This window comes from Cnephaeus nilssonii, assembly GCF_951640355.1.
Source record: "Cnephaeus nilssonii genome assembly, chromosome: 17".
Taxonomy (NCBI): domain Eukaryota; kingdom Metazoa; phylum Chordata; class Mammalia; order Chiroptera; family Vespertilionidae; genus Cnephaeus; species Cnephaeus nilssonii.
Window position 1 is genome coordinate 5,233,839 of NC_137088.1, and position 143,177 is coordinate 5,377,015.

At 52.3% G+C, this 143,177-nt stretch overlaps 1 protein-coding gene across 1 annotated transcript; it reads left to right on the forward strand.

Moving 5' to 3' along the window:
* Window positions 1–16,118: 16,118 nt before the first annotated feature.
* Window positions 16,119–103,858, forward strand: CNTN3 (contactin 3; the record flags this gene model as incomplete). Its single annotated transcript, XM_079794624.1, has 22 exons — window positions 16,119–16,173; window positions 18,596–18,722; window positions 32,873–33,048; window positions 51,834–51,929; window positions 69,980–70,183; window positions 71,743–71,845; window positions 72,307–72,491; window positions 74,822–74,958; window positions 76,125–76,254; window positions 76,702–76,852; window positions 84,183–84,310; window positions 85,263–85,438; window positions 87,163–87,280; window positions 88,171–88,329; window positions 88,426–88,575; window positions 90,208–90,278; window positions 91,476–91,710; window positions 94,225–94,340; window positions 95,576–95,759; window positions 101,511–101,623; window positions 102,646–102,814; window positions 103,761–103,858. 22 exons carry the CDS (start codon window positions 16,119–16,121, stop codon window positions 103,856–103,858), a joined length of 3,081 nt encoding a protein of 1,026 aa, XP_079650750.1.
* Window positions 103,859–143,177: the final 39,319 nt, after the last annotated feature.

Genomic DNA, 143,177 nt, shown 5'->3' on the forward strand with positions numbered 1-143,177 from the left:
GGCTCGGAGGTTGGCCCGAGGACTGAGGTCCTTGGGTTCGATTCCGATCAAGGGCACGGACCTCGGTTGCAGGCTCAATCCCAGGCCCTGGTCGCGATGCATGCGGGAGGCAACCAGTCCACGTGTCTCTCTCACATCGATGTTTCTCTCTGTCCCTCCACCTCCCTTCCACTCTCTCGAAAAATCAATGGGAAAAAAATATCCTCAGGTGAGGATTAACAGAAAACAAAAACAAAAGCAAAAAACAACCCCAAAACCACAAGCACAATGAGAGATCACCTCACACTTACCAGAATGGCCATCACCAATAAATCAACGAACAGCAAGTGTTGGTGAGGATGTGACAAGAGGGGGACCCTCATGTGATGCTGGTGGAATGCACATTGGTGCAGCCACTGTGGAAAACAGTATGGAATTCCCTCCAAAAATTAAAAAGGAAGCTGCCTTTTTAAAAACTTATCTGTATTGAAAGTATTACAGATGTCCCCTTTGTGTGTTTTCCCCCATCGACCGCCCCCCACCTCCACCCAGCACCCAGCCCTCCCAGGTCTTCACCACCCTATTGAACGGCCTTTTGAGCCAGCAATGCCCCTTCTGGGAATAGATCCTAAGAATCCCCAAACACTAATTCCAAAGCATGTATGCACCCCTGGGTCCATTGCAGTGTTATTCACAATAGCTAAGATCTGGAAGCAGCCCAAGTGCCCGTCAGCAGATGAGTGGAGAAAACAGCCGGGGGACATTTGCACTATGGAATACCATGCAGCTGTAAAAAAGAGGGATCTCTTACCCTTTGAGACATCATGGAGGGACCTGGAGAGCATTGGGCTAAGTGAAATAAGCCAGTCCGAGAAAGACAAGTACCTTAGAATTTCACTCATGTGTGAAACCTAATGAACAAAATAAACAACAATAAAAAGAAACAGACTCATAGATACAGAGAACAGACTGACAGCTGTCAGAGGGGAGGGAGTTGGGGGACTGAGTGAAAAGGGTGAAGAGATTATAAAAAACAAACAAAAACACACCAAAACTCATAGACACAGACAGCAGCATGGTGATGACCAGAAGGAAAGGGTGCTGAGAGGAGGTGTGGGAGGGTAAAGGGGGGATAAATAGTGATGGGCGGAGACGTGACTTGGGGTGGTGAACACATCATACAATATACAGATGATGTAGGATTGTGCCCCTGAAACCTATATAATTTTATTAACCAATGTCACCCCAATAAATTCAATAAAAAGGAAAATTTTAATTATAATGTGAGAAACAGGAGTTTTTCTAAAGAATAGATACAATTTAAGGGCATTTTTAATAGACTGATGTACGGTGACTGATTTTTATCTTCGCCATAAAAAGAACTGTTATTCTGGTTTACATATAAATGATTAATGTAATTTCAATTTTTATCGATTTATGAAATTGTTTCCTCCTTGCTTGTGGCTAGGTGAAGAATTATTTTTTTTCCCCACACTCGGAAAAGGGTGTGTAGTCTGGTCTGGCTTTGGGAATGAATTTCTCTGGGTCCATTTTAAGTCCACATTATGTGTACTATTGATTTTTTAAAATTTTTTAAATGGCAAGGAAGACGCTATGCAGATTAGCTGTCGGACTTGTGTTGTTTTATTGATGAGAACACGGGGAGTTTATTTGAAAAGCTCAGATGGGAGAACGGAGTGTGTGCGCACACGTATGTACAGCTGGAGCATTTCTGAAGATACAGGTCTGTGTGGTTTTTCACTGGATTCCTGGGCTGTGTCTCCCAGGAGAAAACTGGGACAGTGGGCTGGAGGGAGGTGAGCCGGAGCGGGTGTGGGCCTGAGAGGACGGAGAAGGAATAGCCCTGGGTGGAGGCAGAGGGGTGTGGTGTTGGGGGAGCGATGCTTGCAGCCAAATGGCCAGGTGGTGACATCCCCCAGGGGGTGTGGGTGGGCGGCAGTAGGTGCTCTGGGCTCGGGAAGTCACCATAATGTTCCAACCGAAGAGAAGGCCACCCAGTCGGACTCGGCTCCGAGAGTCCAGGCACTGGAATCCCAGGAGCCCACGGGAAGGAACCGGTCAAGGGTATGATTCCAAGTCTAGGGCACATACCTGGGTTGCAGGTTTGATCCCCAGCCCAGGTCAGGGCACGTGCAGGAGGCAACCAATCAATGTGTCTCTCTCACATCTTGGTTTCTCTCCCTCCCTCCCTTTCACTCTCTCTCAAAATCAATGAAAAGCCCAGCCGGTGTGGCTCAGTGGTTGACCTATGAACTAGGAGGTCACAGTTCCATTCCGTGTCAGGGCACATGCCTGGATTGTGGGCTCAATCCCCAGTAGGGGGTGTGCAAGAGGCAGCCGATCCATGATTCTCTCTCATCATTGATATTTTTTTCTCCTCTGTCTCTCTCCCTCTCTCATATACAAACAACTATTAAAAAAAAAATAAAGGTAGCATTTCTAGGGGTTCTGGCGGGGGTTTGGGGGGGAAGGAAGGAAGGAAGGAACGGGGTTGCTAGGGCAGAGAAAGTGTTCTGTGTGAGACTGTAATGATGGATGCCTGTCATTATACGTTGGCCAACAACTGAATCCTGGACCTTTTGTCGTGTTGCACATGGTGGTTCCGAATGATGTGAGGATTTTAGGACCCCTGTTATTCACCCCAAAATTGTTTTTAAAGCTTTTCCCATTACTTCTCAACCTCATGGTACCCGAGAACCACCTACACATAGGCCTAAAGTGCAGGCTCCTTGATCTCACTCTGATGTTCTCATTTAGTTAATTGGCGGCGGGGGGGGGGGGGGGTGGGGAGAAGTAGACTATAATTGGCTTGTTAAATACACACCCCAAGGGGCTGGCTGAAGCCATGTCTTTCCAGGAGACTCAGGCAGGCTCAGTTTTAGAGTAGAAGGTGGCCTGTGCGGGGTACTCTATGCTTTAGGAAGTTTGTGTCCTCGTCAATAGCAGTTCCTGGATAAAATGTAGTAATCAAACATCATTACATAACGTTTAATGCTTGTAAATACCATATTGTAAATACTATGTGAAAAGCAAAGCATTCTGACGTTTGTTCATTGAAGAGTTTGACTATATGATCTGAGAATGGATAGAAAGCCCTCTTTTTTTAAAAAAAATGTGTTTATTAATTTTAGAGAGGGGAAGGGAGGGAGAGAGAGAGATAGAAACATCAATGGTGAGAGAGAAGCATTGATTGGCTGCCTCCTGCACGTCCCCTTCTGGGTGGGGATGGAGCCTGAAACCCGGGCATGTGCCCTGACCAGGAATGGAACCATGACCTCCTGGTTCATAGGTCGACGCTCAACCACTGGGCCACACTGGCTGGGCTAGAAAGTCCTTTAAATCTCAAAGTTTTTCAAAGTCAGGCGTGTTCTATTCTGAGCCGAGCTGTTCAGCGCATATCATCCTAGCACCGTGGTCGGCAAACTGCGGCTCGCGAGCCACAGGCGGCTCTTTGGCCCCTTGAGTGTGGCTCTTCCACAAAATACCACGGCCTGGGCGAGTCTATTTTGAAGAAGTGGCATTAGAAGAAGTTTAAGTTTAAAAAATTTGGCTCTCAAAAGAAATTTCAATTGTCCTGTTGATATTTGGCTCTGTTGACTAATGAGTTTGCCGACCACTGTCCTAGCATAAGGCCGTGAGCTCATGTCGTAATTTACCGAGAAGGAACCCTAAATCTCTGCCATGGCAAAGTGAACGTTTAACCTGAACTTGTCGGTCAAATATGATTCAGAACCATTTGCGAGGAAATAGTAATGTTTTTCTCCGTGCGTCCCGCCGTCTCTGCGCGTGGCCTTCTCTCCCACTGCCCGCCCCCCCCCCCCCCATGGCTGCTCCGCCCAGTCTCCTGTGACCTTCTGATTCCGAAGTTGCGCCTCGAGGTCCGAGTCCAGTGACCCAGGTCTCCTAACAGGCGGGCTCATGCCTGTGCTGTGGGGGGAGGGAGATATTAACGAATATTTGTACGTAAAATAGGAATATTAAGAACTCCTTCCGGGTAAAATTAGAAAACAGTATCGAAGGTATAACATGGGGTTCGTCTTAGAGCTGATTTTTCGGTTGTGATCGAAGGCTAGGTATACCCGGGGCATGTTTTAGCTTCTTCATAGGGGCTCCTATTTCCCGTGAATGCCTGTGTTTCCCCTGATCCCCGTCACATCGGGCCTCACCCATGTTCACTCTAAAGGCCTTTTTGTAGAAAGCAAGGGCCAGTGTACGAGCCGGCCCGTGGCCTGCAGCGGGAAGCCCTAAGGCCTCCATGGGGCTCCTCCGCCTCCCCGTTCTCACGGGACCTGGTGCGGCTGGAGGTCATCCTCCGTGTGGTTCACGCGGTGCTCGTTCTAACCTGATTTTCCTGGCCATGTCGCCGTCTTCAATGCCCCGGCTCTCTTTCACCTGCGTTTCCTGCCTTCGGAGAATTCTGGAAGGAAACAGGCTGTTTAACACGAGGTCACGTGGGCTGGCAGGTGTGGTTTTCTTTAAAGAAGAGAAACGGAAACGTTACTCTTTTCATCGGCACTTGTGATGTCATAAACCAAAGATAAGCTCACACCCTTGTCAGCTGTAAACATGGGAGGACACCGCCCCGGCCGGCGTTTCTCAGTGGGTTGTGCGCCGTCCCTTGCCGATGGGTAGTTTAAAGGGACGTTTCTCGGCACCGCCCGGTACTCTGTAGTGGTGACACACCGAGTCCTGAGACGTCCACGTGACACTCTGCCCAGAGGGCACATTCAGTAGTTGCATGTGGTTGTCACCGTTGTCCTGTGCTAGACATGGACCCACTGTGCCAGACCTGTGTCCATGGGGGCCACATGCTGAGAGGAGCTAGCTTAGCTCACGGTGACATTAACGAGGGGCTTCCTTTTTACTGGAAGACCATGTACATGCTCCTCCACGCGGTAAAAATCCACTGAAATATTTTAAGGCACCAAGAGCAACATTGAACACCTGAGTGGAGGTGTTTGGACCTGCTGAGTGAGAGCAAGGATAGCCATGTGCCTGCACCTGTCCTGTACCTGTACCTGCTCCTGCCCTGTGCCTGCCCCAGTCCTGCACCTGCACCTGTACCTGCCCTGTGCCTGCCCTTGCCCTGCCCTGCATCTGCACCTGCCCTTGCCCTGCCCCTGCCCTGCATCTGCACCTGTACCTGCCCTGCACCTGCCCTTGCCCTGCCCCTGCCCTGCACCTGCCCTGTACCTGCCCTGCACCTGTACCTGCACCTGCGCCTGCTCCTGACCTGCCCCTGCCCTGCATCTGCACCTGTACCTGCCCTGCACCTGTACCTGCCCTGCACCTGCCCTGCATGCAGCCAGTTGGGCAGAATTAGGCTGGGTGGGGTGGCAGAACCAGCATTTCTTGACTTTGAGATACTTTTTGAGTCAGCAGCTTCTTTGTTTACTTATTTCTCTCGTCCCTGCCTCAGAAAAGCTCATTTCACAGAAAACACACCACCTGCCAAGGACGCCAATGTCCACACCTGCTTTAAAGGCTTTGTCATGAAATGTGTAAGTTTTCAAAATGCCCATGTGATCATCAGCATCATCTACTCACACACAGACTCCAGCAATCCGGAGCGTATCCACATCGAGCAGGAAGATTTTAATCAGAATAAATGAGAACCCAGCTCCTTGTCGTTCCTTGAAAACACGCCTTAAAGCACTGGTGCCGCTAAAGGAAACAATAGTCGTCTGACCCTGCGAGCAGCCGGGCTCGGAGGAGCAGCTGCAGGAGATGTGAACCGAAGCCGGCGTCCTCGGTTTCCTTCGTGTGCTGAGCCTCCGTCACTTGCATTCATGCTGGGAAGTCAGCGTTCTGTAGCCAAAGCAACGAGCTGGGTTTTCTGCACCCACCACAGTGTTCCACAGAAAGTGGCTAGTTAATCAGCACAAACTTTCAAGTAAGAGCTGCCCCTGCGTTTACATCAAAAGCCTTACAGTGGCCCCGCCGGCGTGGCTCAGTGGTTGAGCGTTGACCTATGAACCAGGAGGTCATGGTTTGATTCCCAGTCAGGGCACATGCCCACATTGCGGGCTGGATCCCCAGTGTGAGGCGTGCAGGAGGCAGCCGATTCACGATTCTCTCTCATGATTAAAGTTTCTCTCTCTCTCTCTCTCTCTCTCTCTCTCTCTCTCTCTCTCTCTCTCTCTCCCCCCACCTTCCTCTCTGAAATCAATAATTTTTTTTTTTTTAAAAGCCTTCCTGTGGATGGGTGTTAGGGCTGGAAGCTCACCCCTAAGCTCACCTGGCGCTGGAAACCCACTTCCTGCATTTCTATGACTCCGTTTGGGTCTTTTAATCGCAGACCCTTGCTGCCTCCCCAGCCTTCCTGCTGTGGCTCCCAAGTCCCTGTGGAGCCGGAACTGAGAGATGGCAGCATGAGCAGCGGTCAGGGGAGGGGACTCGGTCAGGGGACGGGTCTTGGTCAGAGGCTGGGTCTCAGTCATTGCCTTCACAGGCGTGTCTGTCCACGGGTCGCTCCCTGCCGGCGCCGTCCCAGCTGCTGTGTCCTGGGGTCTCCCTGGAAACCCTAGGTGACGGGCTCCTCCGTCCGCCCGTGGCTCCCAGCGCCCAGGCCCAGGGCCGGAACCCTCCTCAGTGCCCAGCGAGCTCTCCTCCCTGTGAAAGTGTGTCCAGCCGAGACCTTTGCGGAGTCTTGTCAGTGGGGTTCGGAAGCACCTCCTGCTTTTGGCAGCGACTCCTTCGGCGACAGGCAACTTGAACTCCATCCGCCTCCACCTCCTGGCCAGGAGGAACCTCAGAGCTCGCCAGTGCACCCCACGGAGAAGCGGACACAGCCCCACAGCTGGAGAGGAGGACACGGCCCCACAGCTGGAGAGGAGGACACGGCCCCACAGCTGGGGAGGAGGGCACGGCCCCACAGCTGGAGAGGAGGACACGGCCCTACAGCTGAACAGGAGGACACGGCCCCACAGCTGGGGAGGTGGACACAGCCCCACAGCTGGAGAGGAGGACACGGCCCCACAGCTGGGGAGGTGGGCACAGCCCCACAGCTGGACAGGAGGACACAGCCCCACAGCTGGGGAGGAGGACACGGCCCCACAGCCGGGGAGGAGGACAAAGCCCCACAGCTGGAGAGGGGGACACGGCCCCACAGCTGGAGAGGAGGACACGGCCCCACAGCTGGGGAGGAGGACACGGCCCCACAGCCGGGGAGGAGGACAAAGCCCCACAGCTGGAGAGGGGGACACGGCCCCACAGCTGGGGAGGGGGACACGGCCCCACAGCTGGAGAGGGGGACACGGCCCCACAGCTGGGGAGGAGGGCACGGCCCCACAGCTGGAGAGGAGGACACGGCCCCACAGCTGGGGAGGTGGACACAGCCCCACAGCTGGAGAGGAGGACACGGCCCCACAGCTGGACAGGAGGACACAGCCCCACAGCTGGGGAGGAGGGCACGGCCCCACAGCTGGACAGGAGGACACAGCCCCACAGCTGGGGAGGAGGGCACGGCCCCACAGCTGGGGAGGAGGGCACGGCCCCACAGCCGGGGAGGAGGACACAGCCCCACAGCCGGAGAGGAGGGCACGGCCCCACAGCTGGAGAGGAGGACACGGCCCCACAGCTGGGGAGGAGGGCACGGCCCCACAGCTGAACAGGAGGACACAGCCCCACAGCTGGGGAGGAGGGCACGGCCCCACAGCTGGGGAGGAGGGCACGGCCCCACAGCTGGACAGGAGGACACAGCCCCACAGCTGGGGAGGAGGGCACGGCCCCACAGCTGGAGAGGAGGACACGGCCCCACAGCTGAACAGGAGGACACGGCCCCACAGCTGGAGAGGAGGGCACAGCCCCACAGCTGAACAGGAGGGCACGGCCCCACAGCTGGAGAGGAGGACACGGCCCCACAGCTGAACAGGAGGACACGGCCCCACAGCTGGAGAGGAGGGCACGGCCCCACAGCTGGAGAGGAGGACACGGCCCCACAGCTGGGGAGGAGGACACGGCCCCACAGCTGAACAGGAGGACACAGCCCCACAGCTGAACAGGAGGACACAGCCCCACAGCTGGGGAGGAGGGCACGGCCCCACAGCCGAGGAGGAGTGGCCTGCAGGCGCTCGCTGGCACCGGGGTGATATTTGGTTCCTGAGAGCGCCAGGCCCGCAGCAGAGATCCTTCGGGAAGTTTTAAACTGACGGCAGTTTCTGGGCCTGATGCCCGGAAATGGCGAGGCAGCGAGACCAGGGGATCGGCGTTTTTGTTCAGCTCCCCAGATGGTCTGATGCGGGGCCAACGGCGGCAGCTCCAGCCCTAAATCAGATGTTCATGAATTCAACACATATTGTGTGGCGCATCCGCGTGGGCCCCGCTCGGGGACGGGCTGTGGGCGGCCGGCGGGGGGGGGGGGGAGGGGGGGGGGGCCTGCCAAAATGGCCGGGCGGGAGGTGAGCACAGCAGGCGCCGCCGTATTTGAACAACACGCCAAAGAGGGCCTTGGCTCCTGTGGCTGCTTTTTTGTTCCTCTCCTATCCCTGTCGGTTTAGAGACTGCAAAGTCCCGCCTGCAGGCCACGTCTGGTCTAGTTTTGTTAGCCCAGCCCTGTGTTATTTCAAAACAACAACATTGGCGGCCCTAGCCAGTGTGACTCAGTGGTTAGAGCACCGGCCTGCGCACCGACCAGTCTGGCTTTGATTCCCAGTCAAGGGCACGGACCTGGGTTACAGGCTCAATCCCTGGCCCTGGTTGGGGCATCTGAGGGAGGCAGCCAGTCGATGTGTCTCTCTCACATCGGTGTTTCTCTCTGCCTCCCCCTCCCTTCCACGCTCTCTACAAATCAATGGGAAAAAATACCCCAGGGTGAGGATTAAAAAGATGAGTTGCCAACAGGAACAACAAAAAGACACGTGAGCAACGCTCTCTGCACCCCAGAGGCTGTTTCCCTTCGCTCTGGGTGGCCCGGGACCCTCCCGGCTGCCCCACCTCACGCTTCTCACAAACGCATCCTGTCTGCCGGTTCTTGAATGTCCTCCTATTCCGAGTGCATTTGGAGAACTGGAAGTGTGTTTGTGGAGACTATTCCTTGTCTTTGTGTTTCTTTTCTTTTAAAAAATATATTTATATTGATGTCAGGAAGGGAGAGGGAGAGAGAGAGAAACCTCAGTGATGAGAGAGAATCACTGATCAGCTGCCTCCCGCACGCCCCCCACTGGGGATCGGACCCACAACCCGGGCATGTGCCTTGACCAGGAATTGAACCGTGACCTCCTGGTTCATGGGTCGATGCTCAACCACGGAGCCACGCCGGCCGGGCGGTCTTTGTTTTCTGAAATGCAGAGGCTGGTGGCCAGATTGTGTTTTGGTTCTACCCAAGGAAACTGTGTGTGTGTGTGTGTGTGTGTGTGTGTGTGTGTGTCGGGGGGGGGGCGGGGTTAGAATTGCATGTAGCGGTACTTTATCCGGAGCTACTGGCTGGGCGGAGTCCGGGGCCTGAGAAGCCGCGCTGCTGTTCAGAGCTGGGCCTGCCCCCCCCCCCACGCCCCGCCCGATCGGACCTGCAGGTGGCTCTTGGGTAAACGCCCTCTGTCTCCTGAGTCCGCCCGGCTGTGGGGAGAGCAGGCAGTCCTGACACGTGTGTGAACTGAGATGTGAGGACTCTTCCTTGCCCCTCACAGTCTACCTTGAAGTCTAAACTTTTCCTGCTGGCACTTGCAAAGGCTCTCCTCGCCTTTCCTGTGGGCAGGCTTAGAAAACGTTACCCTATGGCCCTCAGGGCGGCCGGTGGGCTCCTGTGACCCGAGGCAGCCTGTGCACAGCGCCCAGCGAATCCCCATCTGGGCAGAGTCTCTGGGACCCGTTGAACTTGGGCTGCAAAGTGTGGCTCTCAGGTGTGAGCTCCCAGAGGATGGACGAGAATCATCCCGTGGAGTAGAATGCAGTACTTTCTACATCACAGGTTTCCTCCTGTCCCCGTCACACTTCCCGCCAGGAGGGGGTTTACATTGTATCCCTGATGAGACACAGTGTTGCAGTGTTGCTGATACACTCTGTTGCCGGTTCATCCAGGGCAAGGGGCGGGGGAGGGGTCAGGTACACCGTTCAGGCTTCTTTAAGCAGGAAAATGCATTTGGTCAGACGCTTCCGGGCCGATGGCGTCCAGATTGCAGGCATGTTTGGTTAGGTCCGCACACGTGTTCTGAAGTTGTGGTTTAAACGGGTTGCTTGCTAACGCTGGGAAACCGGGACATCTCCTGTAAAACTGCGTGTCCGGGGTCTTCTGAAAACTCGGAGCGCCTGGAGGCCCCAGGTTCACAGTGCTCCAAGGGGTCCGCCCTCCTCCCCTCCCTGTGGGATTGCATCTGTGCCCGGTTCCCCACGATTCCTTGCAGGCTGGCAGCGTGAGCCCCCATCCCTGTGCGCCAGGGGTTTCTTCTGAAGCATTGCTTGTTTGCAGGAAAACAGCCAGAGCTGTGCCCCTGTGTGTGTGTGTGTGGGGGGGGGGAGGGGTGCAGGGGGGAGGGGAGAGAGGGTCTGTCTCCTCCGCTGAAATCCATACGGTGGGGATAAATTCACAGTTTGCCTCCATTTAGATTCACGCCTCTGTGTTGATCGAGGGGATGTGTTATACCCCTAGAAGCAGCCCTAATAGGTGTGAGTTCCAAGCTTATAACTGCTCGTCGCCGTGATTAGCATTACCAGAGGTGTCAGAATCACTCCATTCACTGTGATAAAACGCAACTTCAGAAAACACACAGTTAAGCAGAACAATGGCGCCGCTGATGTCTCTTTAAAATGAACTGGAGACCCACCTTTAAGTGCCTCCTCCGTTGAAGTCTTATTTACCAGCAGTCGGGTGCCCATCGTATTTAATTTCTGCATAACAGTCGCGGGAACTGTCCCGTCTCGTACCAGGGCGCCGGCTCAGCAGACAATCCCAGTCCTTCCCCTCACATTAGAGCACTTATTATTCTCACACTCACCGCCCCACTGGACAGATGCGGGGCTGAGGGCGGAGGGCAGAGGAGGTTTAAGGAACAAGTAACTTGCCCAAGGTTATACAACGCTGTGTGCACATATGTATCTATGCCACATATGTGTACACACATATACACAGACAACATGTTTAACCACAATTTATTCCGCCTCCCGTGGTTTCTGTACTATTTTTTTTTTTTTTTAGTACAAGTTACTTTTTGTTTTAATCCTCACCCGGGATATGCTTTTTATTGATTTTTAGTGAGGGGGAGAGAGAGAGAAAGACATGGATCTGAGAGCGAGCCCCGGGGGTGTGGGCGTGGGAGCAGCGTCAGCTCCAGAACGGCATTTGTTTCTCCCGTGTGGAAGGTGGAGGTGACTTTCTGTGGCTCTGAGACGTGTGTGCAGCCACCCTTCCGAGCACATCTCTGTCCCGTTTGCCTCGGAAAAGGGGAATCGCGCCGGGTGCCTATTGGTCTGGGAGAAACGAGGCCGCACTCAACAGAACGGCTGAACGGAAGTTCCCAGGAAAGGAAGCGGCCCGGGCGTCGGCCAGGGCCGCATTCAGCGCTGCCCGCAGACGTTTACTATTACAGATGCGTATCAATATTTCATGACCTATCATCTTCGCGGCATCTCATAATGCATGTGACAAAAGCCGCAGATGGTCTCTTAGAGCGAAACGCAGGAACTGTTCTCGAGCCCTTTTTGGGCTTTGGGTCCGAGGCCTGGCATTTGTTGGCCCTCAGCTGACGCACATGGAGAACAGATAGGGCGATGGTCGATGCGTACCAACGTGGGGAGCTATTTCAAGCCCGCCGCCAGGCACGTGCTGTGAATATCGGAAGCCTCTGCCCCCAGATGCAGCCGTCTATGAGCAGAGAAAATCCTAAAGGCTATCAGCTGTGTTCCCTTTGATTGGAGGCGAGCCCGTGAACCCTGGAAGCGCAGATGGCATTTGATTTGTGTGTGTCCTGCCCTTGTGGCTTCCTTTGTCATTACTTTGGCTCGGTGGCTTCAGGAGGGGGGTGGCGTGCCCCCTCTCTCTACGACACTACTTCTTGGCAACGCGGAGACACCCCGGGCCCTGATTGCATTCGTTGCCTTCATTGTTTATCTCATCAGCGCCCTGCTTGGTGTTGATGAAAGGAGCAACATACTTTTTAAATATAATGTTCCTGAACGAGTTATTTTTTTTATCTTCAAACTTTATACAGTGTATGCCTGTGTGCGTGCCTGTATGGGAATATTAGGATGTCCCTATTTCCTCTCTGACATCAGACCGTTTGCCTAATGTTTCCTAGCCTGTGCGTCTGTGAATCCGAAGGGAAAGATGAAGTGGGCGTGTTTGGAAAGTGTGTTTTCTTTCTATCCTCTCACGCCTGGTACAGATTATAGCGCGTCTGATGTGAATGCCCGCCCTCGCAAATCTGATCATGTCAACTCCTGGTTCCAAACAGCAATGACTTTTCCTGGCTTTGCCCTGAGACCAGCATCCTTAGCCCGGCATCTGAGCCCCCCCGCCCCCCCCCCCCCATTGTACCCCTGCAGCCTCATTTCCTACACACGCACCTTCGCCGTCGGCAGACTCCCTGTGGCCTTCCTTCTGCTCCTGCCCCAAGCCGTCAGCACCTAACTCACAGGGTCTTCGCTGAACTATGACCTACTAGAGGCCCGCTGCACGATATTCGTGCAAGAACAGGCCTTCCTTCCTTCCCCTGGCTACCCTCCCAGCCACCTGGGAGCCGGCAAGTCCTCGCTTCTGTCCAGAGCACCGCTCCTGTAGCTCCCTCCACCGCCCTCCCTCCCCCTCATAAAAGGCGTCCCGCCCCTCCCGGCCACTCCGCACCTGCATATGCAAATTAACCCTCCATCTTTGTTGGGTTAATTTGCATACTCTGATTGGCTGTGGGTGTAGTGGAGGTACGGTCAATTTACATGTTTGTCTATTATTAGGTAAGATACCTAGGTCATGGGCATGGACCAATCAGAGAGCAGGATTCTGGAACTCCTGCTAGCCAGGCATCCGCCCTGAGGTGGTGGGTCAAGGGGCAGGGGTGGGGTCTGAGCAGCCCAGGAGGGCGGGGCGGGTGGGTGGCCAGCCTGAGTGCAGTTCAGGCCGACACCTGGTCCGTGTCCCCACCCGAAAGGGCGCGCCTCCCTCTCCCCTCAGCACACACAGCACACGTCCGTTATGCATCTCCCCCTTCCCACCATCTACTTACCCCCTCGGAGGAGCCCCTGACCTTCCCGGGGAGGCCGGCCCCTGCCCCCGAGGCTCTGTGGAAACCTGTTCCTGTCACTGCACCTCCCACTGGCCAGTTCACAGCAACTTGGCTCTGACTGGATCTCGAGCCCCTCCCACTCGTTCACAGACTCCACTCGGGCGGGGCTGGTCCGTGACCTGACACCCCCTCCCCCTCCGCCTCCAGGATTACAATCTGACACCTCATAGCTGCTCAATACGTATGTATTGATCACATGAATTTTCAAAAAGACTTGAGAACGTCTTCGAATACATTCACACGTTTAAAATGCAACTGACACGTGGAACCTTGGGTGCATTGTTGGGGAGATCACACAGTGTTAAGTTACCATCCTTTTAATAACGTCTTACATTTTTTTCAGAAATAATTTCAAGTTCGTGGCTAAATAAATATTGCTTTTCTATTGTGTGGGTGTGCATGCATGTGTGTAGGTGCCCACACATGCATGTGTGTGTGCGTGTCTGCACATGTGCACATGCATGCCTGTGCACCTGTGTCCGTTGTGCATGTGTGTGTGTGTGAGCTCATGATTTCCGGACCCCAGTTTCCTCACAGACATGATCAGAAGGAGGGTGTGGTGGCGATGAGTTGTCAGTTACCAGCTGAATCCAGAATGATTTGGGGCAGCATTCGGGTTTGTAATTGGAAATCATTGTGGACGTGGACGGTGTCGCTGAGTGAGCAGAACTAGAGGAAGGCGGGCGGGGCTGAAAGCTTCCGGGCCACGGAGGAGGCGCCAGCCAGGGCGGAGGCCTGAGAACCCAGGGGTGAGTGAGCAGGGGAGTGGGCGCCCCCCACCCCACCCTCAGGCACTGAGAGCACTCGGTCATCTCGGCGTCGGCCTCGGAGACAGACGCCACTGCACGTGGCTGCCAAAGCTGTTTCCGGTGCGTCGCTTGGCAGATGCGGCCGTGCCCGCTCGCTCCCTGCCCCTTCCTCACCGGAGGCCACTGCTGGGCTGTGGAGCCACGTCGCTGCCCAGTGAGCGGCCGGACGTGCTGGGCAGTGACGCCTGGGAACGGCCTCCGCACGGTGACTAGTGGGAGGTGGTGTGTGAGGCCCCGGCCCTGGTCCCGGGACGAGGATTATGCCGGCGGCTCCGGGACAGCCTGGGCTGACTCCGGGTTAAGCTGCAGTCACACCCAGTTGGGTGGCTTGTCTCACCCATATCGGCTGCTCCCTCCCCCTCTCACTCCCGACTGTTTCTGTCCTTCGCCTGCCAGGGACATGGCCTGCACGTGAATTCATTTCACAGCTTTTGCAGTTGTGTGCATGCCTGTGTGCGTGTGTATGTGTGTGTGCATGTGCCCAGTAGTGGATGGCGAGTGTGCCCTGTGCAGTGGTGGATGGGGAGTGTGGAGTGTGCCCTTTGCAGTGGTGGATGGGGAGTGTGCCCTTTGCAGTGGTGGATGGGGAGTGTGCCCTTTGCAGTGGTGGATGGGGAGTGTGGAGTGTGCCCTGTGCAGTGGTGGATGGGGAGTGTGCCCTGTGCAGTGGTGGATGGGGAGTGTGCCCTGTGCAGTGGTGGATGGGGAGTGTGCCCTGTGCAGTGGTGGATGGGGAGTGTGCCCTGTGCAGTGCTGGATGGGGAGTGTGCCCTGTGCAGTGGTGGATGGGGAGTGTGCACTCTGCAGTGCTGGATGGGGAGTGTGCCCTGTGCAGTGCTGGATGGGGAGTGTGCCCTGTGCAGTGCTGGATGGGGAGTGTTCCCTCTGCAGTGGTGGATGGGGAGGAATGGCCACAGATCCAGTTCCTGGGACAGTGGTTGTCAACTGTATATTGGTGGTTCCAGGTTCCCAGGGGCGGAGTCAGTGCTGCCAAATCTGGCTTCCACTCCACCCTCCAGCCCCAGCGCCGCTTCCCACATACCTTAGGGAGCAGCATCGCCATGAGCACGGCGGGCTGTCTGTCAGTGTAAGAACATGACTGGGGCGTTGTGATATTTTCACGTTTTTAATGGTTGAGACACGGTTCAGGTCGACGACATGGCTCACTTGTCAGATCCCACATTTAAGCTGGGGTTCCTCTCCCTGGCTCAGCGACAGCGAATTCGGCCCAGGCCCCGCTGCTGCCCAGGTCCAGGGTGCATCCTCCGGCCAGCATGGGCTGCTGTCAACAGTCGGAACAGATCCCCGGGTCTTAGGTGTGCGGCCATCCGGCTTGGCCTCTCACTGCGCAGGTGAACAAGTGCTTGCTGGCCGCTGAACATGACGCAGGATGTGCATATAGTTATTTCCTGTCTACCAGCCATTCCAGTTGTTGACGACAATTAAAGAGGATAAACAAGAAACTCGCTTCCTGGCAAGACCCCCAGGCTCGGTAGTTTCCGCCACGAGCATTCCGGGTCTGAGCTCGGCAGCACGCTCCCTGCGCGTGTCTCTGAGAGCGCTGCCCTGGAGGTGAGCCCGGTCCTGCCATTTATACTGGACACGCCTCGTCATGGACCCGGGACCAAGATACCCGGTGCTTTGAGGTGTCTGCACACGTGACCCTCGTCATCTTCCCAGCTTGTCATCCTCGGACAAAATGAGGAAAGTTGGAATGCCGGGGTTATAATTGCTGTAATTATTATCTCGCCAATGTTTTAATATTTAACATATTAATATTTAATATTTCGGGGTTGAACACTTCGGATTTTATGAAGCCATTTCCATCTGCCTCTCAGTTACAGAGAGTGGGTTTTTTTTAAATGTCTCTACATTTCATACATCTTCTCTTTGGCATCCAAAAAGATGCATTTCCTTTGAGGATTTTGAGTGGCAGAGAGTTTTAGGAGAAGAAGACAATGTATTTTTTAAGGCAACTCGTTTCTTTTCAAGCCTAACTTCTTCGTACATATATTTTACAGATTAAGGGTTTACCTGAAGATAAAGCACCCTGTTCATCAGAGACTGGACCAGAGTTCCTGCCTGTGGGCAATTAAAGATGCTGTTGTCCTGGAAACAAATGGTCCTGCTGTCATTCATTGGCTGCCTAGGAGGTAAAACTAAGCTGTCTTTTCCAAGTTGAGGTTAGAAATATACTTGAGTAATATATTCAATAATTTTTAAACTGTGGAGTAATACTCCTCCAGTAGCATGGAAGAACAGTTTTGTGTTTTTTTTTTTTTTTTTTTCAGAAGGAAAATTCAAATACTCCCTTCTGACTGTTAGATTCTCATTTCAGCCCCTAATTTTGGCCCAGTGTTTTATGCCTTCTTATGTCAGGAGTCTCCTGTAGCAGACGAATACAACCGATAATCAGAATTTGCGGATGTTAGTTCATGAATATTTTTTTTCCAAAAGGGAGCTAAAAGTTATAATCTCCAGTGTGATGGGTGAATATAAATTTTAAAGAAAGCCGGTATTTTTATATCTCGTCTTGAAAACAACAGTTTTCCTTTTAGCAGATAAATTATTTCAGGGAGCAAAAATAAACATAGGCTTTTTATTTGTTAACTTGGAAAATTTGAAGTTCAGAACAAAACAGAAAGAAAAAATGAATAATTTTCCAGACATCTACCATACAAAAGCAGCTCTTGTAGATCATTTGATGTATTTCTTTTGTTCGTTTTGTTTTGTTTTCTGAAGGAATGGATAAATAAGAGAAGATTTAAAAAATTAATATATGTATAACACATAGGTTTTTCAAAATTTTTATTCTTCTTCTTATTGTGAAAATTCTCCAGCACCTATAAAGTTGAAAGAATAGTATAATGGACACCCACACATGCATCATTTAGATTGAACTGCTGGGCCGTTTCACTGTGTTCTATTTGTGAACATAAGTGGATGTATTTTTTTCTGTTGATTGACTCATTGATCAGCTAAACCAGTGGTCGGCAAACTCATCAGTCAACAGAGCCAAATATCAACAGTACAACGATTGAAATTTCTTTTGAGAGCCAAATTTTTTAAACTTAAACTTCTTCTAATGCCACTTCTTCAAAATAGACTCGCCCAGGCCGTGGTATTTTGTGGAAGAGCCACACTCAAGGGGCCAAAGAGCCGCATGTGGCTTGCGAGCCGCAGTTTGCCGACCACTGAGCTAAACCCTTTGAAAGTAAGTTACGGAAGTCATCGCCTCTCTCCCCTTAAAACCTCAGCTCCCATCTCCTGAGAAGACCAGTTTTCTCCATAAACAAGATTTCCAGGTGTGCAGGGAGCTGACCCAACATTGCCTGGTTTCCTGCCTAGACGAGGGCATCGCTGTATAATGAGGCCAAACGTGTCAACCGGTAAAACACACGTTACCGGAAGTAGACTTTTGAGCCCTTATATCAAACTTTAAACATCCTTCAAATATTTAAATGAAACCAAAACCTCCAACTTTTAAGTTAAAGAGGTTTTTTTAAATAGGTTTTTCCCCGTGACATCTGTGTTTTCCGATGGTCTTAGGCGACCCTGCTAGTGGTCGAGATGACCCACAGGTTGAGAACCGCTGCTGTAGAGCCTAAGACCATCGGAAAACACAGATATTTACATTATGATTCATTAACAGTAGCAAAATTACAGTTATGAAGTAGCAACGAAAATAATTTTATGGTTGGGGGTTACCACAACATGAGGAACTGTATTAAAGGGTCGAGGCATTAGAAAGGTTGAGAACCACTGATCTAGCTCATAGGGAAATAGAAGTAATTATTTCCAGACTTCTGCCTATTTAAGTGATCTTTGGAGGAAATGCAATGTAGATATCAAAATAGTGTTCTTCTTGGATGACATTCTTCATTTACAAAGTCTCCCATTTGAGTTCTGTTGGAGGAGGAGGAAGATGAAAGTGAAGGAACCACGGTGCTGATAGTATTCACGGCTCAGTTTTTAGAGAACAACCTTGAAACTCCCCAGTTAATGGGAAATAGGAGGATATACTCAGGAAGGGGAGGGGGTCACTGAAGAGAAAGGTCAGTCCCTCAGAGCTTTAAGAGGTTGAGTTGTAATTTTATAAAACGTGCAAATTGAATTAATTGCTCTCAGCATTTTTTGAGAAATCTTGTATAGGTTTATGAATGAATGCATGAAAACACAGTATCCATTTTACTAAAATATTAAGAATTTATTAGAAAATTGAAAGGCCAACTTGATTCTCGGGGTATGTTGCTAAAAAAGCTGCAAGGGTTGGTGAGGGCGACTTGGAGTAATATGATACATTATGTATAGGGTATCCATGTGTTTTTTTCCCCATTTTAAAAAAGATCTTGGTAAAAGTCTTTATAGAGCAACCTCCAGACCCCAGACCCCACTGCCAGGGAGCCCGTGTTGTGGGTTCGGCTCTGAGACCAGGTGGTGGGCAGTAGCTTGTCCACCACGCCCTGGCGCCTATGTAGTCAGCCTGGGGCTGTGCGGGGCAGAGGAGAGTGGCTGGAACGCAGCGTTCACCGCCCCCCACTCACCCTGGCTGCCCTCGCTGTCTCCCGCCCACAGGGGAGCTGCTCTTACACGGCCCCGTGTTCGTCAGCGAGCCCCGCGACAGCATGGCCCCCGTCGGGGCTGCGGACCAGAGAGTCACGTTCAACTGCGAAGCGAGAGGCAACCCTTCCCCTCGTTACAGGTAGGGCGCGAAGTCGGAAACGTACGTGAAGGAGGATGTGGCCCTGGCCGATGTGGCCCTGGCCGGTGTGGCTCAGTGCCTAGAGCATTGGCCTGCGGACCCAAGGGTCTCGGGTGTGATTCCCAGTCAAGGACACGGACCATGGTTGCAGGCTCCATCCCTGGCCTCAGTCCCTCAGTCGGAGTCCGTGCAAGAGGCAATCAATTGATGTGTCTCTGTCACATCAGTGTTTCTCTCTCTCTCTCTCTCTCTCTCTCTCTCTCTCTCTCTCTTCCTCTCTCTCTCTCTCTTCCTCTCTCTCTCTCTCTCTCTCTCTTTCTCTCTCTTCCTCTCTCTCTCTCTCTCTTCTCTTCCTCTCTCTCTCTCTCTCTCTCTTCTCTTCCTCTCTCTCTCTCTCTCTCTCTCTCTCTCTCTCTCTCTCTCTCTCTCTCTCTCCCCACCCCTCTCTCCTGCACTCCTCCCTTCCCTCCATTCTCTCTAAAAAAATCCATGGGAAAATATCCTTGTGTGAGGATAAACAAACAAAAATTGATGTGGGGACTGAATTTTTGGAGGCCGCATGTTAAAGGCGGGAAGAAATGCACGCAGCTGGGGTTGCACCTGGGGTTCAGCAGACCTGAGGTATGAACGCTGGGCCCAGCACACAGAGCCTCATTCCCATCTGGGGCGGGGCGGGTGGGGGGTTGTTTTTGGCGTGAAGAGAAACGCTGCAGAATCCCCCACATGCCCAGTGGCTTCCTCCTGACCCATCGTGCCATTTAAAGTGCCTGCTGGGACTGAGGCATCCAACAGCATCCTGGGATAGTATTCCGTGTCTAAGGATGTGGTCCGTGTACACACCGGGATACTACTCAGCCACAAGAAAGGGGGAAATACGACCATTTGCAACACCATGGACAGACCTTGAGAACATCATGCTAAGTGAAATAAGTCGTCAGAAAAGCTAAGAACCATATGACTTCACTCACGTGGGCTCAAAGGCTGAAACTTGTGGACACAAACAGCAGAGTGGTGGTTGCCAGAGGGAAGGGGGTGGGGGGAGAAGGGGGTCCTAATATGAGGTGACAGGAGACGATTGACTCTGGGTGGTGGGCACACGGTGCAAAATACAGATCTTGTAACATAGAAACCCACACCTGAATCCTGTGTGTTCATGTTGACCAGTGTCACCCAAATACATTCAATTTTTAAAAAATAAGAAAAGGTGTTGGAAATCCTCATTTTAGAAAAAGAACCTTCAGTGTCTAACCTTCTTCCTTTACCATTTTCCTGGGGTGTGTTTGAAGGTTCAATACATACAGAATAAAATACATTCTTACCAAGATCAGTTTGCTTATCCTTGAAGAGGAAAACACATTTAATTAATTAGATTTTTTTTCATGCAAAAGTCTATAATTTTCCGATTATAGAGATAACACCTGTTCACTGAAAGACTTCGAATACCACAGAAAGGGATACGGAGAGAAAGACTAACCCTCTCGTCTTCGGTCGCCTTAAGATAAAAATACATGCGAACATTTTGGGGCGATGGTGGATCCTGGGATGGGTTGGGTATTTACTGTATTAAACATCCCGGGATTAGCATTTTGACTCCTAGGGGTGCTGAGGGGACCCGCTTTCACGCAGAAATGAATCATGTATGAACAGAGTGTGCTGCTCCCGTGGGAGGGGCCACGGGACAGTGGCGGGCTCCGAGGGAACGTTCTCTCAGTCCTGAGAGCATTCGTCTCCAGAACCCTGTTTACAGAATTAGTTGGCTTGGCACAGCTCTCCTGAATCCCGCAGAGCGAGCCGACTGCGGCCCGTATCAATAACGGCTGACTGTGCAGGGGTCCTTAAACTTTTTAAACTGGGGGCCAGTTCACTGTCCCTCAGACCGCTGGAGGGCCGGACTATAGTTTAAAAAAAAAAACTATGATCAAATTCCTATGCACACTGCACATATCTTATGTTGAAGTAAAAAAACAAAACGGCAAAAACACCCGCATGTGGCCCGCGGGCCGTAGTTTGAGGACGCCTGGTTAGAGTATTTGTGTCCCTCCCTGAGCTTCCGCTCAGTTAAGTCATGTACATAGCTGATGCCAACAGTCAATGGCAACTGGGTCAGCATGAGGTCAGAAGGCCCACTTTTGTATTTTTTAAAATATATTTTTATTGATTTCAGAGAGGAAGGGAGAGGGAGAGAGGGATAGAAACATCAGTGATAAGAAAGAATCACTGACCGGCTGCCTCCTGCACGCCCCACACTGGGAATCGAGCCCGCAACCCATGCATGTGCCCTGACCGGGAATTGAACCTTGACCTCCTGACTTACAGGTTGATGCTCAACCACTGAGTTAAGCCGGCTGGGTGACCTTTGCAGTTTTTTGTTTGGTTTTTAATCCTCACCTGAGGATTTTTTTCCCCCATTGATTTTTTTAGAGAGAGTGGAAGAGAGAGGGAAAGACAGAGAGAAATACTGATGTGAGAGAAACACATCAGTTGGTTGGTTGCCTCCTGCATGAGCCTTGACCAGGGCCCCGGGCTGGGGAGGAGCCTGCAACCAAGGTACATGCCCTTGACCCAAACCGGGGACCCTTTGGTCCTCAGGCTGACGCTCTGTCCACTGAACCAAACCAGCTAGGGCCTTTGCATTGTTGCATCTGGAAGCTTTGCAAGGTCACTGATATCCACCAGCCCGTGTATTGAGCACCTACTGTGTGCTTTCAGCAACACAACACCAGGCTCCTGGTCAGCCTTGGCAGAGGTGGTGATGTTTTCTCTCTGCCGCTTCCTCTCCCTGTAGAAACAGGAAAGGTGTCAGGCCTGATGAAAGAGACAAGAATCTAGCATTTCACAAGCTGAATTCGGTCTTCAGACTTCCGGACTTATTTTCCTCTCTCGGGGAAATAGGAACGAATCAACTGAGCCAGACGTGATCCTGGAATAATTTTCCCAGCATTTTTCTAGGACGTTCTAACCTGTTGAAAACGCCTCCGTGTGTTTCTCCCCGAGAGGAAGAGGCCGCTAGGCATGGCCGTGAGCATAACAGAGACTCCGGGGAGCGCGGACTCGTGGGCGGGCTGTTTCCCTGTTGTCAGTCAAGTTTCATTCCCTGGCATTTGCCTTCTGAGTCATGTGACGACAAATGTGTCAACTGAAGAATTGTCAAGATACAAGATTTAGTCCTTCGGGCATTTCAAAACGGGTAGATTAATTAGGCTTGGAAACAGCAGGAAGGATTGCCTTTAGAAACCCAGACGTAGCCTGTCATTGTCCTTATTTCTTTGGACACTGGGTATTTACTGAAAAAAAAAACAGAGAGCAAGTTTCTAACCAGTTAACTGCCAGATATTTTGAATGTAATTAATGAAGGTCTGCTGCTTGCGTCTACAGACGCTTATGGCGTGCAAACGGCGCACTGTGCCCGTGGCACGTGTGCATGCCCGTGAAAAGGTTCTCCTGTTTGCAGAGTGCTTCTGATACTGTATTACGGGGCCTGGGGTGGCGTGTGTCGAAATGCAAGCACAGTCCATAGCCGAGACTGGAAGCGGTGGGACTTAGGGTGGGTTTTACGTCTTGTGGCGAAGGAATTGGACATGCAGGTGTTACGGAATGAGCAGGTATTGTTCAAACCCTTGGCTAGCCGACAGCGCCAACACTTGCATTGTAGCTGTAAGATTTTCTAACGTTAAGACTTCTAACCAGTAGATTTTCACTTAAACCCGAGGTTTATAGTCACTAGAAATGAAGACCTTAAAACAGCACAGGGAACCTCGTTTTTTTGTGAGAACATTAGGCTTTCCGGCCACAGGCGACGGCAGCCTGTTACATGTTACCTGCATAGGTTTGGCTGCCCGGAGTCATGGGTGTATAAAACCCCATGGGCTGTGATTGTAACTGGACTCTCACGGCACCTTCACTTACGGCCTGATTCTCCCCCCGGCCCCCTACCCTCCTGCCCCCAGGCTTTTGACTTTAAAGTCCACCAGGTAATGTTCTACATTATTCTTTAAATGTTCCGAAGAAAACCTGCTAGCTTGTTCTTAGGTTTTTACTATCCTTTAAAAACTACAGAGAAGTACTATAGATACGCGATAATTGAGGACACATAAAAGATATGGGGAATTTTCTCCATGAAGCAAGAGAGAATATGTTTTTATAAGGATAAATCTAAGCAGATACGTAGATAGGTAGTAGGTAGAGAGATAGATACATAGGTCATACATACACCACACGTACATATATACAAAGATAGGTAGATAGATGTATATAGATAGATACACATGTAGGTAAGTGGACACGTAGATAGATAGACACAGATTTACATAGGTAGATAGGTAGATACATAGATATATAGATACACACATGTAGGTAGGTACGTAGGTAGATAGATATACACACACGTAAGTAGGTATGCATGTATATAGGTAGGTAGGTAGATAAATAGATAGCTAGGTAAATACTTAGGTAGGTAATGTTCTCCATTAGGTAGGTAGGTAGGTAGATACAAAGCCGCCAAGAAGTAAAATTAGGGGGTTATGTGTAACCATAGTGAATGGAACCCAAACACAAGGTTCAGAACAAACTTTGTCTTACAAAGACTGCCCATTGCAAGCCCAGAGCCTGCCCTGCGGACAGAGGCAAACTTGTCTCAAGAGAGATTTCTTTGTTGTTATCCCATTGGGTAAAACAAAAAACAAACAAACAAACAAAACAACAAAAAACAGCCTCTTAATTGGCCCTACTAGAAAATCTGAAAGTTCAGAAATTCTCCAGAGAATCGCCTGTCTTGGGGTTTTATTCTTCCTTGTGCCTCTCCCCGCCGGAGCCCCGCCGCCTACGTGTGGAAGTTAATTGTGTTGGGCCTCCTCCTAACGCCAAAGCCGCGGAAGGAGGTGCCCTGAGGAGGCCTGCATAGCCCCTGTGAACAGGCCGGGGCCTCCGGCTCTCTTAGGTGACAAATGCCCTCCTGTTCGCTCACTGAAGACCCTGAGCAGGGGGGTCCCTGGGCTGGAGTGGGTAGAACGGGAAGTGCCACGTGGAGCAGGCAGGTAACAGACGCGCACGCGGCACCTTGAGCGGCGATGGGAGCCGCCCAGCGCCTGGCCACAAGCCCTCACAGGGTCCCCTCGCCTCTCAGCAGCGCAGCCAGCGGTGGCTGTCCCGGATCCGGGTCCGGTGTCACAAAGCTTTTTAGAGATGTCGTCTTTCTGGGCTCTCTCCACGTCCGATGTTGAGTCTGCTTTTCGGCCGCAGAAAACAAGTCTGAACGCTGACCGTGGCCACGTGGGCTGTTTTCAACCTTCGGTTCAGCTGGAGAGGCCGCTGTGCTGTCCAGAACGACACTGCAGCCAGATTTGGGGGGAAAGGGCAGGGAGTTAACAGGGAGAAAACAGGGAGTCTGGGGTTAGGTCAGGGGCCAGGCTCAAGGTCGGCAGCAGTCTGGATGCTCTTAAGTTTGGGGTGCTTCTTCTGTTTTGCTCACTTTAGGGCGGATTGGAATGAGGGGACAGAGGTGGCTCCCCAGAGGTGAGCAGGGGGCCGCCTGAGACTCCCGACTGGCATCGGCTAGAGAAAAGGGCATCTCCCCTGTTTGGGTCCTGAAAGGTTCCAATCATGTCAGGAAAATGTGAAATAAAAACACAGCGATGTTGCCAGCAGTCAGCCCAGGAGAAATGTACGGGTCCGGCCTCGGCCCTGGACCGGGGCAGTCAGGGAAGGCTTTCTCTTGGGGGTTCTTTACTGGAGTTTCTGAGTGGGGACGGGAGGGGTGACCTGCTGACTGACCACTGGCGTCCTCGGGCCCGAGGGGACCTTCTGAGGCCCAGGCCTGGGGCCCGGGAGGTGTGGCCTCGTAGGAGGAGAATGAGGGATCTGCTACCAGAAAAAGCTGAACCAGTCGCAGGAAACGTAGAAATAGCCAACCTCCACCCTCTACTGCCTCCTGGGATTAACTAAGACAGTCACTGACCAGTTGGAGCGGGGCCGTAACTATGGAAACCGAACTCGTGTTTTTAATCCCAGTGGAGCTGTAATCTCTCTTTATTGTTTAAAATGTACGTTTCAATTTATCAACACAGGACAGAATAGGAATCGGTGTCATAAAACATGGTCAAAAACCCAATTTTTAAAACATAGCATCACCATTACACTCATTTATATCTCCAGCAATTACTGCGGAAGCCTAACTAGTTATTTTTGGCTAAATTATGGAATATGCAAATCCAGACATTCTTGCTTTCAAAGGCTGCAATTATTCTCATCACTTCAGTAAACATATTAACAAACATTGCATTGGAACACAAACGCCTTTGCTTATTAACACGAAGCCGCATCTAAAACCACAAATTGCTTCTGTGATTAAAATCCTCATTTTCCCGTCAAGCCCCAAATAAAGTATTGCCTGTTGATTTAATAAGTGTTTAGTGTCGGCTGGTTTCCCAAACCCTACCCAGCCCCCTAAAGATTTTAGTACATTTCTTGTTCTCTTTTTTTTTTTGCTTTATTTTATGTTGAAGCCCAAGTGACATCTCTTTTTCTCTAGAATATGGCTTCATTTCCATTTTCCTGACAGATTTTGTGGGATCGTTCGGATATCCCTCGGGATGGTAACTTTATAGCGTCCGCTGCGGGTGCATGATATCCTGGGGTTATTTTCAGATGACCTGAAGGCACTCAATTTATTTTCAGGTTTGTTAGTTTCAACTTCAAAGGATGACCTTCCTGCCCTGGCCGGTGTGGCTCAGTGGATAGAGTGCTGGCCTGCAGACTAAAGGGTCCCAGCTTCAGTTCCAGTCAAGGGCACCAACCTTGGTTGCAGGCTCCTCCCCGGCCCGGGCCCTGGTGCAGGAGGCAACCAATCGATGTGTTTCTCTCACATGGATGTTTCTCTCTGTCTTTCCCTCTCTCTTCCATGCTCCCTAAAAATCAATGGAAAAATATCCTCGGGTGAGGAATAACCAAAAAAAAAAAAAAAGGGGGGGGGGCGGTGTGACCTTCCCTAACCTTGTCCTCAGGTTCTAACAGAAAATGGGATTTGGGACTTGGTGCCTCCAATTACACTGGCAACAAGATCTATCCATATTTATTGTTGTTTTGTCCCTGGGTGGTTGTGTGTAAGAGGTGCCCTGTGTGATGATAACTAGCGTGGTAAGTAAATAATGGCCAGTGAAGTAAATGAAAATGATTGTGCGTTGACGCCCCATCTCAGAGATGCGTGTCGATCAAGGGATGGCCAGCGTTAGGGATGGCTCCGTGGGGCCAGGTAGGGCCGGGTTGGAGGGTGGGATTGAGGCACTCCTCAGGATGCACCTGTGAGCTGCCACCGCCCCATGGCTCATGGCTACGGCGGGAATCGGCGGTGACTCAAGCAGCCGCCCTTCAGGGGAGCCTCTATGCTTCCCACCCTGAGAAGTCGGGCTCTCGTAAGGTTTAGCTCGTTAAGACATACATTTGTGTTTGGAAGGCAGTGGCTCACCCTCAGCCATCGATGTCCTACTTGATCTCCTGGATGCCACGCGGTATGCTTGTCATCATTTAGGAGCGATGTCTACCAGTTGAAATGTCTCCTACATAAGGCACCTTGTGCTTTTACTTACATTTATTGTTTTAATATGTTTTTATTGATTTCAGAGAGGAAGGGAGAGGGAGAGGGAGAGATAGAAACATCAATGATGAGAGAGAATCAATGATCGGCTGCCTCCTGCACGCCCCCTACTGGGGATCAAGCCCGAAACCCCGGCATGTGCCCTGATGGGGAATGGAATCTTGACCTCCTGGTTCATAGGTCAATGCTCCACCACTGAGCCACGCCAGCCGGGCAGACACCTTATGCTTTACATTCATGTTTCTAAACCTGTTGGTTCAAGGGCATGCATGATGTCTTAAGTAAACTATACCCGAGTTGTTTGGGCAAAAACTCCCGACCGACCCTGCCCTTCTCTGCGTGGGCTCCCCACTTCCTCACTCACTCCACCTGCCCAGCCCCGGGCCAGTCTGGTCGGTACTGGAGCGTCCAGTGGTGTAGACGATACAGCTGAGATTTAGAAGTGGGTCAGTCAAATCCCTGCTGCCTCACTGGGGGCAGCAGCGAAAGCAGACGTCCCCCTCCAGCACCCCTGCCTTCCTCCCCCCCCACCCCCCGGCCCAGAAACATACTCACACACACAACCTCCACTCGCTGGTTCGGGGCCCGCGAGTGCGTGGACTGAGGAGCAGCGGGTTTGCGAAGGAGAACCAGGAGCCACGTCTCCCTAGTGGGTTCCCTGACAAATTCCGGTTCGTGTAGAATGAGGGTCTGGACACGAAGGCTGGCGGCCAGGAGGAGATCACTCAGGAGGGTTCCGACGGAGGAAGATGCAGATTCGCTCCTGACCCGTGACCTTCCCACCAAGCTCCCGTCACCAGGTCCCTCTGTGTCCAGAGCAGAAGTCAGTGTCCCCCGACGGGAATGCCGGGGTGTGGCCCCCTTAGCAGCCACAGGGCAGCCTCCCTTTGCTGCATCCCTGCCTTCTGCCTTTTGGAATGGAATGTTGTATCTGTGAAGTTTTAAACAATGTCCACATCTCAGAAAGACTTCATTCAAGACTATAGAGTTCCTCGCCCTGACCGGTTTGGCTCAGTGGATAGAGCGTCGGCCTTCAGACTCAAGGGTCCCTGGTTCCATTCCGGTCAAGGGCATGTACCTTGGTTGTAGGCACATCCCCAGTAGGGGGTGTGCAGGAGGCAGCTGATCAATGTTTCTCTCTCACCGATGTTTCTAACTCTCTATCCCTCTCCCTCCCTCTCTGTAAACATCAATAAAATAAAATTAAAGATGAAAAAAAGGCTCTAGAGTTCCTTATGAACTTCAGGACGTAGACTCTGCAACTTTCACAAAGATTGTGAGCGTGCAAAACTAAAAGGCATCGTCTTTAAAAGCTTCCAGATTGATGTCCGGAACGTGCCCCTCACCTGTCACTCCTGTGCGTTTGAGTTCAGCAACTCTGAACAGGTGGATGACAATTGACTGCAAAAAATTAGTCTGATTTGCACATTTTTGGACATAGACTCTGTGAAAGACGGAGTGTGTGTGTAAGCCTTGGGTTTTTTCCCGTACAGATGAAAATAGAACCATTTACAAGATCGGGCTGAAACGAGACTGTTTTGCATTAGGGAATTAAAACTGTTTTCTCAGGCTAAATCGCAGGCCCAGCGATTTCTTCCATATTTCAGAGTTTAAGCAAAGACAGCCCTTTTGAATTCGCATACTTTCAGCAAGTGGAAAAACAATCAATATTTAATAAGATATTTTCTGTCACCTGGGGAAGGGCTCCATTAACGAGGACTCCTGTGGGAAGGTGGGAAATAATTGTGCGGCTTTGTGGAGAGAGAATGAGTGCACCCGCGCTCCGGAGGGGCTGCTGAAAGCGACGCCTCGTCCTCTGCTGTGGCGGGAGCACACTTCAAGGAGCCATTGCTGCCTTTTCCGGAGTGAAATGACATAGGGACCGTGTCCGCGGGAAGAAGACGGAGCTGAAGTAAGAAATATTTATGCAAACGGAGCAAGCTTTTCCATTTTGGTCCTTCGTCGGAACTTTGGGGTGATGGCTTTTAGATCGGAGACAATTACTGAGGTAGAGTATTCACCCCATACTCTACGACCCCTAACTCTCTCCAGCTAGTGCAGAGGAAGGAAGAACGGCTTCTCCCAATTCTTATTTATCTTACCGTTTTCCACATAGCCACTGTGTCTCTATCATTCAACTGAGAAACACAGGAACGCAGTTTTCAAATGCTGAGTCTGGCCACAAACATTCTATTTTTTTCCCCATTGATTTTTTTTTTTTTTACAGAGTGGAAAGGAGAGAGAGAGAGAAACATCAATGTGCGAGAGACACGTTGATCAGTTGCCTTCTGCATGCACCCCAACCAGGGTCAGGGATGGAACCTGCAACCCAGGTTGCATGCCCTTGACTGGGAATTGAACCTGCAACCCTCGGGTACATGCTCTGATGCTTTAGCCACATGGGCCAGAGCTGGCCACAAGCATTCTAACTCAGGAGCTAAACTCTCTTTCTTCCCCCCGATGCCAACTGAACTTTGTAGGGAACAAAAACACAAATACCCTTTGTCATGAGAAGACTCCATTCAAAACTGCATAATCAGCTACATCTCTCCTGACTTGAGCACAGAACAATTTTCCCACTGCACACCATTCACAGGTTCCGTTGCAGCCCGCCCCCTTGTGACGTCCCGGCAGATCTACTCTTTGAAGGTGAAGCCACCATGATTCTTGTTCAGTTCCGCTGGCTTCTCAGGCAGGTGCATGTCAGATAGTCCATACATGCAGACACGGTCGTCCACCTGGGAGGAGTGGCAGGAAGCCCTGAGTGAAGGAGGGAACAAATACAACCAAAAAATATTCGCGGGGGAAGAAAGAAAAATGAGGTGGAAAGATCGTTGGCCACCTGTGAGGGCGCCACCCCATTGGCCGAGTGGCTCCTTGAGCTACGAGCTTTGCATCCATTGTCTTCGTAAATGAAGTTATAGAGCAACCCTATGGAAAAGATGCCATTTTTTTCATTCCACGTGGTAAAAACTTAGGTCTAGGGAAGGTGAGTGATTTGTGCATGGTCACACAGCTGCAGGGAGCGTTTGCTTCTGGATCCCCTCTGGGTTCATTAGGCTGTGACCTGGCAGGAGTGGCCAGGGCCTGGGGCCTAACAGAGGTCAGGGAAGGAAACAGGAGAAAGTCCACCAACGTGAAACTTCATGAAGGCAGGGACTCATCTCACCACATCCTCAGAAACTAGAGAATTGCCTGACATACAGGAACTCGGTATTTTTCTCAGGAAGAGGTGGGAGGGAGTGAGGAGGGCTTTGTAATTACAGTTGTTGAACATGAACTGGGCCAAGTCAAGAGCAGGAGCTCTTACCTGCTTGTGTCTCCCAGAGTCTGCCCATGGGTGCTCCTTGGGTGTAAGGTGGGCCAGATCTTCTCCAACTTGAGTATGCTTAACAGTAAACACCTTGAATCCCTCTTAGGATGCCAACTCTGACCCAGTAGATATAAGATAGAGCCCGAGATTCTGCATGTCCAACAGGCACCCAGATGCTGGTGGTGATGGTGATGGTGATGATGGTAGCGATGGTGATGATGGTAATAATGATGATGATGGTGATGATGGTGACAGTGCTGATGATGGTGATGCTAATGGTGGTGACACTGATGCTGCTGCTGATGGTGGTGATGGTGATGAATGTAATAATGATGATGATGGTGATGGTGGTAATAGTAGTGATGATGGTAATGCTGAGGATGATGGAAGTGATGGTGGTGATGGTGGTGATGCTGATGATGCTGTTCCTCAGACCACCACTGTGTATCAAGCATACAGACTATTTGGACAGAATATAGATGGACAGTTTTCCTTTGTTTCATTTCCTTTTTTGAGTTTCTGTAGTTCTAGGATTTGGGGAGGAAGAAGATGAGAGGGTTAATACATGTTCATGGTTTGGCTTCCAAACTGTAAGGACAGAATTAAAGTTAAAATAGAAGAAAATGACCCAAAATGTTCATGCAAATATGAACTTGCCCTGGGAAGGATCATGCGAGAGTTACTGTATTGTAAACAGAGAAAAATATAGCAGATTCTTCTGCAAACGAGCTTGCAGCTCTTCCTTTTCCTTTTTTGTGATTTTGTTCTTTTTAAGTTCAAAAGAAAAGAGTTGGGGCCTGAGTTTTTTCTCTTACGCTTAATTTGGTCTCTCAGAAGAAATGTTGCTTTAGACCTAGGAGACTTGTATGTGAATAAAGAAAGACAAAGAAATTCTTGATTTTAAAAGGGAGCAAATGATACATTTTTGAGCACTAGGGACTAAACTTATGAATTTATTCACTTCCTTTAGTCTCCATCATTCAAGTTTCATTGCACACTATTTCAAATATAGAACATGATGTAGACATATAATCAAGAATAATGATGAACCTTTTTATAACCACAGCTCAGTTTAAGAAATAAAACAAAAAAATGCTAAATTTCCCAGCATTTGCCCTTAAATACATTCTACTTTCTCTCCATGAGAGCTTTAAAATACCTTAAGCTGAAGTGTATCATTTTCGTACATTAAAAATAGGTTTAGAACAGCCCTAATATGACTTGATGTGTTTTAAAACTTTATATAAACAGTATTAAACTGCATATTTTAATTTGCATTTTTATTAACCATAGCTTGTGAGACTTTTTCATGTTTATGAAATTTCTCACATTTTCGCAGTGGTATAATATTCCATTTAACTTCTGCACACCCACTTGGGATAAAGTTCGCATTTCATCTTTTTATATGTTTTTACAGTGCATAGTACGTCCAGGTTAAATATTCTAGACATTAATGAGACAAGTTTAGATGGTCCGTGACATGATTAAAGGACTCGGGCTGGAATTAAAATGGGTATCACTTCTGTTCTGGCCAATTAATACACATGGGACAGTTACCGACTCACTGAGCTGCTTTATTGAAATTCTCATCTAGGAAAAGGGCGTTATGTCGCCCATTTCCTCAAAATCCTCATAAAGAGAATATCATCATGGAAATTCTTGTTTTAATGTGCTAAAATTTATAGACTAGGTACTCATGTGGCTTTATTGCTAGAATTAAGTCTTAGGGAACATGGATGGCTCAGTTTACACAGTGGATGTGTTCTGGGCATGGTGGGACATGGGTAAGTTTTTAAAGGTGAAATATTTTTTTATCCACTCATCTACTGATGGGCAATTAGCTGCTTCCAAATCTTGGCTATTGTAAATAATGCTGCAGTAAACATAGGGCACATTTACACAATGGAGTACCACTCTGTTATAAAAAGGATAATATTTACCCTTTGCAATAGCATGGATGGACCTGGAGAACATTAGGCTAAGTGTAAAAAGCCAGTCAGAGAAGGATGAATATCATGATTTCACACATATGTGGAATCTAAGGAACAAACTGAACTACCAAGCAAAACAGAGACAGACTCATAGAGAGCAGGCTGACAGCTGTGATGGGGATGGAGGAATTGAGCAAAAAGAAAAAGAAAAGAAAAAAAAAAGAAAAGAGAATTCATGGACCTGGACAACAGTGTGGTGATTGTGGGGAAGTACTGAGTTGGATGGAGGTGGAAGAGGGCATAGTGGAGATAAATAGTGATGGAAAAATAAAATAGCCCAGCCGATGTGGCTCAGTAGTTGAGCATAGACCTATGAACCGGGAAGCTCATGGTTCCATTCCCAGTAAGGGCACATGCCCGGGTTGTGGGTTAGATCCCCAGTAGGGGGTGTGCAGGAGGCAGCTGATCACTGATTCTCTCTCATCGGTGATGTTTCTATCTCTCTCTCCCTCTCCCTTCTTCTCTGAAATCAATAAAAATACATATTTTTTTTAAAAAACTGAAGGTGACATCTGCCGCGATGTGTCAGGTGTTCTCACTGTTTAAAACTCCTGGTGTTCCTGTTGCAAACCCTTGTTTAACACCAGCTTCTTTCTCTTCCTTTCCCCCCTCTGGCTTCCTGTTGGTAAATATGGCCCTGGGGCCCGTGCCTGTTCTGGTCCGACCCCCGAGGTGACATTTAGGGATTTTTACCACCGTGTACTCTTCAGCAAATAGCACCGTGATGGCTTAGAAGAACAGTGTATGCCTTGGGGACAGGTATTTACCCAGACAGATGGAAATGGATAGCTGAGCACTTACCCAATTAGTGGATTAAATGTGCCCAGTCGGTCTGGATAAATCACAGATATGTGCCCTTCCCCGCTCCTGGCCAGCGTGAGATCGCCTGCCGCGTGCGAGGCAATTACCTCGACGTTCTACCTCTCGTGGCCGGCCCAGGCCGCGCCTGATTTCCCGGGCGAGCATGCAGCGTCGTTCTCACTTTTCAGGAAATCCCGAGGAGTCTCTCTGACTTCCAGATGCTGTGCTGCCCTGGTTTCTATATCCGTTGGCCTGTGGTTGCTGCTGAAGACCTCGGGCATGTACGAGTTGCAGTTATGAATCAGTGCAACCATATGTGCGTTACCTGTGGTTTATAGGAGAGGTGGTGTTTGAATGGACTTTATAAGGCTGATTTAATATATATATTATATATATTCAGTATCCTCTTGGGCTATATGTATATCCTAAGAGGGAAAAATCCTTGCCTTTTCTCCAGATGGCAGCTGAACGGGAGCGATATTAACCTGGGCATGGAGTCTCGTTACGAGCTGAACCGAGGAGACCTGGTGGTCATTAACCCCCACAGGGATCGGGACTCAGGGAGTTACCAGTGTTTCGCTACCAATGCGCTCGGAACCATCGTCAGCAGAGAAGCAAAGCTGCAGTTTGCCTGTAAGTGCCGGGCCACACCCCTGCAAGCCCAACAGCTAACAGCACGTAGCTGCATTGGTGCGGCCCCATGGGGTTCGGAAACAACACGTGGTTTCATGCATGTAGTAAGTAGATTGATGCGATGTAAATTCTATGATCTCTGTATAGACTGGGGACCTGAAACCCAATTGAGTTTTGTGGGTTTTTAAAAAATATACAGGGCATTTTTATTCATTTCAGAGAAGAAAGGAGAGGGAGGGAGAGAGAGAGAAGCATCAATGATGAGAGAGAACCAGCAATCGGCTGCCTCCTGCATGCCCTGCACTGGGGATCGAGCCCACAACATAGGCATGTGCCCTGACAAGGGAATCAAACTGTGACCTGTTTCATAGCTTGACACTCAACCACTGAGCCACACTGGCCGGACGACCGGATTTAGTTTTGATCTTCCCCATACAACCTGCGAACACTGTCCACATTGTGCTTCTTCTCACTGGTCTCCCTTCCTTTGCATCGGTTGTGTGTTTGTATAGGACGCCTGTCAGGGTGGAGACCTGCGTTGGGAGCAGGCCCAGGCCTGCAGGTCAGGGGTCTTTGCTGTGGGCAAAGGTCGCCGAGAAGCATCCTCGCTCGCTGCTCCCTCTGGCGGTCCCCACTCTGGGCTGTGCCACATGTGCATGCTTAGTGATGTTTCCTTATACCTGCTGGCCATGGTGATAAACCTGACATCTCCTTTATGGGAAAAGGAGTGAACACGGCTAAGTCAGCCACCGTACAGACACCTGTTTGTGTGATCTCATCGTCCCGATGTGGCCTCCAGGTGCTGTTGGTTTTCAGGTCACAGTGGCCATGCTCTGGAGCATGCCTGTTGCCTCCCCAGCCTCACTCCGGGGGACAAGCAACCATCAGGTCGGGACAGTCTCAGCAGCCTTGCCGTGTGGGCTTTCTGTTGAAAGACGCCTTGTGGCTGGTCCGAGTGCAGTGGTGTCTTACAACTAATTGATCACAGCCAGTTACAGATTTCTTTGTTCCTTCTCCACTCCCACTGCTTCACTTGACTAGCCTAAAAAAAAAAAAAAAAGAAAGACGCCTTGTGTCGCCAGCGTAGCTCCGTGGTTGAGCATCAAGCTGTGAACCAGGAGGTCATAGTTCAATTCCTGATCAAGGGCACATGCCTGGGTTGTGGGCTCGATCCCCAGTAGGGGGTATGCAGGAGGCAGCTAATCAATGATTCTCTCTCATCATTGATGTCTCCATCTCTCTCCCTCTCTGAAATCAATCCTATCTAATAAAGAGGGAATTTGCTAATTGACCCTCATGCTGTCACAAAGATGGCAGCACCTACAGCCAATAGGAGGGAATATGCTAATTGACTGTCCTGCCATCAAAGATGGCGGTGCCCACAGCCACAAGATGGTGGCACCCAGTCCCCTCAGCCCCACCTTGCACCTGCCTCCGGAGTCCCCCAATCCTCTCAGCCCCCCAGCTGCCCAGGGCCGGCCCCGGGCACAGGCAAGCCTCGGATGGCGGCTGCCCAGCCACACAGGGCCACCTGGGGCTCAGGTAACCAGGGCCGGCCGAGGCTTGCGCTGCCGGCAGTGGCAGCAGCAGAGGTGTGATGGGGCATCGCCTTCCCCTGATCGCTGGGTCGCCTCCTTCCCCTGAGCGCTCCCCAACTATGAGAGGGGGTTAGGCTGGGCTGAGGGATCCCCCTGTCCAGTGCATGAATTTTCATGCACTGGGCCTCTAGTAAAAATATAAAATAAATTAATAAATAAAAATAAAGCAATAGCCTCTGGCTTTATCAGTGCACCATTCATGCTGTATGCATTTAAAAAGCAACACATTTTGGGTCAAACACGATGCTTCCCAACCCAGTCATGCAGGAAGGTTTTGATTGTTCAAACTGGGGTTGTATGGAAGCCACCTTTTTTTTCTTTTCTAGGTCTGTGTTTTCTGCTTTTCCATGCGAGGGCGATAGCTTTGTTGCTTGCTTTTTGAATCATCAACATGGTTTATTTTGTAAGATGCCTGCAGATTTTATAAGATATTCATTACATGGCAGTATTATTTCAGGCTCTACACTTTGGGGGAAACGTTGATTGAGAAGATTCCTTTGACAGGAATCTTATTCACAGCTCTCCCAGGGTTTGCCGTGTTCGCCTCGCGATCCTCAGCTTTGGAGGGGCTCACCTGTACCTGTGAATGAGCAGGTTGGGGGACAGAGCCTGTGTCTGCATGGCCGAATTGATCGGGATTCTGCCAGGACATTCTCTCCCAGAGCACGTGGGGGTGAATTTTCATCCCAGGACCCTCTCTTGTGGTGGAAAACTGGAGACTAGAGTGTCCCCTGGGCCACTGAGGCAGGTTGGCTTGGGATCCTGGTCACCAAGACCTTCATTACAGGCTCACGAGCCCATTGGGGGGAGGGGGCACGGGTAGTGGGGAATAGAATCTCATCAAATTAACCCAAACTATGTACAAACCATGAGAGACGAAAGGGGAAGAAGAGCCTCCCCCTCCCCGTGATGGGTCTGTGCTGCGGGCAGATGGGAATGGTGTGAGGTGGGGCGGCCGAAGGACAGTCATTCGTGTTCACGGGAGCCATCCTATCCCAGGCGCCCTAGACTCCAAGAAACAGGGTGGCGTGTTTTGATGAATAACGATCACTGGCTGGTCTGTTGTTAGATCCAAGGTGATGGAGGATGCAAACCAGGGGCCACCGGGAACCCCCTGTGTTACACAGCGGGTGATGGCTGGGGGAGACGGCACTTAGAAACCTGAGATCCACCTGGTGTAACCTGGGGGCGTTTTTCATGTAGACGTGCATGGGGGTGGAGCCGGCTGCCAGGGCGGGAGGCGGGGGAGAGGACGTGACTCCTTGGGGAAGGACATGCGTGTTGAGCATGCTGACTGGATGCACCGCCCACGATCTACCTGAGAATCCCTTCTCCCCTTGGTTTGGTAGCGATAAAGTGACCGGTCAGCCAGCACTGCTGTGTGTGTGTGCACGTGTGTGTGTGTGCACATGTATGTGTGCGTGTGCGGGCCATGCCCTGCCCAGGGCACCTGGAGGAAACCCCCAAGGCTTCCTCTTGTCCATGGCAGCCTGCCTGGGTCTGGCCGTGTGCGCGTGGAGAGAGGGAAGGCAGTTTTTATAATCCTTACAGATACCTCGGGGGTGCCGACACGGCTTGCGGAGAGCAGGGGCGTGTGAGTCGGGACGGAGGACAAGTTCGCATGGCGTTCTTTAACAGCTGATGGGGATAGCTCCACCGGGGCTCCCTCTGTTCCCCGGTGGTGTCCTGGGAGTAGACGGGAGGCTTCCTGGGATAGACCCGTGGTGTTTCCTTGGAGCCCCGGAAAGTTCTTGCTTGGACATCCTCTGCCTGCTGTTCTGTGACTCCCCACCTCTGGTCCTGGGGGCCTGTTTCTTCGTCGCTGCATCCCTTCTCCCGAGGCCTGAGAGCGGTGTCTTTGCGGCAGAACCCTGCGGGTCCCCCTGAGCGAAACCTCGCCCGGGAGGTGGGCAGCTCCGGGCGGTGTTTAAAGGTAAACCAGAGGCCGGTGCATGGCGGGGCCTGCACTCAGCCCTCAGCTCAGAGGCGGCACAGTGTGTGTGTGTGTGTGTGTGTGTGTGTGTGTGTGTGTGTGTGTGATGGGGGGGGGTGGGTTCCACAGGGGACCGGGTGCCATCATTTTAAGGCCGCTGTGTTCTCCCGCTACGGGGAGCTTCCTAAAAATACCCGGCAATTTCTCCTTCCACGGGAGCACCTCTGTAATTGAGCCCTGGCTTAATGCGCATCCATTATGCCGCTAGGATTCTATTTTGCAAATGTTGGGAAATGTCTTTAAAATCATACCTGAAATCCTGTGATTTTCACAGTCATGATCTCTTTCGTGAGATTATTTCTCCCTCTCTTCGCCCTCTTCCTTATTTTTGCTCCACTTGCTGTCATGTTCTCAAACATAAAAATAGCTCTTAGAAGCCCATCACTCACTGCACGTCTTTCCCTGATTCTGCATTTGATGGAGGGGCCTCCTGTTTGTCGGTTTTAGGATGATTGGATTTGCAAGAGATGTGCTAAAGCATCCCTTGTTTTATTTTTTTTTTTCTTCTGTGAATTGCCTGCCCGAGTCCTTCGGGGATAAAGCAAAGAATATGCTACTCCAGGGCATAGTACATCTTTTTTTAAAAAAAAAACTCTGGTGTAAATTATACCTCAGGACATTAATTTCAAAATCTCAAAGGACAGTGTTTTATGAAATAGAATATATCATCACTTAAGTTATTTGATTTGTTAAAGTACCTGATGGAAATTTCCTGCGGCGAACACTAGTCCGTGTTCTTGTTCGTACCTGCAAACTGTGCCGACTGTCCCTCGCCCACTCGGCTCTTGGCTCTCTGCTCAGCAACTCTGACAGAGAACAACCGAAAGTCAACAGGCCGTTTCCTTCACACTTCTTTATTCCTAGTATCTTGAATATGAATCCTTTTAAAATATTTTTATTGATTTTTAGAGAGAGGAAGGGTGAGAGCCAGAGAAACATCGATGTGAGAGTGAAAAATATTGATTAGCTGCCTTCTGCACGTCCCCTACTGGGGATCGAACCTGCAACCCAGGCATGTGACCTGATGAGGAATGGAACTGTGACCTCCTGGTTCATAGGTTGATGCTCATCCAACTGAGCCACACCGGCCAGGGCTTAATTATGACTTCTTGATGATCAACTTCAAAAGTTTTAGAATAACTACCTTTCAGATTATTAAATTTATTTTAATTGCATCGGCTGAAAAGGTTTCCTAAAAGTCTGTCTTCAGCTCCAGGTTATCCAGTACACAACTTGTTCATGAAAAGTCCCTCTCCACCCGTGACCTTTAAATGACTTTTCCTCCACGACAGCAACAACTCAGGGGACCTCGGGCTCCCCCTGGGATAGGTGTTGATGATTGGACATGAAATTAGCATATTCTGGGTTTTCCCCTCAAAATAAGCATGTCTGTCAGGGCACCCGAGAGCTTCATCATCGTCTGTCTTTCTTGACTGTGAATGTGGTTGTTGTTAATATTGTCATCACGCTTTTCCTAACACCATGTTCTGATGGTGTCAGCAGTCAACATCCTCTTATCTGACGAGGCCCCGACGTCCTCGGCAGGAATTCCCAGTAAGACTAACAAAGTGGCTCATCTTCTCCCTCCGTCCACGATCCCGGCTGCCCTCTCCCTCTCCCTCTCCCTCTCCCTCTTCCGTCTCTCCCTTTCCCTCTCTCTCTCCCTGCTACAGGAAGGGCATTTCAGCCTTGGGAACAGCATGTGCTAAGGTGGGAAAAGCAGGAGGCACAGGACATTCAAGGCCTGAGAGAAGTTGGATGGTAGGAGCCTAGATTTGCGGAGACTCGTGGAGGGAGACACAGCTGAGAAATGACCGAGACCTCACACGCCTCACTGAGATGTGGGGCCAGTGGAAGCCGCTGGGGTGGACACACAGGGAGGGGGTGGACAGGCAGAGCGGGGGTGGGCATGCCGGGTGGGGTTGGACACGCAGGGAGGGGGTGGACACGCAGGGAGGGGGTGGGCACGCAGGGAGGGGGTGGACACGCAGGGAGGGGGTGGACAGGCAGAGCGGGGTGGGCACACAGGGCAGGGGTGGGAGATTGCACTTGGATGAGTGTCGGGCCGTTAGATGGAATGTGCTGATGAGTGGCTGGGAAATGAGGAGGGAAAGGAGGGAGGAAGTGCTCGGGGATAGACGTCCCGGACTTGGGGACAGATTGGGGGCGAGGCAGACGAAAGAGGGAGAAGGACAGTGAGGGCCCTCTGGGCCTGGGAGGGTGTGCAGGGTGGCAGGGGCTCCGTGGAGAAAAGGGAGTGAGCCCCAGGAAGGAAACTCGCTACAAGACCCGGACACAGGCCTGGTTGAGGAGGGGGTGCCCAAAGGAGTCTGGTCTGTGCGACGGGGAGGAGCAGGCACTTGGTGACCCAAGAGAGACATGGGCTGAGGCGCACACGGGGCAGATGGTGTCGGCCTTACCGGCACTCCGTCCGCTGTCGGAATGAAAGGTCCTCGGCGGAGCCCGGGCTCTGCAGCCAGAGGCGAATCGACCTGGAGAGAGAGGGAGAGCGGGTCCTGCCGGGTCCTGCCATGTCTGTACGGCTGTGGGTGAGGAACCATCCAGGCCCGTTTGCCCCTTCATACGCCCGGTTACATGCACACCAGTTGGTATACGGGTCTGTGGGGCTTCACGGCGGCAGCGAGGGCACAGATCAGAAATGTTGGCAGCTGCCCCTTTGCGGTCAAACGTCCCTGTTCCTTACCTTTGGGGACCACTGGTCTCCTCTCTGTGCCCCTGGCTGGGCCTTTCCGGAAGGTCCTGGACATGGGGTCCCGCAGCCCATCAGCTCCTGCGCCTGGCTCCTCCCCGGCCACGTGGCCTCTGCCTCCAGGACTAGGATCCCCCATGTAGCAGGCGAGCAGCCGTGGACTATGGGGAGACAAGTGGGCGTGGCCGGGCTCCAGTAAAACTGTATTTGTGGGCACTGGACATTTTGTTTCGGGTAATTTCCCCGTGACATAAAAGCAATATTCTTCTTGATTGTTTTCAGCTAAACCATTCTTAGCTCCGAGGCCGGACTAAAGCAGATGGTGGGGTGGGGCGGCCTCAGACAGACAGAGTGTGGGGCGACCTCAGACAGACAGAGTCTGCCAACTGCCTGCCCATGAGCCCCGGGCACGCAGGACGCGTGAGCTCCTGGCCTCATCGATGGCTCTGGCGTGTCGGAATTGCCACTGCTGATTAGAAATGGAGAAGGTAGAGTGGCTGAGCATCGACCTATGAACCAGGAGGTCACAGATCAATTCCCAGTCAGGGCACATGCCCAGGTCGCGGGATCGATCCCCAGTGGGGATCATGCAGGAGGCAGCCGATCAATGATTCTCTCTCATTGATGTTTCTCTCTCTCTCTCTCTCTCCCTCTCCCTTCCTCTCTGAAATTAATAAAATATATTTTTTTAAAAAGAAAAGGAGAGTGCTGTGTCCCTGGAGCTCACCAAATTAGCAGCTGCTCCCTCCCTCTCTCAGTCTCTGCAGAATGTTTTTAGATGGATTCAGCGCGGGGGACCATTCGTCCCGCTGTGCCTGGGACACGTTTGCTTACACCTGCTTTCCCTGCTAGTTGATGCCTGTTTTCGTGTTCAAATTGTCTCGATGAAGAGGCTAAGTTATATGGCCGACCCGGAGCGAGCTGGTCAGCCCGCACAGAGGAGCTGCGGGGAGCCGCCCCGGGGGGAACACCCCTCCCCGCGCCCGGCAGCGGGGGAGGCGCTGCCTGTACCCACAGAGCCTCTGTGGGAACCTGAGGGACCCCTGTTTGGATCTTGGTATCAACTATGGCTGCGTTCCACCTGCAGAATTAAAAACACACGCACTTTCTGGACACAGAGAATTATTTATCCAACCAGGTGTCTCTTTTCTTAAAAATGGTTAGAACGTCAGAATGAAGTTTATGACCTGAATACAAGTCAGTAGGACTTTCTCCCGGTGCCCGACTCTATTCTAGAGGTTTTCCCTGCTTCACCTTTGTTCATTGCTTAGCTTCTCCTCATCGGTTTGTCATGTATTCTCTATCCTTCCGGGCCAGGCAGAGTATGTTCTTAAACAGGCCACGGCACTGGAAATGGAATGAGGTTGTGTTCTCTCAGGCTTCCGTTACAAACGCTAAACGCAACGGATGTCTCTTGGTTAACAGTGAGTGTGCGTGTGGCACACTCGTAAGGAGCCAAGGTAAGCATGTCTTCTTCGGCTTCATGGTTGTAAAGGGGTAGAAGGGATGGTCTGGAGCAGCCCCGGCCCCTAGACCACAGCCATGTTGACCGCGGACGGGTGGGTTTGGTGGGGGCAGTTTCTGGGAGGGTGCGCGTGTGACCCGGTTGAGGTGAACGATATCGTCCTGTTATGCCTGTTTCACCGACGAGAACACCGAGTCTCAGAGAGCGGAGGGGACTGGCCTTCGGCGTGGAGTTGATGGTCAAGTGTGGCCGCAGACGGGGGCCAGTTATCTGCACCTCAAAGGTGTCGCCACCGGCGGGCACCTGACTCTCACATCGGTCTGAGGGGGCAGGTATTTCCCGAAAACCGTTACCCCTTTGGAGTACGTTAAGCTTTTGCAAGCAATCCAGACACTTTTTAACAGCTTTCACCCTCACACCAAATGGTGACTTCATTGTGTTTCCCCACCAAAGTCAGTTATATCGTCTTATTTATCATAGGTTTCCGTAAAACGTCAGGTCTTAATAATAAAATTATCCATCAGCTACTGCAATTTCCCTCTTACCTCAGAACTTTATTAAATATGCTATTTTAATATGAAAATGAATATTAAAATGAATATTAACATAAGCTCCACCATTCACAGAGGGTAGCCTATCTGTGGAAGAAATTTTTTAAGCTTGGTGTTTGTTGGTCTTCAGAATTATTTTCTTCGCTTTATAGATAAAGTGTGTGGAGATGGATTTCATTTTCCTCTGAGTGTGACCTCTTAGTGACTTGCTATTTCAGCATAAATGCAACATGTTAAACCCTCAGCCAGAGGAAATGAACACCACGCGTTCATCTGCTGGAAATGTTGTAGCCGAGTCACAACAAGGAGATGGAGAAAGTCTGTGTTTTTTTTCATCAAAAATGCGAATTTGCCCCAGTGAGACTTCCTGCCAGTTACTGGCTGCGAGTTGAAGAGATGCCGAACCGCCCACGGTTTCAGGCCGTTTCCTTCCCTCCGCGGGGACTGGGAGTGGCAGGTGCTCTCCCCCGCAGGGCCCCGTGGCCAGTGAGCAGCGACCCTCTCCCCCTGCCCCTCTGCCCCACGCTGACCTGACGGCCTGGTGTCAGGACAGAACTCCTCAGCTCCCAAACAGATACCCCATTCTCACATCTGTCTCCCTCGTGCAGGCCCATTGAGGCAAGAGAACCCGCCGTGCCGCCAGGACGCTGCGGGCAGAGCTCGCTTCGGTTCTGCAGGCCCCAAGTTAAGCCCCTGCAGAGCCTGTGGGTAGATGCCCCGGGCAGGGACCACCATGCGGGTTTTGTCACTCAAGTAATGAAAGTGGAATCGTCTTACCTTGCTTTCTTTTCAACAGTTAGAACTTCATTTAAAAAATGCTCTGTGGCTGGTTGGCGTGGCTCCGTGGTTGAGCATGGACCTATGAGCCAGGAGGTCACAGTTCAATTCCTGGTCAGGGCACATGCCCAGGTTGCGGGCTCCATCCCCATTGTGGGGTGTATAGGAGGCAGCCAATCAATGATTCTCTCTCATCATCGAAGTCTCTCTCTCTCTCTCTCTCTCTCTCCTTCTCCCTTCCTCTCTGAAGTCAATAAAAACGTATTTTTAAAAAGTGCTCTGTGCACAGTGAACGGTGGGCTCCTTCCCGCCACGTCCTGGGTGTCCAGGCATCCAGCCCCTTGCGCCTCCTGCGGTGTTTTAGTGCTGGCCCCGAAAAGCAGGGATGCCAGCCAGTCCAGCATCTGAGGATTCCATCCACACACTGCGGATTCTTTCCTATCAGAACCTATGGTTCTGATTTTCCCTCCCCCCGCGCCCCCCCCCCCCCCCCACACACACACACACGGCTGTGAGATAGTCTACAACACAGACCAGAGACTCAGTCTGGTTCCTATACCTGCAGCATCAGCTTCCCCTGGGAACTTCCTACAGAAGCACCTTCCGGGCCCCACCTCAGAGCTGGTGCATCAGACACACACGGTGGGCCCAGGAGCCTGCATGGTTTTTAAAAATATATATATTTTTTATTGATTTTAGAGATGAAGGGAGAGGGAGAGAGATGTAGGAAACATCGATGAAGAGAATCATTGATCAGCTGCCTCCTGCATGCCCCACAGTGGGGATCGAGCCCACAACCCAGGCATATTCCCTGACTGGGAATCGAACTGTGACCTTCTAGTTCCAAGGTCGACCCTCAGCCACATGGCTGGGCAGGAGCCCGCATTTTAATAACAGCTCAGGGGGTGCTGCCCAGGGCTCCAGATGACGCATGTCCTTCCTAATGGTTTCTATGACGACCGTTTAGGCTTTCCCCAGCCTTTGTTTTGTAAACAGTGCTTCAGAGGAGATCTGTGTTCTCAGATCTTTGGGGGAGAGTGATAGAAGTCAGCACGTTGCTCTCCAAGGTCACCCCATCCACATATCCACCGAGGGTATGGGATTTTTCTTAGCATTTCTGAGCAAGCTTGCTTCTGCTTTTTCTTCTATAGTCTGGGAACTGGAATCCTTGAAAACATTTTAAAGCTGTACAGCAGAAACGGCGTATGTATAAAATATATTTCTAATAGCTGCAAAGCAGTTGCCAAGCTTCCCTGCCGATGAATGAGCACCCGGGATGAGTTCCCGAAAGTCTCCCGCGTTTGGAAGCTGGAGCCCTTCACTCTCAGGAGGTGAAGCCACAGACACAGCAGGGTTGACCCTCTTACTACTAAATGATTACATGACGACTTATGATTATAACCCATTATTGTAAAACTGAAGGCCCGGTGCATGAAATTTGTACACGGGTAGGATCCGTAGGCCTGGCTGGTGATGAGGGCCCACTGGGGCCTTCCAGCTGCCGGCCGGGGTCTTCCTTCATTCCACACCGCCCCCTGGTGGTCAGCACACATCCCAGTGAGCGATTGAACTCCTGGTCTCCTGGTCGAACTCCCGAGGGGACACTTTGCATACTAGCCTTTTATATCTATAGATTAAGAGATGCACTTCTCTGTGCTCTTTAGAGAAACATGTCACTCCATTGCCTGGTGAGCCATCATTTTCATGCTCGTCTCTTGCTTGATGACAATGTGCCAAACCTGCTCCTTGAAGGTTATGGTCCTGGGTCAATATCTGGGGCTCCCTGAGTCAGGGACTAGTCAGCTGGGCTCCTGGATGTTTGGAGGAGGCCGACTCATGCCAAGTTTCGGTAAATGTCAGAATGGAAATAACTTCAGTTCACCCAGACTTACATTTTCATGAAGGACAAAGGATGTCGGAGTGTTTTCTGACTATCAGGTAGACCCCCTGTGTCTGAAATTTCAGTGTAGGTGGCCCTCAGCTAACCCCCCCACCACCACACCCGCCCCTCCTGCCCAATCAGAATCCTCAGGGGTGGGACCTGGGATCTTCACTGGAAACTCCGCTCCCTTGCGGATTATCATACACCAAGGTGGTTTTTATTCTTCTCTCTATTAAAAATGATGGCTGGTGTTCTTCTTAATTGAGCAAAGATGATTAAAGAGATTAGGGCTCTAGGAGAGTACATAAATAATTCAGATGTAAACTCTTCGCTGCAGTGGTGTGATTTACTTAAGACTCAGAGCCTCATCGGAACCTAATTAATTGGATGTTCCGCCCTTTCCTCTTACTCTGTCCTTCCTGTGGCGAGGTGAGTGGCAAAGGAGTGGCCCCGGGCAGGCACAGTAAGAAACCACAAAGACTCGATGATAATTTTACTACACGATTCATCGATATGTACGGTTTACACCCAATAGCTGCTGAAAAGACTTGCATTGGCTTACAGAAGGAAATTAATACAAGATAGGGCAAGCCCAGATGAAAGTATGGGAACATTTATATATACATACACACATGGTATTTCAGAGAGGAAGGGAGAGGGAGGGAGAGAGAGGAACATCAATGATGAGAGAGAATCATTGATCAGCTGCCTCCTGCACACCCCCTACTGGGGAGGGAGCCTGCAACCCAGGCATGTGCCCTGACCGGGAATGGAACTGTGACCTCCTGGGTCATAGGTTGACACTCAACCACTGAGCCACGCAAGCCAGGTAAAAATAGGAGACCATTTAAAAGGGTCAGAGGCATGTGGGGGGTGTTCATGCTAACGGCTGGGAAGAGCCCTGCTGGCTGCCACCGAGACACAGGGCCTGTAAATGCTCCGTCTTGGACATAGACGGCGTGTCCAGCTGCCAGATGAGGCTGGCTTCTCCTGCGTCCGGGCAGAGGGGTGTGCGGATGAACAGGGATGGGCATTGTTTATTTAACAGAAAACAAGGAACGCGTTGCTCAAGATGCAGGAAATGAGTTGTGAGGTGCGCTATCTGGTAGACGTGAAGGCCCTTCGTGAACAGGAGCAGCCATGGGGACACTGCGTGGTCTGGGGGCCTGTGCTCACAGCCGGTGATCAGTGTCCTTCCCACGGCTGGGAGTGACGTCCCGTTTCCTCTTCACCCCCAACGGCCCGCACGTTCTCCCGTGTCACAGCCGGGAAAGCTCAGGTGTGTGGGGGGAGGTGACGCCTTCTGAGCCGCTCAGTGTGCAGGTGGCATCCGCACGCAGAGCCTGTGAGGGACCCTACGCTCTGCAGGCTCAGCAGGTTCGCCCGCCCGGTGTGTGTCCTGGTGCCGGAGGCGAGGTAGGAAATGGCACGTGTGGGGAGCAGGACGACTGGTGTTAGTATTCACAGTGTCACCGTCTCTCCTTTCCCAGGCCCCGTCCAACGTCAGGCCCCGCTGACGGGTGCCCTGAGGCGTAGCCAGTGTCTCGTGGTTCTGGGGTTCCTCCGTGGTGTTGGTTAGAGGAAGTCTGTGTCCATCTGTCTCCCGCATGGCAGTGGTCACAGCATGAAACGGGTGTTCGCGTGAACATCAACCAGGAGGAACCAGGAGATTCGTCTTACTCTCACCGGGACAGGAATGGAGAGACCTTCCTGTTTAAAAAGTCGTTACGCCCAGCCGGTGTGGTTCCGTGGTGGAGCATTGACCTATGAACCAGGCGGTCACGGTTTGATTCTCAGTCAGGGCACATGCCCGGGTTGCGAGCTCGATCCCCAGTAGGGGGCGTGCAGGAGGCAGCCGATCCATGATTGTCTCTCATCATTGTGGTTCCTCTCTCTCTCTCCTTCCCCCTTCCTCTCTGAAATCAATAAAAACATATTCTCAAAGTCAAGTTACAGAACCCGTACTGCCGGGAGATGTGTTCTGAGAGGGCGAAGCCCAGCCCATCACGGTGGCAGGTGCCCCAAACACGGGACCGTGGGCGCCCAGCTTCACGGCTTCTGGCACTTTCCGTAAGCAGAGGTCCGAAGGGTAAGAACCCACTCGGGCAGTCACCATGTTTATTCTAACTATGATACACTTGCATGCTCCCTTCGCCCTACCCTCTGCAGCAGCACGGTGCCCTGCTCGCTCTCTAACTTGTCTGCGTTTTTGTGTCGTAGACGTTTATACTGAGGAACCTCTCTCCAGGGCTCTTGAAGGCGCGCAGGGCGGGGGTGTCCTGGGCTCCTGGGTCCACGTGGCACCTGGTGCCGTGGGTGATGCGTTTCTGTAGCTTAAATTGCACCTGTTCTTTGCCTATGGTGGCCCTTGGACGTCATTTATACGGAAAACAAGCGGCATGAATCTGCTTGTTTGCTAAGCCCCAGAAACACAGGCAAATGCATATGCAGAGGTTTACCGATAGTGAGGTTTCCAGGGCAACAGGCAGGAGATCATAATGTTTATATCCATCTATTACTCTGCTCCAGTGTATTTTAGGGTATGGTGTTAAAAGGACACAATAATATACACACACACCCCTTTTTTTTTTTTCTTAAATCACTTTATATTAGGCTGGGTTGTTGTTTTTTTCTTGGCTAAGTGTTTTTAAAGCCTTCCTGAAAATTACCAGGAAGTCATTATCAAAAACGTAACTTTTTTATTATTTTCCATTCGTTGTAAATCGCATACTTTGGTTTGTGAAAGTTTTAAAATTACTGTGCGAGACACAGTGAGGCTGACCCAGGGTTAAAGTTCGGGGGAAATGCACGCGCTTCTTTGAATCCCACACTCACGGTCAGTGGGAGGGTCTCTCTTCGCTCTCCGCTGGGTGAGCTTTAAGTCAGTCGCTGAAGACCTCCTCAGCAGAAAACGGAAGTCAGCCACGCGAGGAAGTGGCCTCCGCCGTGGCCAGCCTCCCACCGACGGGCAGGAGCATACGATTCTGTGTGGGTTCCGGTGGAGCGTCCGGCCGAGGTCTCCTATCGAAACCATGCGCTGAGTCCGTAGTCCACGTGCCCAGGATTCAGGGATGAAGCTCACTTTCTAGGCAGGATGGGGGTGGGCACTAGATAAACAACAGTGAACACACCAAGCAGCATAGTATAGAGACTCTGAAGAAACATGGCTACGTTAGATTGTAGAGACCGATGACGAAGGAGCACTTATGATGGGTGGTGTGTGTACCCTCCGAAAGCTGTGTCATTGACTACCTCCTTCGACCCCACATCATCCCCAGGGATTCCTGAGCAGGCGTTTCCTCCTGGTTGGGAAAACAGACCCGAAGCCGGACAGGTTAGGGGCGCAGATAACTTTTAGAAGTGCAAACACATCTCCTCGCTCAGCCTTGGGGGCAGTTGAAAAGATGTGTTGGACAATTGAGTGGGTGGTGGAAAGAATGATGTACGGTAAATATGACTTTCAAATCAGGCAAATAGCATCCTTTTCAGTATTTTTTCTAAGGCCAAGTTTCTGCAGACGGAAGGCAGTGAGAGGCTTACTGTCCATTTGGAGGTGATGTTCCTCTCTCCAAGTTAGGAAACAGGGGTGGGGGAGTGGGGGCCACCAGCCTGGGGCTGACTCCTCATGAGCGGCGTGGCGTTGGGCGAAGTCTCTTTGGTTTGCACGTGTGAAATTGGGAGGAAGAAGAACCCACGTGACCTGTCTCACGGGTTTCTTTTGAAAATCGGTTCAAAGCTGTGCATCGTAGCGGTTCATGCATGGGAAGTCATTTCAGTCCTTTAACAAACCTCCCTGTCACGTGAATTAGGGAAGTATTTTTTTCAACAATAAGGAATTGTTGATGTTTCTCTCTTCTGATAAACCTTTTCAGTATGAAATCTATAATAATAAAAGTGTAATATGCTAATTAGACCAGACATCCTTCCAGATGACCTTCCGGATGAAGCCGGGGCTGCGAAGGAAGCCCAGGTCCCAGGTGCCAGAGGGAAGCCGGTGCCGGCAGCCGGGGAAGGAAGGCCTATTCTTGCATGAATTTCATGCATCAGGCCTCTAGTGATCATATAATTAAAGAAAAATAAAGCCAATTAGCTTCCTTTTTGGCAACCAAGGTGCTCTTTGGATGTCAGCCCCTAAGACTCCTCCTCCCCCTGCACCCCCAGTGAGCCAGCCTGCCAGTCTGCAAAGGGGCTGTTGAGGGGACTCCGTCAATAATAAGCTATTTGTAAACAAGGGTAAAGAGTCCATATTGGATACTGTTTCCTGTAGTGTTAGGAGAGTCCTTGCTTTGCTAGTGCATTTTTACTTTTCATATTCCTGTGACAGATAAAAGCAAGGGTATAGTGCAACAACGAATATGTGTCGTTGAAATCACGTGTCTTAAAGGCAACTGTTCCATGAAATTTATAGAAGGTCCCTGTGACTGATACACTCAGCCAAACCCCAGAGTGCAAAGATCGGGAGCTTTTAAACTCATCTTGTGCGTGGAATTCAGCCAACATTACTGAGCAACTGCTCTGCTAATAGCAGGGCAAGCGCAGTAGACGTGCTGAGGTTCCCAGGGGGAGCGAGCGCCCATCAAATGCCAGAGGCTACGTTAGATAGAAGGAGCTGAAGCGTAAGGAGAAGGGACATTGCCGGAGGTGAGTGGCACAGGTGGTAGGGGAGGGCCTGCTAACCCTGCTGAGCACCGGTGTGTCCTCCCTGCCCCCTCTCCTCCCCTCCCCCTTTGCAGGCTGCTCACTCAGGTGCAGGAGAACCTGCATTTGCACAAGAGGACGCATCTCCCAGGGTCTGAGACATTTGCCCAGATTCCCACGGAGGGTTTTAGTAAGAGACACAGGGGCGGGCTGTCCGCCCCCGCTTCCTGGCTGCAACGTTTTCGCGGCTGTTAAAAGCGTTTTAAAAAGTGTCTGCGACCGTAATTAAGGTACCTGCACTGAGGTGGTGTGATCTGTTCCCAGGCTCAGAACCTTGTCATCTGAGGAGAGATCTTCAGTGCCCAGTTGGCGCATGGCTGTGTCAGAATGGAAGGCTCCGTGGTGTGTTTGGGGAAGCGATCATTAGGGCTCCCTGCCTGCACCCCCAGCTCCATGGGGAGGCTTTGAAATAGAAGGTTCTGTGGGTCTTGAAAACCCAGCTGTGTTGGTCTGGCGGGGTTTGTCTAAGAACACCGGCTTTCCCCATGGCCCTGTTAAAACCAAACTGGCTTTTAAAATACGGCTTTCATGCAGGTGCGCCGAGTTGTCCCAAACTCCTGGTGCCCCTGGAGACCTTTGTTTCAAGGAGAAGGAGCGTGGCTCAGTGGTTGAGCATCGACCTATGAACCAGGAGGTCATGGTTCAATTCCCGGTCAGGGCACATGCCTGGGTTGGGGGCTCAGTCCCCAGTGTGGGGCGTGCAGGAGGCAGCTGATCAGTGATTCTGTCATCATTGATGTTTCTATCTCTCCCTCTCCCTTCCTCTCTGAAATCAAAAAAATATATATATTTTAAAAATAATAAAAAATATTGCTGATGCAGCCTGGTGCACAGGTAGCCTACAGATATCCACATTTGCAATGAGACTCCCAGGCGGTAACGAGGCCGGGGCCCTGGACCACAGCCTGGGTGACATCAGCTAAGAATCCAGGGGATTCTGCTTTGTAGGAACAAGTCCACGGTCGTCAGTGCTGTGCTGGGAGCAGAGCCGTGGGAAGCATGTGGAAGCCGTCACTGTCCTTCTTGCTGTGTGGATGCATGTGGATGCGTGTAGATGTGTGTGGATGCGTGTGGATGCGTGTGTTCCATGAACAGGCCACGTTGGGCCCCACAGACAATGCCCTGTCCTCACAGGCTGTAGAGGCAGCACCAGCGCAGCGTCCTGAGCAGTGGTCACCCCTGTGCCCGGCAGGACTGGTGCTTCGGGGAAAGAGGTTCTTACCTTTCAGGGAGAGGAGACGTGATTGTTCGAGAACTAAATCAGCGATGACTCCCTTCAACCGTGTGAAGTTAAATAACCGCGGGAACAGGAACGGGGTAGGAGAGCCGAAGGCTGACACCCACGGGAGGTCAGAAGGGCACCATTTGGTTGTTGTCCACGTGTGGGCTCATCCTGGTGCACCGCCCCCTCTCCCCTCCCCCGCCCTGCCCCCGCTTAGCCTGGACCCATCGATGGTGCGGTTTGGCCGTGCTAACGGAGCTGCGTTTCAGGAGCCTCGCGCTGTGATAATATTGCACGTTACTCACACATTTGAGGGGACATGATGCTCGGTTATCGTATCATTTCTGTCGGGGACCTCTGGTTACAGTCAGTCCAGAACACACGCTGGCTCCTTTTATCACCGCGTGTATGTGAGCTTCGCTGATTTGCTTCGCTCCGTGCTCGTCACCAGCAATGTAATACTCGTTCGGGGCTAATGAAATGAAGCACTTCTCTCATTTCCCTCGGATGCACCGATTAATTTTTTATTAACCCTCACCTGAGGATATTTCTTTCATTGCTTTTAAGAGAGAGTGGGAAGGAGGGAAAGAGAGAGAGAAAAAACATGGAGGTGAGAGAGACACATCGACTGGTTGACCTCCCGCATGCAAACTGCAACCCAGGTACATGCCCTTGATTGGGAATCGAACCCACAACCCTTTGGTGCCCAGGCCGATGCTCTAGCCACTGGCATTCACGGGCCAGGGCTGATGCACGGATTTGAAGTGCGTAGGGCAGTCACAGGTATACAGTTTGTAGTTTCATCAGTTCAAAGATAATTCCTTTGCCTTTTACATTTTTCAAGGCAGAGTTGAGATTTCCGGAGTTTCCCCCTCCAGTACACGCACTGCCCCCTTTGCGTGGTCGCCGCGTGGGCGGTCTGCGTCCACCGTCAGGCGCCATGAAACGGGTGTCTTTTCCCACAAACCAGCAGTGCCGTCGCCTGGGTGCAGAGTGCGACCCCATCGACTGCCCGTAGAAGTCCCCTCCTTTTTAGTCAGACGTTCGAGAACGGGTAAATTATTTTCCTTCCTTTCCCCAGAGATTTTTATTTGTTCAAAATAAAACCAGTAGATTGTCCTCCGCGCAGTTTAAGCCGGAGGGTGTGAGTCGGGATTTGCTGTCCTGATTGTTCTTGGAGGAAATTCAATGTCTTAAAAATAACCTACCAAGGCGATCCAAATAGCACTTGCCTCGATGGCTTCATGACCCACCGGAAGGACATTCCTTGGACCATAATTCCTTGGACAATAATAAAGACAGCTTCTGTTTTTTCAGAGCTACCAGTCAAGGGGACGATGCGAGGTCATTGACTGCTCTCCTGCGAACTCCCCCCACTCGGTCCCTGCCCGGGAATCACCCGCACAGAATTCTCCAAGGCGTGGGACCCATAGGACTCCTATATCCCACGATGGGACTAGGAGTATTTTCAATTCTCTGTATAAACAGCACCACCGATCACAGGTGGAATAAAATGTATCTGTGCTACTGATGATAACCTGTCTCAGCGGGAAAATGTGTGAGGAGCTGGCTCTCATTGCCAGGAGAAGCTAAACGTGGTCGTGATTTGGTGAATGGCTGTGACAGGTGTGGGTACCAGGCCACGTAGATATTTGGTTGAAGGTGTTTCGTGTCCTCCTTTGGGTCCCCTTTCCCGGTTATTTAATGCTCGCGCCTGCGCTGTTTGCCCTCTGGGGCAGCCCTGCTCTGTCTGACGCTGTTCTAGAAACCCAGGATTGGCGGGGCGGCATTGGTTGTAAATGTCACCCTACGAAAGAAAGCAGCGTCACTGCGCGGACGTTTCAATTTCGTTCTTTCTGAAATGCTGTTTCGTTTTGTTTTCAAATCAGATCTCGAAAACTTTAAAACCACAATGCGGAGCGCGGTGTCGGTGCGCGAAGGCCAGGGCGTGGTCCTGCTGTGCGGCCCCCCGCCTCACTCTGGAGGTAAGACGCGCCCGCTTTTTGCTCTTTATTGGGGACCTTTCTGGGCAAGGCCCGCCGCCTGGGTGCCGTTACCGCATCGACAAATGAGCCGCCACCCGGACAGGTGCCCTGGCCGGGAACCGAACCGTGACCTCCTGGTTCCTAGGCTGACACTCAACCACGGAGCCACGCTGGCCGGGCCTTCTTTCTTTCTTTATCCACCCATCATTGTGTTCATTCATTCATTGACTCGTCCAATGCCTGTGGGTGTGTGGGAGATGCTTCATGTCTGTGTTACTAAACATGGCCCTTCACTTACCTAATCTCAGTTCTGAGTTGAGGAGACACTGAGCTTTGCTGATAAACTTGATGGAAATGTGTGTGGGTCGGTATTTGTTGACCGTGCCACCCCCCCCCCGCCCCCCGGCGCTCCCAGTGGCCTCACTGAGCTGGCGTGCAGGACATGGAGATGTAGAAGGGATTCCGTCCGCAGGGCCGAGTGTCCCCCAGGACGTGGGAAGGTGGGTTTGCTGGGACAGGTAGCCCCGTCATGACGGAGTAGGTGCTGTTGTTCAGCCAGACGCTGGGTTTTGGCTCACAGCACCCAGGACAGGATGCGGCTGGCATTCTGCGTCGGCAGGCCGAGGCTCAGAGCAGGTGAGTAACTTGTCCAAAGCCACACAGCAGTGTCTCCTCCCAGAGGGTTCCCACGCTGCTCAGGTGCCACGCAGCTGGTCATTACCATGACAAAGCAGATCTGTGGGTTTTTCAAGAAAGACTGTAGCTTGGCACATTTCCCCAGAATGATGGGACGGGAACAGTGTGGGGCAGCAGCACGGGGCTTGAGGTACCTCCGGCCCGCGGGCCACAGCTGGCGTCTCTTCTAGGACGTTCCGGTGATGCTCATTTTCTCTAAAGCCTCCTTCCCTCAACTATCTGAAGTAACACAGGCCCAGAGAGAGCGAAAGGTACGCTTACAGCCTTTAAAAATGCACTTGTGTTAGATTCCGGAGGACGTGATTCCAAACCAGACTAATTAGAGCCGCTAATTAGGGCTCCGGAGGCTGAGCGTTTGGAGGGAGCGTCTCAGTCCCTGAGGAAACAGTTTCACGTTCCGTGCTTTCCCTGAGTAACTGCGCGTCCTCCACTCGCAGCCTCCTTTGCATCTTCACCTTGTTTAACAGATTGTTATGGCCCAAAAGTCCCGATAAATCTGTCCACAACAGAAAAACGCCGCGGGGTCTAGTGTGTGAGGTTCTGTTATACGTAAGTACACACTCTGTCCTTTTTTTTAGACCGAATTCTCTCTTAGCTGGGAAGAGGTCGATCTGGGAGGGCAGGGATGATGGTCCCCACCCTCCAGTTCCCCGGCAGGAGCCCCATGTCCTCCTGGGTAAACGCAGAAACTCAGCGGAAACATGGAGCCGACCCCCCAGAGTCCACCCCTAAATCCTTTGTCCTTAATGTAAATGTTGGCGCAGATCTGGAAATTCAAGGATTTTTTTTCCTCGTTTCCTCACATTATCTCAATGCTTTCGGTGACATCTTTTATTCGGAAGCTTTGTGCACCTTGCAACCCAGTCTTGTACTTTATTTTTAATTTATCTTTTAATATTTAAAGAATTTTTAACACTTTTATTTCATGATTTTTATCATATACCCTCTTCCACCTCCGCCCACCCCCCTCCACCCCCGCAGTCACCACACCATTGTCCATGTCCATTTGAGGTGTGCACAGCCTGCCGGGACTCTGTCTGCCTGTGAGCCCCCTCCCTCCCCAGAGCGGGAGCCACCTGGCCTCCTCCTGCAGCCCCCCACCCAGGGCCCCACCCCCGCCGGCAGCACAATCAGAAGGGAAAATTCTCGGCTCCCCCGGGGGCTCCTCAGTCCGGTGGTTTTACACGTTTATCGGCCTGAGCTGTCCTCAGAGGCCCTGGTGTGCCAGGTGGCGCTCGCCACGGCGTCTTCTTGTGCAGCCAAACAGGCATCGTGCACAGTGCGAGGCGCTTAAGCAAAAGCGGGATGTACGGAGACGCCGGTCCCCACTTCCCAGAAGTCCACGTGGACGCCAGTTTGCGTTGACGCGAGGCCTAGGTCACCGGGTACCTGTTGGCACTCGTGGAAAGACATCTGAAGAGAATTTTCATTTTACCCAAAAACTGGCAAAAAGGGGAAAAATCACGGGCAGCGTTGGTTTCGTGTCTTTTCTGCCCCCCTGTGAGTGTTAGGTTAGGTCCTACGTGCTGTTTGGTGTGGGTTCCCACGTTATTTGGGGGGCGCGCCACAGCTTTTCCACGTGGATGAGGGTAGCTGTTTTCTGTGGCATTTCTGCTCCTGGAAGTTTTCATAGGAGCTTCTGTGGTGGGTAGCGGGGGCATCCTGCATATTTTTGTCAAGTTTGTCCGTTTCCAGGTCTTGCACGTGATCAGAGACAGATTTCTTGAACCAGTTTAACAGGAATGGGGACAACTAGCAACCGCGAGATTAGGACTCTGATAAGGCATCCAAAACCTGGGGCACCCTAGCACACAGAGTCCTCGAACCCTGAGTCACAGGAGCCTCTTCTAAGCCTGCGCAGTCTGTTGGCATAAGGAACCTTCGCCCACGGGAGTGAGGGGGTCGTAGAGTGGGTCATGTGTGGGCGATCGCGCTCGGTCCTGGTCCTGTTTCACTTCTCAAGCACCAGCCCAGCCAGGGCCTCCTGGGCCGTCAGGCGGCTTCGCTGGAAGACAGAGGGGAGGCGGTTCTGTGAAAAGTCCTGGAACCAGGGGTGCACGAGCCTCCGGAGCAGGGAGCTGGCCGGATCCTCCCACAGAGCTGCCCGCCGATCCCACGTGGAGATGCAGGACTTGTCAGGGCGCCACCTACGGAGGTCACCGTGCCTCTGCCCAGAGCTGGCTGTGGGGCGCATGTGTGAGGCCTTCCCCTGCATCTGCAGGTCGGAGAGGCGTCGAGAGAAGTTCCTACTGCACGCCAGCGTCCCGCCTCATCCCCGGCCCCTCCGAGGACACAGCCCTCTTCCCAGCGCACCTCCCCCTGCACGCACTGGTCCCTGCCTTCGTGTGCCTGTGATGCTTTTCAAATTCAACACTGTTACCGGAGGGGGAGATAATCCCGGGGCGAGACCTAGGCCGCGCGAGCCTTTTATGAAAGGCTGACAGCGCGTGTTCTGTGGAGTTCTGCTCTCCTGGCCTTTAAGCACTCGTTAGATCAGACTTTCAAAAGTGCGGCCGGAATATTCCGGTTAAACCCGGGGATTTATAGAACACGAGCCGAGAGGCCAGCAGGGAGCTTGTTTCCTCTGAAGAGCGCGGGCTTGCGGTTGCTGCCTCCCCGGCCCAGCAGGGTTGTTCCAGCTTGTGGGCGACCTTCGGCCTCTTCCCGGGAGGGTGAGCCGGCAGCGGGAAGCCGACGATTTTCGGGGCCATTCTGGCTCTGGTTGGACATACCCGGTCACCAGAAGGTTCACCAGAGACACGCTTGTTGCTCACAACCATCAGTCGCCGTGGGGGACCTACTGTGCGCACGTCGCCTCTGATACACTTCCCTATGCAAGCAGGAGGGGGACGTGATCCCTTTAAATGCCAACAAGGTGTTCTACCTGCATAACCTGAGAGACCTTTGAATGGATGCAAAGCTGTGTGATGTTCTGCCATAGTTATTTCCCAGGATATTCCAAACTTGCTTTTAAAGAAGGTTCTGGGGGGCGGGGGGATGCAAAACAATACATTCGTCATGTTATATGGGCACACGTGGCACCCCAAAATAATCACAATAGTAACGTCAAAGATCACCGATCACCGTAACACATGGGAGAATCATGAACGTGTTTGCAATGTTGCAAAAGTCGCCAGTGTGTGACACAGACACGCAGTGAGCACACGCTGTCAGGAAACGGGTTCTGATGGATGAGCTGACGCGGGGTCACCCCTAACCTTCCGTTGGTAAAAGACGCGGTATCTGCGAAGCCCCATGAAACTGGCTGAGCCCGTGCCCGTGTCCCCGGGTTCTTCGCTGTTCTCAAGCTCCTCTTCGCTTCCGCCTGTGCGTTACCTAGAAACAGCACACGCTCCAGCTTAAGACGGGAACTTCACGTTGAATCCACTGTCAACGGCGGTTTGACTCCGCGTGGTCCCCGGCCGGAGAGCTGCTCAGGGCAGGGCTTCCGTTCGCCGTTTGCTTCCTTCTCGACAAGACACAGCGTTGCAAACAGAGCGGAGTTGTCATTTCAGGCCCGAGAAGAATTAATAAGTACATGCTCGCCCTGAAACACTCCTCTGCATCTTCCCTTTATTGCTTTCTTCCTCTGGCAGCAGCAGAATAATTACCAGCAACGCGCAATCCTGGAGCTGTTACATTTTAGCTATTTATTCTCCTTGCCGGCGAACTTGAGTCCGCGGAGTTTCTTTTCCTTTTGGCAAAACTATCGACTTGCCAAGGGAGAAAAACAGCCTCCGTGACAGAAAAACAAAGGAAGGTGTTTGTTTCTAAAGCTCATTATCATTTGACTGCTATACCTGTCTTCATTCCATCATACTTGAATAATTTGTAGGGCAAGTTTCCCATTCATACAACTTATTTTGCCCTAAAAGAAAAAAAAATATTATCGTTCAAATACAATACTTCGTTCTTCTAAAAGCACATCAGAACCATCCCATTCAAAAAAAAAAAAAAAGTTGAAATCGAGATGGGAATTATCGAATATTTACGGATTATTTGGGGAAAATTGATAACTGTGACATTGGGACTTCACGCTTGGAAATATGACATATCTTCAGCATTCAAATCACAATATCCTGCAGCAGATTGCTCTTTGTAGCCCTGCCCATCGTGCTCAGTGGTTAGAGCGTCTGCCTGTGCACTGAAGGGTTTGGGGTTCGATTTCTGGTCAAGGGCACATACCTGGGTGGCAGATTCCATCTCTGGTCCCCTGTTGGGGCACGTACTGGAGGAAACCAGTCCATGGGTCTCTCTCACATCCATGTTTTTCTCTCCCTCCCTCCCTCTCTCCCTCTCTCTCTCCCTTCCTCTCTCCCCAATCCCCCTTCTTGCTACATAAACTGCACATACCTTTTTCTGCATAAATGGCTGCACACATCGAGCGTGAGTGTGTTCTTATTTGGAAATCTAAGGTACAGGGAATCCTTCTTTGCTCTGATCTTGTAGCTGAAATGAAACACGGATCCCCAAACGTACACGGATATGGATGCTGGGTTGCGGTTTCCCTGGGTGTGCACATCAACCCTCCGGACGCCATCTTTGTTGTTGTTATTATTGCTGGGATCTTAGGAAAGGTTCCCAGAGGCAAAGGGTCTGACCGCACACACCTGAGCGACCCTTGGTCCTCACCAGCGCTGCTTGTGATGCTGGAGACACGGAGCTGCTACTTCATCCTTCCTGAAGGTCGCCTGGGAGGGTGTGTGTGGGCATCTCCACTTTCAAGTGGTCTCTAATTCCTTAAGAGTAGACATCTGGAAGGAGCATGTGGTGTTGCCATGGCTACAGGGAACTTTTCTTTCATTGAACTGAGAGAGAGGAAGGGAGAGGGAGGAGAAAGAGAAACGTTGCGATTTGTTGCCTCCTGCACACGCCCCAACCTGGGATCTAACCTGCCGCCTGGGCATGTGTCCTGACCAGGAATTGAACCCGCCACCTTTTGGTTCCGGGGCCGATGCTTCAACCCACGGAGCCACGCCGGCCAGGGCGCAGGAATTACCTCGCACCATTACACCTTTTTGAAGCCTAAACCGGTGCAGCGATTGTCGCAACGGCCTGCGATCACAGTTTCTTATAAAACTTTCCGAAATAAGTCTCCCTCGAATAGAAGTTCCCAGCCTGGAGCTCTACAAAGAGCAGATTTTGCAGGCGAGGGAAACGTGTTAATTACGAGGCGGCGGATTCTAATTGAAAGAGCAGCAGAGACAGCCGGCTTCCGCGCGACCCCAGCGGGACGGGCCCCCGCGGCTCTCAGCGCCAGGGTCCCATCTGCTCAATGGAACACCTCCTGTTTGAAGACTAACAAGTGGGAAGTTAAAAGGAAAAGTAATGGGGTCTTTGAAGGAGGGAAGGCGAGCCCGATGTTAATTTGGAGAATCTTTCCTCGGTAGAAAATGCACTGACACCTTTTAATTAGACACACCATTCAGCAGTCTTTTAACCATTTCAGGGCCCACGTGTAAGTCTCTCAAACAGGGGAACCTTTTTGTTCCCATGATGCGGCCGGCATCATGACTTTCTGAGATCTCCCCGGTGTCTCTGGGTCATGTAACTCCCCAGGCTCCTGTTTCCTCCCCACCCTGAGCTGGGCTCCAAGGGTAGAGGAATAACGGGACACCATGTCCCTTCCAGCTGCTCAGAGTCCGGGGAGCAGGGTCCATAATAGAGACTCTTAGGAGCCGTGTCGTAAGTGGACGAGCCCCTTACTATGACTCACCTGGGTACCAGCAGCTGGTGCCGCCTCCTCCTCCCTGGGTGTCCTCCCCCCCCCCCCCAGTGACTGTTCACTTTCTGTTACTGGAGTTTTTACAGGTTGTACTTTTACGACGTTCTGACGGCTTAGTGATCACGTCTTCCTTAAGAATCTAAGTAGGAGAATGCAACATCATGTAAACTGTGATCACAGCGACGTTCACTGAGCACTTGCTCAGTGCCGCTGAGACATCCAGCTGATTCATCTTTGCGGCAGCCCCGGGAAGTCTTGTCTTCCCATTTCACAGATGGGAATGCCGAGCGCAGAGGGAGTGACTGGCTGAGGGTGGTCTCGGTCCTGATGCCTAGCGGGACTCACTGCCTCCCAGCCCTCAGCCCACAGCCGGCTTACCGCCCACAGGAGGCCCACACTCAGAGCATCCGTCCTTCTGTCCTGTCCTTCCGATGGCATGGTGCTTCCTGTCTTCTGTAACCTGAGACGGCATCAGCCCCCCCCCACCCCCCACCCCACCGCCCCAGGAAGCGCGCAGCAGACAAAGCTGGGACCCTGTGGGCAGCTGAAGTCAGCACGCATCCCAAGGGTCCTGTTTTATGGGGCTGCCAACCCATGTTATTAAAACCCCTCAGTCCTATTACAGGCCGTTCCGTGCCCGATTGCTCTGCTGAGACATGTTTCCAGTAATTCACAGCGGGACTGGGTTCTCAGTAGAACTTGACAGATGGGTGGTGGTGGAGAGACTAAGACTGGGGGCGGGGGAACACGTTCAGAGCCGCCTCGAGCCAGCCCTCTCTGGTGTCTGAGCACTGAGGTCTGACTTGGCTGTGACCTCATTGCCAGCCTCCACCTGGTGGGATTCGCAGTGTGGGTGTCTGCTCCCCGTGGGGGACGCTTGCAGAGCCCGTGGCGGGGGGGGGGCTACCCCGGGAGAGGCCTGGCTGAGGCCTGGGCTTTGCTCGCTGAAGCTTCCCAAGGGGCTGAGTCTGCTTTTCCCTGTTTCCCCAGCGCGGCTCCAAGCGCCCTGGGCCTGGGGAAGAGCATCCACATGGAGACCGGGGAGTGGGAATGGGAACCATCACTCTGGCACAAACAGCCTTTCCTCGTTTCCAACAGAGCAGACTGGGCAGAGAGATGAAGCAGGAAACGCCGGCGGGTGGGGCTGTTCAACCTTTTCCTTGTTTTAGTCAAATCCGTGAACAGAAGCTGGTGCCCGGGGCCTCGCTCCCACCCAGGTCCGGCGGCGGGTTCCGGAGCCGCTGGGAGTCGGTGCTGGGCTCACAGAGGACAGGTTTGTTCCGAACAGCTCAGTCCCTTGGAAGGTGGTGGCCTGGGACGCCCTGTGCCATTCCCACTGAGAGGCGCAGCGCTGAACAAAGGGGGTCCCCTCCCAGCTGCTGCCGGCTGCTCCCAGAACCTTCAGCACCTCTTGCAGGAGCCCCTGGCTTATGTCCGTGCAGCGTCGGGCTTCCTTCCTGGGCTGCGGATCTAGACGAGGCCTTCAGATTCTCCCTGGGACTTGGGGCAGAGCTCCGAATGAGGGGTAGGCGAGGGCGCACAGGGAGTCCGCGTGAGTGTGCGAGTGTGCGGGTGTGCAGGTGTGCAGAGGCGGCGTGCAGGTGTGCAGGTGTGCAGAGGCGGCGTGCAGGTGTGCAGGTGTGCAGAGGCGGCGTGCAGGTGTGCAGGTGTGAGCTCCCAGGCAGCCTTGCGGCCTCGGGAATCCTGCCAGTAAAACAGGGTGACTCCTAAGCTCACGATGGTGTGAGGACTGGAGGGGACATCGTGTGCAGGGTCAGGCCTGGCACAGACGGGTTCTCCTCCAGTAACAGCCGCGCCTGCCCCGTCACCCCTGAGGCGGGGGCTGTGGTCACTGTCACAAGTTGCTCTTCTCATGACTGTGCTGCTGCTCGGAGCCCAGCGAGCGCACAGGACCGCGTTCCGCCCTCCTGGGAGCGTTTCTGTGGGTCACGTTTTAGAAGATGGGTTTTCATGCAGGGGGTCCCCCCAAATGTGTACACACTTTGAGTGGTTATAAAGTCGGCGATTACTAACATGCAGTTCATGTTCAAAATGTAAAAGGATCTACGGAATCATGTTTTATGTCAACGCCTGTTTTCACACGGATGCCCGTTCTGGTCCAGGCCCAGCATCGCAAACATCAAGAATCACTTCGTGCGGTACCCGTGCGCCTTCCGTTCGTCCACGGTTGCTGGCTTTGTACCGTAAACGCTGTCTGTTCTGTATCCCCATCAGAAAGTCCCGTGGCACGTGAGGGTTAGTGTTCTTGGTTCAAAGCTTCGTCTGGCTTCACCCGTCATGTCAAATCAGTTAAACCCGAACAGGAGTGGAAAGGAAGTGCGTTGTCCGCTGTTAGAGTGTGCACACATTTTGCGGGGACACCGTATAGATTGTGTAGAAACCAGACATGTGCTTCCCCTGAAAAGGGGGGAGACCCGTTTTCTCTCTTGTGACTAGAAAACTTACTTTATTGAGCAGTGTGCTAAAATAATTCCCCTATTCATCTGACGTTTTCACCCGGTGTCAATATCAGGGCGATTTAATTTAATTTAGTCTCTCCACAAATACAAAAGCCAGTGGAGTCCCGTAAAGTGTGTCCATAAATATCTCCTCCGCTCTACACGATTGAGAGGTAAGGGTCAATAATTTTAATAATCAGAGCCCCGTGGCAAACACCTTAATTGCTGCTGTCAGTAACTTGTACGTGGAGTCGGTTGAAGCTGGGTGCTGTGCTGACATTGCGAGCCTGAACCGAAAAAGTAATCAATTGTGCGGGACAGTCGCCAAGTGTTCACCAGCTCGATTAGCTTCAATAATCAAACCAAAACTTTGGAAAAACGTAAGAGTCTAAAATGATCGTTAAATCTGAGCCCCCTGATTCCATCAGACATCCTGCCACAGGGGGACCGCGCCCCTCCCCCACCCAGGGCTTCCTTCCTGGGGAGGCTGCGAGGCCAGTCGATTTCTGTCCTGTGCACCTGTGGGCAGCTGGGGGCAGCTGGGTGAGGGGTCCTGTGAAGAAAAATGGGGAGAATCTGTTGTGTATTCAAAGCCTACTTTAGCTGCCCCTTAGAATATAACTTATCTGGACATGCTTGTTAAATATAATCATTAAGATTAGCCTTACCGCTTTTTTAAGGAAAGTTTTCCATGACATTGAATATATTCCTGGATTGTGAAAGCTGTTCTCTACGAACCTTTGTTTTAAAATAACACAGGAAACTCTCAAAGTATTCAAGTGCTGTAGTTTTTATTGCATGTTTTTTTTTTTCAATTAGGGTTGCCATTCAATATTATTGTGTGTGAGTGTCAGGTGTACCCACAGTGGCTGACAACCCCGCCCCCCGCCCCCCTCCGTGGTTACGGCAGTATGACTGGCTCTGTTCTCTGTGCCGTGCTTTACATCCCGAGGCTGTTGTGCAACTACCACTGTGCAACCAGGGAAATCCTATGGAACCGCCTCGGTTCTCACAGAAGTTGAGAGCAGAGATGTATTTACTTATTTTTTAATTCTTTATTATATTATTGAAAATATTACAGATGCCCCCCTTTTTTCCCCCCATTGACCCCTTCTAGCCCGCCCCCGCCCCAGGCCCTCACCACCCCATTGTCTGTGTCCATGGGCCATGCATCTATGCACACACGTTCTTTGGGGCCTCTTTTCCCACCCACCCACTCACCCCCACCTTCCCTCTGAGGTTCAGCAGTCTGTTTGATGCTTCTCTGTCTCTGGATCTGTTTTGTTCTTCATTTATTTTGTTCATTAGATTCCACATATGAGTGAGATCACGTGATACTTGTCTTTCTCTGACTGGCTCATTTCACTTAGCACAATGCTCCCCAGGTCCCTCCAGGCTGTTGCAAAGGGTAAGAGTTCCGTCTTTTTTGCAGCTGCGTGGTATAGTCCATGGTGTAGATGTACCACAGCTCTTGTAACCACGCCTCTGGGAGCAGAGATTTTTAAGTGGATACGGAAGGCGGGAACCTAGAATAGGCCCCAAGTCAAGTCCTCACCTGAGGTCCCGCGACTGAAACGCAGACTCCTCTTCCGTGCTGAGGGGGCCCCCAGGCTCACTCCCGCTTGCTTCCATCAGCGAGAGAGCTTGGTCCAGGCCAGGCCGTGTGTCCTTGAGTGGTGCTTGACACGCTCTGAGTTTCTGTTACTCACGATCTCTGCTGTTTCTCCGTGTGAAGAGGGAGAGAAGCTTCCCTTCATATCGTCACAGCTCAGGGCAGAACGGGATGTGGAGACAGAGCACGGTCCGCTGCAGGTCCTCACGGGAGGGGTTGCTGATCGAATCCTTACGGCTAAGACCGATCTCCTGACCTCCATTGCTTCTCACGAGGTGTTGGTGCTAAAACCAAAGCTCCGACTGGATCGTGACAGCCTTTCCCTGCGAGAGGCGACGAGATGTGTCATGTCCACCAGAGCCGGAGTGGTCAGCGCCCGAGCCGCAGGAGACGCAGCCGTGGGGTTGCCGGTGCCCACACGCGCCCGCTAACGGCTCCGATGGACACATCCCCACGGGAGGCGGGGACAGCCAGCGAAGGTCAGCTGATGGAGTTAGTCAGCGAACAGGGTGAAGGAAAGAAGCAGGCTCACGCACCCCCCAGAGGCACGTTGCTGAAATAAAATGTGGCGTAAAACAAATACGAGCGGTTTCAGTAGCTCCCAGGGCCTCTGGCAACATGGGGTCTCAGAAAGGATGAGTCCTGTTGGCACAGAGGCTGGAGGGGTGGCGGGAGGGAGGAGAGAGAGTCCCACTTCAGCTGAAACGGAGCGTCTCCACCGATGGAAGGACAGGGAAGAAGAGGTCTTCTGTCACCCCAGGAGATGTTAAGGGTCGTCCTGAGCAGAGTGGGCCATCCGGACAGCTGGTTGGATGGGAATGTATCTGGAAAACCAAAGGCACGTTGTTGGGGAGAATAAACGGAAGACGATGAAGAGGTGACGCCCCCTCCCCGCAGCTGAAGGAGGGTCGGTGACATTCACGTTGGACAGATTAGATTTTAGGAAAACGCAGCCTTGACTTCGATCGGGGCCAACCTGATGCGCCTCTAACTCCCATCACGTACCTGCTTCCTGGAAGAGGCACCGGTGCTGATGCTGTGCCACCTTGTCCGAGGGTCCTGTCTCTCCTCAGAGCTGCTCCGCGTGGAACCGTCTGAACAGGGAGCAGCTGGCCGCTGTGTGTCACTTTGTGTTGAATCAGGTAAAGACATTTGGAGCCAAAAATAAAAATAAAAGGAGCTGGTGCTCTTACAACTTTATTTTAAATATATGTTTACTGATTTCAGAGAGAGGAAGGGAGAGGGAGAGAGATAGAAACATCAATGATGATGGAGAGTTGTTGATCGGCTGCCTCCTGCACGCCCCCCACTGGGGATGGAGCCCGCAACCCGGGCCTGTGCCCTGACCGGGAATCCAACCATGACCTCCTGGTTCATAGGTCGACACTCAACCACTGAGCCACGCCGGCAGGGCTGTTTAACTGTTTTGATGAACAGTTTGATAAGCTAATGGTGACCAGGGTTACTTGTCCTGTGTGTGTGTGTGTGTGTGTGTGTGTGTGTGTGTGTGTGTGTCTGTGAGAAGGAGGGGGAAGGGAGGGAGAGAGGAACTTTAATTTCTATGGCTCTCTGAGGACTCTGTTCCCAGTAAGAACACACTTTTGATCTGTCAGGTGACTTCATCTTCTACTAAAAACCTCATTTCTATTTACCAGTGAAAATGGAGATTTTATTCTTCTTTAAAAAAAAAATCACCCACATGGCAAAAAGAGACATATCCAGCCCCCAGGATATTCCTTCAAGAACAAGGTTTAATTTTCATAAAAGAAGCGAGACCCCGTGAGGAAGGGACAGGTCAGGGTGCTGCGCTGTGGCCGCCAGCCCTTAATTATTCCAGGTGGGTCACCGCCCATGTTCCCACCTGTGAGCTATTTGTGGCCTTGGCGACCCCAGGAAGCCGGTCTATAATTCACTCTGAGTGCTGATGTGGGAATTATAACCCAAAGCAACCCCGCTGGGTCCATGAGGTGTGGGCTTCCCCTGGGAGCTGGTGCTGCAGGAAATTTCCATTTTGCAAGCAGGTAAATTCTGCATATCATTTTAATAGCAAGGCAGGTCAATCAAATGATAATTGGCTGCAATTAGCACTCCAGAGGGCTGGCAAGGTTCTTTATCTTCTCCTGGGTCGCACTTAAAAAGAAAGTGTCCTTTACTGACACCAAGGCGTGAAAGTTGCATTATTCCATCTAAGTGATGAGGAAAGTGCTCCTGGGCAGAGGGCATGGCTGGACTGCAGGTGCGCACCCACCTGTGTCTGCGGGAGGTTCCTCAAAAAGAGAAAAAAAATTATGCTCAGTGAAACAAGCCAACCCGAGGAAGACAGGTGTCACATGATCTCACTTATGGGTGGCACCGAGTGAACAAAATAAAACCCAAAGCAGGAAGGCGTGGAACAGACTGACATACCTCGATGTGGGGATGGGGGGACGAGAAGAGATAAACCAAAGAACTTATATACTTACTAGAGGCCCAGTGCACGAATTCGTGCACCCGTGGGACCCTCAGCCTGGCCTGCGGGATTGGGCCAAAACTGGCTCTCCAACATCCCCCAAGGGGTCCCGGATTGCGAGAGGGCACAGACCAGGCTGAGGGACCCCACTGGTGCACGATCGGGGCGGGACTGCAGGAGGGCTCCAGGGCCTGTCCGGCCTGTCTTGCTCAGTCCCAATCGGCTGGACCCCAGTAGCAAGCTAACCTACCATTCAGAGTGTCTGCCCCCTGGTGGTCATAGTGACTGGTCTACCGGTTGACTATCTGCCCCCTGATGGTCAGTGCACGTCATAGCGAGCGGTTGAGCAGCCTTCGCATATCATTAGCATACTAGACGCCCAGTGCACGAAAACGTGTGCACTCAGGAGGGTCCCTCAGCCTGGCCTGTGCCCTCTCGCAGACCAGCAGCCCTTGGGAGATGTCTGACTGACGGCTTAGGCCCTCTCTTCATGGGGAGCGGGCCTAAGGCACAGTCTGGCCTCCCTCTGTGGGAGGCGACCCACAGGCCGGCCCTGTCCCCCAATTGCCCCTCTGCCACTGCTGGTCACTGCTGTCCCCCGATCGCCGTCCCCTCCCTCTGCCCTCTGGCACCCGCCTTGGCTTGCCTGGCACCACCCGCTCACCCGGACCCACCACCCGCCGACCAGTTGTTCCGCCATTCGGTCGATTTGCATATTAGGCTTTTTTTATATAGGATAGACAGGGCCCATGGACATGGGCAATAGGGTGATGAAGACGTGGGGGGCTAAAGGGAGGGAAAATGGAAGATATCTGTAACACTATCAACAATAGGAAATTTAAAAAGGTTAAATTTAAAAAGAGAAAAAAGGAAAAGTTGGAAATAAAAAGTAGGAGTGTGCGGCCAAGCAGAGATGCCACAAGGAAGCCCCGGGGGTGTTGCTGGGTTCCACATGGCAGGCGTGGAAGGACGGCTGCCCTGGCACCCTGGGTGCAGCGCCTGGTGCCGGGGGCGGGGGAGGAAGGGGGGGTTGGTCGTGGGGGGGGGGAGGGCACCACTGAGGAGACGCGAAACCGAGAACAGCAGCACCTCAGGGTCCGAGTATGACGGGGACGCGGGCACCCACTGAAGAGCCTCCAGCTCCGGAAAGAAAACGGGGCACAGAGCGAGGACACTGCCTTTTCTCTCGGCCGTGGCCGTGGCCGTGGCCGTGGACATGGACATAGTTCAGAGCTGCTCCCAAAGGTGGCAGCTTCACACGGGGTGTGGAGCCGGGAGGCCAAGGGGACGCGCAGCCTGAGCCTGGGAAGCCAGGTGGGGCTGGGACAACACAGAGCCCCACACACAGGAGGGAGTGGAGGTGAGACAGGATGTCACTCCTGTGGCTGGTCTGTGGGACAGTGACCTTCACACAGGCTTTCTGACAAGGTCAGGGATGTCCTTCAGGCTTCGTGGGCCTGTAGTGAGTGTCGCCACCTCTCAGCAGCGCACCGGCCACAGGCGAGCGGGTGTGCGTTCACCATGTTCAGTTTAGGGCCCGGGCAGCGGAGTTAGAATTGGCCTCGAGTGCGAAAGGAGGGAGAAAACGTCACCTTCCTGGTTCTGCTCTTGGGACCCTCGGCGGTCGGACCCGTTAAGAGAGACTCACAGTAGGTTTCCTTGAGGCTCAACCAGGAAACCTACTGTGTGCGGAAATGTTGCCCAGATAACACCTACCACACAGCTCCTGAGAGACCACACAGGCACGCGTTAGATGTGTACACAGGTGCCTCTGCTGTGAGGTGCGGACCTCGAAGTCCTAACCATTGATCATTTACTCCTCAAACATAAATGATTTTCACCCTGGCCAGTGTGGTTCAGTGGTTAGAGCATCGGCCAAAGGGTCTCAGGTTCGATTCCCGGTCAAGGACACTCTTACGTTTTCTTTTTCCTCTTTGGGGCGCAAGTAGGAGGCAACCAATCAGTGTGTCTCTAACACATCAATGTTTCTCTCTCTCTCTTCCCCTCCCCCATCCTTTCCACTCTCTCTAAAAATCAATGGAAAAATATTCTCACTCATTGGGTGAGGATTAAAAAAATAACAACACAAAATAAAATGGTTTTCAGTTTGGGGCATTGGTGTAGGTTTTTTAATATGTCCCGTGTCCCCGACCCTCCACCCATGTGGCCGTGTCTGTGAGCATCAGAGCCAAGTGCTCTTCCCAGTCGTGTACACCAGTGACAACAGCCTGAGGGCCCCAGGGAGCCGCCACACCCTTTAAACGCACCTTATTTCAAAGTAGCGCAACTTCCCCCAATTGGCTCCACAGCCAATGCCCAAGTTGCCTTGACAGTTTTGCCCAACCGCCCTTTTCTTCCGACAGAATCTCCTCTAGAACCTGCCCATCCAAAGGGTCACATCTCCCTCGCAATGGAGTTTTATGAGGGAGGCGAGGTGCACCTGTTCAGTGTCAGCCGTATGGGAACCCATGGGTCTCCAGGTAAACGCTCCGCTGTTGTATTTCGTGTTCAGTGACCGGCCTTGTGCGTAAGTGACCCGGGGGGACTGGCCGCGGGAAGGATGGCACCCATCATGCATTGCTCTGTAGAAGCCCACGTTCAGCCATTCACTGTGTAAACGTATGGCGTGGAGGGTAAAACCCTTTGTTCTCTAATAAAAAACGTCTCCTGTCCCTCATATGCGTGTAGCGTTGTGACCAGAAGGCCCCGCGGCCAGGTGGCTTTTGCATCAAGTTTGTGATTTACGCAAGAGGTTTTGTAAAGTCTAGCGTGTCTGAGGATATAACACGATCATTTTTAGTGTAGCATTGTGTTTACCATCAGACGTGAAATTACATGGAAAAGTCTCCAAAGAAGGCTGCTGGCTTGACGCGGATTTTATTGGGTGGGATACAACTGATGTTTACCGCAATGGCAGGATTTTATTCCTCTGATGGTCTGACAGCGGGTGTGTGTTACTGTATCAGAATGCAGTAAATCACGTGGTTTTCTAATGCGTTCCATCGGGGAGATGGCCTGTGTGTATGAACGCATCCTGCGGGCCATCCCTGCACCATGGCAGGCCTCTGGGGTGTGAGTGCGTCTCCCTTTCTTTCTTGTTTCAAGGCTGAGAGTGCTGGGCGCCTGCCCCGTCACTTAGCTGCTGCCGGGGAAGGGGTTCCCTAAATGGGGCATTTTCCCTTCTCTGAGGCGGGGCTCTCAATAGGCTTGCACTGTTTGACTCCAGGATGCTCACCAGTCTGGGCGTGACCAGGGGGCAGGTACCAGGAACCTCGGACCCTGGGTGGAGGTGAGGGGATCATGGGTGGGAGTTGGCATCACAGACAGTTCTGTGAAGGGAGGTCATGGAAAAGGACGTTCCTCTAGGCCCAAGGGGAGGCGCTGTTTTAAACACAGAGCAGGGCTTTACCTGCCCTCCTGTCCTTCAACACCTGTTCCTCACCCGGAAACTGTCCCCTCTCCTGTCCCTGGAGCCGCAGCAGCTGGGGCCTGCCCGTCGGCGCAGTCCCACTGTCACTGGTAAATGTACCCGCTGGCCCCTCCACCGAATGGAAGGGGAGTCAGGCCTTCAGTACATGTTTGGACGTACTGTTCATGAAATGTATCTTGGTTACATCCATTTTTTCAGAATTATGTGGGTCTGTGGTGACCCATATATTTTCCTTTGGAAAAGCATTAGTGTAATGAACCGATGCAACGAGGTTAATACAGTCGTTAGAGAAAACAGAGCCACCGAAGAAGGGATCTGATAATCCAGGAGAAAGTCATTTCTTTGGACCCTAATGTTCAAGAAAACACTCAGATTTAACGGTAGGAGGGAGGTAGTGGCATAAATGTAGTATTCATTGGCTCCATACATGTGTATTGGAGACTGCTACATGTGTTTGGATGATTCATTGTGCTGACTGGCTGGGAGTGGGGCAGGCAGGAGAAGGACTGACATCACTTGTTACCGGGCGGGGGAGGGCACACCAGGAAATAGGCGATCCGCATGCAGAGTGACACCCGTTTTTTTAGGAGACGCAGGTGTAGAGTCACTCAGAGTAGGACCAGAGCAGGTGACTCCTCGTGCTCGAACGGAGCTTTGAAAACCCCGGGGAGTGTCCACAGCAGAACGGGGTGGGTGTTGAAAGGGAGGGAGCAGGGGGCAGACCCAGGAGAGGATGTCACCAGCTCAGGCTCCTGCAACTACTCGGGGTCTCAGACTCAAGCAATTTTGTGTCACTCCTGAGGCCACTGCAGGGGGCGGAACGTTCCAGCCAGGAAAGGCCATGATGGGCTTGGTAACAAGGAGAGAGCGTGGACACACAAAGTAAAGGGTCCAGACTAAAGCAGAGAGATTGGGGGAGGGGGGAGGGGGCGGTCTGGAAGGGCAATGGCATTGACACTGGTACCTGCTGCCACGGGAAGGCTGATCTGGCCCGGCCGTGTGGCTCAGTGGATTGAGCTTCGCCTCATGCACCTGGAGGTCATGGTCCATTCTGAGTCAGGGCACATGCCTAGGTTGTGGGCTCGATCCCCAGTAGGGGGCATGCAGGAGGCAGCCAATCCATGTTTCTCTCTCATTGATGTTTTTCTATCCTTCTCCCTTCCTCTCTCTCTCAAATCAATAAAAAAAATTCCCAAAAGAATGCTGATCAGCCCTGGCAGGTGTGAACCAGGGCTAAGAGCGTTGGTCCACACACCCAAGGCTCCCGTGTTCGACCCCCTTCAAGGTCAGGGGTGTGCAGAGGGTACGCTGAGGTGTCAGTTGTGATTCAGTCCTTGGCCCTGGGTGGGGAGTGTGCAGGGGGTAATCAATGTGTCTCTCTCACATCAACGATTCTCTCTCTCTTCTGTCTGTCCCTCCCTCACCTTCCCTCCTTCCCTTCTACTCTCTCTAAATACCAGTGGAAAAAATATCCTCAGGTGAGGATTAACGAACAAAACCAATAAGGAAAAGAATGTTAAACAGTGGGGTCCTCCCTCTCAGCCCAGAGTGGACGCCGAGGGGTCCCGGAACGGCCTCTCTTCGTGACCCACACCAGAAGCACCGGGTGGTTTGTGCATTCTTGGTGTGGAGAACTTTCCTCAATAATGGAATGCTTTTCTCCCCAAAACTTCTGTTAGAACTCTCCTATGCGTGGATCTTCAATGAATACCCATCGTTCGTTGAAGAAGATGGCCGGAGGTTTATCTCTCAGGAGACGGGCCACCTCTACGTAGCCAAGGTGGAGCCGTCCGACGTGGGGAACTACACGTGTGTGGTGACGAGCGTGGTGACCGCCGCCAGGGTGCTGGGCTCCCCGACGCCGCTGATGCTGCGTGCCGACGGTAGGGAACTCCGGGTGGGAAGGTGGTGAATCCAAGCAGACACGCACGGGGAAAGGGAAAAGTATATCTCGAAGAATCACCGTTTCATTTGTTTCGGAACAAGAAATAATTTTCGAGCGTAGGGACCACAGTGACTCCATAAACCACGGGTCCCTGCGCACAGTCCGCACGCCGGGCCAGCTTCAGAATGTGCAGAATGAAAAGAGGGGCCTGTTGTTCCAAAGTGATTAACTCTGGATGGTGACCCACCAGGCACAGGGCCCCTGAGCCTGGGACCCTGCTGCTCCCCACCAAGTCCCCTGTCCTGACCCTCGCCAGCGTAAGGCACTTTGTTACAAGCTAAACGTTCTCTATAAGAAATAAAAGAAAAAACATGCACATTAGATCCCCAAAATGTATGCATCATTCAGCTGAAAGTTTGTACCCTTTTTAAAAATGTATATTTTAATTGATTCAGAGAAGAAGAGAGAGGGAGAGAGAGAAGCATCAATGATGAGAGAGAATCACTGGTCGGCTGCCTCCTGCACGCCCCCTACTGGGGATCGAGCCCACAACCGGGCATGGGCCCTGACTGGGAATCAAACCATGACCTCCTGGTTCATAGGTCAATGCTCAACCACGGAGCCAACCTTTGATAATGTGTCATTTTATCGACCATCAGGAGCATGGTTATGATAACTCACATTACTGTATTGTAATTTGCTTAGAGAGCAGAGCTTACGTGCTCTCACCACACACACAAAATAACAATGAATTAAAAGCAGTATCCATGGGTGGGGCTCCATGTGCTACCTTGATGGAGATAATCATTTCACAAGATGCACATGTATTAAATCATCTCATTGTACACCAAAAGAAGGCTAAATATATGCAATATATTTACCGTGCAACCTAAGTAGATACGGCATTTCTTTGTCCGTCATACCTCAGTATAAAGCTCGGGGAAATACGTTTCATTATCTCCTTCATGGCTGTTTCAAGGGAGCCCCTGAGCTGCAGAGGAAGCAGACATGTAAGCCTGAGAAGCCGCCCGCTTACACAAAACCACCTCTGATGCAGCCCAGTGCCCGGACCCGTTACCTGAGCTCTCTTCCTGGTCTGTTATAATTGCCCGGGTCCTTTCCCAGTTTTTACATTACTGTTTCCTTTCGGCCGGGATCCACTTATTAACTCTGTCTGAGCTATCAGGGCGCCGTGAAGTAACGTTCCTCCCGTAAGTTTTGCTCTTCGTGGCATTTCAGGAAGTCGGAACGCATTGTGTATTTCACTTTGGCCGGGAATGTCCTAATTGGACAGACCATACCGAAGCCACCCATTGTTTACAACGGAAAACACGTGGCGGTTTTCTCAGAACTGTCCCGCACACGGTAGTCTATGGACCTTGGAACCTGAGGATGCTTATTCATGGTGCCCACGCAGCCCGAGCCAGCTCGGCACCCGAACCCGCTAACGGGTGGGAAGGGGGTCATTGGTGCAGCAAGAGAAAGCTGCCTTGAAGGGGAAGGGGCCGGTTCCCAAGGTAACGGTGAAACTGTGCAGCCTGCGTTGTGGATTTACAGGTGTGATGGGTGAATATGAACCGAAAATAGAAGTCCAGTTTCCAGAAACGCTTCCGGCCGCGAAAGGGTCCACCGTGAGGCTGGAGTGCTTCGCCCTTGGGAAGTAAGTGCCGTCGCCCTCCCTCCCACGTGCTGAGCGGCAGGCGCCGTGAGGGGTCGAGAGGGTTTTTGACAGGCTCTGCTTTGCCTCATTTTCTTTCTTCCTTTCATTTAGAAGCAAAAGAAAAACAAAGCAGAAGGGGGGTGCGCATGTATCATTTACTCTAAAGGCCTTTGCTGAACATGCCTCTGCCTAATTTTGTAAAGAATTGGTGTTAGGTTTCTTCTCCTCGTCCCCATGATCATGCAGGGAGCAGGTTAGACCTTTGACACCACATCATGCATTCACCCAGGAAAACGCAGCACCTACGTTACTGCTCGGGGAGCCTGAGGTCGGGCTTGGCCCCGGGTGTGTGTAATGGACAAGGACAGAAACCTGCTGTCTTTTTCTGGACCCAAACCAAAGCTGTACTTGTTCCGGGCTCCCGTTTACAGTAGCAACGAGCGTGCCGTGTCTCTCCGCAGCCCCGTGCCCTGGATCACCTGGAGGAGGAGTGACGGGCGGCCTTTGCCCAGTAAAGTGAACTTGCGGAAGTTCGGCGGTGTGCTCGAGATCCCCGGCTTCGAGCAGGAGGACGCGGGGTCCTACGAGTGCCTGGCTGAGAATTCCCGGGGGAGAAACGTGGCCCGGGGGCGTCTCACTTACTATGGTAGGTGTCCCCGTGGTCAGTGTCCCCGTCCCCATGGGCCAGCGGGAGTGGGAGCTTCTCTCTTACCAAACGCTGAGGTGGGCGGGGAGGGAGGTCATGGCAGAATCTGGGGCCCAACTTGGTCTCCATTTTGTGAAATCAGGATGAATATCACAAAAGGGGTTGAAAAGACATAGAAGTCTGCAGTTGAAGGCATACCATGTTCTTTCTCTGTGTTTTAAAATGATTCCTATGATCTATCTATCTATCTATCTATCTATATATAAAAGCCTATGCAACGTTTGACCGTTCAACCATTCGACCAGTAGCTATGAGGTACACTGATCACCAGGGGGCAGATGCTCAACGCACAGGCATGGAAACATGGAACAGACTGATGAATCTCAGAGGGAAGGGAGGAGGGGTGGACGAAAAAAGATTAACCAAATTCCTGCACTGGTGGGGCCCCTCGGCCTGGCCTGCGGGGATTGGGCCGAAACCATCAGTCCGACATCCCCCGATGGGTCCAGGATTGCGAGAGGGCGCAGGCCAGGCCCAGGGGCCCCACCGGTACACGAATCCGTACACTGGGCCTCTAGTAATGAAATAGCTCACTTTCTGTTCCGACAATAACCTTTTAGACATGTAACCATGTCCATGGGGGACATCATACTAGAACATGTGGTTTGATATGTTCATGATCTTTGCTCAGCAGACGGGAACTTCTGCTGGGAAGCAGGTGTTACTGCTTTAGTCCTTTTCACTCGCTTGCTTTTTTCTCGATTCCTTTATTCTACTCGGGATTTAATTTTTTAAATACCCCAGATTTTACAAAGCGCGGCAGTAGAATAAAAAACTGGAGTTTCTTTTCATACAAACTTATTTATTTGGATTTTTTTATATTTCAAATTATTGATACATTCAAAGAGTAATTTGCACTCGACATCCGAGTGCAAAAGGTTAGACGCGCTGCGGGCACCGGGTCCTGACCTCAGTGTCTGTCCCTCCGGAGACGGGACAGCCCGTGTGCTGTCTGGGATCTGTGACCACATTTATTCAATGTACCCCTCAACTCTGGAAGGGAAAGGATAATCATGTGACCTTCATTTAGAGTCTATATGTAGCAAAATTAGATCGTCTTTTATTCAAAAATTTTTTCCAAATACATTTTATTAAAAATATCCTAGGTTGTTCTTTTTTTTTTTGGTCCTGGCCAGTTTTCATTTCAATTTCTTTTTTTTTTTTTTAGACAGCAGTTTCATGAGAGAGAAATCGAGAGACAGGTCTTCCCAGGGTTGCTATTAATTAGAAATAGATAAACTGTTCCTTCGTCTGGCGAATGCAAACGTGAGCCCCCACCCACATCACACGGGACATGGAACCAGCGTGACAACCCGCCTCCCCGTTTGGGGTGCGAGGGGCAAGCTGAGACCTGGCCCTTGAGCAGGCTGTGTCCTGAGAGGCTTTCGTTGTAGGTGGTATTTTGCTTTCATCTGCAAAGAAAATGTTCCAAATAGTATCTTCTACAACGTAAGTGAAGCCCGGCTGGTGTGGCTCAGTGGTTGAGCATTGACCTATGAACCAGGAGGTCACGGTCAGGGCACATGCCCGGGTTGCAGGCTTGATCCCCAATATGGGGCATGCAGGAGGCAGCCAATCAATGATTCTCTCTCATCATTGTTGTTTCTCTCTCCCTCCCTTCCTCTCTGAAGTCAATAAAAAATAGAAAAAATATAAAACTTCAGGGAAGATGGTCAATCCACTGGATACAGTGGATCTTCATGCATCCTTTACGGGTGCCCGAGTTACTCCTTTTTCCATAAAAACGCACATGATTCCGATGGAACCCCTTTGTCCACCTTCTCTGCTTTCATTTTAATTCACACCGAGGCTCGGGAGACGCCCGTTGGGTTGCCTGTCATTGGAAGTTAGCCCTGACTTGGAGGACATAATTCTCCTGTGGATGGGAATTTTAGGGCATCCTGAAGACCGGTACCTGCTGTCCCTCACAGATTACATCAGCATCAGTTGCGACTCAAAAGAAATGAAAACCTAGTGTGTGTCCCTGCATTCCCGTAGACTCACAGACACCGGAGAGTGTCCCAGAATGCACAGAGCTCGAAAGCAGGCAACGGGGGACGAGCTCGGCTTAGCAGTGACCGTGGCCACCTCCCCCTCAATGTGGAAACGTTGATGAATCCGCGGGGTCGGGAAGGGAGGGAATGGAACAGCGTCGGGCTCAGTGCTCACGTCCGTCCATCCGTGCCCGCAGGCTTGTGCCCGTTGGCGGGTCTGTGGAGCACGTATTTATTCTTCCTCGGCCGGGGGTTGACGCCTTCCTTCCCTTGCAGCGAAGCCGCACTGGGTGCAGCTCATCCGAGACGTGGAGGCCGCGGTGGAGGAGAGCCTGCGCTGGGACTGCCGGGCCGGCGGGAAGCCCAAGCCCTCCTACCGGTGGCTGAGGAACGGGGAGGCCCTGGCGCTGGAGGTGAGGCCCGTCGCTGGGCGCCCGCCCTCTGTCCCTCTGTCCCTCTGTCCCTCTGTCCCTGTGTCCCTGTGTCCGTGTGAGAGGAGCGGTGCCGGTGGAAACCCCGTCACCGCGGGGAGAGCGTCCTGACATTGCATTTCATGGGGAAAGAGTTGTTTTTGTGAATTTAGTCTATGCGATGCTGCACCACTTTTTAAAAAATATATATTTTTATTGATTTCAGAGAGGAAGGGAGAGGGAGAGAGATAGAAACATCAATGAGAGAGAATCATTGATCGGCTGCCTCCTGCACGGCCCACACTGGGGATCAAGCCCACAACCCGGGCATGTGCCCTGACTAGGAATCAAGCCGTGACCTCCTGGTTCATAGGTTGATGCTCAACTACTGGGCCACATCAGCCAAGCCCCAGAACACTTTTTAATGCATAGAATGTATAATGTCTTTAATCGACGTGATTTTTTAAAAAATGGTGAAAACCTTTCCAGTTGAGGAGATGGAAAGCTTGGGATATTTTTAAGGGTCTGTAGTGTTAAAGATCTATCTCCTCTCCCTTTCCCTTCCTTTCTGAAATCAGTAAAAATAAATGTGCTTTAAACGCATTCTGGAAGAGTTAAGTGGTGGCAACATTTTACCTTTCCTTGTTACTGACGGATATCCTTTGGGACTGACATGCTTGCTGGTGTTTCAGTGCGTGGCTCTCACATTAACCAGTCCCACATTTTCAAATGAAGAAGAGTTTAAGTTTCAAGGCAGGCTGTCTGATAATCTGAGGAAACGAAGGAGGATCTTGTGAAGAAGATCCTGGCTGCGTTTGCTCAGTGGATGGAGCGTCGGCCTGCAGACTGAAGGGTCCCTGGTTTGAATCCGGTCAAGAGCACGTTACCTGGGCTGCAGGTTCAGTCCCAGCCCAGCCGGGGCACCTATGGGAGACAACCAATCAATGTGTCTCTCTCACAGAGATATTTCTCTCTGTGTGTCTCTCTCCCTCCCTTCCACTCTCTCTAAAAGTCAATGGGAACAATAAAAGTAAATAAATAAAAAATCAATAGGAAAAATATCCTCAGGGAGGATTAACCAAAAAAAAAAAAAAAAAGTAATTTTCAGCAGTTCGCTGCTCTACAAGAGTAGACACACTTACCTGGGGGAGGTCTTTGTCTCCGAGCAGGAGCGGATCCAGCTGGAAAATGGCGCCCTGAGCATCGTGAACCTGAGCGTGGCGGACGCGGGCATGTTCCAGTGCGTGGCGGAGAACAAGCACGGCCTGGCCTACTCCAGCGCCGAGCTCCGGGTGCTGGGTGAGACGCCCCTGCTCTTGTCTTATTTTCCCTAAACCCTCCATTTTGCCAGAAGCAGAAATACTTGCTTTTCTTTTTTTTATTTTTTAAAATTTATTTTTACTGATTCCAGAGAGGAAGGGAGAGGGAGAGATAGAAACATCAATGATGAGAGAGAATCATCCATTGGCGGCCTCCTGCATGCCCCACACTGGGGATCAAGCCGTCAACCCGGGCCTGTGCCCTGTCCGGGAATCGAACCGTGACCTTCTGGGTCATAGGTTGGCGCTCAACCACTGAGCCACGCTGGCCGGGCATAAATACTTATTTTTATATCCCCACATCTGATAACATCGACCATTTTCCCAGGGAGTGGGTCGGGGTTTCTAAGCATTGCCTACGCCCCAGTGGCTTCTGCATTTTTCATCTGAGCCCTGGTCCTCTCTCCTGTTCCTCTTTCCTCTCCAGCCTCCGCTCCGGACTTCTCCACGGCGCCCATGAAGAAGCTGGTGCGGGCGCAGGTGGGCAGCGCGGTGGGCCTGGACTGCCGGCCCCGAGCCGCCCCCCGGGCCCTGTGCTCCTGGAAGAGAGGCGAGGTGACCGTGCGGGAGGATGGAAGGTATTGGGGCCACCGAGGTGTGGCTTGGTTTCCTCCCACTTTCCACAGGGGTACCAGATCGAAGAGGCAGTTATTTTACTTGCAAGACGGGTTTGCTCCGGAATAGCAGGGGGATGCCCCGGGGACAGGGAGCTGGGATGCACCCTCCTTGGGTCAGGGAGCAACTGGGCTTGATCCTAGAGGAGGAGAGGGGGAGGGGCCTTTGGAGGAGCTGGGGTGGTAACAGCATCCCGGGGGCGGGGCTAATGTCACAGGAGCTCAGCCAGAGGTGCAGGTGAGGCCTGACAGGTGGGGTGTTCTGCTGGCCAGGAGGATCCCTTCCCTCCTCCGCTGCCCCTCCTCTTTGGGGTCCAGGTGCCAGGGCGGGACAGCGCCCCCTTCAGGCTGGCCGGCTCCATCTCCAATGAGGATTCCATCCTTTATTTTCCACCTTCTGACTAGGTTTGCAATAGGAGGTGAGACGCAGGCGCATTTCAAGGCAATGGGAGGTGTTTCAGGACCAGGATAGCCTGTTTTGTTCTGCAGTCCCCTCCTGATGACAGTAGTCGGGCCCTGGAATCTAAAATAGCGCTCTCTCCCTCTTCACCGAGAGCACTTGATCTCAGACAGGACTTGCCCTCCTGTCCCCGCGAGACTCCCGAGTGGCAGAGCCGCGTTGGAGACGTCAGCGTTGCTCTCAGGTGGAGAGAGCGTCTCAGGCTCAGGGAACAGGGGTTAGTTCCCAGAGAGGTCTTGGAAGAGCTGTTCTGAGTAGATAATAGGCTTACGATGCGGAGAGCAACTCGGGCTCTCAGCACTAAGTGCTCATTCTTCCGTTTGGAAAGATTTTGAGGACCAGCTACAGGCTGGTCACTAGGTATTTAGTCTTCATTTAAATATGTTTTTATTGATTTCAGAGAGGAAGGGAGAGGGAGAGAGATGGAAACATCAATGATGAGAGAGAAGCATTGATTGGCTGCTTCCTGCACGCCCACACTGGCGATCGAGCCCGAAACCTGGGCATATGCCCTGAGTGGGAATCGAACCGTGACCTCCTGGTTCATAGGTCGATGCTCAACCACTGAGCCACGCCGGCCTGGCTAGGTATTTATCAGACACATCACTCCCCTTGTTCTCAGCTTCTTGGAGTGTGTGAAGGTGACACAGGGGTCACAGTGTTGCTCACTTCGGGAAGAACAGGATGCTCCTTGATTCCCCGAGAAGGCCCGTCTGCATGTGAGGGGGCAAGAGCAGGTGTTCTGGGGGACCCAGGGTCTCAGTGAGACCGGAGAGGTGACGGGGGTTCTTGGAGAAGCGGGCCAAGCAAGGGGAACAGCACATGTGGGGGCACAGAGGCCTGGGCGGCCGGGACATTGCATTGCAGTGATGAAGGCTCCATGCCCCTCCAGTGGACAGCACCCCAGGAAGGGTGCAGAGGGGTGAGCAGGGGTCTTACTGGGAATGACGTGGTTGCTGAATTGCAGAGTCCAGGCTCGGTTCTGTGGGCACTGGGGGGGACGGGGGGGAAGGGCAGCAGAAGTAAAGTAGCCATGTCGGAGGTCAGATTTCTGTTTTAAAAAATCGAAGCGGTGGTCCTAGCCTGTTCTGCTCAGTGGATAGAGCATCAGCCTTTGGACTGAAGGGTCCCAGGTTCGATTCTGGTCAAGGGCACACACCTCGATTGCAGGCTGAATCCTGGCCCTGGTGGAGGCTCGTACGGGAGGCAACCAATCGATGTGGCTCTCTCACATTGATGTTTCTCTCTCTGTGTCTCTCCCTCTTCCTTCCTCTCTCTCTAAAAATCCATGGGAAAATATCCTCTGGTGAGGATTAACAACAACAACAACAGAAAATCGGCACGGTGGCCATGGGGAGCGTGGATTGGGATGGAGATGCCCAGTTAGCAGCAAACTGTAGCCTGAACTAAGGAAAGGGCGTGAGAACAGAGAGGAGATTCCGGGAGGGAGGTCGGATCAGCAGGACCTCTGAGAGGATGGGGCTCATGATTTGAAGAAACGAGAAGATAGGAAGGAGTCCAGGGTGACTCCTCAGTTTCCTGTGTGAGCACCAGGGCGGTGCATGGAAGACCTGGTCAGGGAGACGGAAGGTTCCAGAAGGAGCAGACAGGGGCAGGGCGTGCACGTTCATCTGGGGCTGGCTGAGTGTGCAATGGGTGTGGAAGAACCAGCTGGATGTGTCTGTGCGCTGGAGGTTCACTGGACAAATCGGGGCTCAGGAAAGGGCTGAGCTGCAGACGGGATGCAGGAGCCGTGAGCAGGTGGACGGCCGCGGGAACCAGGCGGTGGGCCAGGTGCTCTCGGCGGGTACCTATCACCTGTCGGCACATGGGAGGGTCTGCCTCTCACCTGGGAAGTGGGTGGAAACGTAACAATTGAGCGGAGGATGCCTGCTTTACAATCCCCTGTAAGTGGCTAACGGTTACAATGTACAAGTAATGCACGTATTAAGTCAACTCAAGTCAAAGGTCAGCGTGACTCACCTGGTGGACAGGTGCGCTAAACGTTGAAATCACCGGTGTCGACAGGGAGCGAAGTTGTTTTGTTTTGTTTGGGGATGTTCCTGCTGTTTATTTTCTCGGTGGGCTACCCCCTGTTGAGAAGAAGTGCCGCTCCCTCCCCGCAGGAAGCGCGCGCTCTGAGCCTAGCGCCGCCTGACCCACACGCCCTCCCGCCGAGCGCCCCAGGTCTCAGGACACCTCAGCATCTCCGAGCTGCGGCGTTTACCCATTTCCTCAAACCCACGCATTTCCAAGACCGGAATGGAAATGGAAGGACTTTTCTCCTTTAAGCAAAGTAAACTTGAAAAAGGCCCCGGACAATGAGAACAGGCACCGTCAGCAAGAAGAAGCCTCCCATTGGCACATTTTAAAGGATGTTGAGCTTTCCCGTATCCCTTGGTAGCGTTTAAAATGCATTAGCCAATTATAATTTTTTTTTAATGGGGCTTTCACCTGAATGCTGTTGCTTATCACGGTAGATGCTTTACTGCAACGGCCTTCATTCAGAGGCGAGTGGAAGGATGGCCCGTTATTTCTAATTAAACACATTAAAATGGTTTTATGTTCTATGCAGCATTTAATGTAGAAACTTAAATGCTTCTAAAAGGAGGCAGTGGTAAAGATTTCTCCCGAATATTAGTGACCATGATGCCGACAGTGTTTATAAAACGTATTAACCCATTTTCCGTGTATTTTTTGCATATAGGTAGCAGGTGGCTGTTAAAATGCCGTCAGCATTATGTGCTGGGGGTGCCATGTCTGTGACATTCCTGAAAAAGGCACAGCTTTGGGGACAGAGAACAGCAGTCCCTGCTTATGGAGCCAAGAGTGGGTGGAGAGGGTGACTATCGGGGTCACAGGGTGGCGGGGGGAGGGGGGGTTCTTCTAGGACTGGGTTGTGACGTGGTTACACAGGCTCATGCATTTGTTCAAGCTCAGACCTGCACACCCACGAGGCTCCCTAAGACTGCATGCAGATGCCTGAATTTCCTTAAAGCCTTACGTGCAGCTTTACATTCGTCTCATCCCGCCTTCGTGAGCAGCTTCAGGTCCCGTAAAAGCTCGAGAAATGCAGGTCTCCTTTGCTCTTGGGGACGCATTGGGGCATCCATTCGGGGACATCCCTCCGGAGCAGAATCTGAACCTCCGCCCTGACAAGCACAGGCTGCTTATGTGTCTGTGTGCGTATGCGTGTCGTTCTGGTGTAGGCCTGCGTGTGTATGCAGCGTGCTCATCACCATGCCCCTTCCTCCCTGGGCCGGGGAAAGCTAACGGCAAGTTTTATTTGCTTTTTTGATTTAACGTCAGCCCGTGGAGAGAGAGGAGCAGCCACGTGTGGGACAAGTCGCTCAGCCCTGCGTCTCGGTGTCCCCTCTGCTTGTGAAACGGGCCAGAAAGCCCTAGGTCGCCGGGTTCGTCATTCTGCTTGGTGCCCTTTGCTTGGCACCCGTTCTTAGCAAGCGGTTGGCTGAACACCTTGTCTCCCCGGACCGGCAGGGAAAGGACAGGGTTTCCTTTTGGCAAACTGCTCCCAACGCCGTCCCTGCCCCATTTCTCTCACAGCCCGGACGCCCCTTTCCTGACCTCCGGGCCCCGAGTCGCACAGGGAACACTGGAGTGGTTTATGTGAGGCACCTACTCAGGCGGCTTTCCCATGGGGTCTCCCATGCAGGCCCTGCAGCTGCTGATGTTTTTAATACTCACCTTTTCCACCGTGTCGCCCAGATACTTAAGAGTAAGAAACAGGACTGGGCTCAAAATGAAAGGGATGAGCAATGAGAAAAGACCTTTCGAAATTTTTTTTTACAACAATCAATTTTTCCTTTATGTAAACCTTAATAAATTCTACCCAAATATTATTAAAGAAATCGCTGCTTTCAAGTGGTTTCTAAAATCGCATCAGCTGCATTTTGCAGGCCGTCATGCGGTGGTTAAATCCATATTTCAAATACGACCTTTATGGATTATAAAAGTTAAGGCCGATGCTATGATTCCCGTAGGGAGAGCCGGTTAATGCGTCTACTTCACACCAGTTTCTTGTTCAAACTTGATACGTTACTCTGTATCCAGGCTCAGCATCCAAGTTTTACGAACTGGGGTGTGGAAGCCCCAAATCCCACGAGCAGCCCAACACCCCCTCCCTGAAAATGCAAAGAAAAACATGGTCATGCAGTTGTAGAAACCTGTGGCGTCACGGCATACTGCCTTTGCATTTTCGTGCGAGTATGTTTAAGGAAAAGCAGGTCCTTTCTCTGGAAGTGGGAACAGTGACTGTTGTCACTCCACCAGGATGCACTGCGGGAGGGCGGGGTGCTGCCTCTGGATTCTCGCCAGAAGGAAGGAGGGAGGAGCTGGGCGCTCACTGCGTCTGGGCTGCAGCTTCTTCTCGACCTAGGAAACCCGGCTTCTCCTCCACGCCCCGCTCCGTGTTACCTCCGGGGTCCCCTTCCCAAGCCCAAGGGCGGGGCTCACAGGTCTTCCTTCCGTGTCACTCCTGCGGTTCTCTGCCACGCGTGTCATGTGACAGCGTGTGATGAGTGTGTAGGGAAAGCCCACCTGATTCTCGGAGCAGGGCCTCGAGGGAAAGTGGGGTCTTGTCCACCCTCCCCCGGGGCGGGTCCGGCTCCCCAGTTTGGAGGAGGCGGTGTCTGCTGCCTGGACAGAATGGACAACACGTACATGCTCAGAAGACGGAGTGCAGATCTCCGCGTGGCCTCCCGCACCGTGCTGAGTACTGGCCACCTCCTGGGGCCCCCCGCTGAGGTGCGCTCCTGCGAGGCATAGGGCAGCCTGTCCGTGCCACTCGCCCCGAGTCCACTACAGCGACGCTCAGAGCCCGGCGGGGCAGCCACGGCCTCAGGATCCCTGGCTCCCTGCGGCCGGCTCCACACGTTTCCCAGCTTCAATCAGACGGTGGTGTTACCGATGCTCAGCTGTGGCCAAAGTTCGGGTCAATGTTGCCAAGACAAGGGTGTATTTTCTAAACAAACAGGGCTTCGTAAGGGTCGTAAATGCGATGCCATTGCTGAAGCGCGGCCCGGGCCCTCCAGGCAGATGAGGGCAATGACCTTTAGCATCCCACACCGTCCGCAGATGCACGAGGTTAAGTGAAATCACTCCTTTGGCGATGGAAGGGGAAGGCCAGTACAGGGGGACGCAGAGGCAGTGTGGGGAGCTGGCCGCTCCTCAGAGCCAGCTGGAGAGCCTCCTCCTGAACGCTCAGTTCATGAGTCCACGGTTAACGCCGGGGCCTCGCCCGGCGCCCCGCCTCTTGGCCCTGGCCTTTGCGGAAAGCATGTCCTGAAAGCTTAGGGCAGTGGTCGGCAAACCGCGGCCCGCGAGCCACATGCGGCTCTTTGGCCCCTTGAGTGTGGCTCTTCCACAAAATGCCACGTGCAGGCGCGCACGTACAGTGCGATTGAAACTTCGTGGCCCACGCGCAGAAGTCGGTTTTCAGCCTGGGCGAGTCTATTCTGAAGAAGTGGCGTTAGAACACTCAAGGGGCCAAAGAGCCGCATGTGGCTCACGAGCCGCGGTTTGCTGACCACTGGCTTAGGGAGCCATGTCGCCCACAGGCTCTGGGGGCCGTGCGGGTTAGGGAAGGCTGGCTGCTGAGCCGCAGTCCCTCCCTCCGTTTCCTGAAGGGCGTCTGTGTGTAGGCCGGGAAATGCCCAGCATGTCTCTTAGAACTTCCTGGAAGAACCCGTGGTTCGTGCCCAGGGGATTTCCTGTTCTCCCAACATTCCTAGTGGGTCCCTCTGTGTCCGGAAAGTTCCCGTCACCCCGTCTCCGCACGGGAAGACGGCTGTAATCGCCTGGCTGTTCTCCGGCACCAGCCCGAAGCGTCCGTGTAAACTGAACTCTCGGTCATTCCACAAGCGACATGGGTCCCGGGTCTCGGCGCTCGCCACCCTCCCAGGGTGGGGCCCAGCTTCCTGTGTAAATGTCCCCGAGGCCTCCCGACATCATCTCCCCGCTTCCTTCGCTTACTAACACCTCCAGCAAATCCCTCTTCTGTATCAGTCGTGGCAGGTCGTGTTTATGGATGGAAGCTACGGGTCAGTGCTGGTCTCTGTGGGGGTCAGGGCAGAATACTCTCACCGGTGGGATTCGCCCTCGGAGTGGGTCACGTGTTTATATTCATGCTTCCCCCTTTGAGACTTTTCTCCGCCAGTTTTCTCCTTTCTGCCTCCCCGACGAAAGGGAGGGGAGAACCCTTTGGTGGGTTCGAGTCCCGGTCAGGGCACATGCCCGGGTTGTGGGCTCGGTCCCCAGTGTGGAGCGTGCAGGAGGCAGCCGATCCATGATCCTCTCTCATCATTGATGTTTCTCTCTCTCTGCCTCTCCCTTCCTCTCTCTGAAATATATATAATATATATAATATATATAATATATAGATATATATGTATATGTATATTTTTTTAAATCTGGATTTTCCTGGCTTGAATATGCTTCTCCCAGCTTCATAATGAAAGGCCAGTGGGTTCCTTATTTCTCAGATCCCCTTCTGGATTTAAGGAAAATAGTCTCCGCCTACTTTTCATTTTCTCCAAACTGGTGAGGGTACGGCACGAGGGACCTGCCACACCTGCCTGTTTGGGAAATATCTCCCACTTATTTGATGTTGGAATCTCCCAAATTTCGGTGCCATGTCGGTAATGCAGTTCAGTCCTCTTTCCCGGGGGATGGAAACTTTACTTCCATTTACCTTTATTTCCAAGAACACCTCAGAAGTACTAGCGTAAGGCAGCACTTCTGCTAGAAAGATTGCTATTTATTTGGGGGGAAATGGGACTGCTATCCATTTATTTGTCGAATTTGTATTTCCTTTAGAATTTCTTTTCTAAAAGATGGAGGGCTCAGCATAGCCAATGTGACGAAGGCCGACGCTGGGACGTACACCTGCTTTGCAGAAAACCAGTTCGGGACGGCCAACGACTCCACGCGCCTGGTCGTCACAGGTGGGGTCCCCACGTGGGCGGGCCGCGGGTCACTGTGCTGGTGACCTGCGTTACGTCGCGCTGTTGTGCTCTGTGAGGTCTTTGGGATCCTCTCTGTCTTTTCCAATATTTGAGGGTGTCTGGAGAAGTTCAGGACCATGGGAGGGTCCTTGCTATCAGTAAAAGTCACTTAGAGTTGTGCATTTATTTTGTTCATGTATGGGGAATGTCTGGCCCAAGGGCTGACGAGGGCCTACGAAATCATTTGGTCGGGCCCTGCCAAGGCCTGAGGGGTGAGTGAATGAAATGTTTGGCCAGATTGAGCCGGCTCATTGTTAAATGGATGATTTTGTGTGGCCCAGAATGATGTTATAAGTAGCCACAGGGCCCCTGGCAGAAAAAAGGGGCCCCCCACCCCTGATTTACTCATTTAAGGACAACCTGAGCACCTACTGCGTGCCGGTCCTCAGGTCACATCATCAGCACAGATGAAGATGCTGCCCTGGGAGGCTGACCTCCTCGCTGAGGTCGGAAGAACACAAACAGTGGGGAGGGAAAGCAGGGAATTAGTGGAAGGAGAAAGCTGCAAGCCACTTGAAACTCGGCGGGCATGGGGCGGTGAGCCGGGGCAGACACGCACACTCTAGGCCAGTGATGGCGAACCTATGACACGCGTGTCAGCACTGACCCGCGTAGCCATTTTTGATGACACGCGTCCGCATGCCGAGGATGAAATATTTGCTGCTCCTGAGGATGAAACATTTGCGACTAGAGTCTTGGAGTTAGTTTTTTCCTCAAAGTGACACACTACCCGAGTTATGCTCAGTTTTTTGGCGAAGTGTGACACACCACGCTCAAAAGGTTGCCCATCACTGGTCTAGGCTAGATGCGCAGTCGGCCTAGGAATGTCGCTTTCATGGAAACAAAATGCTGGTGTTTGGCTTAAAACCTGATCCCACCCCCCGGCCCCCAGACCCCACGAGAATAACGGTGGCGCCGTCGAACATGGACGTGTCCGTGGGCGAGAGCGTGGTCCTGCCCTGCCAGGTGCGGCACGACCCCCTGCTGGACGTCGCGTTCACCTGGTACTTCAACGGGGCGCTTGCCGACTTCCAGAAGGACGGCTCTCACCTGGAGCAGGTCGGCCGGGTGAGTGGCCCCTCCTTCCTGTGCTGTGTAGACTGGAAAAGCAGCGGGAGTGTGATGCTCAGGAAATGTCTGTCAGCCCTGGCCGGTGTTGCCTAGTGGTTAGAGCATCGGCCTGGTGCGCTCAAGGGTTGCAGGTCCGATTCCCGGTCAAGGGCACATACCTGGGTTGTAGGTGGCCTTTTTTTGTTTTGTTTTGTTTTGTTCATATATTTTTATTGATTTCAGAGAGGAAGGGAGAGGGAGAGAGAGAGAGAGAGAGAAACATTAGTGATGAGAGAGAATCATGGATCGGCCGCCTTCTGCACACCCCCTACTGGGTATCGAGCCCACAACCCAGGCATGTGCCCTGACTGGGAATCGAACCGTGACCTCTGGGTCATAGGTCAACGTCCAACCGCTGAGCCACACTGGCGGGGCAGCAGGTAATCTTTGAAGAGCGAAGGAAGGGGAGATGTTTGGAACCCTAGCCTCAGTTAAGTACGATTTCACCGCCACATCCGTCTCCGACCGTCGGGCTTATCCCGTCTCGGAAGTCTGGTCTCCTCACTGATGTTTCTCACCAAGTGAGGGCTGTGAGAACTTCACCCGCTGTCACTCCGCTGCCTGCTCGGTGTAGGTTCTGCGGGAGGCATGAAGCCATCGCCCCACAAGAGACGGGGAGCGGGAACACGAGGTTTCAGGAAGGAATCCCATCGCTCGGCAGTTCAGGTCTTTGTCTAAAGGCCGGTTCGTGGCCTGTGAATGGGTCTGGACCTGTGCCTTGGTAACAATGTTCTGCACAAACCACTAAGCCCTCCATGGCGACATGACCCTTAAGCACACGCAATTCAGCAAATTGGTCTCCTGCTGCGTGAGAAGGAGTCACGTAACAGCCCTGCCCTCAGATCGTGTGCCCGCGGCAGCATGGGCGTGAATACGGGGACGGTCTGTCTGCTTGTCTTTTACCCCGAGTGTTTCCAGAGTGGTCTTTCAGGAGGGAGAGGGGCCGTTCAGAAAATGAAAACCCAGACTCACAGCTTTCAATCCGTTCGGCCCCTTGTCATGGGGACAATGCTGCATATGCAATATTCATCCGTTACAAAAAGCCGGCACACCTTTTGGGGGAAAGTGCATAAGCTCGAAAAGCTCCAGCAAGCCCGGCTGCCCAAATCTCCCCCTTCCCTCCCCCTTCCCCCCCCCCCCCCCGAGAGCCACGCATTCCCTCCTCTTCCCAGGAGATTTGCACACAGGTGGGAAGCGGAGAAAAGCATGAGCGGGTGCTGAGCTGGAGATAAAGAGAAGTGTCACCTGGTGGGAGGAAATAGACTCTGAGACCATGGTCTCTGCCCTCATTTATTTTTGAAACATAAATGCCCGGAGGAAAGCTGGTCTTCAGCCATGGAAGTCTGTCTGCAGCCCTGGTGGTGTTCCCTCTCTTTCCTGCGTGGTTTCCCCTCTATTTCCTGCGTGGCTTCCCCTCTATTTCCTGCGTGGCTTCCCCTCTATTTCCTGTGTGGTTTTCCCTCTATTTCCTGCGTGGCTTCCCCTCTATTTCCTGCGTGGTTTCCCCTCTATTTCCTGTGTGGTGTTCACCCTCTCGTTCCTATTTCCATACGTTCTGGGGTGTCGGCTTCATCTCCCCCACGTGTTCTTCTCTCTGACACAGGTCTCCTCCTGGGCCACAGCCTTCGCGAGGGTTTGGTTTGCAGAATAAAAGTATGCTCATTACGTGTTCATCCCCACAGAGCTCATCGGGCGATTTGATGATCAGGAACATCCAGCTGAAGCACGCAGGGAAGTACGTCTGTGTGGTGCAGAGTGCGGTGGACAGTGTCTCCTCGGCCGCTGACCTTGTAGTGAGAGGTAAACGCCGATGCCACCGTGTTTCTTATTGAACCTCTTCCCTGGGCCTGTCTCCCTGCAGCTAAACCAGGATGAGGGGGCAGAGGAGCGTGCGATTTTATCGTTGACTCGTTCCCTGCTCCCTGAGAATGTGACAGTAAGGATGGGTGCAAATTCAAAGACATAAAAATTTCAACTCCACCCTCTGTACAGCTTTTGCACAGCAGCTGCTCAGCTGATGTGCTGTGAGCATGTAGTGAAGTCAGTGATCAAGTTTAATATGAAAGGGAATAGTTGTGTGTGCGCGCACACACGTGTGCATCTGTACATGTGTGTACATGAGTGTGGGTTCATGTGTGGTGTGTGAAGACATGCATGTGCATTGTGTTTTGTGTGTGCATGTGTGTGCATGTGTATGGAAACTACAAAAGAATCAGTATCATCCTGAATGCCTAGACAACCTGAGCTGCTCTCCAAGGTGCTGATTTGCTGCTGGGCTGAAATGACCCTCATGTCTCCCAGAGAAAGCAGCCCACGTGACCTGCTGGGACGACTGAGATGTGCCCAGTGGTGGCAGGAGTGGGAACCCCGCCCAAAGCAAAGGACATTGAGTTTGAAAAAGTGCAGAAATCCTTCTGAACGGGAACTCAAAAGCAGGAATCATGTGCCGCTGTGAGGCATCCCGATTTTGGAATGACTGCCTTCCAGTCGGATTTAAGGCCTAACAACAGAAGGGTGGGGGTGGGGGGGCGGTTTTATTACAGGTAAATGGCTGCCTGTAATAAAGGCACTTCTGTAAGTGCCTTTGAAATCAGGATTCTGGCGGTGTTCCAGTGGTCATGTGACATGCTCTTCCCTTCGGAAAACGAGGGTGACACGTGTGGCCTAGCTACTCCTGCTTGCCTTCCCAGGTTCCCCCGGGCCACCAGCAAACGTGCAGGTGGAAGAGATCACAGACACAACAGCCCAGGTGTCCTGGACAGAAGGCACCGACAGCCACAGCCCCATCACCGCCTACTCCGTCCAGGCGAGGACGCCTTTCTCCGTGGGCTGGCAGGCCGCCAGGACAGGTGAGGGGTCCGGCCGATGCTGTGGGTACCTGTCCGTGGGTTGCCAGTCAGCACCGAACCACGCAGACTCTGACCTCTCTGACTTGCTCTTTGTAGTGCCCGAGGTCATTGATGGGAAAACACACACTGCCACTGTAGTCGAGTTAAACCCGTGGGTGGAGTACGAATTTCGGGTTGTAGCCAGCAACAAAATCGGAGGTGGAGAACCCAGTTTGCCCTCAGAAAAAGTAAGAACTGAAGAGGCAGGTTAGTGTTTTGTTTCCTGAGTAACGGGTTGGCAGGTTTCCCCGGGTGCGAGCTTGCATTTCCCTTGGCCTTGGTCTCCCGGCCAGCAGGGGACCGGCCTCCGTGACCCATGGGTGCAATGACCCCCCCGTCTTTAACGGCAGGACTGGCCGGACGGCATTTGTCAGAAAGACTCCCCTGAACGTGCCTCGGATGCATCCTGACATTTCCAGCGCCCAGTGCATTGTCGGCGTCCACTAATGCATGTTGAGTGGCTCTGGTCTTGTCACTTATGGTGATAATTACTCGCTGACATCGTCACCCTGTTAGCAGGGAAGTGCCGTTCTCATTTGTAAGGAGCCCTGAAGAACGGGGGGATGATGATGATTCGGAGTCGGCGGCCAGGAAACCGAATGAGTTCAAACAGTGCACGAGGAGGGACCTTGGGCCCCTTAGGATTCAGCCAGGAGAGAATCATTGCTAGAATGTCCCACCTCGGGGAACGGTTCGTGTGAACCATACGACTATTTGGCAATTCTGAAAGTATCCTCACGTCACAGCTAAAAATGAGAAAAGCATGCATCCTGTCCCGTGATCAAGGCATCGGAGGGGACGTAACGGCTCCCTGTCATATTCTGTAATACGAGGGCGATACTCCGCAAAACGGTGTTTTAAACACAACCCGTGTGTCCATGTCGGTTCTAAGCCAGGATCGGAGTGATGGCACCCGCTCCCATAACTTGAGTGACGCTGCCTCACACGGGGCGATGCAGATACCACTGATGCCAGACCTGCATGTTGTGGGCCACGGGGACCACGTCTGCCTGGTGCTCATTCATTTTCTCACCTGGCATGTTAAGGAGCGTCCCCTGGGGCTGAGCGCCTCCTGGTGCGGTGGGTGCTGCTGTGAACGAGACCCGCCGCGGGGACCCCGGATTCTCGCCGCGTCCTGGGGCTCTCTCAGCACAGGCTCTCAGTGGCGGCGAGAAAGCTGGTGCCCGTGTGCGGGTCAGTAGCTCATCAGGGGCCTCGAGGCTTCCGGGCAGGCATTTTTATGTGAAGCCGTCGTTCTGTCGTCCTTTTATCATTCCTGGTGAAGCACGTTCCTTGTTTGACAGACCTTCAGACGGAGTCCATTTTTTTTCTGACAGGTTGAAACCTTGATCATTTCATACAAATGTAAACGATGTCCCTATTCCCCCCAAAGAAATAGACAGCTTACCCTTGGACAAGGTGGGGGTGAGGGGCACTGACCCTCATACATGTGACAGTCAGACTCTCAGAAACTTAAGCGGTAGCTCGGTGTCCCCTGGGGTTGGTGCCAGGACCCCTGTGAATAAAGACAAGGCTCAGCCCCCTGTGCAGCACGTTGCGGGTCAGTGCGTGCGGCCGGCTCTGCCTCTGTGCACTGCGGACTCCAGGCCACGGAGCCAAACCAGTGCAGGAGTTCACTGAGAAAAACACGTGCATAACACGAGGGCCCGCTGTGTACATACCCGGAGAAATACATTGCATATATGCACACACGTGTGTGCAGAATGTGCCTGTGATCAAATTATGTCAGTTATGCAAAACGAGCAAGATCGCATCTTCTTTCAGGCACGCGTTGCCAAAGGCCGGTAGGGTTTCACCTCTGTCTCTCTAACCTCACAGCCCCCGAAGTGCCTCCTTCCGAGGTCAGTGGGGGAGGCGGAAGCCGGTCCGAACTGGTGATAACCTGGGAGGTGAGTGTCTGGGTTGCATCTGCCCCTCAGGGCCCTGCTGTTCTCACAGTCCCCGGGGCCTGGCGGGGGGATGTTAGGGGGGCTGTTGGGGTCCTGCTGGCAGCCGGCACTTTTTTTAAAAAAATATGTTTTTATTAATTTCAGAGAGAGGAAGAGAGAGGGGGAGAGAAATAGAAATATCCATGAGAGAAAACATCATCTATTGACTGCCTCCTGCATGCCCCCTACTGGGGATGGAGCCTGCAACCCGGGCATGTGCCCTGACAGGGAATCGAACCATGACCTCCTGGTTCCTAGGTCAACGCTCAACCACTGAGCCACGCCAGCCAGGAGGCTAATGCTTTTAAAGCTCAGGCTGGCTAATCACTGTTCCTAGCATTTTTCATATTTTTAACAATTGCATCGTTGTGACATTTTATAGACAGAACACTAAGGCGTAGAGTTATTAAATAATTTGCCCGAGGTCATCGGGGTGGGAAACCCAGGGGGAGAGTCAGGTCCTGGCTGCTGACCCCCAGCTGCCCGTTCAGCATCCCGAGCAGCTGTGCGCTCGCTGGTGAGGGACACCCGCCCCCCCCCCCCCCGGGACGCGCCCCTGATGCCGAAGGTGCTGGCTGCCTGGCTGTCCTCTCAGCTGCTGCTTGATGTCATCATTAGGAACAATTTTAATGAGCACATTGGAAGCAGAAGGCACTAGCATTGTCTCTATGATTTAAAGACGTTGAAAAACATTAAAAGTCGAGATCATGATGGGATGGGAGTAGGAATTTTTGATGTGACCCAAATGTAGCTTTGAGTTGGTACGTGTTTTTATTTCCTGTTTTTCTAATGCTATGGTTTTGCACTTAATTATCATATCCATGTGTGATTTCTGTTCATAAAGTCGATGTGAGGGATAAGGTGATATTTATTTGGCATAGGAGATGTGGTTATTCACCTTACTATCATCATCATCATCATCATCATCATCATCATCATTCAGAACTCAGACGGAGCTACAAGATGCTCAGACACGTGAACAGCTTTGGAAAATTTCATAGTGAAAGTGCCCACGTGGGTCCCACTGTGCTTCCCCTTGGCTTAGCACCCACTCCATACTGTGTGGATTCCTCCCTGGGGCGCCCCCTGCAGGCCGGTCTGGCAGCAGCACACACCCAGCCTTGGTCCCCTAGGTGACAGGAGCTCTCTCCTTCACAGCCGGTCCCCGAGGAGCTGCAGAACGGCGAGGGCTTTGGGTACGTCGTCGCCTTCCGCCCCCTGGGGGTCACCACCTGGATCCAGACCGTGGTCACGTCCCCCGACGCCCCACGATACGTGTTCAGGAACGAGAGCATCGTGCCCTTCGCGCCGTACGAAGTGAAAGTGGGCGTTTACAACAACAAGGGCGAAGGGCCGTTCAGCCCCGTGGCCACCGTGTTCTCGGCCGAGGAAGGTACACACACGGCGATTGTGCTTCGGGTCCCAGCCGAGGCCCCGGCCCGGTTTGGGGGTTCTCTGTGGCCTCAGATACATGTCTTCACGGAGCCATGGTCGGGGACCTGGTAAGGTGCCCACGTGATGTGGAGACTCGGCCGATGGTGAGCGGACGTCACGGCCGGTCACAGGTCTGTTTATGGGGACATCCTGAGCCCCGGCTGTGACAGCTTCCTCTCGTCCCGTGTGCAGGTTCCATTCCTGGTCAGGGCACGATGCCCAGGTTTCAGGTTCGGTCCCTGCTTGGGGCGCGTACGGGAGACAACCGATCGATGTTTCTCTCTCACATCCATGTTTCTCTCTTCCTCTCTCTCCCTCCCCTTCTCTCTCTAAAATCAGTAAGCACATCCTCAGGTGAGGATTAAAGAAAAAAGACAATTTACTATGTTCTCCTGGAAATGCCCTCGTCTCCAGGGGCACAGGTTCCCACGACCGAGAAAGTCGATCCACCGGAGGGGAGGTCAGGGCATGACCGTGGGCAGGTGTGACGGTGCCACTTCGAGCTGTGGCCCAATGCATCACATCCCACTGGGACTGGGACCCAACCCATTGCTCGTCCTTTCTTTATGCCCACCTGCTGCCCAGATATTGTACCTGTTTAGAAAATAACGCTGACGGAGGAGACACCTGTGACATTGCGGGTTCATAGGTCAGCAGCCGCTGAGCACTCTCTCCTGAGTTAACAGGAGTTGACTGCTACCCTCGGCCGGGCGTTACCTTGGTGCCGTGTTCCAGGAGGAAAGACCTGTGGGTGTGATTATGATTTCTCATTTCCCTTGAAGCTGACGAAAATGAGTAAATGGGCCCAAATCCGTGCAGATGCCCCAAGCCAGGGTTTTGACCCGGGGCCTCAGCTCTGCACGGTTCTGAGCTCAGGAGACAGATTCACAGGGTCTCCTCTGCGGCCAGTTCCCCAGGCGGCCGAGCTGCCGTGCCTGAAAGCAATAAGTCACTCAGGTTTTCTTTCTGCCCCGCCTCTGTGATCCTCTCCTTTCCCAAGGAGTAGGAAGCAAACATGTATCACCAACATCTTCGCAAAAGAAACAGCTTTTCTATAGTCACAGCCAGACCCCGTTTGCAAGGCCTGCTGGGGTTTTCAGGACACGCGCTGGTCTGGGGTGCCAGAGAGGGATGGCAGTCGACCGGGGAGCTCCCAGCCTGCCCACCCTCCGCACCCTGGACCTTGGACCCCGGGGTGGCCGCCAGGAGGGGGCAGACACGCCTTACCCCTCCCGCCTCCCGCACTCTCCTCCTGTTCTCATTCTCCTCCACTGAGGACTTGGGTGAAGGCCTTTCAGTTGCAAATGTCAGGAACAGCTGGTACCTGTCTATGAAAAAGGCGACGGACTTACTGGAAACATACTGGGATCTCTCACTGAGTCCAAGGAGGGGCTAAACAGAAAGCCTCTGGGGGGTCTTCATCAGAGATGCCCTGGGGCCCGGACGGGCTGCCTCAGGCACCCAGACTGACCGCAGGCCCCGAGTTGCCCCGAGTTCTCCTCGTCTTCCCAAACCAACATTGGCATTCCTGGGAGAAGCATCTCTGAGGAATCTGTCTCTATTGGTCGGCCGTGGTGGGGAGCTGTGATGTTTAACAAAGAAGTGGATTCTCGGGGAGGAGTCTCCTCTCAGAGCCGTGACTAAGATGGGGAGGAGGGCCTGGGAAACCAGGATCCCTCCCTGGGACTGTCTGTTACAGGGGGTACCTGGGACTGTGCATGTGTGTCTACACCTTCCAGAGGGCCCACCCTCCATGTGAGTGTGCGAGTGTGTGTGTGCGAGGGCCTGGGCCGGAGAAGGTGCTCGCTAAATGCTTCTGGGATGAATGAACTCTGGAGCCCTTGACCTTGGAAAGTCACAAAAGGATGATCAGCCTGACGGGCGTGGCTCAGTGGTTGAGCATCGACCTATGAACCAGGAGGTCCCAGTTCAATTCCCAGTCGGGGCACATGCCAGGAGTGTAGGCTTGATCCCCAATAGGGGGAATGCAGGGGGCAGCCGATCCATGATTCTCTCTCATCATGGATGTTTCTCTCTCTCCCTCTCCTTCCTCTCTGGAGTCCATAAAAAATTATTTTTAAAATGAAGAAGAAGAATCAGTAGCATTTGTGGGCACATGGGGCTCCCAGCAAGAGCTGCAGGTGACAGTAAGGCATGGTGGTGGGTAGAGAAGACAGAGGGGAGGAGGGAGACAAGCTGGGCCTGGAGAGGGGGGGGGGGCAGGAGCTGGTTGCCTAGGCTACCGTGGCCCCTGAGCCAGGAGATGCCGTGGCTCTGATGTCCTCTGTCCCTGAGGAACGGAAGTGGGCCAGTGTATCTGTTTTCACCATACGGTTCATGATGTTACATGTTTTTTTTACTGAGTAGTCTATGAATTTTCAAATGTATTAACCAGCTCTCTGAAAATAAGGACTTCAGTAGATTTTTACAGTTTCCTGCCAACACTGTGTTTTGGTTTGGTGTTCCCAAGCAGAACCTACAGCGGCTCCAGCTCACGTCTGGGCCCACAGCCTGTCTTCCTCGGAAATCGAGGTGTCCTGGAGCGCCATCCCCTGGAAGCTGAGCAGCGGCCATCTCCTCGGCTACGAGGTAATTGCTCTTGGTAGCTGCGGCCTGGAGGCGGCCACATCCCTCGCTCCGTCCCTGTAGGTCTTTTTAACAACTAGAGGCCCAGTGCACGAAATTTGTGCACGGGGAGTGGGGGTGTCCCTCAGCCCAGCCTGCACCCTCTCCAATCTGAGACCCCTCGAGGGATGTCAGACTGCCTGTTTAGGCCCGATCCCAGTAGGATTGGGCCTAAACAGGCAGTCTGACATCCCTCTCACAATCCAGGACTGCTGGCTCCCAACTCCTCTCCTGACTGCCTTCCCGATTGCCCCTAACCGCTTCTGCCTTCCAGCCTGATCACACCCTAACCACTCCCCTGACAGCCTGATGAATGCCTAACTACTCCCCTGCCAGCCTGTTTTCCCCTAACTGCCCTCCCCTGCAGGCCTGGTCACCCCTAACTGCCCTCCCCTGCAGGCCTGGTCACCCCTAACAGCCCTCCCCTGCAGGCCTGGTCCCCCCCAACTGCCTTTCCCTGCAGGCCTGGTTTCCCCCAACTTCCCTCCTCTGCCAGCGTAGTCACCTCTAACTGCCCTCCCCTGCAGGCTTGATTGCCCCCAACTGCCCTCCCTTGTAGGCCTGGTCCCTCCCAACTGCCCTTCCCTGCTGGCCATCTTGTGGCGGCCATCTTGTGTCCACATGGGAGCAGCCATCTTTGACCACCTGGGGGCAGCCATCTTGTGTGTTGGAGTGATGGTCAATTTGCATATTACTCTTTTATTAGATAGGATGAAGTCCTAGGTAGCATCTGGCTTTCACTGACATTTTACCAGCACATGGTCCCATGTGAATATCCAGGGATATTGAAATGAGCTCAACAAGTTGAATAAAAATAACATTAGTTGGGGTAGAAAAGGGAAAAATAGCCATAGAAAAGGAACTGGACCCCGCGGGCACAGTTTTTAGAAGGATTGATCAAGACACGAGGGTGAGATCGGCCTGTCTGGTTTGCATTCAGGGGACGTCCATGCCGTCAGGCTGGTCCTCAGCTCCCGTTCTTCCTTTCTTGGTGGCCTGGGCACCTGTAGACAAATACCTCCTTTCCTTCCTTCAGGTACTGTCTCCTCCTTGAGCCTCCATGGCTCAGAGCCCCACTGTGTGCAGCACACAGTAGGCACTTTGTGAATACTTGTCTAAACGAGGAATTCCATCAGAGCGCCCACTTTAGTGAAAGCCGCTGGGCGTGAAGGTGGCACCTGTCGTGTTTCGGCCCCCAGGTGCGGTACTGGACCAGTGGAGAGGAGGGCTCGCCGCGCAGAGTGAAGGTGGTGGCGGGGGAGACGGCGGCCCGGCTCCACGGCCTGAGGAGCCACCTGGTGTACCACGCAGCCGTCCGGGCTTACAACAGCGCGGGTGCCGGGCCCTTCAGCGCCACCGTGAATGCCACCACCAAGAAGACGCGTAGGTATCTTGCGTGTTGGGTGGGGGGCGGCGGGAGTTCGCACCCGGAATGGCAGCTTCTGTGTGTGTGGGTAGGTGGCCGGGCCACAGCAGCCAGCCCAGCTCAGCCCCTGCAAACACAGAGCCTCGCGCATTTTCGTGATCCCCCAAACCGGCAGGGTGCCACCCCGGGGAGCGGGCACGGCCCCGTTTGGAAAGCTGTGTGAGGTGTTTAGTCAAGTACGTCCACTTTTCTCTGCAACTCTGACCAACGTCCTGGGCTTGGGGTTTCTGACCAGTGTGAGAAAGTTAACATTCATGTCGAGGAATCGGGGGCGATTTCTCTTCCTCTCTCTCCTACGGTGTTTGAAAGATGGCGACGTAGAGTAAAAGGTTACCTTCAGAGGTGGGTCCAGGTGAGATGCTTAAACCTCACCAGGGAAAGCATTGCCCTGAGCCGAGTCTGTTAGCGTGCTCGCGGGGACGCACAGGTACCCAGCGTGAGTCCCGTCACTGTCGGAACGAGGGTGCAGACCCGGCCGGGTGGCTCAGTGGGTGAGTGTCAACCTGTGAACCAGGTTCATTTCCCTGTCGGGGCACATGCCCAGATTGTGGGCTCCATCCCCAGTGTGGGACTTTGAAGGAGGCGGCTGATCAATGATTCTCTCATTGTTGATGTTTCTCTCTCTCTCCCTCTCCCTTCCTCTCCGAAATCAATAAAAATATTTTTTTAAAAGAATGAGGCAGCAGAAAGAGCCACGGTGCCGTGTTTTGGGTTCACATATGTTTTGACCAGACGGAGTGCACAGGGTATTGGATCTGTATTGGCTGGTCCTTTCTAGCCACACAGCCATTTGAATGGCTGTAGTCCTTCTCCCCTCACGGCCGTCCTTCTCCCCTCACAGCCGTCCTTGTCACCTCACACTGTCCTTGTCACCTCACACTGTCCTTGTCATCTCTCAGCCGTGCTTCTCATCTCACAGCCGTCCTTGTCACCTCACAGCCGTCCTTGTCACCTCACAGCTCTCTGTTAACCATTAGGAATAGTCTACGTCCCAAGTGCTTCAGACACACCCTCCAGTTCGAACCCATTTTCTCTGACAGATGGGGAAGGGGGTGAGGAAGGACTCGCTTTTCCACACGGCGCACTCCTTACACTTGCAGAAACTGTTTTTCTTAGTTTATTTCCATCATGTATTAACTCAGTAAGCGTTTGCTTCCCCGGCTCTCGGGGAAAGAGGCCGTGTGGCTTGACGGCCAGTTTCCTCGGTGGGTTTCTGTGTTCACACGGAATTCCCGGGTCTGTATGAGAACTAAGGACACCAAGCATATAGGATTGAATGTCATTGGCCGATGTGGCGGATAACTTAAAATGTAGACAAAGCATCATTGTACCACTTCGGATTTTAATGAATTTCCGTCGGTTGGGCCAAGGATATTCAGATGTCTGTCTTTGCATCTTCTGTAGAAAACTGAGTTTGGGTAACAACTTGCCGGGACAATGAGATTGCGAAAGTTTAGCAACACGCTCTTTTCATCCCCGGGGCAGCATACATGTATAGGCAGCCAACTAACATGTAATTAAATTTTATCTTTCACTAATAATTAGGGAAAGCGTGACCCGATCTCTTATTCCCAGCACCAGGCTGGGGTTAGACCACAGAGCATGTGGGTTTGCAAGTAAACTGAAAATACCATCATTATGTGTGTTTGGTATTCCCAACACCTATTCTGAATTAGTAAGATTTTAATAGACATCATTACATATTCAAAGCACGGTGTCCATCAAAAGTTCTGATTGCAAATATATATGCCAGCAGGTTTACCCGGCTCTTCCCCTGATGTGGGGATTGATGTGAGTACTTGGTAGGAGACGGTGGTTGTAAAACCCACAAGACACCATCCCGGGACCAGCGAGGGACTCGGTGCACTGACCCGGCCGGAGGAGGGGCTGGTTATAAATCAACAGGCATATGGTGGCCCATGCACAAGGAGAGAAGCAAAATTTTAAAAAGAAGCAGAAACCACTGTACTGTTTTCAATAATAAAGTTAAGTTTATAAAAATAAAACAGGGTGACTGAAAAAATAAAGATAAGCAAAACCCTTCATGATTGAGCGATGGTACATGAGCACCCAGTCTAATGTGGAAACTGCAGGGAACAATAAGGATAGTGATTATGATTTTTTTATTTTTTAAATAGATTTTTATTGATTTCAGAGAGGAAGGGAGAGGGAAAGAGAGGTAGAAACATCAATGATGAGAGAGAATCATTGACCAGCTGCCTCCTGCACGCCCCCTACTGAGGATCGAGCCCGCAACCCGGGCATGTGCCCTGACCTGGAATCGAACCGTGACCTCCCTCCCAGTTCGTAAGCCGACGCTCAACCACTGAGCCGCATCGGCCGGGCACGATTATGATTTTAACGGCTGACGCTTCCACTGTTCTGTGAACGTCTCAAGCATCGAATTCCCTAATTCTCCACTTAGAGAGAGGGCACCGAGGCGCATGCAGTCCCTGGCTGTCCCCAGGTCACAGGGGAAGGCGTGGGACAGCCACCCATACCCAGTCCTGCCCTCTGGGTGCCCTTTCCTTTGACACGGATGTTCGTGTCTCATTCAGCACCAGGTTACTGGGACTCTACCCTGTGCCCAGGACCCGGGAGGGCGATCTGAGACAGGCAGCTCTGCTGTGCACACGAGGTGTGCAATGACGGAAATTCCAGCCATGGAACAAGATCTCCGGAAATTCCACATTTCATCAGGCGTCTGCATGTTGGGCGTGGCTGTTACCATGGACAAGTGTCCTACATTGAGTGGGAAATATAGGGATTTTAATTATCTCTAGCCCGGCTGGCATGGCTCCATGGTTGAGGGCCAACCTATGAACCAGGAGGTCACTGTTTGATTCCCAGTCAGGGCACATGCCCGTGTTGTGGGCTCACTCCCCAGTGTGGGGTGTGCAGGAGGCAGCTGATCAATGATTCTCATCATCGATGTTTCTATCTCCCTTCCTTCCTCCCTGAAATCAATAAAAAAAATAAATATATTTTTACTAGTCAAAAATCTCTAATCATCCGAACATTGTATAAAAAGAACATTGCTAATTTTTAGATTTCGTGTCAGTCATTTTTCAAACATACCACGATACCCATGAAACAGAATCTCTTAAAGCTGTTGGCGATATTACGGTTCCTTCACTGTCATCCTAACCTTCGAGGTGGCTTTGGCTGCAAAATCCTAATGGCGCGTTTTGGCAAGGCTTTTGTGATTGTCACCAGAAAGACAGCAAGCGCCGTGCTTCAGGCGTCAAGAACTAAAACAAGGGCTTTGAGGACTCGCTGGCTGGCTGTTCACTCAGCCCTGCGCCCAGCGTGGGCCTGAGAGCCACTCATTCCATCTCGATGGGCGGCTGAAACCCACAGAAGCAGGTCAACCGGAAGTCCTATAAGGAATCAAACAGACTTCCTTTCGGCTGAAAATTGTGATTTGTGTCACACAAGAGATCGTGGCTGCTCTCTTTTTATTCGTGGAAAATAATACAGGGATTCTCAAGGAATGCAGCTTCCTCTGAACACTTAATTTGTTAGCTCCAACTGTGTGTGCTTTCCGAGAGCGTTTCTCTTAAACACGAAGTCGCCTCTTGAATAAGATGAGTTTCTGTCACTTGCAACCTAAAGCCAGCTCTTCAGAGCACCTTCCACCCAAAGGAGCCGAGGAGGAAACCTGCGGGGAAAGAAACACACTGAGGATTCCGTGTCCAGAGATCGCAAGGACGAAGGTGCAGGGCGAATATTCTGCCTTCTGCACCCGCACCGTCAGCAGGGGCCCTGACGCTCGGCGTGGACGGGGTCAGCCGCATCCCCAGACCATCTGGGGGATCGCAAACTGCGCATTCCCAAAACTGCGCTCTTGATGCCCCGCCCACCCCGGTAACACGGGTCCCTTCTGCAGTCTTCCCGTCTCAGTACGTCCAATCCCAGGGCGTCAGTTGCTCAGGCCCCACATCTCAGCGTTACCCGCGATTTTTCTCTTTTCCTCGTACCCGCAACTGATGGAGAACCCGCGGCTCCCCGCTCTCGCTGCCGGCCAGCGCATCCCTCGCTCGGGCCAGGGCACGCCCCCTCTGCGCAGCCTGTCCCCGCCCTGGCACCCCCTGCACACAGACCAGGTCCCCCAAATGTTGGCTCGCTTCCTACCGCCCTCGCCTCCTCCACTCCCACAGGCTCTGCCCCGGCTCTGCCCTCCGCCCGGGGAGCCCTGTCTGCAGGTGCCCACGTGGCAAACTTCCCGTGGCCTCTCGACCTTTGCTCCGATGTCACCGCAGTGCCACGTGAGCCCCGGGGGGAGGGGGGGCAGTGCAGCCCTCGTGCTGGCACTCCTGTCGGCCTCCTGGCTCTGACCCCAGCGAGCACTTGGCGCTGTGGTTCTGCTCCCGCCTGCGTCACCGCTGTCTCCACGCCGCGTGGGCTGGAGCGTGGGCCCCTCGGGCAGAGACCGCCTGTTTCCATCGCCGGTGTCCCCAGCGCTCTGTCCCAGGGCCCTCGGGACAGGTGGTGGCCTAAGTGTGTGGACAGACGAGACGCTCCCCATCATCAGGGTCTGTTCCGAGGTGGCCTTGTTCGCCCCCGGGTCCCTCCTCGGGGCAGCAGTGATTCCATCGGCGCCTCCAGGTTATTTCTACCAACCAGACACGCTGGGACAGTGGGCATCGCCCCCCACGGCCCGCACCCCACACCCCCACACCACACACCCCCACACCACACCCCCACACCCCCACACCACACCCCCACACCGCACACCCCACACCCCAACACCCCACTCCCCACACCTCCACACCCCACACCGCACACCCCACACCCCAACACCCCACTCCCCACACCCCCACACCCCAATCCCCACACCCCACACCCCCACACCCCACACCCCACATCCCACACCCCACTCCCCACACCCCCACACCGCATACCCCACATCCCACACCCCAACACCCCACTCCCCACACCTCCACACCCCCACACCGCACACCCCACATCCCACACCCCCACACCCCAACACCCCACTCCCCACACCCCCACACCCCCACACTGCACACCCCACATCCCACACCCCCACACCCCAACACCCCACTCCCCACACCCCACTACCCCCACACCTCCACACCGCACACCCCCACACCCCGACACCTCACACCCCCACACAACACACCCCACTCCCCATACCCCCACACCCCACTCCCCACACCCCACACCGCACACCCCCACACCCTGACACCCCACACCCCCACACCCCCACACAGAACACCCCACTCCCCACACCCCCACACCCCACACCGCACACCCCCACACCCCGACACCGCACCCCCACACACAGAACACCCCACTCCCCACACCCCCACACCCCGACACCCACACCCCCACACCCCCACACCCCCACACCCCCACACCCCAACCAGGGCACTCAGAGCCTGCACGGCGTTCTTCCAGCTCTTCCCAGATCCTGTCTCTGGGGCCGGATGATGGAGGGTGGGACCGGCCCCCCTGGAACCAGGGGTCCTGGGTTTGTGCCTGCCCTGATGACGACACGTGTGTCCACCTGAGAAACGAGTGTTGACCGGCTCTGTCCGCTTTGCACTTGAGGTTTTCTGGCTCCGCCCACGCGCTGGGCATCCCCCGCGGTGACCCTGGTCCACTGCCTCCCGGGCCCCTTCTCTGCCCCAGGGACAGTGCCCTCCGAGCTCGGGTCCCTGCGAACCCCTCACTCTCCCTTCCAGCTCCCAGCCAGCCGCCGGGAAACGTGGTCTGGAACGCCACGGACGCCAGGGTGTTCCTGAGCTGGGAGCAGGTCCGAGCCATGGAGAATGAGTCGGAAGTGACGGGGTACAAGGTGAGTGGCGGGGTTTGTGGTGGTCTCCGGCTCCCGCCAGGGCTTTCCGGGGAGCTGGGCTCGGTTTCCTCAGTGAGGGAGGTCGGGCTTCTGGCTACAACCTAATGGCGTTGTGCACACGTCAAGCCTTGTATGAAGAAGGCTTGTTCCCAAAATGTCTGAGTCCTTAAATACAATGAAAGTGCAATAATTCTGCTCATGTGGGGGTTTTGGATAAAATGTTTGTAAATGGTTTGTGTTAGTTTGCTGCTTCTGATGCTACCCATGGATGACTTTAAAAACAATGAAAACTGCCTGGCTGGTGTGGCTCAGTGGTTGGGCATTGATTGATATGAACCAGGAGGTCACAGCTCAATTCCTGGTCAGGGCCCATGCGGGGTTTCTGGCTCAATCCCCAGTAGGGGGCGTGTAGGAGGCAGCTGATCAATGTTCCTCTCTCTCATTGATGTTTCTATCCCTCTCCCTTCCTCTCTCTAAAAAAAAAAATAATCAATAAGTCATATTTGAGCCTTAGGTTTGGCTCAGTGGATAGAGCTTCGGGCCATGGTTCAGTGGATAGAGCTTCGGGCCATGGTTCTGATCAAGGGCACGGACCTTGTTGCAGGTTAGAGTCCCAGGCCTTGGTCAGTGCCCTGCCCTGGTCAGGGCATGTGCAGGGGGCAACCAATCAATGTGTCTCCCTCCCTTCCACTCTCTCTAAAAATCAGTGGAAAAATATCCCCGGGGGTGGATCACCAACAACAAACATATGTAAGAAAACACAATGAGACGCATTGGCTCCGGTCCTCCGTGCGTGTCCGCGATCAGGGCAGGGGGCCTTGTCCCCACCCGGACACCTTCCTGCTCAGCTCCCCAGGTGACCCCAACCCTCCCACACGCTGTGGTTGATGGTCCTGCCACATGCGAACCCCAGGCAATGACCGTGGCTAGGGAGAGCTGAGGATGGGACTTAAGCTGGGTGGCAGGGGGGCGGGGGGGAGTTCCATCTCCGGCAACATGATGAGTGTGTTGACGCGTTCCAGGTGTTCTACAGGACGAGCGGCCAGGGCGGCCTGCAGGTGCTGAGCACAAACCGAACATCCGCCGAGCTGCGGCTGCCCGTCCAGGAGGGTTACGTCGTCCACGTCCGGGCCACGACGGCCGGAGGGGACGGGGCCAGCAGTGCGCCCGTCAGGATCCCGAGGAGAACCAGTAAGGGGCCAGGCCACACCCTCCCCCCCACCACACCCGCGGGGACCCCGAGTCCTCAGGGCCCATCTGCCCACTCCTTCCCCACACACTGTTCATCGGGTGCTGAGGAAGGTGGGGGGTGAGGGGTGAGGCAGGGGGAACTAACTCCTCTGAGTCATGTATAATAAGGGGAAGGATAAGACAGGAAGACAGAAAAGACGTGGAGAAATATGTAGCAAAACTATCCATTTGGATTCCCCGCCCCGCCCCCCCCCCCCCCCCCAATGCTTGCCCAGTGAAGCCGGCTGTAATGAAACCCTCCATGGATCCCAGTTGTGTGTGTCATAGAGCAGAACTGTTTTCAAAACTAAGTTGTTTTCTCAGATTCAGTGAACGTTAAGTTATGTGTATGAACAAAGCCTAGGATTGTTTAAGAAAACGTAAATACAGCCCGGCCGGTGTTGCTCAGTGGTTGAGCGTGGACCCAAGAACCAGGAGGTCACAGGTTCAATTCCCTGTCAGGGTGTATGCCCTGGTTGCAGGCTTGCTCCCCAGTAGGGGGCGTGCAAGGAGCAGCTGATGAATGATTCTCTCATCATGCATGTTTCTATCTCTCCCTCTCCCTTCCTCTCTCTCTGATATCCATTTTAAAAATACTGGGAAGGAGGGAGGGAGGGAGGGAGGGAGGGAGGGAGGGAGGGAGGGAGGGAGGGAGGGAGGGAAGGAAGGAAGGAAGGAAGGAAGGAAGGAAGGAAGGAAGGAAGGAAGGAAGGAAGGAAGGAAGGAAGGAAGGAAGGAAGACCAGTGTGTTCGTAGATCCCGTTGGCAGCTAATATGTGCCCCACTGTGAACAGAAGGCGGCTGATCATGACGTGTGGTCCTTCCTGCGCTGAGAGGAAGAGCAGGGTCTTGCCGCCATGGCTGTGATGCACGAGCCGTATCAACCAGCTGTCTCTCACCTTGACAGGTTCGGATGCCAGGGGCTCCCCGTCGGCCATCGCCAGCGTCCACCCCGTGCCACGCTATCTGCCGGCGGTCCTGCTCGTGGCTCATGCCCTGTGGTGATAGCAACTCCTTTTTACCATTTACTGCAAGTTAATTGATGACAAAAAACGTGCTTTCACGAAATGCAGTGATTATGCATGGTTGTTTTTTTTTTCCCCCAACTCTTTTTAACTTTCTACGTAGGTAAAATACAACTATAATTCAAAAACAAACAGTACATCCTTTTAGGGGAACCTGAAATGCCTTAATACTTGATAAACCAAAGGACTTTATATATTATGTACTTCAGACTTTTGATATATAGGGTGTCCCCCAAAAATGTATACACACACGTTGAATAACTATAAAGGCGGTGTTTAATTAAAATACATTTCGTTTTCAAAATTGAGCTATGGGCTGTTGAGGGGTGTACACATTTTAGGGGGACACCCTAGAGGTGTTTGTAAGCTATGGTTTTACACACTGCCTGTGGGTGAAGACTCCCATCCTCCCACGCGGACACGTGTACGCTTGTTGTGTCTTTTATTCATGTAGGGAAGCTCATTGAATCCAAAAGTTAGGTTCCCCATCAGAGCAGCACTGTCTGGGAGATGTGATCAGTGTTATTTTGAAAAGGGCCAGAAACGCATTTAGAAACCGCCCTGTTATGAAGAGGGCGCGTGGGATTCGAAGGAGGGTTAGAAAATGCTGACCTGGGGGCGTCAGGGGGGCTGTTTGGCCCCAGTGTCCTAGGGAGAGGGTGGGATTCTTCCCACGCCACTTCACCCACAACTCATCTATAAACCGTGGGGACGGTCACCCCCCACCCCCTTACCTGCCTTGGCCCCGGGAAGGACTTGGAACAGATAAGGAAGGAGGCGTGAACGGGCCTGCCTGGCCTGTGCAAACCTTGGTGCGAATGTGTTTACAGCAGATGCCAGGACTGCGGCGTTTTTACGGCCTGCGGCACATTCCAGAGAGGGCTTTGTTTCATTCAACGGCACTGTGAAATTGGAAGGGTCACACTCTATCCTTCTCAAAAATTAAAAAAATAATAAGAAGCATGACTTGTGTCCTTCACACCTAGGAACAAGCTCGCAGCTTTTATTAAAACACCGTGGGCAAAAAGAAGGAAGGACCTGAATCTCAACCCACACATTAAACAAAATTCACACGGTTTTTATTTCCAGTTTCTGGTTTCATTAAGAGGCCCTCTCTTTTTTGGGGGTGACAGAGACTTTTTTTGTGTGGTTTTTTTTTTTTTTTTTTTAATGAAATCCAGCGGTCTATCTGAGAGAGTCGGGCAGGCTTTTTTAGTTCCTGCGATAAATTTGTGATAGAACCGGGCGAGGCCGCTGGCTCTGATGTGTGCGGTTTTCAAAGGCTTTTCAAGGACGAGCCTTCAGAGCAATATGCAGAGAATAACGTGAAATCCGCAGATGGAGTGTTAGGCGAGGCAAAAACAATTTTTTACCTCTCTCTTTTTTTTTTCTAACAATTTCACAATTTGCAGAAACTTGTTCTTCTCTGCAGAATTCTCAGAATTGGAAGCCAACAGTGTCATGTATCAGAAAGCATAAAGCTGTGCTTTTACGGTTAGAAATGACAATTTAAGATAACGTCGTCCTACGCAAAGGAGAAGACTGTTTATAACGTTCTCTGCAAGGTCTGTACATACTGTAAATACCGAGGAAAATCTAACCATTGCTCCTCCCGTCAGAAAGAGAGGCCGCGCTCTCTCCAGTTCCTGTGTGTGAAGCTACACGGACCGGGGTGGCACCTCTTTGTGACTTAGTGATTCCTATGCTTCCATTTTCAACACCACCGCTCTGTGTCTATGGCGTTTCTAGCAAGAGATCTCCATGAGATGTGTACATTGTTTCATATTGAAAAGGATAAAGAAGTATCTTTACATGTCTGTGTGTGTATCCTATGGTTATCTGTATGTATTATTTTCTATCATTCTAATAAAATCTATTAACAATCCAATGCCTGTCCGTGATTTAGTTATGGGATGGTCCAAAGGAACATTGAAAGGGCCCCGGATGGATTCTATCTTCCCGCCCACTTTCCGCTTCTCGCTTGTTAACAGGGTATTTTAAGAAGTATTTGTACACCCTGCGGACTGAGGGCACCCAGCGTGTGAGACAGTGACCTCTCTATTCGAGGCATAGCAGCTGCGGGGAGGGAGGGCGGAGAGGGGAAGCAGAAAAATTCACTTTGTAGAATTACGGTATTGAGTCTGTTCTGACTTTATTTGGTTGATGGCAGCTACTTGTACGTTTTTGACAAGTTTTTTTGTTTGTTTGTTTTTTTGTTTTTTTTTAAGATTGGCATCCATTTGCCGGGCCCTGCGTAGACTTTCTCTTTGGTATGGGGGTTAGAGCCCAGCTTTTAAGCAACCCTTGTGATAGAAAAGGTTCTAAATATTTGAAAAAAATAGACTAGAAAAAAAGATTAGTTTCTGACTAGTACTGGTACGTAGAAGATGATATGCCAGCGCTCGGTAGAACTAAACTCTCCTACCAGACTTTGCTTTGCTATTTATACACTTTTATAAGAAAACTAGAGGCCCAGTGCACGAATTCGTGCATGGGTGGGGTCCCTAGGCCTGGCCGGTGATTGGGGCCTATCAGGGCTGACTGGCCCAGGAGGTTGGCCAGCTGGCTGGGGAGGGACTGTGGGAGGGCTTTAGGGCTTGTCCAGTCCTCTCACCCAGTTCCCATTGGCCAGACCCCAGCAGTGTCTGCCCCCTGGTGGTCACTAAGGAGCATCATAGGGACTGGTCAACTGATTGGTCGGACACTTAGCATATTACGCTTTTATTATATAGGATAAATGGCTCTTACAGAAAGACTGCACAACGCCAATGTAAGCCTTCATTAACTGGCCTCGGCCTCATTCACTAGCTCCTTCCCTCCCAGCCCCGTGAGTAGCCCTCATCCTGACTTCACAGCAACTGGTTTTTATCACCCAAATATGCATCCTCAGACGCCTCAGTCTCGCCCCTCTATTTAAATCTGATCGATCTCCTAAGTTTCTCTTCACCTACAGTTCTCCCTCCATCCTTTATTTTTAACTCGCCATTTATCAGCACAATACAGCTCATCACTCTCGGTGTGCCGGCTTTGCCTGTAAATAAATTCGGCAGCTGCCCGTGGGTAGCTCCTGTCTGTTCAGAGACTCATGAATCACCCTTAAAACCCCAACAAGTGACTCTGACTTCCAGCCCCCCAACGTGGATATGCCTCCATCTGTATGTATGTTCATGCCCCGTGGGGCACAGAAATCGTTTGGAAATAAAATTATAGTTTATTTAAGAAATAAAGTCGATCGACTAGGTACAGGGGGCTGCGAGGTGTCTCCCAGGGACAGGGGCAGGAGCCCCGAGGTTAGTAAGGGACCAAGGGGTGCTTGTTACCACCACCCAGAGTATCGCCGGGGTAACGTGGCTAGGGTGACGCATTGCCAATTATAGGGCATCCCAGGAAAATCCGGGTTCTGCTTTCGTGGGTCTGGGGCAGGGCCAGGACGTGCCCTCTGAACGCCTCCCGGGTGGGGTCCACCCTGCTTGCCATGGAGCGCCTCTGGAAAGCGAGGGGCCCCCTCCAACTGGCCAGCGGGGCGGTGCACGTAGCTTGCTGTGGAGGCCTCCACGGTATTCACGGGTCAGCGTAGGGCAGGCGTCCTCAAACTACGGCCCGCGGGCCACATGCGGGTGTTTTTGCCGTTTTGTTTTTTTACTTCAAAATAAGATACGTGCAGTGTGCATAGGAATTTGTTCATAGTTTTTTAAAAAACTATAGTCCGGCGCTCCAGCGGTCTGAGGGACAGTGAACTGGCCCCCTGTTTAAAAAGTTTGAGGACCCCTGGGCCGTAGGGGCATGGAGTGTGCGTGCCGGGTAGCAGCACCCGAGACTGCAGGGCGCCTGTGGGAGCACAGGTCCTCTGAGGCCAGGTATTAGATGGAGACATGAGAAGCGTCAGGCTCAGACAGGAGAGACTATTGTAGACGGAGCAGCCGCTGCTACTGTAGGAGCCGTCAGACCAAGGAGTTCTTCAAAGCAGCCGCACACGGCTGGCCCGTGGCACCTCGTCCACACGCTCCCACGAAGGAGGCCTCGTGCCCCGGAGTGACTCTCCTGCTACATCAACATCAACAGGCCACCCGAGGGTGCGCCAGCGCAGGGCGTGTATTGCCACCGAGTCATTGCGCTCGCACCTGCGTAGGGCAAAGGGGCCTCTCGCCTGGTGGTACTGCTGTGGCCGCGCCTGCACGCATGCGCATGGCGAACTGGCCTTGATCGTCCGGTGTGCGCTGATGAGGGTTCCCACAGTGCCACGCGGAACCCCGAGGAAGCTGCGTGTGCCGCCGGGCCTCGGGAGAAGTCGGACGTGGACATGACCGGCCCTGCCCTCCCCACTCCACCTGCCGCCTCTCCCTTGTCTGCAGCCACCGTTCTCTGAAGGGGAGTTCATCTTGGCGATCAGGACCGGCCTCGGGGGAGCCCGGGTGTCTCTTCCGTGGCTTTCCCTGTAAAGGGAATTACCAGGCCCTACAGCGGTGCCCGAGGTAGAACGCGAAACACACAAGGCTGGCTGGCGGTCCGGCCTTATTATTTAATCGCCCTCGGTCTCATTAAGCGTGGCCTGAGGCAGGAAGGAGCACCAGGCCCAGGCATCACCGGGCAAGTGTTCCAAAAGCGTCGGTAAGCGCTTCTGTGACGGGCTAATGAGCGCCCTAATCCGTCCTGCAGAACAGTCGCCATCTCTTCTTCCTCATGAGCTGCGGATGCGTTGGGTAACGCAGCTTATGACGTGTTCCTGCCAACTTTCACGAAGTGTGAGTACCCCCAAGGATGAAATGCTACGAATGTGTCTTTCAAACATGCCAATAGGTGTGTGTTTTTTTTTTAAATAAAAGACAGCTTGTAATCAAGGCTTAACACTTATTTGTAGAGGATAGGGTCGACTTGTAAATATTTATATTTGTGCAAATTCTTTACTTGGAGATGCAGAACAGTCAGTTACGTCGTTCGAAGGACGAGTCATGATTAGTGTCATTCCTGTGTCAGGAAGCTACTGAGCAACTAAAGTGACTGGCCCATTCTCCCACCAGCCCCACCACGCTGTTGGGTGAAAACTCAGCCCCAATTACCTCTCCACAAGCACGTGTATTCCTCTTCGTTTATTCTGTCCAGCTTAATGGAGATGTAATTGACATGCGACACGGTGCAAGGTTAAGATGCAACCTTAAGGTGTAAGGTTAACATGTAACAACGGGATGATCTGGCAAATGTATCCATTGCGTACAGATCCCACCGTAAGCTGAGCTAACACCTCTGTCACTTCACATAATTCCCATGTTTGGGGGAGTGATACCATGTAAGCTGGAAATCATGCACTTGTTATAGCACGTTTAGCCTTAAACATCTTTGAGTGGTGCCCGGTCAGGGTGGCTCAGTGGTTGAGTGGTGACCTATGAACCAGGAGGTCAGGGTTCAATCCCCGGTCAGGACACATGCCTGGGTTGTGGGCTTGATCCCCAGTAGGGGGTGTGTAGGAGGCAGCCAATCAATGACTCTCTCTTATCATGGATGTTTCTCCCTCTCTCCCTCTTCCTCTCCCTTCCTCTCTCTGAAATCAATGAAAGCATTTTTGTTTTAAGTTACATAGGAATAACAACTGGGCTTCGTGACGTCAGAAACTTGGAGACCGGGTCCCCAGGGCTCAGAAGATAGTAACGCAGTTTAGTAGGGGAGGCCTGGAAAGGGGTCATGAACCTGGGATGAGCTCTGGGTCCTGCACTTGTTGGAAGTGGGCTGGGGGAGGACAGAGCTAATAATTGGCCTCCGGCTCGTCGTCCCAGGAGGCTCCCTTGGTAAAAGGGGACGCAGGAGAAGCGTCATGGGTGCAGGCCTGCGCTGGAATAGCCGTTCGCTTTGACACGAGCTGGAGCCCGAAGAGGCCCCTGTGTGTTCTGCGCGGGGCTCGCGCCTGAATGACGTCAAACCCGAGTCGCAGGCCAGCGAACCTCCGCACAGACTTTTGTTATCGGGAAGGAATTCGGGCACACTGAGGCTGCCGAGCACAACTTTTAACAAAAGAGCCACGTTGCCGGTAAACTAGAGAGAGACTGTGCCGGGGGCAGTGGGCAAACATCGCAGGACAGTGGGTGTGGCCCTTGGAGAGTGAGCGCCCGTCGTAAACACGCGGGGATGGAATTTTAACTCGTCAGATACGCACACCTGCGCTCTCACCCGCTCTGCTTTTCAAAACGAAAGGAGCGTGAAGTGCCCGGCGTGGGGGCGCGTTTCGCAGGGTCCTGGTGGCGTGGACACAGCAGGCCCCGGACCGGAGCGGCACCTCCTGTCGCTCATACAGTGTCCTGTGTGGCCATTGTTTCCGAGTTGTCACGTCGGTCCTCCCATGTGTGACCATGTGTGATTAGTTGTGTGTTTCTTTTTTTTAATGCATTTTTTATTGATTTCAGAGAGGAAGGAAGAGAGAGAGAAACATCAATGATGAGAATCATTGTTAGCTGCTGCCTCCTGCACGCCCCCTGCTGGGGATTGAGCCCACAACCCAGGCATGTGCCCTGAGCGGGAATCGAATGAACTGTGACCTCCTGGTTCATAGGTCGACGCTCCACCCCTGAGCCACGCCGGCCGGGCCGTTGTGTGTTTCACTTTGAGCTTCTCTGCCATGTTGTTGACTCGGTGGAGCAAGCTGACTGATTGATCAACTCCGTGCAGGGAAGCCGCTGTGCTGTACGACCTCCGCCGTGTTGTCTGCCCGCGTTAATGAACCGTGAAGGAGGGTTTACAAACCTATTAAGACAGCAGCGCACGGCATCCCTGATTATCCCCGAGTGACAAGGCCTCTCGGTAATAGACGCCCGGGACCCTACACGCTGAAGGTCCCATTCCCGTCCACAGGCCACGAGGGATGGGAGGTGTGGCTTCGCCATCACGCACCACCAAGCTCATTTCCGAAGCTCATTCCTGACGAATTCACTTCCCAGATAGTTGCAACTGCACGTTTCCAGAGCTGCGGTTGTCTGGTTCAAGCCCGTTCATTTTACAGAATTAAAAATCCGGGCCTGTAACTTCCTAGAGGCGGGGCGTGCCTCCGACCCCTCTCTCCTGGGGAGCAGGTTGCATCCCCCCACCACTCCCTGCTTCTTTGTTCCTCACCCTTCTCTTATGGCACCCAGAGCAGGGCCCTCGGAGCCACATCCGAGCTTTCCTTCTGCCCAAGGGAGTTTTACTACGACCTCCAGCAACTCCGGAGACACCCAGGGGCAGAGGGCGTGGCTATGGGGAAGGTCTGTCTCGAGTTCCTGGCTGCAGCACCCCACCTTGGACGAGGGTTTCATCGGGGTGTGAATGCCCACGCTGCTTCCTGCTATGTTCATCGCCTCTCTCGCCGTCTCCTTTTTTTATCGGTAATTTTCCCCCCATTCGTACAAAAGGGGGATGCGTTCTCCCTTTATGATCAGTAGCCCCCATTTTCACTGTTCTCCCAAATTTAAGCCCAAACCCAAAAGCAACAGAGAGGTCTCCTAAGCACCAAGAGCCCCCCAGAGAGGCTGAGCTGACGGCATAGGCCCCCTTCTGGGCAGCGGGCCCCCGACGGCCTCCTCTGGTGGGATCCCCACTGGGCTCTCCGTCAGAAAACCAGACTCTGGCAATCAACAGCGACATATTTAACACTGGACAGGAAGCTGTTGATTTAATTCCCACTTTAAAAAAATATTTTTCAGAGGAAACTCAATCCAGAATGTCCCCCTATAAAAAGGAAGGTTCTATCTTACGGCTTCTGAAACTCTATTTCAAACGCAGACTTAAAAATGCATTCATTACAGTCCGGCTGGCGTGGCTCAGGGGTGGAGCGTTGACCTATGAACCAGGAGGTCACAGCTCAATTCCCGGTCAGGGCACATGCCCGGGTTTCGGGATCGATCCCCAGTAGGGGGCGGTGCAGGAGGCAGCTGATCAATGGTTCTTTATCATCATTGATGTTTCTCTATCTCTTTCTCTCCCTCTCTCCCTCTCCCCCTCGCTCTCCCTTCCTCTCTGAAATCAATAACTAAAAAATATATTTCTTAAAAGTCCATTCATGACAAAATCAGCAGAACAGCACCCAGGGTGAAAAACGGCCACGGTTTGGGCCCAGTCTGCTCCGTGGTGTTTTCGGCTCCACAGCCCTCTCCCTCCGTGGCCATTTCTCCTGAGAATCAAGGATCAGGTGCCTGTTTGGCTTATGCTGTAATAGTAATGAAGCACGCATTTCCCCTGAAAGACACATTTGACGTGTTTTTGCCTATGATGGCCCTGCCATGCCCCTGTCCCTGGTGGAGCTGTTTGACTTTAAAAACCAGTGCCATCCGAATAATCCTCCGAATCTAATAAAGATTCCATCAGCGTAACGTTGTTATCCGTAGGCAGAAAGAGCCAATTCAATTACGGCGCCGGTTGAAAAATTGAAAGGCTTTTTAACTCGCGGGTGGAAAAGTTGTAGTACATATTAAAGCGGTTAGTACAGAATTCGTGCATCCAGGCTAACAAATGCTAATACGTTCCTTTGTTACCCTCTCATTTATATGATTCATGGGAGCCTCCAGCCGGCGAAGCTGGTACTAAATTTCATGTGCATTAAAAAAGCAGCAAAGCAATGAATTGTGAAGCTATTAACACCGGGGTCTGCTGGCATTATTAAGCCCAGCACATCCCATAGGGTCGTGCCACGGCTTCCTCAGAAGCCCGGAGAAAGGTCATCGGAGCGTCCTGGGCGCTGGCGGCGAGCTGAGACCAGTGCCCGCCGCACCTCAGGGGCGGCGCGTCTAATAAGCACAGATCCGCCGTGCCCGCGCTGCAGGTACAGCGGACGCTGCCCCCGGTCACACGTGCTTCTCCCTGCAGTAATTACAGATGAGCGGGGAGCGGGGAGAGAGGTAATACGGGTTCCTCTACTTGTTTGCCTTCCCGCGAGCAGACGGCTGGCGCTCCCAAGGCAGAAAGGGCCCAGGACGTCCTGGGCGCGCGGGCAGCACGGGTTGAGTAACTGGAATCTGTTCGTATCTTCTTATGGGCGGTGGCGTTTTACGGGCTGCAGGACCAGCCTGCGCATCTTCCGATTTAAAAGCTGCAACAGTGAGCCCCCTGGATACAGTACAGTAACATCTTAAGGACGCACGTGGGGTGTAGAGGGGAAGGAAACAAAGTCAATGCCCACGATGCCCACGTGACTGCTGGCTCCGGACACAGGATCACATCTAATTGTTAACGTTTGGAGAGTTTGCAGGGGCTTTAACGGAGGTTATAGTTTGTGCAGCCTGAGAAGACCAACAGGGGGAACAAAACCCAATTTCAGACGGTTACGGTGGATCTGGACCCACGGTTTTCTGTGGCTTCTTGTCACTGCCCCCGCACTTGACTTTGATCCTGTGGTCCTGGCCCCAGAAGGAAATATTTAGCTTTTGCCAATTTTAAATCCTTCTTCAGCGTTACCATTGTGTTATTCCGGTGCCAACCAGTTAGAGTCCATTCAACAACTTTTTGAATGCCTAAGACAGTGGTCGGCAAACCCCGGCTCGCGAGCCACATGCGGCTCTTGGGCCCCTTGAGTGTTCTAAGGCCACTTCTTCAAAATAGACTCGCCCAGGCCGAAAACCGACTTCTGCGCGTGGGCCACGAAGTTTCAATCGCACTGTACGTGCGTGCCCGCACGTGGTATTTTGTGGAAGAGCCACACTCAAGGGGCCAAAGAGCCGCATGTGGCTCGCAAGCCGCGGTTTGCCGACCACTGATATAGGCCATGTTGGGGGCTTGGAAGACAGAGCTATTATTTGATGGGAAATGAAAGATAATAAAATAAGGTTCCTGGGCTCCAAGATTTTGCATGCTCAGTAACAGTCTAAATTTCACCTAGACAGAAACTTCCTTGTACGGACAGAAAAATGTCTGCCATTGATAACGGCATCACATCCATTTTCCCAAGGAGTCGAGGGCCAGAGTGTACGAAGGATATCCCCGGTAACCAGATGTTCGTCCCTTCGTGCTGCCTGTAAAGTAGGTTTAAAGGAAATGGCACCTTTGGAATTGTGGAGAGCGGCTACAGTGCTTGGACAGGTTCAAGCCTTGGACTGATGAGAGGGCACAGTCCTCTCGTGGCCACGTGCAAGTCCCAGCTTGGAGGGCAGAGCCTCCCAGCACAATGACAGCCAACAGCTTGTAGTTGTGAGCTTGAACTTCTGGTCCGAACACGTGGCCCCACGTGCCTGAGTGATAGAGGCTGCAAGTAAACAAAGCCTGATCAGGTGCATGTAGTTGAGTAGGATCAAAACTCACGAGAATGTTGTAAACATCTTGACCATGCCCTTCCTTTGCCTCGTGGCATCGGCTATAAAATAAAGACACGGCTTGTGGGCGTCGGCGCTGTCTCTCCAGGAGGGAGCAGCGACCCACCCAGACACAGCTTTCATTCTCTTGTCTGTCTTTTCTAAGCCTTTCAGCTACACCCCCTCAGGGTCACCCTTGGCCGTGCTGGTGCGTCACATGGAATTATGAATTCTTTGTATTGTGGACGCAGCCCTGTGGGGCGGGGATAGCTTTAAGTCAGGGCCAGGGGTGAAGGTAATGCCCAGCTGTGTCTCGTTACATTTACCCTCGCAAACCCCGTGCGTTTCCCATACACTGTGGGGTTCCTGGGGCCGTCGTTTCCTGAGGCTGCTGTAACCACGCCACCAACTGGGCGATTGACGGCACAGACACGTGTCTTCTCCTGGTTGCAGAGGCGGGAAGTCCCACATCAAGGCGCTGCGGGCCAGGCTCCCTCGGGAGGTCCTGGGGCAGGTGCGCCTTGCTTCACGTGAGTCCAGCATCCCGGTGTTTCTTAGCTCGTCCTGCAGACCTCCAGCCCCACCCCCTCCTCATGTGGCCGTCTCTCCATTCCCATCTCCCTGAATCGTCACGGCCTCATGAGGACACCAGGTGTTGTTAATGCCGGAGGCAGCGCATGTGTTGGGGTGAGCGGGAAAGCTCTGTACCTGCCTCTTAATTTTGCTGTGAACCCAAAACTTCTCTCTAAAAATATAAAATCTGTTTTTTAAAAAATATATTTTTATTGATTTCAGAGAGGAAGGGAGAGGGGGAGAGAGAAGGAGACCAATGATGAGAATCATTGATTGGCTGCCTCCTGCACGCCCCCTACTGGGGATCGAGCCTGCAACCTGGGCATGTGCCCTGACCGGGAATCGAACTACGACCTCCTGATGCATGGGACGGAGCTCAATCACTGAGCCACACTAGCCAGGCTTCATACCCTTTGAATCGATCATTTGTTTGAGTACATTGTTGGTATGAGTGACAGAAGAAATTCAGTAGCCTGGATGCAAAAAAAAAAAAAATTAAAATTAAAAAAGAGCTTTGTAATCTGGGCGGTCCTGTGACAAAAACAGCTTTTTCTGTGACCAGGATGGAGAACAGATATACATCCTCACTAGTCAAGCTAGACCCGTGGTCAGCAAATTGCGGCTCGCGAGCCACATGCGGCTCTTTGGCCCCTTGAGGGTGGCTCTTCCACAAAATACCACGGCCTGGGCGAGTCTTATTTTGAAGAAGTGGCGTTAGAAGAAGTTTAAGTTTTAAAAATTTGGCTCTCAAAAGAAATTTCAGTCGTTGTCCTGTTGATATTTGGCTCTGTTGACTAATGAGTTTGCCGACCACGGAGCTAGACCATTGGGAAACCTTGCTTGACTTCAATGAATGAGCTCCATCCTCCCGAGGAGTAACCTTCCTTGTGTACGGATGTGGTCAGCCGCACTCTCACTTACAACGCCATAAAGCACCAACGGTGTCCTCATCCATCCGGAGACTTCTCTATCCGTCCTCCTAACGGCCCCCGCTCTGTCAGCTGGCGACAGGCAGAGGGCCCCCATCCCATTTCCTTGTGTAATCCGGTCCCATCGCTGTGACCCCGTTCTGCCTCCGCTCACTTCTCTTTTTCATCGCCGCCGTGAGTGATCTAGGATCACGTCCACCCAGACACGTACGCAAGCCCGGACGTGGGTCCTCACTCCCACGCGTCTCCTCGTACCTTGCGTCACTGCTGTCGTTTTGAGCGGGACTGACGGCGACGAGGCCCGGGCTGGGGCTGCTGGTAATTCCTCCAGCACCCAAGGTAGTGCTTGCTGCACGGACGGTGCTCGGAATTGGCCCGGGTGAATGAATAGCTGTACTTTGCAGGGAAAGAAAATCTCATCGGCTTTAGGAAATTGGGCTATTTGGGGGGGTGGGGGGGGGGCGCTGTCCTTTCTCGTTTTTCATACACAGGTTAGAGCTAATTTCCCATAAGCAGTCGATACCCACTCTGAATTTTGAAAGTAAGTGCATCACTTTCTCATCTTTAAGTGGAATTAAAATAGTACGTATCTCTTCGGCTATTTTAAAAAATATATTTGTATTGATTTCAGAGAGGAAGGGCAAGGGAGAGAGAGAAACGTCAATGATGAGAATCATTGATTGGCTGCATCCTGCACGCCCCCTACTGGGGATCGAGCCTGCAATCTGAGCATGTGCCCTGACCAGGAATCGAACCGTGGCCTTTTGGTTCATAGGTCAACGCTCAACCACTGAGCCACGCCGGCCAGGCACCTCTTTGGCTATTAAAGGGACTAAATAATTCAGTGTACTGGAAGTGCCAGGAACAGGGGGGGCTCCCAGCCATAGAGGCGTCCGGGGGCGGGGCAGCCGGAAGTGCCCCTCCTGGGCAGAGACAGTCTCTTCACAACACGACCGCATGCCCTGGGCGTCCCGGTGACTGGCCACCTGGCCAGATACAGCCCGAATTAATGTACTAGGTCGGCTGCCAGCACTTAGCCAAGGTGTGGTGATCGCTTAAAGTGATTGCAGATTCGATGAAACATTTCACGTGGGACTCCACGCAGCCCCGTCATGTTTCTGAGGCCAGCGAGCCATGAACATGACGAATGCGGTGACCTGCTCATTCCCGAGCCCGAGGTTCCCGCCGTGCCGCCACGGGAATGGCGCTGTGGCCTCCAACACCGCGTGAGGGGAGCCTCCGGGAGGTTAATTGACCACAAGATCAATATGCGGAAATAGTACGATATGATGACTAAGAAAAAGCCATTCCTTTTCCATCCGAAGGCTCCTGGAGAAGCATGTATTCCAGCAAGAGCTCGGGGAGACGCCGGTCGGGTCTGCGCTAAATGTAGAATGGTCCTCCCAGCTGAGTGTAGTGTGCATCCATCAGGACGCTCTGGAGAAGGAGGGTCAATACCGGAGCCTGAGAAAAATGCCGTTCACGGTCAACGGAATTCATAAAGAAACCCTACGCCTGTCCGGCCGGCCGGCGGAGGTCAGTGTCTGAGTGTCAACCTGTGACCAGGAGGTCACGATTCGATTCCAGGTCCTGGCACGCGCCCTGGTCCCAGGCTCGGTCCCCAGGGTGGGGTGTGCAGGAGGCAATCGATCAATGATGCTCTCTCACCATGGATCTTCCTATCTCTCTCTCCCTCTCTGAAATCAATGGAAATATATATATTTTTAAAAAGAAACCATAGGTCTGAGAGGCAGAGAAGGTTAGAGGAGAAACTCAGGGCCGAGGATGGTGCCGAGGAGAGGACTGGATGGAATTCCGGTCAGATGAGCAGGGCTAGAGAAAGGCAGAGGCAAGGAGAGGGAACACGGTCTATGCCCTGGTAAACGGGCGAGTCTGGTGTCCACGGAGGGTTCCCACGGATGCTGGGCGGGGGCAGCGGGACCTCTGTCCCATTGTAAAGACCCGATCGCTCACTTTTGAGCAAGTCTCCATTGACTTGAAGGATGAGAGTTAGGAACAAATAAGAACCCATGTGGATAATCATCAGAAGAGCAGGTTTTATTATCACCACTGCGAATAAAGCACTTTCTCCTGGCAACGGACCAAGCGTGCATGCCCAGATGGTGGGAAAACCTTGAAATCACTTTTTCCTTAAAAAGCAAGATCCTAAAATTGGATTAATTGTCCCCACATGTGACTGGGCCCTGGTGAAACCCGGCTGTGGGTCCAGTGATCTCCCCCGACAGACAACACTTCACATGGACTGTCACAGCTCGGAGCTGGGCTGTAAGTGGGTCCTGGGGGACTCCCTGGGGAGAGGGCTCTTGGACGCCTCTGCCACGTTCCTAAGGTCCTTCGTCCCGTGAGCCGCTTCCCTCGGTGACCGTGCCCCGTGTCCTGTCCTGTAACGAACCACAGCAGTGAGTGCGGCCGGGGGCAGAGTCCTCCTGGTGAGGCACAGACCTGGAGGGGTCTGGGGATCCTTGACCCAAGTTCAGTCTTCAAGTTCCTTGCTCCGCACTTTCCAAGGTGGCCTTGTATGGCAAAGCCATTCATCCGGTCCATGGAAATTCACTGAGCACCTACTATGCGCTGGGCACCGCGCTGGAGTCTGGGAATACATTTGTGAATGGGACCACATGGCACCTGCCTTGGCGGAGCTCGGGTTCGCCGGGGGCTGAAATAGATGAAGGCAAAGACCCACTTTCCTTCAGCATGTCCTTTCCTTCCCGGGGAGGGAAGCTTGCCAGCCCGTCATGGAACAGTGAATAAAGGGCAGCCGCCGACAGGTGAGTGCGTGGCTCTCTGTTTTCCCTAGAAAAAAGGTTAATTAGGTTGTTAAGGGCAGCGTACGATTTTTAAGTCCAGTAGAGACGGAGGCCGTGGAGGCTGATGCTGGAAAGGTTACTGTTCCTTCTCCTAGCCGAGTTTCCCGGGCCTTCTCCGCACTCCACCCGCAAGATAAAAATGACAGACGGCCCCGCGTATCACAGCTGGACACTCGGCAAGTCCCAAGGAGGAATCTGTAAGTGGGAACATAGCACGCCGGGGAGGGTCATCGATTTTTCAAGGCGACTTCACCGTTCTGGAAGTCGTGAGGTCACGGGTCCCAGTTGAAAGGCAAGTGTGGGTTTCGAAAGACACCGTGTGACGAAGTAGAATGGTAGCGCCGTGGCCGCTTTGGAATTGAACAATAACTGCCCTGGCGTGTTGGGCATTGAGACGGCTCGCCCACCCCGGCTGCTTCCTGCACAGGTTTTCTGGGTGCGATTCAGCCCCCAGTGTTTCTTTTCAGATGTGACTGGAACCTATTAGCCCGGCTCCCTCCGCTCCCATCTACAGAGAGCGGGGAGGTTTCGGTGCCCTGCACCCACCAGCAAATATCCCCTCCTGTTGGCACCAGCTTGTGGGGGAGACGGGAAACTGGATGGCGCAGAAGGGCCACCGTGAGCCAATTCCCCTCAGCGACTGCGGTCTCGCTGGAGCCCATGTCTCGTGTGTTAAGGACGCCCAACCATCTCCTGTGCTCTCTGCCTTTGATGCCTCATCAGTAACCGGGTCTGAGAGGGGCACTTCCCCGGGTTTAGGAGTAGCCGGGACGGGCACGTGGCTGCCAATGCACCGGGCGCCCTGGCATTTGTCAGGACTCGTCTGTGCTCAGGATTTAATATATAGAGGGGACATAAATCTGGCTTTGATTTCTAGACATTTGACAGATTAGTTAATCTTGCGTGAATATAAGTAAAATACAGTGTTCGCTCGGTTTTCTCTCCCTACACACGCGTCTTTCAGGCATGCAATCCTTTGAGGTGGTTGTAAATTCACAACTGTGTTGAATTAGGCTTGAACGTGTGCTTGTTGCCTAAAATTTTGAACAGAAAAATCCGGTCAAGAGAGGTTGAGAAAGCCATTGAATTAAAAAGCACTGAAGCCCGGCCGGCGTGGCTCAGTGGCTGAGCATCGATCTATGAACCAGGAGGTCACGGTTCGATTCCCGGTCAGGGCACATGCCTGGGTTGTGGGCTTGATCCCCAGTGGGGAGCAGAGCGTGTAGGAGGCAGCCAATCGATGATTCTCTGTCATCATGGATGTTTCTATCTCCTTCTCCCTCTCCCTTCCTCTCTCTGAAGTCAATAAAAATACATTTTTTTAATAAAAGTAAACTTTATTTACTTGCTTTCTACATGCATTGATTAAGGACTGGGAATTGCACACTGAGATTCCTTTTGGTGCTCACATGAAAATCCCATTTGCCAAAATCCCGGCTCAGTGGTGCCGGTGTCGGAGCCCGGCCTCAGACCCTGCACTGTAGTCCGATCTGTGTCTGTGCTTAAGCCTCTCCTACTGGAAGGCCGTTTTTCATCGCGTGTCCTTAGAGTGCTGCTGACTTCTCAGTTAGAGAAGAATGAGATTAAACAGACAGGTCCACCGGCTGTGGGAACGTTATTTACCAATGTTTTCTTTCTCTAGCACAAAATGAAAATGAATCAAAATGAGAGCGACAGCAGAACGTGGGAAATAGCCATGCTTTAAAGGGACCTCTTGGCACAAAGCAGAACAACGCTTTAGGAATAAACACATCCAAGGTTTTCGAATGCAATCGAGTAACGGGGTTGCAAATCCTTTCATCAAAATTGTTTCTGAAGTTCAGGTGTTTTATAACCCTGTGCAGTGGCTCACGTGTATTGACCGTGCACTTGGGCCAGGCCCTCTGTTAAAGGTGTGTATCTGTGTGTGTGTGTGTGTGTGTGCAGGTACCAGACTTGGAAATGCTCTTCTTAGCATCTACTAAGAGGCATAATTAATTAACAGAGAAAGGTTCAAAAGGATAATTTATTGACATGTGGGTCCCGTAAATGGAGTGTAAATTATTACATTGAAAAGCGACAAATGGAAGCATTTGTTGAAAAACAACTATCTAGAAACTTAAAATATATGGATTAAGATTAGGTTAGCACAAATAGAATCTAAAAACATCACGTTGCCTCCATTCTTTAGCAATATGGGAAGTATTGTCACAAATAAATTTAAGAATCTGTTTTAGTGGAGGATAATTCTATCTGTAAAATTCTAGGTTCATCTATATTGCCTCCCCCCCCAAAAAAAAAAAAAACACAAAACAACACAACAAAACGTGGTTTAGAGAGTAAAAGTCATTGTTAAGGTACTGTATTCAAAATAAAATTGTGTCTCACCACATACTCTATATTATAAACTGAATCTGCTGTAAGTAGTCCTATTCTACACCAAAGTCCAGCTGATCTAATTACTAATCTATGAGCAGACATGTTTCCCTCGAAAGTGGTGCCAAAATGTTGCCACAGCTGCATCCAGGTCACACCGCACAGCAAATCACATCGCGTGGCATCCGACAGGTGTTTCATCAGCTGGTGTTGGCTGAGAGGTAGGAACTTTGATGAGGGAAACCCAGAATCCGTGTGTCGGGGTATGTTACGGATTCTTAAAACCGCAGCATTAAACCCAGCCCGTTTCCAGGATTGGTGTGTGTGCTTGGGGTTCTCTCTGGCTCACTCTTTACAAATCCACCAGCCCGAGGCGTGGTGTGAAATCCCCCTGGGTTCCAAGTCCTGCTGGTGTCGGGGCTTAACCACGCTCCCCACCTGGCTCTTCGGTTCCGGCCCCTGCGTTGGCTCTGTGACCGCCAGTGAGACTGTAACTTCTTAAAGAACAGAAAACATACTTGTCTTTGCCTCTTTCAAGATGTCTGTCCATGGTCCTGGCGGTGTTGTCTCTGTGCCCCAGGGCTACACCTTGTTCCCAGTCATTCTCCTTGGACCCGCCTCGCCGTCTTCTCTGACAAGTTCCCGCTCCTATAGCCTCACACCAGGTTTCTTCCCATCCCCCTTCCGTCTGCCTGAATCCACAATCCTCTGCCAGGTTGGTGCGCGCTTGCCCACTTCTGCCGGAACCGTTGATGGTTAATGTTTCTATCCCCACCTTGCCTCATTCCCTGGAAGGTGGCCACCTCCGTGCTGGCTGGTCTCACAGGGATTTTACATGGTAACCCTCTGGTGGGTGACGCTGTTCTCAGCATATGCACACAATGTTAGGGCTCAGCGATCTAGAAAGAGAGATGCATGATGAGGGATGGTATTGGATTTAAGAATAAACTTCCTTTCTTGAAAGAAATGGGTGAGTTACAAACATTGTCTTATTTTCTTCCTAGAAGAATTTTTCAAATTACGGAGTCACTGGCCCACAATAGCTTCAATTTGGTTCTCCGCAGGGACTCGTACGTAGTTAGATATACCGAAGTCACCTGTAGAACTTGGAGTTCGTGAAAGTAAGAATTCCATTCCCAAGCTCGCTCAGCTGAGGTGCAGCTACCTCCGCTCCACGTCCCTAATCGTCTGCAAAGATAAACATCGGGAAAGAATATATCCCAAAGAATGGCTTCTGATCCCACTAGGAAACAGCGCCTTGCGTGTGTTTTGCTCGTTGTGATGGCAATTTCGAAATATGTATATTTCTGGCTCTAAACACAATTCTAACTATATTTTTTAAAAACTTTTGATAGGACAAAAAAATAAAAGAAGAAAAAATTGGAGAATCGTTTCTTTTTCCTCCGGTGAAATTACCTTGGTTCCTTACTTGGAACATATGCGGATTCCAGGCTACATTCAAATATTCAAAACTCTGTTCACTCAAACACTCACCTCTCTACCTTATAAAGTCTCCGGGCGCCCAGCAGGACACTGGTAAGCCTTCCCAGAATCCAGGGATGCAGAATTCCCAGGGGGGTTGACAAAGTGATGCCTAAATGAGGATGTCTGAGTGTTTTTCACTCTTCGCCATCCCGGGGGTTTCTTGAGCGGAGCGCTGGCGGGCGTGTGTGTGCACACAGGATGTCCCCCGGGGTTCCTTGTTGCGCTCCTGGTCGGGGTTTAAATGGCACTTGTCACCTGCAGTGTCTGTCCTGGTTCCCAGGGGCTCCATCCTTGTTGCTATGGCGACCTGCAGACAGGGGGCAGCGGGGAGTGGAAGAGGCAGCCAGACTCCCTGTGCCTCCCTTACCTTTGAAGGAACCCACAGAGGGGTCTGCTGTGCGGTTTCGGATTTTATTCTCACAACTTAAAAAAAAAGAGGTTTTGTGGTTCATTCCGAAGAAATAATTGGAGCATTGCCAGTCTCCGTGACAAGAGGAGACAGGATGTTTATATTCTGGGGTGCAGCGGGCATGTTACCCCGAAAAGTACTCTACCTGTGCCACTGCTTTCATCTTGAATTTTAAATCAATGCCGGGGGGTCGGGGGGGAGGGAGAGGGGGGACATATGTAATACTTTCAACAATAAAGGTTTGTTTTTTTAAAGAAGGAATAAAATATGTAATAGGGCAGAATCCATGTCAAACAATCAAGATAAGCTGCTTCTAAGGTTAGGGCAGTGGTCGGCAAACTGCGGCTCGCGAGACACATGCGGCTCTTTGGCCCCTTGAGTTTTTAGCAAAGGCCAGCTTAGGAGTACCCTAATTAAGTTAATAACAATGTACCTACCTATATAGTTTAAGTTTTAAAAATTTGGCTCTCAAAAGAAATTTCAATCGTCCTGTTGGTATTTGGCTCTGTTGACTAATGAGTTTGCCGACCACCGGGTGAGGGTAACAAGGAAGCCCGAAGCTTAAACGCTCTCTCTGCATCGCCCCAGGCTCTCCATGAAATGACAGAAAGAATAAAGAGCGACAGAAAGCAAGCGTGGGGGTTCCCGCCCCTCCTCCAAATGTGGGGGAGCATCTGAAAGCTAAAGCATCCGAGGAGGGCCGGCCCACCCCTAGTGGACGTGTCCCTGAAGGACGAGCCCACAGACAGTTCCCTGGAGAGAGTCTCCAAGTCAGGGGGGCAGCCAGTGTCCACGTGGTCCACACACCAGCCCCCGCCCTCCCCCCCTCCCCCCGGGGTACAGACACGTCCTCGACATTTAAGGCAGCACAGCCACCAGCCCGGCTGGGACAGCGAATCAAAGCAGCCCCTCCTGTGTGAGGAGGAGCGAGCAGGCCTGGTCTCCCCTCGGAACAGCCGGCGTTCTGACCGGGTCTGCTCTTCCTTTTCCGTCCTCAGCATCCAACCTCGGCATTTCCCCTAAACTCGTCCCCCACCTGCTGGGCCAGCCCCCGTCAGCCCTCAGGGGAGAGCGGCCCATAAACTCTCTCATCTGGGAATGTCTGTGCTGGGGGTTCTTCAAGGGCAGCAGGCACACCTGGCTTTATGGCCCCTCCCAGGTGATGCATGTCACAGGTAATGACCGTCACAGGTGATGCATTTCCTACAAACCAAGGCCAGACCTCCACCCGGCGGGGACCGCCTCTCCGTGGTGGCAGCTGCAGCCGGCTGGTCCCAGGTCCCCTGCCCTTCAGCTGCGGGTGACCTTCCCTGGGGGAGCCCCACCCTGCGTCTGGCTGCGGAGAGACCACAGAGACCCAGGCCCCGGCTCCTGCTCCAGGGAGGACCTCGGCAGGTAGGCCGCTCCCGCTCCGCCTCCCTCCTCCCTCGTGATTCCCCAGCGGCTCCCCGGTTCCCTGGCCACCCGAGGGGCGGCTGCTTTGCTGAGTGGCCTCTCCCAGGGGTGACGGTCCCCAGCGGTGCTCTGACGCCCGAGTCAGGGTTCACAGGGGTTTGCAAACAGACTTCCGGGAGATGGTGTGCTGTTCTCCTCGTTAAATGTTTCTGTTGTTGGAGCAGCTGCTGGCGGGTCTCGGGCTTTGGCCCTTTTTGAAACGCCATGCAATGGTATTCGAGCAGCTCAGAACGTTTGCGGGAGGCAGGGAGCTCGCCATGCCTGGGTTATCTTGCCCCCCACACCGATATGCTAGCCACGCGCATTTTTACAAGGTTCATCGGCAAGGTGCTCGGGTTTGTGGGGGCTCCCATGTGAGGTCGAAACTGAATTGAAAATTCATGTGACGGAGTCAGGGCGTGCTGCCCCCAAAACGGGAGCTGCGTGTGTTGAAGGCTCAGCTGAAGGCGTCTGAGAGGCCGAAGCAGGAAAGTCACATTGACCACCCTCCTTTCTCCCCCGCCGCCCCCCCCCCCAACTTCCCTGAAACAGGTCCTAAGTGTCCCCTGTGAACGGGGCCCGCCCTGCACAGGAGGAAGGGGGACACTCTGTCACCAGGGACTGGGACTGTGGGCCGTGTTCAAGCCCCTGCGCCTTCCTACCACCTCTCACAGCACGTCCCCCCCTCGCCCACCCCTGTCTTGTCAACGCCTCACAAATGCCTTGTTCTCTGGGCACGAGGAGGTATCAGCGGCCTGTTCCGTGGCCCTGGTGTGTTTGGGTCTTCGTTCTCCTGCGAGGGCTCCGTGTACCTGGAGCAATTGGATAAAATGAGCGCTTTTCTTCTGTTCCTTCTTGTACATTAATTCCCAGCCCCAGCTGGGCCCCAAGGAGGGTGGAGGAGGTTACTTTTCTCCCCTGCCGCTGGAAATGATGCCCTTGTTGTAATACAGCGAGACTGCACGCACGGTTATCTGATGAGCCTTGGAGTAGGAAAACCTTAGTTTAAAAAAAAAAAACACAAAGCCCCAAAGAGTGAAGTGCACAAACACACGCACACACAAACACAGGAACACACGCATGCACCCACACGTGTGTGTGCACACACACATACGTTCCCACACAGAGTCACAGAATGTAACATTAACTGGAAATTAAGTGTAATAGGATAGCTTTTGCTCCAACTTCCATTTGAACTTCAAAATAACAATAAAATGTGCCGAGTGAAAGGAATGGCTTTTCTTCTCTCTCTCTCTCTCTCTCTCTCTCTCTCGCTCTCTCTCTCTCTCTCTCTCTCTCTCTCTTTTTCTCTTTCTCTTTCTCTCTCTCCCTCTCCTCCCTCCCCTTTTAACTGGTCATCCTGGTTCTAAACAGCAGATACAAGTCATCCATTTCACTGTGACTTAGCAATTTATTCGCACAGTTTTACCGCCGTGGACACTCACAGCTGAGCTTCGAGCTTGATGGAATATTGTTATCCACGTAATTCATTTTCTGCTGCTCCAACAAGGTGCTCGGGTTTGTGGGAGCTCCCATTTGAGGTTGAAATTGAATTGAAAATTCATGTGCAGGCTCCGCGGATGAGCCAACGCTGACTATCAGGGAAGTGTCAATTAAATTTACGCGGCAGTCTCTGGCATGCAAACCTGCTCCCGTGGCCAGAAAATCGCGCTCATTATCATATCGATTGGCGTCCACAAATGTAGCTCACATCTGAGGTGAGCATCGGTTTGTGCCTAGATATTTACAGTGAACTCCCCACATAGGGTATATATCTGTCACAGTGAGTTTTGTGTACGTTATTCATGTTTACCGTCATGATCTATTGGTGCGTTATGGGCAATCCTTGGTTATTAAAGATGTTCTTGACGGAGCTGGAATTAACCATTCTCTATTAATTCACGATGTTTAGCCATAACAATCAGACAAAGCCGCATTGGCCGTCAATTAATTTACAAGCAGATACAGAAGTAGAAATAAGACAGCAAAGCCGTTTTCTCACGGGTACCAAGGAGCTTCTCAATAGAAAATAAATTGAATAGAAAAAAATCCCTCTTTTCCATAACAGTTTTCTGTTACTTGGAGAAATGAGAGGCACTAGGTGCAAGTCTGAGGCAGAAATAAAACACCTCGCAGTGGCTGTCAAGTTCCTCAGAAGATCTTTCGGCTTGAGGTAGTTTTCCAGCATCACAAATGGAAAGGTGTTTAAAAAAAACACACACACACACACAAAACACAGGGCATTGAAAGAAGGGTCCCCAAAAAGGAACATTGAAACTCTCCATTGGGAAGCGTTCTTACAGATCTTAGCTCCAAATTAAAAATCCCTTCTCTTATGTCTTTACCGATGGGGGGCGGTGGCCGGGGGAGGCGGGGGAGGCGGTCATTTGCTAGGTTCTGCTGAAAATGTGCCATCAGCTGTGGAATGCATGCTGCTTTGGGGCAAATGCTGCACCTTGAGGTCAACGGATGTACCCAAGGGCCCACAGACGAGGCCACAGAACCGCGGTACGACCACGAGGAAAGGGGTGCACGCGTGTTAGCGGAAGGGGTAAGGATGAAGGCACAGCCCCTTCCCCTGAGGACCAGATGGCCTCGGGCTTAGGGCCCAATGCGGGGATTTCAGCCCGAGAGCCTCCAAGGGAGGATACAGTGAGAACACCCTGGAAAGACACTCCTGTGGCCTAAGGGACAGGAGAAGCATTGCATTCGATGCTGTAGCCACGGTCTCTGAAACAGAGATCCCCGGCGTCTGACCTGGGTAGACTCCTAACCTCATCACTTACTGTGTGACCCTGAGTAAGAGCCTAAACCTCTCTGGGCTCCAACCATCTCCTCCCTAAAATGGGGGTAAAAGTAACATCTGCCTCCTAAGCGTGTCAGGTTACGTGACGTGCTTAAAGCATAGTAAGTGTGTTTTTGTAAGTGTTGTTTCTGTTGTCACTATTGAATATGAGTGACCAACACAGCAAACCCGGGCTTCCGTTTTGATCCCACATGTATATGTGTGATCGTATGGCATTTGCATGTCTCTGACTTATTTTACTTACCAAAATGCCCTCAAGACCCACCCATCTTGTCACAGATGGCAAGATTTCCTTCTGTTTTATTGCTAAGAAACATCCCATCCAATACACAAACCACATCTCCTTCGCCTGCCAAGGGCACGTGTGTCTCGGTTGCAGGCTCGATCCCCAGCCCCGATCGGGGCACATGTGGGAGGCAACCCGTGGATGTGTGTCTCTCTCTGTCTCTCCTCTCCCTTCCATTCTCTCTTTAAAAAAATCAATGGGAAAAATATCCTCCGGTGAGGATGAACACACACACAGAAAAAGAGGGTAGCGTCCCTCACGTTCTCCAAACCAGACTGATCGGCTTCGCCCTGTGACGTGGGACCCAGGCTTCGCGCCCACGTGGCTCCGTCTAACACGCACCGTTTCTCTGTGTTTTTCAAAGGGACGGCAGCACTCAGAGCAGGTGCCTGGGCCCCCCTGCCCTGCTCCATGCAGCTGATCCAGTGGCCCTGGAGAGAGGCTGTCGCTAATGTCCCAGGTCCCCGTTGGGGAACAGGAGTTGAACTAGCCACCCAGACATCCATCTGTTCACCATCGAACGAGTGCTGAGGACCCGCCTGGCTGGGGCCTGGGGACAAGGCTGCGCATGAAGCTCATCCTAAAGGACGTCGGCTCGGAGGACGGAGAAGGCAGGAGGCACCTGCCGCTGAGTGTGGTGATGGTGTTCCATGGAAGGCCAGGGTGTGCGGGTGCTCACGGCAGGGTCACCCGTCGTCTCGGCGAAGGAGGACTTAGAAGAAGAAACGATGTCGACGTGCAGAGGAAAGATGAGTAGGAGTTGGGGAGGCCTGGGCGCCTAGACAGGAGGTTTCCACCCAGAAAGACACCTCTTGCCAAGTTCTTTAACTGAGAGGGGGCAAGGGACCCCCTCCGAGAACCGCCCTCCTGCATAGATGATGGGGCTTGGGGCGGGGCAGGACCCCTGGGTCAGTCACATGACCATCAGCCTCCTCAGACACAACAGCACTTGGGACCCTCTTCAAAGCTCAGGGAGGGGCTGCGGAAGGTCCGTAAGTGGAACCCGGAATCTGGAAACTTCGAGGGCCAGGCTGGGGGGAGAATTCATTAGCAAGACTTAGAAAAAAGGGGAAAACCCTTCAGCTTTTATTTTTTCGCCAGATTATCTGCTTACTAGAATAATCGCCTACCGAGGCCGGGCGGAGAGCTGCCGTGCACAGCCTGTGTTTCCCAGGCCGCTCGGCTCTGCGGGGCACGGCGGGGACTGATACAGAGCAGTCCTGGCCGGCTGCACCCACGTGTCTATCTCTCTTCTGCAGGCCCCACAAGAAGCCAAATAGCAGCTCTGTGAATGTCACTGATTGCCAAAATTTACATTTTAAAATAAGTAAGTGAAGTTGCCGTAGCACAATTCTTCTCTGTTCTACTGTGGGAATTAACTTTGTTTTTTTGGGGTGTTTTTGTTTGTTTGTTTTTTAATCCAGCCAAATATAAGACTGTGAAAAAACAATTACAAAGCTGACCTCACAGTATGCATCCAACCAACTCTTTTAATACTTGCTTTTTTTAAAAAGTATATTTTATTGATTTTTTTACAGAGAGGGAGGGAGAGGGATAGAGAGTTAGAAACATCGATGAGAGAGAAACATTGATCAGCTGCCTGCACACCCCCTACCAGGGATGTGCCCGCAACCAAGGTACATGCCCTTGACTGGAATCGAACCCGGGACACTCTATCCACTGAGCCAAACCGGTTAGGGCCAATACTTGCTTTAATTATGGGATAAAATCCCTAGGAAACAAAGAATACTAGTAATTGTATTGGAATAGATTATATCATTGCATTTTTGTGAACTTTTGAGGTTTTGTGAAATGACCGTTAGTCTCTTGTTCATGCGTAAGCAATCAGACCTTCCCATGCCAAGGGCAGCAAATTCAGGGCATTCAAGGCTCGGCCTCTGCCCAGCTTCCGGAATGTTCCGGAATGTCCCGATATCTCCCGACGCCTATTGTTGGAGCTGCCATGTGAAAGCCGGGGTCACCTTGTCCTGTCCCAGAACAGGCAGCCCCAAAGCCATTTAGTCCAACAGCTGAGTGATGCTGACAGAATCCATCCCTTAATAGAAAAGATCGGGGCGGCCCGATTCAGAGGCAAAGGAAGAAGGAAAAGGACAGGATGACCCAGCACTTGGGACATCCTTACACGCACAGTCCCTTCGTTGTTTATCTGGAAGTCACACTTACCTGGGCATGGCTAATGGGAAGAATACAGTCTTCCCGCCCGTGCATCTGCCTCACCTCACACAGAGCTCCTCCCCTGGACGCTCTGGTCAGCACATGCGTGTGGGGTTTTCCCACCAAGCAATCCTCAGACACCAGGTGGCTGGCCCATGATTTCACTCAGTTCTGACCCGGTCTGCGGGGAGGCAGTGTCGGAACCCATTGGGTCAGCGCTCAGTCCCAGGAGACGGTCCACACCTCCCTTTAGATGAAATTCCTTGGCTCTGTGGCCACCTGTGCTCTGACCTGCCGGGTATAAATCCGAGGTTCCCACAACCTCCTCCTCACAGAACACAGTAGAGTTTTACCCATCAATTAAAGGATGTGATAAAAAACACAGACGCACAGCCCGATGAGAGACACACAGGCCGAGGGCTGGGAGGGTCCGAGCACAGAAGCTCTGTCCCAGGGAGTTGGGGTACGTCACCCTCCCAGTATCTAGATGTGTTCACCACCTGGAATCTCTCTGAATCCCATGCTTTTTGAATGTTTTTATGGATTTCAGATAGGAAAGGAGAAAGAGAGAGTGATGAGAGAGAATCATTGATTGGCTGCCTCCTGTATGCCCCACCCTGGGGATTAGGCCTGCAACCCGGGCATGTGCCCTGACCCGAAATCCAACTGTGACCTCCTGGTTCATAGGTCCATGCTCAGTCACTGAGCCACACGAGCCGCACTGGCCGGGCTTGAATCCCATACTTTTGAGATTTTATGGAGGCTCCATTCCCAGATCCTCCGTGTCTGAAGAATGGGGGGCAGGGCTGCGACTCCCAAGCTTGTAATCCAGGAGCTCTGTGTCAGGACTGGGGCTCAAGAGCAAGATCTGTATGTTTTCTATTATCTCACAAAATCCTGCATATCTATATATATAAAAGGCTAATATGCACAATGTCCCCTTGGGAGTTAGATTGCTCGCTATGATGTGCACTGACCACCAGGGGGCAGCGTGGGACAAAGGAAGGCCCTGGCTGGCAGCTGGAAGGCCCCTATCAGCCCTGATTGCCGGCCAGGACTAGGGACCCTACCTGTGCACGAATTTTGTGCACTGGACATCTATATATATATATATATATATATATATATATATATATATATATATATATATATGCCTGGCCAGCGATCAGGGCCTATCAGGGCTTTCCTTCCCCCTGGCTCACCCCGCCACTGCCACTGCTTGCCATCTGTGCGGCAATGCCCCCTTTCCCCCACCACCGGTTGCCTCCATCTATGGGCAACAGGCATGGGGTGCAATCGCTTAGCTGGCCTGGGCCACCCTCTGCAGGGTGATCGTGGGGCGATGGCAGGGTCCCCTGACCAATTGCATCACACCCGCGTTGGCTGGCCTCGAGCCAGTATATGTCAAAGCATGGTCGTCTGGAAGGTCATCCGGACGGTCTTTCTGCTGTTCGGTAGTTTGGTTTATTTGCATATTACACTATTATTATTTTTTATTAGTATTATTATTATTACTAGAAGCCCGATGCACAAAGATTCATGCAAGAATGAGCCTTCCTTTCCCTGGCTGCCGGCATCACCTTCGCTCTGGCCGGAGCTGCCTTTTGGCTCCGGCCCAGAGCCGCCTTTCCGCCTTCCCATGCTGCCCAGAGGCCTGGAGCAGTTGGGGTGAAATGGCCCCTGGCTGCTCAGCGCCTGTGTATGCAAATTAACCTGCCATCTTTGTTAGGTTAATTTGCATACTCACTCCTGATTTGCTGGTGGGTATCGTGAAGGTATGGTCAATTAGCATGTTACTCTTTTATTAGGTAGATTATTATCTAGGGACATTTTCCATGGACACTAGCATTTTTTTTCCCTTTCTACCCATTTTGTCACATGAGCCTCAGCATTTCTCTGTCCATGAATTTGTCAGAACTTCTCCCATCCCTGCAGCATCCTGTCCTTCTCAGGTCTCTCCGGTGGCCCCCTCGCTCCGCCCCTTTGTCCTGCAGACTGACCAGCTTCTCTACAGTGGACATGGGAGGGACCCTGCTCCTCAGAGGGGAACACGGGAGGTTGCAGCCCTGGCCAGGACCCGGGGAGGAAGGGGCCAGGCACCCTGGCCTGTCTGTGAGTCACCCCCTGGGCAGGAATCTGATGGCTCCTTGGGGCACCAAACCTCTCATTCCTAAGGCACCAAACACATTTTTTTACATTTATGTCAATGAAATATAAAAGTAAGTTATATCAAAGTGAGAAACCACTATGATTGTTAGACGGTTCAATCAACTCTTGGGCTTAAATTGTTCCCGGTGGGCCCCAGATTTTATTACTTTGTTTTTTAAACTTTTGCTTCACTCTCCGCGTGCTATTATTCTAAATCTCAGTGTAGCTTCTTGTCTTAGAAATCAAAGCTAAGCTTTGTAATTACAGTTAATTGTGTTTTTAATTGCCAAACTAAAGAATTCACCTATCAATTAGAACACAAGAAAAAAATGGGATCGCTCAGTGATATTCGGAGTTGGAAATTACAGACAATAGTCATTAAAAGATGGAAAGGAGGAACAAAGCTCTCACAATGCTGCTTTTTGTTCTTGAGGAAAATCCACGGATACCGTCTTTTCATTCTTTGTCAATTAAAAAGGGCTTTCACAGCCCACTGTGTTTATGTTGCATGGAGAATTCCAGGTTTGTTGTTAGGAAATTGTAATACTGCTGGCAATAATGGCAAAGCTACATGCTTACCATGTAATTACCTTTCTCCTAGAAAACGCATGGTTTGGGAGAAAGAAAATTAGAGGAAGAAACTCTCAAAAAAATTGTGTGTGTCTAGGACCTCTGTCCTGGAGGGGTGTGGGGGGGGGGGGAGTAAGGGTTGCATGTCAGCATAATCATTACAATTTTTAAAAAGACGAGGATCTTTGGCCTCTCATAATGACACTGAGGGGGACCGTTTAATGTTGTAGACATTCTGGAAGGACACAGGTTAATGAATCCGTGAGGAACTATCTAAGGCTGAGGTCACTGTTCTGAGACTTAAAACTTCTGCCGCAAAATATACACTGACTTCCTGTCAAGCGCCCTCCTTCCTGCCCGTCCAACTGCCAACACCAGGAGAGAGGCTCCCCTTAAACACCCGGGTCATTGTGATCACGGGGCGGCCCAGCTCCAACGCCCAGCTTTCCTTCTCCTAGGAGGCGAAGTGTCTAAATCCTGACTTCCCTTTTCTGTAACAAGGAGCTTTTACTCGCTCTACTGGTGTCTTCAAAGGCCCCCCCTTATTCTCTCTGTGGGTGAGACCCGCCCCCTTCTGAAGGAGCCGAACCTCAGACCTCTGACTGATCATGGGACACCGACCAGGTTTAGAGCCTGGACCTGGGGTTTCTTGGTGTATGGACGCGAGAAACTCACTGCCTTTAAGCCTCCGTTTTCCTCATCCAGGAACAGGGACACATAATAGCTGTACCACAGCAGATGTTCTTAATATCATTTATCACACAATAAACGTGTATGTACCTCAGTAGCCACTCAAGTTAGTAAAATCATGTCAGATCGGGGCCACAGTATGATTTTCATGGGTTCTGGGTATGTTTGCCTTTCTGGGTCCTTTTCCTCATAAAAATATGAAAAGTTACCTATTAAAATGTGTTCTTTGGCCCTAGCCGGTTTGGCTCAGTGGGTAGAGCGTCTGCCTGTGGACTGGAGGGTCCCAGGTTTGACTCCAGCCAAGGGCACATGCCTGGGTTGCGGGATCGGTCCCCAGTAGGGGGTGTGCAGGAGGCAGCCAATCAATGATTCTCTCTCATCATTGATGTTTCTATCTCTCCCTTCCTCTCTGAAATCAATAAAAATCTATTAAAAATATTTTCTTTGACCTAAAAAGTTCTTTTTTTAATTTTTTTATTTTATTTCAAGGACAGTTACATGGTTTGGGGGCCCTGAACCTCCGGTGGTCCCTCGCGCTGTCCACGTGACTGGTGGGTGGGGGTCACAGGTGTGAACGGGAGACGATAGGGATCCTACATCAGCACCTGGGCCTGGGAAAGCGACCACGTCCCACACGGCGGCGAGTGCAGCATCTCGTTAAATAAGGAGCCACGCTCCCTTTCGAGATCACGCGTGCGCGTCTGTTGGCTGGTTTTTCAATGTGTGAGCCAGGCAGCCCCGTCTCGTAGGATCCAATGTTCCAACCATTGAAACCACCCTCCGGCTGCCTTTCCTGGAGGACGTGAAGAACGCACTACGCTGAATAAAACATGTGTGTGTGTCTCCCTTCATTAGCCTCTTCCTCTCGCTGCTGCTCTCCTAACGTGAAGGGCACCTTCCAGAAGAAGATAAACCACGAGAAGGAAAATGCAGATTACGGCATAAAAAGCCTACCACAGCACAACCGATAAGTGTGGCAGGGGGTCCACCAGGCGGTGCCAGTCTGACCCAGCAGGGGCCTACCTGAGACGGGGAGATCGTGCTGTGCCCGGATCCTTCGAGCCACGAGCTGGGTGGTTCTCGCTGGTCACGCAGCAAAGCCGGACGAGCCTTGGGTTCCACGTGGGGGGGAATGGTGAGGAGGCGTGTGCCTCACACACAACAGGAAGCCTGCAGCCGAGTCGGTCACGAACTTACCCAGGGCACTGAGCACAGTGCTATGTAAGAGGGAGTGAGCGAAGGAGAGGCTTCGCACACCATTCCTGCAGCTTAAACAACACGCAGAGCAGCGACACCCACGTCCACACATCCACACCCCCGTCCACGCATCCACGGGTCTAAATAACTCTGTAAAAGGTCGAATGGAAAGATATCTCATTCTTTTAATCTTTATTGTTGAAAGTATTACATCTGCACCCTTCCCCCCATTACCCTCACCTCCCCCCGCCCCCCAGGGCTTCATCACCCTATTGCTTGTGTCTATCAACCAATGGGAAGATGCCTTTTAAATGCACCGGAAGGGATGCCAACAGCAGGGGGAGAGGTGGGAGTGGAGATTTGCAAACAATAAATGGAACAAAAGAGCGGATTGTGTGTCCTGAGGTGACAAATGCAAGTCACTTAATCCTGTGCATCTCGAGGCCAAAGGATTTCCTTTAAAAATGCCCGGCAGGTGTGGCTCAGCCTTGACCATCAACCAATGAACCAGGAGGCCAGGGTTCGATTCCTGGTCACGGCACATGCCCTGATTGTGGGCTCCATCCCCAGGAGGGCAGGTGATCAATGATTCTCTCTCATCACTGATGCTTCTCTCTCCCTCTCCCTTCCTCTCTGAAATCAAGACAAATATATATTTTTTAAAATATTAAGTAAATATAGTCTCACAAGGGGAGCACACGGACTGTGTGAAAAGTGGGCTTTGCAAACTTGACCGCTCCGGAGGGCTGTGGAGCACAGGTGAGTGGCCCCCCGTCCGGCAGGTGGGATGTACCCGACCCCATCTCCACAGGCCTGCCTGCCGGGGCCAGAGCGTCCCATTTTTCCGGTGAGGGTGTTCAATTGGCTTTTTTGGGGGTGCTGTCTTTCTAGTTGAAAACATTGGTCATGTTAAAGTACACTTTTAAAGAGAGACTATAATCACGATTCTCAGGCCAGTATACAATGACTACGTAGCGAATATTTCACGGAACGAATTCATGGGGAGAGCAGCTAGCTCAGAGGAGCCAGGAGCAGACGGACACACCTGTGGGCGTGAGGACCCTGCGATGCGCCTGCTCCATGGAAATGCGGTCGCCATCCAGGGGCCAAGAGCAATCCACGGCGTGTCCCCTGGGAACACTCTGCATCTCCATGAATAAGAATCGCCTCCGTGGTTATCAGCTTTCCACAGCTCCCAGGGCTGTACAATCGCTCAGACACAATGCGATGCACACGGGCCCAGGACTCAGATCACCCCGGCAAGGCCTCCTTTTCTGTTGGTGGCGGGGGGGGGGGGGGGGGGGGGGGGAGGGACAAGAATGTTTTTGGTCCACATCTAAGTGTTTCACCTTTTCCCCCTCCTGTGACGGATTCAAAAAGAACCACTTCACCGCTCAAATAGAAGCCATCTGGCGAGCATTTGGCTGCCACGCCTCCTAGAATCATAGTCCCAGCAAATATGGGACAGGGCAGTGCTTGGAGCTGGGGATGGTGTATGGTCTATATGAGCTTCTAACCCCCGCCTCTTTTTAAAGCCCCTTCCAATGTACAGACCAACGTCTGCCTTGGGACTACAGAAATTGTCAGTTACATGGGGCAAGAAATACAGGTGTTAATGACAGTACTAAAAAGAATGGTGAGCCCTGGCCAGTTTTGCTCAGTGGTAAGAGCATCAGCCCCCCCAAACCAAAGGGTCAAGGGTTCAATTCCCGGTCAAGGGCACGTACCTCAGTTGCAGGTTCTCCAGCGCTGGTAGGGGCACATATGGGAGGCATCCACTTGATGTTTCTCGCTCTTCCTATCCCTCCCTCCCTTCCATCTCTCTCTGGAAATCAATGAAGAAAATATCCTCAGGTGAGGATTTTTAAAAATGGTGATCTTGACCCTCCACATAGAACCATAGACAGCCTGTACCTTAAGAGGCAAATTATTTTTAATAATTTAAAATATTTGTATATATTTCCATTGATCTCAGAGAAGGAGGGAGAGGGAAATAGAGAGATAGAAACATCAATGATGACAGAGAATCATGGATTGGCTGCCTCCTGCACGCCCCCTACTGCGGATCAAGCCTGCAACCCAGGCATGTGCCCTGACCGAGAATTGAACCGTGACCTTCTGGTATTGAACCGTGACCTTCAGGTTCATAGATTGATGTCCAACCACTGAGCCATTCTGGATGGGCAAGAAGCAAATTCTTTAGCTAAACAGAACTTCGCAGTAAGATCCAGGCCATCCTTTGCCAGAGAGAAAGGTCCCAGCCGGCAGAGCCGGGAGGAGAAGCTGGGCGGGCAGGACACGTTGAGAGAAGCTGTGCAATACGTGTGGGAAGCGAAGTTTGGGAACTTGCTCATCTCAGAGCTGTGACTTGGCATTTGGTGTTTAATAGCAAGCAGAAAATGCCGGCCTCGCTTTTAGTTCCAAAGCCGCTGGAGCTGTTGCAGAATTGACAATTTTGCAGGAGGTCATCTAATCCTCCCTCCTAAATTCAACCCGATTCCCGCCCCGCCCGCCCCTGACTCCAGCCTGAGGAGGAAGGCCGTGTCGTCGGGGTAACTGTCCCCAGATGCAGAGTCAGAAACGTCTGATCCCAGCCGCCTCCGAATTCAGCCCTGGCGTCCATCCCGAAGCGTTCACGTGAGCTAAGCTCATGGCAGCCTTGAATTGGAAATGCCTACGGGTACTTCATACGCTTTCTCTCTGTGCGGGAATAATTCACGTTGTCACAGCGTTGTTGGGGGGGGGGGGCGGGCATATGACCCAAGCACCCGTTTCCAGCACAGCTTTCGCCCGGATAGTGACAGTCTAGTCCTTTCGCGTGGGTGTGCACGGGGGCGGCGGCCTGGCAGCACGCCCCGGTCACGGAAGTGTCTGTGTAAAGGATCGGTGCGTCTGACTCAGTGCTTGTGGTGGACGCTGGACACGTGCCATCGATCGTGCTGGCGTTTGGTTTAAATCAGATTCCTCCTGCCTCGGGCAGGAGTGACGGGCAGGGGCTCCAATGTGCTTCCTCAGCAGGGCATCCATCCGTCGGAGAGCAAGGACCCCGTCCCAGTTCTCTGGGTGCCTGCTCCTCGCCGCCTGCCTCACCCACGGACCCGTCCCGGTCATTGTAGGAATTGCCACCTGCTCCGGCTCTCGGCCCAGAGCCGGCTTTGTCCGCGCCCCTTTGGCACGTCAGTGATGCTGATCGCGGCGTAAGCGGCCTTTTCTGGGGCGTCAGGGCCTGGAAGATGGAGGATATCCCCCAGATCCGGTCAGAGGCCCCTTTGGGCCTGTGCTCAGACACCACGGTGATCGCTGTAAAATGGTGTCGTTCGGCCCCGCCGACGTGGCTCAGTGGTTGAGCGTCCACCTATGAACCAGGAGGTCACGGTTTGATTCTAGTTCGGAGCACATGCCAGCCAGTCAATGATTCTCTCTCATCATTGATGTTTCTCTCTCTCTCTCTCTCTCTCTCTCTCTCTCTCTCTCTCTCTCCCCCCTTCCTCTCTCTGAAATCAATAAAAACATTTTAAAAATATATAGATACACATATATGTGTACCTCAGTTGCAGGTTCTCCAGTGCTGGTAGGATCTATATCCATATCCTATATAATAAAAAGGCAATATGCAAATCGACTGAACTGCAGAACGACCAGTCGGTATGCCATGCACTGACCACCAGGGGCAGACGCTCAACATAGGAGCTGCCCACTGGTGGTCAGTGTGCTCCCACAGCGGGAGTGCTGCTCAGCCACAACCCGGGCTGACGGCTGGCGAGCACAGCGGCCATGGCGGGAACCTCTCCTGCCTCCGGGGCAGCGCTAAGGATGTCCAGGGGGAGCGGGCCTAAGCCGTCAGTAGGACATCCCCTGAGGGATCCCAGACTGCGAAAGGGCACAGGCTGGGCTGAGGGACCCTCCCCCCTCGAGTGCATGAATGCCGTGCACTGGGCCTCTAGTATATACCAGTATATAAAATGGTGTTGTTCAATGTTTTGTTTCACATAATGAACATTCTCAAAATTCACTATTTACAGACACAGCATCTGGAGGCTATCTCATGATTGTAAGCTCTAGTTAATAAATAACAGCTTTGTCCACATGATGTATGTTAAACAGGAGCCTTAAGAACATAAAAGAGGGATGGAGACAATATTTCACTCTTCATTCTGTCTCTACTGCCTTCGTATTTTGAGCAAGTTTTCCCAAAACAGCCGTAGAACTTCCAGAAAGGACACGTGAAATTGGGCCATTTTTCTTGTAAACTGTGTTATCATTCATCATCTCTTTGGGATATTGAACACGGTGTCATATATCTGCTGCCACTGCTCTCACCCAGGAGTTATCAAACGCCGGTGAGAAATGGTGATGGAAAGGGTTTCTATTTCTCAGTTATTATCGAGAGCTTAAAATCACCTGCTCTGCCCATTCCGGGCACTGCGCACTTCATGAGGAGTTCGAGGAGAATGAAACAGCCCTTTTTCCAGCCTCACCCTTCTCTGAAAGGTTTAACTCCGTGGACCCGGGCAGGATTTAAGGAGGCAACTCACGCTCCTACCTGCCAAGGCCAGAACCCGAGCAGCAGCCGGAAGAACCATTTAGGATTAGAACACGTATCACCACGATTTTAACATCCTGGATGTAAGGTGTCATGAGAGTTGGGGGGAAAACTGATCATTTATTGACGATGTATCCACCCAATATTTTTATTAAAATCACATTCGACGGGTTCTTGGGCTTGATTAACACGACAATGGACCGGGTTCTCATTTTTAGACTCGGTTGAGTCTCAGATGACTTTGAAAGTGCACAGATGCAGAAACAAACAAAAGCAATCCACTCCCAATGGTTAGGGTTCCGTGGACCTCAGAGCCCTGAGACCTGGGGCGCAGGAGATGACGGTCCCCGCTCGGAGCCAGGCCCTGCCCACGTGCCAGCCTGCATTCTAGCCCACATTTCACGACCTTCTCTCCACGTCATACACTTTGGATTTCTGTTCATTCCTCCAACACGGCAAACTCACCTGCTCCTCCCCTAACCTGCATAGTCTTTCCCCAGGTCTTTGCAGGGCTGGCTCCTTCTCATCACTAGTGGTCCTAACTGCACACTCTGGGGGCAAGACCTTGCACATTTATTGTGATGCTGTTGTTCCCCCAATACACAGAGCACATGCACACACCCAGAGCACGTGCACATAAACACAGAGCACGTGCACACACACAGGCACATGCACACACAGAGATAATGTGCACACACAGAGCATGTACACACACAGCATGTGCACACAAACACAGAGCACGTGCACACAAAGGCACGGTGCACACAGAGCACATGCACACACAGAGAACGTGCACACAGAGCATGTGCACATAAACAGAGAACGTGCACATACAAGCACATGCACACACATAGAGCACGTGCACACAAAGGCACGGTGCACACAGAGCATGTGCACACACACAGGCACAGTGCATTGTGTTATGTCATGTTCATTTCTTCATAACCTCATGATTCTATAGCAGGTCCCAGGCTCATCTTGCTCACCACTAGGTCGCTCATATCTGGTACCTAAAATGGACTGGGCACACCTTCATAGACTAAACATGTGGAGGGAAGAAGGAAGAAATAATCAGACTCATTGGAATTCAAACAGTATTTCCCATTAAATTAATGAAACCAATTTACGCTACTAAACGCGGCATACTGTATGAAAACTTGCTCGGTAAATGTTCCCATGCATTTTTAATATCTCGCCTGACCTGGGACAAGCTGAAACGAAAGCGTGACATGAAAAATTCCCCATCCGGTGGAATGAGCAGGGAGATCAGAGGGTGGGGGCGGTTTTAAGCAGCTGCTCTTTGCTCTCCTGCCCGAAACCTCTCGTGTGCTGTTGGTGATCAAAGGCTCCGTGTCTTTGAGGAGGAAATGCTTATGAGGGATGTGATTTGACAAAGACCGACCCAAAGACAAGCGGGGTGAATAGCAAATGAGCTGGGAGGATTGCGGGCAGGGAAGGCACGTTTTGCGGGGGAAACTGCTCTGCGGTGAGTGGAATAAATCGCGGGAGAATCCCAGCGAGCGGGGCAGATAATTCACGAGATCAATCATTTCGCACCTGCTCTTCTCCACGTGCCCGATCTGGGCTCTGGCGTTGGCATCTGGGAGTTTTATGTGCTGCGTACAAAATAAATGATTAACATCCCATTAGGAAAATGCCATGCCCTAAACGCAACTGTTGTTTCAGCAAATTGTTGTCTGAGGAGGGTGATGGCTTACGTTCTGAGAATCTTCAGTCTCATAGGAACTATCCGAGCCCAGCCAGTGTGGCTCTGTGGTAGAGCATCGACCTATGAACCAGGAGGTCAGGATTCGATTCCCGCTCAGGGAACATGCCCAGGTTGTGGGCTCGATCCCCAGGAGGGGGCGTGCAGGGGGCAGCCGATCAATGATTCTCTCTCATCATTGATGTTTCTCTCTCTCTCTCCCTCTCCTTCCTCTCTGAAATCAATAAAAAAATATTTTTTTAAAAAGAAAAGAAAATAGTGCCCCATGACATGCACCCCCCACTAATAACTAACATATGTGAACCCTAAAATAATTCCCAATTATTTTCTGTTGGGATGCCTCTCTAATTGCGTGGGATCCTTGGAGAGCAGACCGCGGAGGGCCTCAGCCGCCCCGCAGCAGAGTAACGCTGGGTCACGTGGGTAGAATTAAAGTCTGATACAATTAGGACTTTCCTGAGCTCAGCATCCCGGACGCGTGATCTGTAATTCGCACCGACAGCCCTGTGCCCGCCTGTCCTTCAGCGCCTTCTCCTTCCTGTATGAAAGGTGACCTCCCCTTGATTCTGAAACCCTCTGAAGTCCCTCTTTGTTTATCTCTGTCGAGAGAGGAGCCTGCAGGGTCACTGAGAGCCATAGCCGGGACCCATGCGGAATGCTCAGTTCACCCCGGGCCAAAAGCAGGAAGGAACTGAGAGAGGCGCTGGATGTGACTGCGGACGCACTTGAAAGGAAATTCAATAACGAGCTGAAACCCCACAGTAAACGCGTTGCTTGGGGGACCTTGGGCAGCTGGCTCCCTGCAAGGCGGGGACGGTGGTGATTCACTCCTCATCTAACCCCTCCCGCCTCCGGCCTTCGGGTCCAGCGCGTCACGCTGCTGGGCGGACTCTCAAGGTTGTCTTTCCCGTCATGTTCCCCATCAGCCACATTCCCATGAGGCCAACCTGATGGAACCTCGCCTTCTCCTGGGGCTCCCCCTGCTCTGAAAATCTCCAAAGGGGTCCGGCAGCTTCTGTTCGAGGGGAGGCGGGGGTACAGGGGGCTGTTGGGAGGCACAGCTGTGGTGGGCTCCCCATTGTGGGTGCTCACAGTCTCTAGGGAGGCACGCCTCAAAGTTGGGCTCTGCAAGGACATCACGGTGCTGGGGCGGGGGTGGTCCCCCCAACTCCATCCTGCTGGGATCTGCTTCCCAGGGGTCTCAGAACTGAGGCTGGTTCCCTTTTAAGATGCGACCCAGAGGGGGGGTACTATCACATTAGACTCCTCCCCCACTGCGGGGGGGGGGGCGCGAGGGGGAGGGGACACCCAGCGGCTGCGACTTGAGGAGATGCTTCTCTTTGGGGAGGTGCCCATTTCGCCTCCCTCCCCCACCCCAGGGCCGCGTGCGGTCCAGGTCACCTGTTCCACGGCCACCTGTTCGCCTGAAACGGGAAGGAGACATCGTTCCCCTTGGACCCAAGGGAAAGCCAGTCTTCCCACAAAGACCTGAGCACGAAGGTCTCCTCCCGAGAGGTCACAGCTGAAGTGAAGAAAACATGTTTTCCTGGAGAAAACTCTTGACTGGGGCCTCGCTTTTCCAGCAAGTTCACAGGAGCAGAAGTTCTGAGCCAACACCGGAGCTCCCTCCTGCGGGCCGGCGCGGGGGATGTCAAACCCTAGCTCCTTTGATGCTGTGCGTCTGCTGATAAATTTTAAATGCAGAGAAACTGGCTTCCGAGTGAGCCTCCTCTCGCGGCTTCTGCAGCCAGAATCCCGATGTGATTCCCGGGAAACGCACACAGGGCGTGGGGCGTGCAGCGTGCGGGCGTGCGGGGCAGCCATCCCCCAGCCCAGGGGGCTGAGGTGCCCCAGTCCCGGGGTGGGCCGTGCCGAGCGCTGGCCTTGAATTTCAAAGTGCGGCGCTGAAGTCTGAGCCACCCGCACGCAGCAGTGGATTTTGCCTCAAAGCTAAGAAAAAGCGTAGCGGCTTCTTTTAGCTTGGTTTAACATTTCTCATTCTGCCTGTGTTTACTCTGGAAAAAAATAGGGTAGGAAGAAAGAAGAGTGTATATTTCCTTGGATTGCTGGGCTCTTGGTGTGTGTGTGTGTGTGTGTGTGTGTGTGTGTGTGTGTGTATTTGTTGTTGTTATTGTTGTTGTTAATCCTCACCCGAAGACCTTTTTCCATTGATTTTTAGAGAGAGTGGAAGAGAAAGGGAGAGACAGAGAAATCTCGATGTGAGAGAGACACATCAATTGGTTGCCTCCTGCACACATTCTGACCAGGCCCGGGGAACCTACAACCAAGGAAGGTGCCCTTGACCGGAATTGAACCCAGAACCCTTCAGTCCGAGGGCCAATGCTGTATCCACTAAGCCAAACCGGCTGGAGCTTGTCTGCTGATATTGAAAGACAAGGTGTGGCACAGGTGACCGCGATTCTAAGCGGCTTTCAGAGCTCAGAAGCAGGTGACCCAGCGTCGGGGATGCTGGGAGCCTGTCGCCAAAGTCCCACGTGGGTGCGGCTGTGTTGGGAACGGCTCTGTGTGGGCGGCTGCGCAGGGGCTGGTCTGTTCACCTCATGTGTGGCCCAAAGCAGGCAGTGACCTTTCCAACTATGACCTTGTCCGCAAGATCGGCAGCTTCCTGCAGCCGCATCTTGACAGAAAGTGGGTAGAGACCCAGAGGGCCAGGTGGCCTCCGGGGCGGTTCTTTTCCTAACCCTTTTCCATGCCCGCCTGAGAAGACCCCCTGAGATAGGACGAGCCGAAGCAGGCATTCCCACGGGCGCCGTGACTGGCAGAAAGAGGCAGAGGAAAACCACAATGAAATGCCTGTTTCACCCACGCGCGTGGCCAGAGGGAGCAGGTGTGGCCTGCACCGATTGGCGTGGAATTAGAATCCGGTCCGACCCCGTGATGTCA